Genomic DNA, 144179 nt, shown 5'->3' with positions numbered 1-144179 from the left:
CGGAACAGGAGCTGGTTGGCCAAACGAGTTCTGGTGAGGGCAACCACTGGAAAGGCTGGCGCTGCGGTCGCGCTGACGCAGCAAACGACCACACGCGACACGTTCATGCAGTCGTCAGTGTAGCACGCTTCCTTTCAACCCCAAATCAGATATTTTTCTAGCTAACCGGTTTTTTTTACCGCACGATACCACAGTGCCGGACACAATTTAGTGAGTCTATAATGAGTCAGCCTTTTCAAAACGTCATGGCAGCGATACACTTGCCTCACAAAATTGAAATTGGCGAAACAAATCAGCCATCATGCTCGGGTGTTAAAATGAGTTGGCAGCCACTTTTTTTTTGCGCATCCGTGCATTCGCTAAGAATCTGCGTCTCTTATTAGATTTCAAATATACCGTATGTATTGAAGAACTGCAAAATATTACCGTGAACCCTTACCTTGATAAATACGTAGCAAAACTAGCTGCAATATGACGTTTCTTTTTATTTTGAAACTACTTTCACCTAGTTAAACGCCGGAAGGCCTCAAAGTGCTGTCACTAAGTCTTGTTCAAACTTGAGAGCGACGACGTCTGTTCCTCTTTATAGTTACGTCCCTCAGTGCACCGACCTGCATTCCATCCAATGCGTTGCTGATGCAGCATTTGCGAAAAGACTTGCGCAACATATCTTCCGTGAAAGATTCCCTTTCTGACGACACTCAACCAAAAACTGTCGCGGGGCGGTGGACGTCGTATAAGCGCCCAGCATCCACTTATTGTAGAGTTCGCGCACGCAATCTCGCAAGGTGTTTTTGGGCACTACGTACAAAGGCTGGAGAATTCCGCGTAGACGTGGCGATTGTATCTGATACCTTAGCGCTGTGCTTAGGGGAAAAAAAACGAGAACCAGCGGCGAACATCTTACCACACCATTTCTTCGTATGTACGAAACGAAGAATCCAGTGTTTAAAATGCCGAAAAAATCTGACGTTAAGGCATCTCAAAAAGGGCATGTAGTCTCTGCGGGAGCAGAGAATGGTGAAACCCCTTTGGTTTCCACACTCATGCACCACGCAGACGGCGCAACGACGTTACAAACGTTTAACAATACGAATGTACTTGGCGGCGTATATAGTGTGCAGGATCTGCCCGTCACCAACACTTGCATTCCCGTTGGCAATTTAGCTTTGCTTCGAAGGTTCCTGGATTATCCGTACGCAGTTGCTGCCGGCACTTGGCCTACCGGGCTTGTTTTTGTGCCCGGACTGCAGCATCAGCCCGCCGAATGCGAGCTGTCTCACCTTCTCACTTCCGGCATTCTTCTCGAGTTGTCCGTGGCACACCCATGTGGAAGGTTACAGGAGAAGCTCTCGAACACGCTCGCCAACTATAACTGTCTATCAAACAGTTTATGTACCCCGGGCGTACCGTGATAGCGTGAAGTGTGCATGCGCCGATACGTATATGTTACCCGTACCGCTTACTGTACGTGCACTATTTAACGTCAAACATGGTGGCGCTCTGGGATGCCCCCTTTGAAGTGACGTGGTTGTTGAAAGATTCACTTTGTTTGCAGCAAACGACTGTTTAAAGTGCCTTCGCTTGCCTTCAGTTAGCTTCTACGACAGAGCATACAATTAAGTTGGCGCAGTCTCTGAGATAGCTGCCCATTTCTAACGTGTTTAGGCCTACCTACAACATCAATGTAAACAAATCGGAAACCTGGAGTTTTTCACATTTGGTGCGTTGTTCCTATTTATTTACTTTCATTATTAATAAAATAAACGTGTAACAATACTTCGCGGGGTAACACAGGCTGATAATCACGTTTTAAAATCCTTCTCACTTTCTTACTCATAAACACTTTGATAGGTGGCGCCACCATCCCGTCCGGGGAACCTTAATGCTGTACCGCTAAACTATAGGGCACTGTCCGCGACTAATGTTTCCTGTGCACGGTAACGTCATTCCCTTAACCTCTGCTATCGCGCAGAAGTTAAGGGAATAACCCAAAGCGCTGCCGACGGCGTGCATACGACGCTGCGAGTGATTAACTGATAAAAGAGCCAGTGGAGACCGCTCGTGACACCACCACTATACGAATTTTTCAAGTTATACACAGCTTTCACTGTAAAACAGAGCACCAACGCAAGCTTACTGGCGTCTCGGGGAAGGTGGCGAGACCACTCGACGAGAAGTATAGTAGAGTCGAATGCGCCCCCCCCCCCGCCCCCTTCCAGATGAACAAAGGCGGAGGCCGCCTCTATAGTTCTGAATCTGTTTTTTTTCTTTTTTTGTGGTCGGGACTTCATCTCAATAGCTCAGGTCCTGACCTCTTTTTTTTTACTTTTTGGTGTTAAGTGTATATCTGATGTCATAAATGATTCTCTTTATGCCTCCATCTAGCAGTTCGCAAGTCTGTGTTCTTTGTAGTGTTTCTTGAGGATAATGTCGTACCTATATAATGTCGTCTGTATATCTTTATTCTTGATGTACAATAGGCCTAATCGTTTAATTAAAACTTTTCGCGCCAAAAGAAATACATGTTATTTACAAACACAGATCAAAAGACGCATCATGCAAAGACATGCAACAAAAGAACACTAAACTTCGTAAAGAAAAGAAAGGTCTGGATCTTAAGTGGCTTTTCAAATACCTCCCAGTCAACGTCCAACCAAATGGCTAAGGGCGCCCCGCGTACTGGCTAGACGTCACCGTCGTCTTCTTCCGAGGAGTCGTCCTGAAAGCCGCTTGGTCCTGGTCTGGGCTCTAGCGTATTCAAATCGTCCGTGTCACCTCGTTACTCGCCATGGAAGTCGTCCAGTCTGCGACGCTTGCACGGCGGTCCGGCTCGTCATCTGAAACAGACGGTAAAACCCTACAGACGGTATCAGATCCAGTAGACGCCTCTGCATTACCTACCTCGACTCCAGCGCCAGAAACAGCAGGTGCCGAATCCGCACCATCGTCAGTCGACGAGTCATCGCTCCATGAATCTTCACTGGACGAGTCATCGCTCGATGAATCGTCGCTTGAAAAATCGTCACACGGGACCCATATCTTCAAACTCTCCGCGAGCAAGACGTAGTGAAGCAGGCTCGAGGTGTTCTGCATCTTCCCTTGAGCCTGAGAAATAAGATCGTCAATAGTCGGGGCACGGTTGGCGGGCATGACGATAAAGCGGTGTACTTACGGGAAGCAATAATTTTTTCCTCCCAACTTAGCGCACGTGCGTTCAATGCCGAATGCAGCAGCTGACTGAGCTCTTGTCTCTCTCTCCTTTCACTCAAGCAGTGACGTCACCAACAACGCCCGCCAATGAGGCCCACTCTCGCTGTCGGAACAGGAGCTGGTTGGCCAAACGAGTTCTGGTGAGGGCAACCACTGGAAAGGCTGGCGCTGCGGTCGCGCTGACGCAGCAAACGACCACACGCGACACGTTCATGCAGTCGTCAGTGTAGCACGCTTCCTTTCAACCCCAAATCAGATATTTTTCTAGCTAACCGGTTTTTTTTACCGCACGATACCACAGTGCCGGACACAATTTAGCGAGTCTATAATGAGTCAGCCTTTTCAAAACGCCATGGCAGCGATACACTTGCCTCACAAAATTGAAATTGGCGAAACAAATCAGCCATCATGCTCGGGTGTTAAAATGAGTTGGCAGCCACTTTTTTTTTGCGCATCCGTGCATTCGCTAAGAATCTGCGTCTCTTATTAGATTTCAAATATACCGTATGTATTGAAGAATCGCAAAATATTACCGTGCACCCTTACCTTGATAAATACGTAGCACAACTAGCTGCAATATGACGTTTCTTTTTATTTTGAAACTACTTTCACCTAGTTAAACGCCGGAAGGCCTCAAAGTGCTGTCACTAAGTCTTGTTCAAACTTGAGAGCGACGACGTCTGTTTCTCTTTATAGTTACGTCCCTCAGTGCACCGACCTGCATTCCATCCAATGCGTTGCTGATGCAGCATTTGCGAAAAGACTTGCGCAACATATCTTCCGTGAACGATTCCCTTTCTGACGACACTCAACCAAAAACTTTCGCGGGGCGGTGGACGTCGTATAAGCGCCCAGCATCCACTTATTGTAGAGTTCGCGCACGCAATCTCGCAAGGTGTTTTGGGGCACTACGTACAAAGGCTGGAGAATTCCGCGTAGACGTGGCGATTGTATCTGATACCTTAGCGCTGTGCTTAGGGGAAAAAAACGAGAACCAGCGGCGAACATCTTACCACACCATTTCTTCGTATGTACGAAACGAAGAATCCAGTGTTTAAAATGCCGAAAAAATCTGACGTTAAGGCATCTCAAAAAGGGCATGTAGTCTCTGCGGGAGCGGAGAATGGTGAAACCCCTTTGGTTTCCACACTCATGCACCACGCAGACGGCGCAACGACGTTACAAACATTTAACAATACGAATGTACTTGGCGGCGTATATAGTGTGCAGGATCTGCCCGTCACCAACACTTGCATTCCCGTTGGCAATTTAGCTTTGCTTCGAAGGTTCCTGGATTATCCGTACGCAGTTGCTGCCGGCACTTGGCCTACCGGGCTTGTTTTTGTGCCCGGACTGCAGCATCAGCCCGCCGAATGCGAGCTGTCTCACCTTCTCACTTCCGGCATTCTTCTCGAGTTGTCCGTGGCACACCCATGTGGAAGGTTACAGGAGAAGCTCTCGAACACGCTCGCCAACTATAACTGTCTATCAAACAGTTTATGTACCCCGGGCGTACCGTGATAGCGTGAAGTGTGCATGCGCCGATACGTATATGTTACCCGTACCGCTTACTGTACGTGCACTATTTAACGTCAAACATGGTGGCGCTCTGGGATGCCCCCTTTGAAGTGACGTGGTTGTTGAAAGATTCACTTTGTTTGCAGCAAACGACTGTTTAAAGTGCCTTCGCTTGCCTTCAGTTAGCTTCTACGACAGAGCATACAATTAAGTTGGCGCAGTCTCTGAGATAGCTGCCCATTTCTAACGTGTTTAGGCCTACCTACAACATCAATGTAAACAAATCGGAAACCTGGAGTTTTTCACATTTGGTGCGTTGTTCCTATTTATTTACTTTCATTATTAATAAAATAAACGTGTAACAATACTTCGCGGGGTAACACAGGCTGATAATCACGTTTTAATATCCTTCTCGCTTTCTTACTCATAAACACTTTGATAGGTGGCGCCACCATCCCGTCCGGGGAACCTTAATGCTGTACCGCTAAACTATAGGGCACTGTCCGCGACTAATGTTTCCTGTGCACGGTAACGTCATTCCCTTAACCTCTGCTATCGCGCAGAAGTTAAGGGAATAACCCAAAGCGCTGCCGACGGCGTGCATACGACGCTGCGAGAGATTAACTGATAAAAGAGCCAGTGGAGACCGCTCGTGACACCACCACTATACGAATTTTTCAAGTTATACACAGCTTTCACTGTAAAACGGAGCACCAACGCAAGCTTACTGGCGTCTCGGGGAAGGTGGCGAGACCACTCGACGATAAGTATAGTAGAGTCGAATGCGCCCCCCCGCCCCCTTCCAGATGAACAAAGGCGGAGGCCGCCTCTATAGTTCTGAATCTGTTTTTTTTTCTTTTTTTGTGGTCGGGACTTCATCTCAATAGCTCAGGTCCTGACCTCTTTTTTTTTACTTTTTGGTGTTAAGTGTATATCTGATGTCATAAATGATTCTCTTTATGCCTCCATCTAGCAGTTCGCAAGTCTGTGTTCTTTGTAGTGTTTCTTGAGGATAATGTCGTACCTATATAATGTCGTCTGTACATCTTTATTCTCGATGTACAATAGGCCTAATCGTTTAATTAAGACTTTTCGCGCCAAAAGAAATACATGTTATTTACAAACACAGATCAAAAGACGCATCATGCAAAGACATGCAACAAAAGAACACTAAACTTCGTAAAGAAAAGAAAGGTCTGGATCTTAAGTGGCTTTTCAAATACCTCCCAGTCAACGTCCAACCAAATGGCTAAGGGCGCCCCGCGTACTGGCTAGACGTCACCGTCGTCTTCTTTCGAGGAGTCGTCCTGAAAGCCGCTTGGTCCTGGTCTGGGCTCTAGGGTATTCAAATCGTCCGTGTCACCTCGTTACTCGCCATGGAAGTCGTCCAGTCTGCGACGCTTGCACGGCGGTCCGGCGTCGTCATCTGAAACAGACGGTAAAACCCTACAGACGGTATCAGATCCAGTAGACGCCTCTGCATTACCTACCTCGACTCCAGCGCCAGAAACAGCAGGTGCCGAATCCGCACCATCGTCAGTCGACGAGTCATCGCTCCATGAATCTTCACTGGACGAGTCATCGCTCGATGAATCGTCGCTTGAGGAATCGTCACACGGGGCCCATATCTTCAAACTCTCCGCGAGCAAGACGTAGCGAAGCAGGCTCGAGGTGTTCTGCATCTTCCCTTGAGCCTGAGAAATAAGATCGTCAATAGTCAGGGCACGGTTGGCGGGCATGACGATAAAGTGGTGTACTTACCGGAAGCAATACTTTTTTCCTCCCAACGTAGCGCACGTGCGTTCAATGCCGAATGCAGCAGCTGACTGAGCTCTTGTCTCTCTCTCCTTTCACTCAAGTAGTGACGTCACCAACAACGCCCGCCAATGAGGCCCACTCTCGCTGTCGGAACAGGAGCTGGTTGGCCAAACGAGTTCTGGTGAGGGCAACCACTGGAAAGGCTGGCGCAGCGGTCGCGCTGACGCAGCAAACGACCACACGCGACACGTTCATGCAGTCGTCAGTGTAGCACGCTTCCTTTCAACCCCAAATCAGATAGTTTTCTAGCTAACCGGTTTTTTTTACCGCACGATACCACAGTGCCGGACACAATTTAGTGAGTCTATAATGAGTCAGCCTTTTCAAAACGTCATGGCAGCGATACACTTGCCTCACAAAATTGAAATTGGCGAAACAAATCAGCCATCATGCTCGGGTGTTAAAATGAGTTGGCAGCCACTTTTTTTTGCGCATCCGTGCATTCGCTAAGAATCTGCGTCTCTTATTAGATTTCAAATATACCGTATGTATTGAAGAATTGCAAAATATTACCGTGAACCCTTACCTTGATAAATACGTAGCACAACTAGCTGCAATATGACGTTTCTTTTTATTTTGAAACTACTTTCACCTAGTTATACGCCGGAAGGCCTCAAAGTGCTGTCACTAAGTCTTGTTCAAACTTGAGAGCGACGACGTCTATTCCTCTTTATAGTTACGTCCCTCAGTGCATCGACCTGCATTCCATCCAATGCGTTGCTGATGCAGCATTTGCGAAAAGACTTGCGCAACATATCTGCCGTGAAAGATTCCCTTGCTGACGACACTCAACCAAAAACTGTCGCGGGGCGGTGGACGTCGTATAAGCGCCCAGCATCCACTTATTGTAGAGTTCGCGCACGCAATCTCGCAAGGTGTTTTTGGGCACTACGTACATAGGCTGGAGAATTCCGCGTAGACGTGGCGATTGTATCTGATACCTTAGCGCTGTGCTTAGGGGAAAAAAACGAGAACCAGCGGCAAACATCTTACCACACCATTTCTTCGTATGTACGAAACAAAGAATCCAGTGTTTAAAATGACGAATAAATCTGACGTTAAGGCATCTCAAAAGGGCATGTAGTCTCTGCGGGAGCAGAGCATGGTGAAACCCCTTTGGTTTCCACACTCATGCACCACGCAGACGGCGCAACGACGTTACAAACGTTTAACAATACGAATGTACTTGGCGGCGTATATAGTGTGCAGGATCTGCCCGTCACCAACACTTGCATTCCCGTTGGCAATTTAGCTTTGCTTCGAAGGTTCCTGGATTATCCGTACGCAGTTGCTGCCGGCACTTGGCCTACCGGGCTTGTTTTTGTGCCCGGACTGCAGCATCAGCCCGCCGAATGCGAGCTGTCTCACCTTCTCACTTCCGGCATTCTTCTCGAGTTGTCCGTGGCACACCCATGTGGAAGGTTACAGGAGAAGCTCTCGAACACGCTCGCCTACTATAACTGTCTATCAAACAGTTAGTGTACCCCGGTCGTACCGTGATAGCGTGAAGTGTGCATGCGCAGATACGTATATGTTACCCGTACCGCTTACTGTACGTGCACTATTTAATGTCAAACATCATGGCGCTCTGGGATGCCCCCTTTGAAGTTACGTGGTTGTTGAAAGATTCACTTTGTTTGCAGCAAACGACTGTTTAAAGTGCCTTCGCTTGCCTTCAGTTAGCTTCTACGACAGAGCATACAATTAAGTTGGCGCAGTCTCTGAGATAGCTGCCCATTTCTAACGTGTTTAGGCCTAACTACAACATCAATGTAAACAAATCGGAAACCTGGAGTTTTTCGCATTCGGTGCGTTGTTCCTATTTATTTACTTTCATTATTAATAAAATAAACGTGTAACAATACTTCGCGCGGTAACACAGGCTGATAATCACGTTTTAATATCCTTCTCACTTTTCTTACTCATAAACACTTTGATAGGTGGCGCCACCATCCCGTCCGGGGAACGTAAATGCTGTACCGCTAAACTATAGGGCACTGTCCGCGACTAATGTTTCCTGCACGGTAACGTCATTCCCTTAACCTCTGCTATCGCGCAGAAGTTAAGGGAATAACCCAAAGCACTGCCAACGGCGTGCATACGACGCTGCGAGTGATTAACTGATTAAAGAGCCAGTGGAGACCGCTCGTGACACCACCACTATACGAATTTTTCAAGTTATACACAGCTTTCACTGTAAAACGGAGCACCAACGTAAGCTTACTGGCGTCTCGGGGAAGGTGGCGAGACCACTCGACGATAAGTATAGTAGAGTCGAATGCGCCCCCCCGCCCCCTTCCAGATGAACAAAGGCGGAGGGCGCCTCTATAGTTCTGAATCTGTTTTTTTTTTCTTTTTTTTGTGGTCGGGACTTCAACTCAATAGCTCAGGTCCTGACCTCTTTTTTTTACTTTTTGGTGTTAAATGTATATCTGATGTCATAAATGATGCTCTTTACGCCTCCATCTAGCAGTTCGCAAGTCTGTGTTCTTTGTAGTGTTTCTTGAGGATAATGTCGTACCTATATAATGTCGTCTGTATATCTTTATTCTCGATGTACAATAGGCCTAATCGTTTAATTAAAACTTTTCGCGCCAAAAGAAATACATGTTATTTACAAACACAGATCAAAAGACGCATCATGCAAAGACATGCAACAAAAGAACACTAAACTTCGTAAAGAAAAGAAAGGTCTGGATCTTAAGTGGCTTTTCAAATACCTCCCAGTCAACGTCCAACCAACTGGCTAAGGGCGCCCCGCGTACTGGCTAGACGTCACCGTCGTCTTCTTCCGAGGAGTCGTCCTGAAAGCCGCTTGGTCCCGGTCTGGGCTCTAGGGTATTCAAATCGTCCGTGTCACCTCGTTACTCGCCATGGAAGTCGTCCAGTCTGCGACGCTTGCACGGCGGTCCGGCGTCGTCATCTGAAACAGACGGTAAAACCCTACAGACGGTATCAGATCCAGTAGACGCCTCTGCATTACCTACCTCGACTCCAGCGCCGGAAACAGCAGGTGCCGAATCCGCACCATCGTCAGTCGACGAGTCATCGCTCCATGAATCTTCACTGGACGAGTCCTCGCTCGATGAATCGTCGCTTGAGGAATGGTCACTCGGGACCCATATCTTCAAACTCTCCGCGAGCAAGACGTAGCGAAGCAGGCTCGAGGTGTTCTGCATCTTCCCTTGAGCCTGCGAAATAAGATCGTCAATAGTCGGGGCACGGTTGACGGGCATGACGATAAAGCGGTGTACTTACGGGAAGCAATACTTTTTTTTCTCCCAACGTAGCGCACGTGCGTTCAATGCCGAAGCCAGCAGCCGACTGAGCTCTTGTCTCTCTCTCCTTTCACTCAAGCAGTGACTTCACCAACAGCGCCCGCCAATGAGGCCCACTCTCGCTGTCGGAACAGGAGCTGGTTGGCCAAACGAGTTCTGGTGAGGGCAACCACTGGAAAGGCTGGCACTGCGGTCGCGCTGACGCAGCAAACGACCACACGCGACACGTTCATGCAGTCGTCAGTGTAGCACGCTTCCTTTCAACCCCAAATCAGATATTTTTCCAGCTGACCGGTTTTTTTTACCGCACGATACCACAGTGCCGGACACAATTTAGCGAGTCTATAATGAGTCAGCCTTTCCAAAACGCCATGGCAGCGATACACTTGCCTCACAATATTGAAATTGGCGAAACAAATCAGCCATCATGCTCGGGTGTTAAAATGAGTTGGCAGCCACTTTTTTTTTGCGCATCCGTGCATTCGCTAAGAATCTGCGTCTCTTATTAGATTTCAAATATACCGTATGTATTGAAGAATTGCAAAATATTACCGTGCACCCTTACCTTGACAAATACGTAGCACAACTAGCTGCAATATGACGTTTCTTTTTATTTTGAAACTACTTTCACCTAGTTAAACGCCGGAAGGCCTCAAAGGGCTGTCACTAAGTCTTGTTCAAACTTGAGAGCGACGACGTCTATTCCTCTTTAGAGTTACGTCCCTCAGTGCATCGACCTGCATTCCATCCAATGCGTTGCTGATGCAGCATTTGCGAAAAGACTTGCGCAACATATCTTCCGTGAAAGATTCCCTTGCTGACGACACTCAACCAAAAACTGTCGCGGGGCGGTGGACGTCGTATAAGCGCCAAGCATCCACTTATTGTAGAGTTCGCACACGCAATTTCGCAAGGTGTTTTTGGGCCCTACGTACAAAGGCTGGAGAATTCCGCGTAGACGTGGCGATTGTATCTGATACCTTAGCGCTGTGCTTAGGGGAAAAAAACGAGAACCAGCGGCAAACATCTTACCACACCATTTCTTCGTATGTACGAAACAAAGCATCCAGTGTTTAAAATGCCGAGTAAATCTGACGTTAAGGCATATCAAAAAGGGCATGTAGTCTCTGCTGGAGCAGAGCATAGTGAAACCTCTTTGGTTTCCACACTCATGCACCACGCAGACGGCGCAACGACGTTACAAACGTTTAACAATGCGAATGTACTTGGCGGCGTATATAGTGTGCAGGATCTGCCCGTCACCAGCACCTGCATTCCCGTTGGCAATTTAGCTTTGCTTCGGAGGTTCCTGGATTATCCGTACGCAGTTGCTGCCGGCACTTGGCCTACCGGGCTTGTTTTTGTGCCCGGACTGCAGCATCAGCCCGCCGAATGCGAGCTGTCTCACCTTCTCACTTCCGGCATTCTTCTCGAGTTGTCCGTGGCACACCCATGTGGAAGGTTACAGGAGAAGCTCTCGAACACGCTCGCCTACTATAACTGTCTATCAAACAGTTAGTGTACCCCGGGCGTACCGTGATAGCGTGAAGTGTGCATGCGCAGATACGTATATGTTACCCGTACCGCTTACTGTACGTGCACTATTTAACGTCAAACATGGTGGCGCTCTGGGATGCCCCCTTTGAAGTTACGTGGTTGTTGAAAGATTCACTTTGTTTGCAGCAAACGACTGTTTAAAGTGCCTTCGCTTGCCTTCAGTTAGCTTCTACGACAGAGCATACAATTAAGTTGGCGCAGTCTCTGAGATAGCTGCCCATTTCTAACGTGTTTAGGTCTAACTACAACATCCATGTAAACAAATCGGAAACCTGGAGTTTTTCGCATTCGGTGCGTTGTTCCTATTTATTTACTTTCATTATTAATAAAATAAACGTGTAACAATACTTCGCGCGGTAACACAGGCTGATAATCACGTTTTAATATCCTTCTCACTTTTCTTACTCATAAACACTTTGATAGGTGGCGCCACCATCCCGTCCGGGGAACGTAAATGCTGTACCGCTAAACTATAGGGCACTGTCCGCGACTAATGTTTCCTGCACGGTAACGTCATTCCCTTAACCTCTGCTATCGCGCAGAAGTTAAGGGAATAACCCAAAGCACTGCCAACGGCGTGCATACGACGCTGCGAGTGATTAACTGATTAAAGAGCCAGTGGAGACCGCTCGTGACACCACCACTATACGAATTTTTCAAGTTATACACAGCTTTCACTGTAAAACGGAGCACCAACGTAAGCTTACTGGCGTCTCGGGGAAGGTGGCGAGACCACTCGACGATAAGTATAGTAGAGTCGAATGCGCCCCCCCGCCCCCTTCCAGATGAACAAAGGCGGAGGGCGCCTCTATAGTTCTGAATCTGTTTTTTTTTCTTTTTTTTTGTGGTCGGGACTTCATCTCAATAGCTCAGGTCCTGACCTCTTTTTTTTACTTTTTGGTGTTAAGTGTATATCTGATGTCATAAATGATGCTCTTTACGCCTCCATCTAGCAGTTCGCAAGTCTGTGTTCTTTGTAGTGTTTCTTGAGGATAATGTCGTACCTATATAATGTCGTCTGTATATCTTTATTCTCGATGTACAATAGGCCTAATCGTTTAATTAAAACTTTTCGCGCCAAAAGAAATACATGTTATTTACAAACACAGATCAAAAGACGCATCATGCAAAGACATGCAACAAAAGAACACTAAACTTCGTAAAGAAAAGAAAGGTCTGGATCTTAAGTGGCTTTTCAAATACCTCCCAGTCAACGTCCAACCAACTGGCTAAGGGCGCCCCGCGTACTGGCTAGACGTCACCGTCGTCTTCTTCCGAGGAGTCGTCCTGAAAGCCGCTTGGTCCCGGTCTGGGCTCTAGGGTATTCAAATCGTCCGTGTCACCTCGTTACTCGCCATGGAAGTCGTCCAGTCTGCGACGCTGGCACGGCGGTCCGGCGTCGTCATCTGAAACAGACGGTAAAACCCTACAGACGGTATCAGATCCAGTAGACGCCTCTGCATTACCTACCTCGACTCCAGCGCCGGAAACAGCAGGTGCCGAATCCGCACCATCGTCAGTCGACGAGTCATCGCTCCATGAATCTTCACTGGACGAGTCGTCGCTCGATGAATCGTCGCTTGAGGAATGGTCACTCGGGACCCATATCTTCAAACTCTCCGCGAGCAAGACGTAGCGAAGCAGGCTCGAGGTGTTCTGCATCTTCCCTTGAGCCTGCGAAATAAGATCGTCAATAGTCGGGGCACGGTTGACGGGCATGACGATAAAGCGGTGTACTTACGGGAAGCAATACTTTTTTTTTCTCCCAACGTAGCGCACGTGCGTTCAATGCCGAAGCCAGCAGCCGACTGAGCTCTTGTCTCTCTCTCCTTTCACTCAAGCAGTGACTTCACCAACAGCGCCCGCCAATGAGGCCCACTCTCGCTGTCGGAACAGGAGCTGGTTGGCCAAACGAGTTCTGGTGAGGGCAACCACTGGAAAGGCTGGCACTGCGGTCGCGCTGACGCAGCAAACGACCACACGCGACACGTTCATGCAGTCGTCAGTGTAGCACGCTTCCTTTCAACCCCAAATCAGATATTTTTCCAGCTGACCGGTTTTTTTTACCGCACGATACCACAGTGCCGGACACAATTTAGCGAGTCTATAATGAGTCAGCCTTTCCAAAACGCCATGGCAGCGATACACTTGCCTCACAAAATTGAAATTGGCGAAACAAATCAGCCATCATGCTCGGGTGTTAAAATGAGTTGGCAGCCACTTTTTTTTTGCGCATCCGTGCATTCGCTAAGAATCTGCGTCTCTTATTAGATTTCAAATATACCGTATGTATTGAATAATTGCAAAATATTACCGTGCACCCTTACCTTGACAAATACGTAGCACAACTAGCTGCAATATGACGTTTCTTTTTATTTTGAAACTACTTTCACCTAGTTAAACGCCGGAAGGCCTCAAAGGGCTGTCACTAAGTCTTGTTCAAACTTGAGAGCGACGACGTCTATTCCTCTTTAGAGTTACGTCCCTCAGTGCATCGACCTGCATTCCATCCAATGCGTTGCTGATGCAGCATTTGCGAAAAGACTTGCGCAACATATCTTCCGTGAAAGATTCCCTTGCTGACGACACTCAACCAAAAACTGTCGCGGGGCGGTGGACGTCGTATAAGCGCCAAGCATCCACTTATTGTAGAGTTCGCACACGCAATTTCGCAAGGTGTTTTTGGGCCCTACGTACAAAGGCTGGAGAATTCCGCGTAGACGTGGCGATTGTATCTGATACCTTAGCGCTGTGCTTAGGGGAAAAAAACGAGAACCAGCGGCAAACATCTTACCACACCATTTCTTCGTATGTACGAAACAAAGAATCCAGTGTTTAAAATGCCGAGTAAATCTGACGTTAAGGCATCTCAAAAAGGGCATGTAGTCTCTGCTGGAGCAGAGCATAGTCAAACCTCTTTGGTTTCCACACTCATGCACCACGCAGACGGCGCAACGACGTTACAAACGTTTAACAATGCGAATGTACTTGGCGGCGTATATAGTGTGCAGGATCTGCCCGTCACCAGCACCTGCATTCCCGTTGGCAATTTAGCTTTGCTTCGGAGGTTCCTGGATTATCCGTACGCAGTTGCTGCCGGCACTTGGCCTACCGGGCTTGTTTTTGTGCCCGGACTGCAGCATCAGCCCGCCGAATGCGAGCTGTCTCACCTTCTCACTTCCGGCATTCTTCTCGAGTTGTCCGTGGCACACCCATGTGGAAGGTTACAGGAGAAGCTCTCGAACACGCTCGCCAACTATAACTGTCTATCAAACAGTTAGTGTACCCCGGGCGTACCGTGATAGCGTGAAGTGTGCATGCGCAGATACGTATATGTTACCCGTACCGCTTACTGTACGTGCACTATTTAACGTCAAACATGGTGGCGCTCTGGGATGCCCCCTTTGAAGTGACGTGGTTGTTGAAAGATTCACTTCGTTTGCAGCAAACGACTGTTTAAAGTGCCTTCGCTTGCCTTCAGTTAGCTTCTACGACAGAGCATACAATTAAGTTGGCGCAGTCTCTGAGATAGCTGCCCATTTCTAACGTGTTTAGGCCTAACTACAACATCAATGTAAACAAATCGGAAACCTGGAGTTTTTCGCAATTGGTGCGTTGTTCCTGTTTATTTACTTTCATTATTAATAAAATAAACGTGTAACAATACTTCGCGCGGTAACACAGGCTGATAATCTCGTTTTAATATCCTTCTCACTTTTCTTACTCATAAACACTTTGATAGGTGGCGCCACCATCCCGTCCGGGGAACGTAAATGCTCTACCGCTAAACTATAGGGCACTGTCCGCGACTAATTTTTCCTGCACGGTAACGTCATTCCCTTAACCTCTGCTATCGCGCAGAAGTTAAGGGAATAACCCAAAGCACTGCCAACGGCGTGCATACGACGCTGCGAGTGATTAACTGATAAAAGAGCCAGTGGAGACCGCTCATGACACCACCACTATACGAATTTTTCAAGTTATACACAGCTTTCACTGTAAAACGGAGCACCAATGTAAGCTTACTGGCGTCTCGGGGAAGGTGGCGAGACCACTCGACGATAAGTATAGTAGAGTCGAATGCGCCCATCCCCCCCCCTTCCAGATGAACAAAGGCGGAGGGCGCCTCTATAGTTCTGAATCTGTTTTTTTTTTTTTTTGTGGTCGGGACTTCATCTCAATGGCTCAGGTCCTGACCTCTTTTTTTTTACTTTTTGGTGTTAGGTGTATATCTGATGTCATAAATGATGCTATTTACGCCTCCATCTAGCAGTTCGCAAGTCTGTGTTCTTTGTAGTGTTTCTTGAGGATAATGTCGTACCTATATAATGTCGTCTGTATATCTTTATTCTCGATGTACAATAGGCCTAATCGTTTAATTAAAACTTTTCGCGCCAAAAGAAATACATGTTATTTACAAACACAGATCAAAAGACGCATCATGCAAAGACATGCAACAAAAGAACACTAAACTTCGCAAAGAAAAGGAAGGTCTGGATCTTAAGTGGCTTTTCAAATACCTCCCAGTCAACGTCCAACCAAATGGCTAAGGGCGCCCCGCGTACTGGCTAGACGTCACCGTCGTCTTCTTCCGAGGAGTCGTCCTGAAAGCCGCTTGGTCCCGGTCTGGGCTCTAGGGTATTCAAATCGTCCGTGTCACCTCGTTACTCGCCATGGAAGTCGTCCAGTCTGCGACGCTTGCACGGCGGTCCGGCGTCGTCATCTGAAACAGACGGTAAAACCCTACAGACGGTATCAGATCCAGTAGACGCCTCTGCATTACCTACCTCGACTCCAGCGCCGGAAACAGCAGGTGCCGAATCCGCACCATCGTCAGTCGACGAGTCATCGCTCCATGAATCTTCACTGGACGAGTCGTCGCTCGATGAATCGTCGCTTGAGGAATGGTCACTCGGGACCCATATCTTCAAACTCTCCGCGAGCAAGACGTAGCGAAGCAGGCTCGAGGTGTTCTGCATCTTCCCTTGAGCCTGCGAAATAAGATCGTCAATAGTCGGGGCACGGTTGACGGGCATGACGATAAAGCGGTGTACTTACGGGAAGCAATACTTTTTTTTTCTCCCAACGTAGCGCACGTGCGTTCAATGCCGAAGCCAGCAGCCGACTGAGCTCTTGTCTCTCTCTCCTTTCACTCAAGCAGTGACTTCACCAACAGCGCCCGCCAATGAGGCCCACTCTCGCTGTCGGAACAGGAGCTGGTTGGCCAAACGAGTTCTGGTGAGGGCAACCACTGGAAAGGCTGGCACTGTGGTCGCGCTGACGCAGCAAACGACCACACGCGACACGTTCATGCAGTCGTCAGTGTAGCACGCTTCCTTTCAACCCTAAATCAGATATTTTTCCAGCTGACCGGTTTTTTTTACCGCACGATACCACAGTGCCGGACACAATTTAGCGAGTCTATAATGAGTCAGCCTTTCCAAAACGCCATGGCAGCGATACACTTGCCTCACAAAATTGAAATTGGCGAAACAAATCAGCCATCATGCTCGGGTGTTAAAATGAGTTGGCAGCCACTTTTTTTTTGCGCATCCGTGCATTCGCTAAGAATCTGCGTCTCTTATTAGATTTCAAATATACCGTATGTATTGAAGAATTGCAAAATATTACCGTGCACCCTTACCTTGACAAATACGTAGCACAACTAGCTGCAATATGACGTTTCTTTTTATTTTGAAACTACTTTCACCTAGTTAAACGCCGGAAGGCCTCAAAGGGCTGTCACTAAGTCTTGTTCAAACTTGAGAGCGACGACGTCTATTCCTCTTTAGAGTTACGTCCCTCAGTGCATCGACCTGCATTCCATCCAATGCGTTGCTGATGCAGCATTTGCGAAAAGACTTGCGCAACATATCTTCCGTGAAAGATTCCCTTGCTGACGACACTCAACCAAAAACTGTCGCGGGGCGGTGGACGTCGTATAAGCGCCAAGCATCCACTTATTGTAGAGTTCGCACACGCAATTTCGCAAGGTGTTTTTGGGCCCTACGTACAAAGGCTGGAGAATTCCGCGTAGACGTGGCGATTGTATCTGATACCTTAGCGCTGTGCTTAGGGGAAAAAAACGAGAACCAGCGGCAAACATCTTACCACACCATTTCTTCGTATGTACGAAACAAAGAATCCAGTGTTTAAAATGCCGAGTAAATCTGACGTTAAGGCATCTCAAAAAGGGCATGTAGTCTCTGCTGGAGCAGAGCATAGTGAAACCTCTTTGGTTTCCACACTCATGCACCACGCAGACGGCGCAACGACGTTACAAACGTTTAACAATGCGAATGTACTTGGCGGCGTATATAGTGTGCAGGATCTGCCCGTCACCAGCACCTGCATTCCCGTTGGCAATTTAGCTTTGCTTCGGAGGTTCCTGGATTATCCGTACGCAGTTGCTGCCGGCACTTGGCCTACCGGGCTTGTTTTTGTGCCCGGACTGCAGCATCAGCCCGCCGAATGCGAGCTGTCTCACCTTCTCACTTCCGGCATTCTTCTCGAGTTGTCCGTGGCACACCCATGTGGAAGGTTACAGGAGAAGCTCTCGAACACGCTCGCCTACTATAACTGTCTATCAAACAGTTAGTGTACCCCGGGCGTACCGTGATAGCGTGAAGTGTGCATGCGCAGATACGTATATGTTACCCGTACCGCTTACTGTACGTGCACTATTTAACGTCAAACATGGTGGCGCTCTGGGATGCCCCCTTTGAAGTTACGTGGTTGTTGAAAGATTCACTTTGTTTGCAGCAAACGACTGTTTAAAGTGCCTTCGCTTGCCTTCAGTTAGCTTCTACGACAGAGCATACAATTAAGTTGGCGCAGTCTCTGAGATAGCTGCCCATTTCTAACGTGTTTAGGTCTAACTACAACATCCATGTAAACAAATCGGAAACCTGGAGTTTTTCGCATTCGGTGCGTTGTTCCTATTTATTTACTTTCATTATTAATAAAATAAACGTGTAACAATACTTCGCGCGGTAACACAGGCTGATAATCACGTTTTAATATCCTTCTCACTTTTCTTACTCATAAACACTTTGATAGGTGGCGCCACCATCCCGTCCGGGGAACGTAAATGCTGTACCGCTAAACTATAGGGCACTGTCCGCGACTAATGTTTCCTGCACGGTAACGTCATTCCCTTAACCTCTGCTATCGCGCAGAAGTTAAGGGAATAACCCAAAGCACTGCCAACGGCGTGCATACGACGCTGCGAGTGATTAACTGATTAAAGAGCCAGTGGAGACCGCTCGTGACACCACCACTATACGAATTTTTCAAGTTATACACAGCTTTCACTGTAAAACGGAGCACCAACGTAAGCTTACTGGCGTCTCGGGGAAGGTGGCGAGACCACTCGACGATAAGTATAGTAGAGTCGAATGCGCCCCCCCGCCCCCTTCCAGATGAACAAAGGCGGAGGGCGCCTCTATAGTTCTGAATCTGTTTTTTTTTTCTTTTTTTTGTGGTCGGGACTTCATCTCAATAGCTCAGGTCCTGACCTCTTTTTTTTACTTTTTGGTGTTAAGTGTATATCTGATGTCATAAATGATGCTCTTTACGCCTCCATCTAGCAGTTCGCAAGTCTGTGTTCTTTGTAGTGTTTCTTGAGGATAATGTCGTACCTATATAATGTCGTCTGTATATCTTTATTCTCGATGTACAATAGGCCTAATCGTTTAATTAAAACTTTTCGCGCCAAAAGAAATACATGTTATTTACAAACACAGATCAAAAGACGCATCATGCAAAGACATGCAACAAAAGAACACTAAACTTCGTAAAGAAAAGAAAGGTCTGGATCTTAAGTGGCTTTTCAAATACCTCCCAGTCAACGTCCAACCAACTGGCTAAGGGCGCCCCGCGTACTGGCTAGACGTCACCGTCGTCTTCTTCCGAGGAGTCGTCCTGAAAGCCGCTTGGTCCCGGTCTGGGCTCTAGGGTATTCAAATCGTCTGTGTCACCTCGTTACTCGCCATGGAAGTCGTCCAGTCTGCGACGCTTGCACGGCGGTCCGGCGTCGTCATCTGAAACAGACGGTAAAACCCTACAGACGGTATCAGATCCAGTAGACGCCTCTGCATTACCTACCTCGACTCCAGCGCCGGAAACAGCAGGTGCCGAATCCGCACCATCGTCAGTCGACGAGTCATCGCTCCATGAATCTTCACTGGACGAGTCGTCGCTCGATGAATCGTCGCTTGAGGAATGGTCACTCGGGACCCATATCTTCAAACTCTCCGCGAGCAAGACGTAGCGAAGCAGGCTCGAGGTGTTCTGCATCTTCCCTTGAGCCTGCGAAATAAGATCGTCAATAGTCGGGGCACGGTTGACGGGCATGACGATAAAGCGGTGTACTTACGGGAAGCAATACTTTTTTTTTCTCCCAACGTAGCGCACGTGCGTTCAATGCCGAAGCCAGCAGCCGACTGAGCTCTTGTCTCTCTCTCCTTTCACTCAAGCAGTGACTTCACCAACAGCGCCCGCCAATGAGGCCCACTCTCGCTGTCGGAACAGGAGCTGGTTGGCCAAACGAGTTCTGGTGAGGGCAACCACTGGAAAGGCTGGCACTGCGGTCGCGCTGACGCAGCAAACGACCACACGCGACACGTTCATGCAGTCGTCAGTGTAGCACGCTTCCTTTCAACCCCAAATCAGATATTTTTCCAGCTGACCGGTTTTTTTTACCGCACGATACCACAGTGCCGGACACAATTTAGCGAGTCTATAATGAGTCAGCCTTTCCAAAACGCCATGGCAGCGATACACTTGCCTCACAAAATTGAAATTGGCGAAACAAATCAGCCATCATGCTCGGGTGTTAAATTGAGTTGGCAGCCACTTTTTTTTTTTTTGCGCATCCGTGCATTCGCTAAGAATCTGCGTCTCTTATTAGATTTCAAATATACCGTATGTATTGAAGAATTGCAAAATATTACCGTGCACCCTTACCTTGACAAATACGTAGCACAACTAGCTGCAATATGACGTTTCTTTTTATTTTGAAACTACTTTCACCTAGTTAAACGCCGGAAGGCCTCAAAGGGCTGTCACTAAGTCTTGTTCAAACTTGAGAGCGACGACGTCTATTCCTCTTTAGAGTTACGTCCCTCAGTGCATCGACCTGCATTCCATCCAATGCGTTGCTGATGCAGCATTTGCGAAAAGACTTGCGCAACATATCTTCCGTGAAAGATTCCCTTGCTGACGACACTCAACCAAAAACTGTCGCGGGGCGGTGGACGTCGTATAAGCGCCAAGCATCCACTTATTGTAGAGTTCGCACACGCAATTTCGCAAGGTGTTTTTGGGCCCTACGTACAAAGGCTGGAGAATTCCGCGTAGACGTGGCGATTGTATCTGATACCTTAGCGCTGTGCTTAGGGGAAAAAAACGAGAACCAGCGGCAAACATCTTACCACACCATTTCTTCGTATGTACGAAACAAAGAATCCAGTGTTCAAAATGCCGAGTAAATCTGACGTTAAGGCATCTCAAAAAGGGCATGTAGTCTCTGCTGGAGCAGAGCATAGTGAAACCTCTTTGGTTTCCACACTCATGCACCACGCAGACGGCGCAACGACGTTACAAACGTTTAACAATGCGAATGTACTTGGCGGCGTATATAGTGTGCAGGATCTGCCCGTCACCAGCACCTGCATTCCCGTTGGCAATTTAGCTTTGCTTCGGAGGTTCCTGGATTATCCGTACGCAGTTGCTGCCGGCACTTGGCCTACCGGGCTTGTTTTTGTGCCCGGACTGCAGCATCAGCCCGCCGAATGCGAGCTGTCTCACCTTCTCACTTCCGGCATTCTTCTCGAGTTGTCCGTGGCACACCCATGTGGAAGGTTACAGGAGAAGCTCTCGAACACGCTCGCCTACTATAACTGTCTATCAAACAGTTAGTGTACCCCGGGCGTACCGTGATAGCGTGAAGTGTGCATGCGCAGATACGTATATGTTACCCGTACCGCTTACTGTACGTGCACTATTTAACGTCAAACATGGTGGCGCTCTGGGATGCCCCCTTTGAAGTTACGTGGTTGTTGAAAGATTCACTTTGTTTGCAGCAAACGACTGTTTAAAGTGCCTTCGCTTGCCTTCAGTTAGCTTCTACGACAGAGCATACAATTAAGTTGGCGCAGTCTCTGAGATAGCTGCCCATTTCTAACGTGTTTAGGTCTAACTACAACATCCATGTAAACAAATCGGAAACCTGGAGTTTTTCGCATTCGGTGCGTTGTTCCTATTTATTTACTTTCATTATAATTAAAATAAACGTGTAACAATACTTCGCGCGGTAACACAGGCTGATAATCACGTTTTAATATCCTTCTCACTTTTCTTACTCATAAACACTTTGATAGGTGGCGCCACCATCCCGTCCGGGGAACGTAAATGCTGTACCGCTAAACTATAGGGCACTGTCCGCGACTAATGTTTCCTGCACGGTAACGTCATTCCCTTAACCTCTGCTATCGCGCAGAAGTTAAGGGAATAACCCAAAGCACTGCCAACGGCGTGCATACGACGCTGCGAGTGATTAACTGATTAAAGAGCCAGTGGAGACCGCTCGTGACACCACCACTATACGAATTTTTCAAGTTATACACAGCTTTCACTGTAAAACGGAGCACCAACGTAAGCTTACTGGCGTCTCGGGGAAGGTGGCGAGACCACTCGACGATAAGTATAGTAGAGTCGAATGCGCCCCCCCGCCCCCTTCCAGATGAACAAAGGCGGAGGGCGCCTCTATAGTTCTGAATCTGTTTTTTTTTCTTTTTTTTGTGGTCGGGACTTCATCTCAATAGCTCAGGTCCTGACCTCTTTTTTTTACTTTTTGGTGTTAAGTGTATATCTGATGTCATAAATGATGCTCTTTACGCCTCCATCTAGCAGTTCGCAAGTCTGTGTTCTTTGTAGTGTTTCTTGAGGATAATGTCGTACCTATATAATGTCGTCTGTATATCTTTATTCTCGATGTACAATAGGCCTAATCGTTTAATTAAAACTTTTCGCGCCAAAAGAAATACATGTTATTTACAAACACAGATCAAAAGACGCATCATGCAAAGACATGCAACAAAAGAACACTAAACTTCGTAAAGAAAAGAAAGGTCTGGATCTTAAGTGGCTTTTCAAATACCTCCCAGTCAACGTCCAACCAACTGGCTAAGGGCGCCCCGCGTACTGGCTAGACGTCACCGTCGTCTTCTTCCGAGGAGTCGTCCTGAAAGCCGCTTGGTCCCGGTCTGGGCTCTAGGGTATTCAAATCGTCCGTGTCACCTCGTTACTCGCCATGGAAGTCGTCCAGTCTGCGACGCTTGCACGGCGGTCCGGCGTCGTCATCTGAAAAAGACGGTAAAACCCTACAGACGGTATCAGATCCAGTAGACGCCTCTGCATTACCTACCTCGACTCCACCGCCGGAAACAGCAGGTGCCGAATCCGCACCATCGTCAGTCGACGAGTCATCGCTCCATGAATCTTCACTGGACGAGTCGTCGCTCGATGAATCGTCGCTTGAGGAATGGTCACTCGGGACCCATATCTTCAAACTCTCCGCGAGCAAGACGTAGCGAAGCAGGCTCGAGGTGTTCTGCATCTTCCCTTGAGCCTGCGAAATAAGATCGTCAATAGTCGGGGCACGGTTGACGGGCATGACGATAAAGCGGTGTACTTACGGGAAGCAATACTTTTTTTTTCTCCCAACGTAGCGCACGTGCGTTCAATGCCGAAGCCAGCAGCCGACTGAGCTCTTGTCTCTCTCTCCTTTCACTCAAGCAGTGACTTCACCAACAGCGCCCGCCAATGAGGCCCACTCTCGCTGTCGGAACAGGAGCTGGTTGGCCAAACGAGTTCTGGTGAGGGCAACCACTGGAAAGGCTGGCACTGCGGTCGCGCTGACGCAGCAAACGACCACACGCGACACGTTCATGCAGTCGTCAGTGTAGCACGCTTCCTTTCAACCCCAAATCAGATATTTTTCCAGCTGACCGGTTTTTTTTACCGCACGATACCACAGTGCCGGACACAATTTAGCGAGTCTATAATGAGTCAGCCTTTCCAAAACGCCATGGCAGCGATACACTTGCCTCACAAAATTGAAATTGGCGAAACAAATCAGCCATCATGCTCGGGTGTTAAAATGAGTTGGCAGCCACTTTTTTTTTTTGCGCATCCGTGCATTCGCTAAGAATCTGCGTCTCTTATTAGATTTCAAATATACCGTATGTATTGAAGAATTGCAAAATATTACCGTGCACCCTTACCTTGACAAATACGTAGCACAACTAGCTGCAATATGACGTTTCTTTTTATTTTGAAACTACTTTCACCTAGTTAAACGCCGGAAGGCCTCAAAGGGCTGTCACTAAGTCTTGTTCAAACTTGAGAGCGACGACGTCTATTCCTCTTTAGAGTTACGTCCCTCAGTGCATCGACCTGCATTCCATCCAATGCGTTGCTGATGCAGCATTTGCGAAAAGACTTGCGCAACATATCTTCCGTGAAAGATTCCCTTGCTGACGACACTCAACCAAAAACTGTCGCGGGGCGGTGGACGTCGTATAAGCGCCAAGCATCCACTTATTGTAGAGTTCGCACACGCAATTTCGCAAGGTGTTTTTGGGCCCTACGTACAAAGGCTGGAGAATTCCGCGTAGACGTGGCGATTGTATCTGATACCTTAGCGCTGTGCTTAGGGGAAAAAAACGAGAACCAGCGGCAAACATCTTACCACACCATTTCTTCGTATGTACGAAACAAAGCATCCAGTGTTTAAAATGCCGAGTAAATCTGACGTTAAGGCATCTCAAAAAGGGCATGTAGTCTCTGCTGGAGCAGAGCATAGTGAAACCTCTTTGGTTTCCACACTCATGCACCACGCAGACGGCGCAACGACGTTACAAACGTTTAACAATGCGAATGTACTTGGCGGCGTATATAGTGTGCAGGATCTGCCCGTCACCAGCACCTGCATTCCCGTTGGCAATTTAGCTTTGCTTCGGAGGTTCCTGGATTATCCGTACGCAGTTGCTGCCGGCACTTGGCCTACCGGGCTTGTTTTTGTGCCCGGACTGCAGCATCAGCCCGCCGAATGCGAGCTGTCTCACCTTCTCACTTCCGGCATTCTTCTCGAGTTGTCCGTGGCACACCCATGTGGAAGGTTACAGGAGAAGCTCTCGAACACGCTCGCCTACTATAACTGTCTATCAAACAGTTAGTGTACCCCGGGCGTACCGTGATAGCGTGAAGTGTGCATGCGCAGATACGTATATGTTACCCGTACCGCTTACTGTACGTGCACTATTTAACGTCAAACATGGTGGCGCTCTGGGATGCCCCCTTTGAAGTGACGTGGTTGTTGAAAGATTCACTTCGTTTGCAGCAAACGACTGTTTAAAGTGCCTTCGCTTGCCTTCAGTTAGCTTCTACGACAGAGCATACAATTAAGTTGGCGCAGTCTCTGAGATAGCTACCCATTTCTAACGTGTTTAGGCCTAACTACAACATCAATGTAAACAAATCGGAAACCTGGAGTTTTTCGCAATTGGTGCGTTGTTCCTATTTATTTACTTTCATTATTAATAAAATAAACGTGTAACAATACTTCGCGCGGTAACACAGGCTGATAATCTCGTTTTAATATCCTTCTCACTTTTCTTACTCATAAACACTTTGATAGGTGGCGCCACCATCCCGTCCGGGGAACGTAAATGCTCTACCGCTAAACTATAGGGCACTGTCCGCGACTAATTTTTCCTGCACGGTAACGTCATTCCCTTAACCTCTGCTATCGCGCAGAAGTTAAGGGAATAACCCAAAGCACTGCCAACGGCGTGCATACGACGCTGCGAGTGATTAACTGATAAAAGAGCCAGTGGAGACCGCTCGTGACACCACCACTATACGAATTTTTCAAGTTATACACAGCTTTCACTGTAAAACGGAGCACCAACGTAAGCTTACTGGCGTCTCGGGGAAGGTGGCGAGACCACTCGACTATAAGTATAGTAGAGTCGAATGCGCCCATCCCCCCCCCCCTTCCAGATGAACAAAGGCGGAGGGCGCATGTATAGTTCTGAATCTGTTTTTTTTTTCTTTTTTTGTGGTCGGGACTTCATCTCAATAGCTCAGGTCCTGACCTCTTTTTTTTTACTTTTTGGTGTTAAGTGTATATCTGATGTCATAAATGATGCTATTTACGCCTCCATCTAGCAGTTCGCAAGTCTGTGTTCTTTGTAGTGTTTCTTGAGGATAATGTCGTACCTATATAATGTCGTCTGTATATCTTTATTCTCGATGTACAATAGGCCTAATCGTTTAATTAAAACTTTTCGCGCCAAAAGAAATACATGTTATTTACAAACACAGATCAAAAGACGCATCATGCAAAGACATGCAACAAAAGAACACTAAACTTCGCAAAGAAAAGGAAGGTCTGGATCTTAAGTGGCTTTTCAAATACCTCCCAGTCAACGTCCAACCAAATGGCTAAGGGCGCCCCGCGTACTGGCTGGACGTCACCGTCGTCTTCTTCCGAGGAGTCGTCCTGAAAGCCGCTCTGTCCTGGTCTGGGCTCTAGGGTATTCAAATCGTCCGTGTCACCTTGCCACTCGCCATGGAAGTCGTCCAGTCTGCGACGCTTGCACATCGTTCCGGCGTCGTCATCTGAAAGAGACGGTAAAACCCTACAGACGGTATCAGATCCAGTAGACGCCTCTGCATTACCTACCTCGACTCCAGTGCCAGAAACAGCAGGTGCCGAATCCGCACCATCGTCAGTCGACGAGTCATCGCTCCATGAATCTTCACTGGACGAGTCATCGCTCGATGAATCGTCGCTTGAGGAATCGTCACACGGGACCCATATCTTCAAACTCTCCGCGAGCAAGACGTAGCGAACAGGCTCGAGGTGTTCTGCATCTTCCCTTGAGCCTGAGAAATAAGATCGTCAATAGTCGGGGGACGGTTGGCGGGCATGACGATAAAGCGGTGTACTTACGGGAAGCAATACCTTTTTTTCCTCCCAACGTAGCGCACGTGCGTTCAATGCCGAAGCCAGCAGCCGACTGAGCTCTTGTCTCTCTCTCCTTTCACTCAAGCAGTGACGTCACCAACAGCGCCCGCCAATGAGGCCCACTCTCGCTGTCGGAACAGGAGCTGGTTGGCCAAACGAGTTCTGGTGAGGGCAACCACTGGAAAGGCTGGCGCTGCGGTCGCGCTGACGCAGCAAACGACCACACGCGACACGTTCATGCAGTCGTCAGTGTAGCACGCTTCCTTTCAACCCCAAATCAGATATTTTTCTAGCTAAGCGGTTTTTTTTACCGCACGATACCACAGTGCCGGACAATGTTTAGCGATTCTATAATGAGTCAGCCTTTCCAAAACGCCATGGCAGCGATACACTTGCCTCACAAAATTGAAATTGGCGAAACAATTCAGCCATCATGCTCGGGTGTTAAAATGAGTTGGCAGCCACTTTTTTTTGTTTGCGCATCCGTGCATTCGCTAAGAATCTGCGTCTCTTATTAGATTTCAAATATACCGTATGTATTGAAGAATTGCAAAATATTACCGTGCACCCTTACCTTGACAAATACGTAGCACAACTAGCTGCAATATGACGTTTCTTTTTATTTTGAAACTACTTTCACCTAGTTAAACGCCGGAAGGCCTCAAAGGGCTGTCACTAAGTCTTGTTCAAACTTGAGAGCGACGACGTCTATTCCTCTTTAGAGTTACGTCCCTCAGTGCATCGACCTGCATTCCATCCAATGCGTTGCTGATGCAGCATTTGCGAAAAGACTTGCGCAACATATCTTCCGTGAAAGATTCCCTTGCTGACGACAGTCAACCAAAAACTGTCGCGGGGCGGTGGACGTCGTATATGCGCCAAGCATCCACTTATTGTAGAGTTCGCACACGCAATCTCGCAAGGTGTTTTTGGGCCCTACGTACAAAGGCTGGAGAATTCAGCGTAGACGTGGCGATTGTATCTGATACCTTAGCGCTGTGCTTAGGGGAAAAAAAACGAGAACCAGCGGCGAACATCTTACCACACCATTTCTTCGTATGTACGAAACAAAGAATCCAGTGTTTAAAATGCCGAGTAAATCTGACGTTAAGGCATCTCAAAAAGGGCATGTAGTCTCTGCTGGAGCAGAGCATGGTGAAACCCCTTTGGTTTCCACACTCATGCACCACGCAAACGGCGCAACGACGTTACAAACGTTTAACAATGCGAATGTACTTGGCGGCGTATATAGTGTGCAGGATCTGCCCGTCACCACCACCTGCATTCCCGTTGGCAATTTAGTTTTGCTTCGGAGGTTCCTGGATTATCCGTACGCAGTTGCTGCCGGCACTTGGCCTACCGGGCTTGTTTTTGTGCCCGGACTGCAGCATCAGCCCGCCGAATGCGAGCTGTCTCACCTTCTCACTTCCGGCATTCTTCTCGAGTTGTCCGTGGCACACCCATGTGGAAGGTTACAGGAGAAGCTCTCGAACACGCTCGCCTACTATAACTGTCTATCAAACAGTTAGTGTACCCCGGGCGTACCGTGATAGCGTGAAGTGTGCATGCGCAGATACGTATATGTTACCCGTACCGCTTACTGTACGTGCACTATTTAATGTCAAACAAGGTGGCGCTCTGGGATGCCCCCTTTGAAGTGACGTGGTTGTTGAAAGATTCACTTTGTTTGCAGCAAACGACTGTTTAAAGTGCCTTCGCTTGCCTTCAGTTAGCTTCTACGACAGAGCATACAATTAAGTTGGCGCAGTCTCTGAGATAGCTGCCCATTTCTAACGTGTTTAAGTCTAACTACAACATCAATGTAAACAAATCGGAAACCTGGAGTTTTTCGCATTTGGTGCGTTGTTCCTATTTATTTACTTTCATTATTAATAAAATAAACGTGTAACAATACTTCGCGCGGTAACACAGGCTGATAATCTCGTTTTAATATCCTTCTCACTTTTCTTACTCATAAACACTTTGATAGGTGGCGCCACCATCCCGTCCGGGGAACGTAAATGCTCTACCGCTAAACTATAGGGCACTGTCCGCGACTAATTTTTCCTGCACGGTAACGTCATTCCCTTAACCTCTGCTATCGCGCAGAAGTTAAGGGAATAACCCAAAGCACTGCCAACGGCGTGCATACGACGCTGCGAGTGATTAACTGATAAAAGAGCCAGTGGAGACCGCTCGTGACACCACCACTATACGAATTTTTCAAGTTATACACAGCTTTCACTGTAAAACGGAGCACCAACGTAAGCTTACTGGCGTCTCGGGGAAGGTGGCGAGACCACTCGACGATAAGTATAGTAGAGTCGAATGCGCCCATCCCCCCCCCTTCCAGATGAACAAAGGCGGAGGGCGCCTCTATAGTTCTGAATCTGTTTTTTTTTTCTTTTTTTTGTGGTCGGGACTTCATCTCAATAGCTCAGGTCCTGACCTCTTTTTTTTACTTTTTGGTGTTAAGTGTATATCTGATGTCATAAATGATGCTATTTACACCTCCATCTAGCAGTTCGCAAGTCTGTGTTCTTTGTAGTGTTTCTTGAGGATAATGTCGTACCTATATAATGTCGTCTGTATATCTTTATTCTCGATGTACAATAGGCCTAATCGTTTAATTAAAACTTTTCGCGCCAAAAGAAATACATGTTATTTACAAACACAGATCAAAAGACGCATCATGCAAAGACATGCAACAAAAGAACACTAAACTTCGCAAAGAAAAGGAAGGTCTGGATCTTAAGTGGCTTTTCAAATACCTCCCAGTCAACGTCCAACCAAATGGCTAAGGGCGCCCCGCGTACTGGCTAGACGTCACCGTCGTCTTCTTCCGAGGATTCGTCCTGAAAGCCGCTCTGTCCTGGTCTGGGCTCTAGGGTATTCAAATCGTCCGTGTCACCTTGCCACTCGCCATGGAAGTCGTCCAGTCTGCGACGCTTGCACATCGTTCCGGCGTCGTCATCTGAAAGAGACGGTAAAACCCTACAGACGGTATCAAATCCAGTAGACGCCTCTGCATTACCTACCTCGACTCCAGTGCCAGAAACAGCAGGTGCCGAATCCGCACCATCGTCAGTCGACGAGTCATCGCTCCATGAATCTTCACTGGACGAGTCATCGCTCGATGAATCGTCGCTTGAGGAATCGTCACACGGGACCCACATCTTCAAACTCTCCGCGAGCAAGACGTAGCGAAGCAGGCTCGAGGTGTTCTGCATCTTCCCTTGAGCCTGAGAAATAAGATCGTCAATAGTCGGGAGACGGTTGGCGGGCGTGACGATAAAGCGGTGTACTTACGGGAAGCAATACCTTTTTTTCCTCCCAACGTAGCGCACGTGCGTTCAATGCCGAAGCCAGCAGCCGACTGAGCTCTTGTCTCTCTCTCCTTTCACTCAAGCAGTGACGTCACCAACAGCGCCCGCCAATGAGGCCCACTCTCGCTGTCGGAACAGGAGCTGGTTGGCCAAACAAGTTCTGGTGAGGGCAACCACTGGAAAGGCTGGCGCTGCGGTCGCGCTGACGCAGCAAACGACCACACGCGACACGTTCATGCAGTCGTCAGTGTAGCACGCTTCCTTTCAACCCCAAATCAGATATTTTTCTAGCTAATCGGTTTTTTTTACCGCACGATACCACAGTGCCGGACACAGTTTAGCGAGTCTATAATGAGTCAGCCTTTCCAAAACGCCATGGCAGCGATACACTTGCCTCACAAAATTGAAATTGGCGAAACAAATCAGCCATCATGCTCGGGTGTTAAAATGAGTTGGCAGCCACTTTTTTTTGTTTGCGCATCCGTGCATTCGCTAAGAATCTGCGTCTCTTATTAGATTTCAAATATACCGTATGTATTGAAGAATTGCAAAATATTACCGTGCACCCTTACCTTGACAAATACGTAGCACAACTAGCTGCAATATGACGTTTCTTTTTATTTTGAAACTACTTTCACCTAGTTAAACGCCGGAAGGCCTCAAAGGGCTGTCACTAAGTCTTGTTCAAACTTGAGAGCGACGACGTCTATTCCTCTTTAGAGTTACGTCCCTCAGTGCATCGACCTGCATTCCATCCAATGCGTTGCTGATGCAGCATTTGCGAAAAGACTTGCGCAACATATCTTCCGTGAAAGATTCCCTTGCTGACGACACTCAACCAAAAACTGTCGCGGGGCGGTGGACGTCGTATAAGCGCCAAGCATCCACTTATTGTAGAGTTCGCACACGCAATCTCGCAAGGTGTTTTTGGGCCCTACGTACAAAGGCTGGAAAATTCCGCGTAGACGTGGCGATTGTATCTGATACCTTAGCGCTGTGCTTAGGGGAAAAAAAACGAGAACCAGCGGCGAACATCTTACCACACCATTTCTTCGTATGTACGAAACAAAGAATCCAGTGTTTAAAATGCCGAGTAAATCTGACGTTAAGGCATCTCAAAAAGGGCATGTAGTCTCTGCTGGAGCAGAGCATGGTGAAACCCCTTTGGTTTCCACACTCATGCACCACGCAAACGGCGCAACGACGTTACAAACGTTTAACAATGCGAATGTACTTGGCGGCGTATATAGTGTGCAGGATCTGCCCGTCACCAGCACCTGCATTCCCGTTGGCAATTTAGTTTTGCTTCGGAGGTTCCTGGATTATCCGTACGCAGTTGCTGCCGGCACTTGGCCTACCGGGCTTGTTTTTGTGCCCGGACTGCAGCATCAGCCCGCCGAATGCGAGCTGTCTCACCTTCTCACTTCCGGCATTCTTCTCGAGTTGTCCGTGGCACACCCATGTGGAAGGTTACAGGAGAAGCTCTCGAACACGCTCGCCTACTATAACTGTCTATCAAACAGTTAGTGTACCCCGGGCGTACCGTGATAGCGTGAAGTGTGCATGCGCAGGTACGTATATGTTACCCGTACCGCTTACTGTACGTGCACTATTTAATGTCAAACATGGTGGCGCTCTGGGATGCCCCCTTTGAAGTGACGTGGTTGTTGAAAGATTCACTTTGTTTGCAGCAAACGACTGTTTAAAGTGCCTTCGCTTGCCTTCAGTTAGCTTCTACGACAGAGCATACAATTAAGTTGGCGCAGTCTCTGAGATAGCTGCCCATTTCTAACGTGTTTAGGTCTAACTACAACATCAATGTAAACAAATCGGAAACCTGGAGTTTTTCGCATTTGGTGCGTTGTTCCTATTTATTTACTTTCATTATTAATAAAATAAACGTGTAACAATACTTCGCGCGGTAACACAGGCTGATAATCTCGTTTTAATATCCTTCTCACTTTTCTTACTCATAAACACTTTGATAGGTGGCGCCACCATCCCGTCCGGGGAACGTAAATGCTCTACCGCTAAACTATAGGGCACTGTCCGCGACTAATTTTTCCTGCACGGTAACGTCATTCCCTTAACCTCTGCTATCACGCAGAAGTTAAGGGAATAACCCAAAGCACTGCCAACGGCGTGCATACGACGCTGCGAGTGATTAACTGATAAAAGAGCCAGTGGAGACCGCTCGTGACACCACCACTATACGAATTTTTCAAGTTATACACAGCTTTCACTGTAAAACGGAGCACCAACGTAAGCTTACTGGCGTCTCGGGGAAGGTGGCGAGACCACTCGACGATAAGTATAGTAGAGTCGAATGCGCCCATCCCCCCCCCCCCCTTCCAGATGAACAAAGGCGGAGGGCGCCTCTATAGTTCTGAATCTGTTTTTTTTTTCTTTTTTTGTGGTCGGGACTTCATCTCAATAGCTCAGGTCCTGACCTCTTTTTTTTACTTTTTGGGGTTAAGTGTATATCTGATGTCATAAATGATGCTATTTACGCCTCCATCTAGCAGTTCGCAAGTCTGTGTTCTTTGTAGTGTTTCTTGAGGATAATGTCGTACCTATATAATGTCGTCTGTATATCTTTATTCTCGATGTACAATAGGCCTAGTCGTTTAATTAAAACTTTTCGCGCCAAAAGAAATACATGTTATTTACAAACACAGATCAAAAGACGCATCATGCAAAGACATGCAACAAAAGAACACTAAACTTCGCAAAGAAAAGGAAGGTCTGGATCTTAAGTGGCTTTTCAAATACCTCCCAGTCAACGTCCAACCAAATGGCTAAGGGCGCCCCGCGTACTGGCTAGACGTCACCGTCGTCTTCTTCCGAGGAGTCGTCCTGAAAGCCGCTCTGTCCTGGTCTGGGCTCTAGGGTAATCAAATCGTCCGTGTCACCTTGCCACTCGCCATGGAAGTCGTCCAGTCTGCGACGCTTGCACATCGTTCCGGCGTCGTCATCTGAAAGAGACGGTAAAACCCTACAGACGGTATCAGATCCAGTAGACGCCTCTGCATTACCTACCTCGACTCCAGTGCCAGAAACAGCAGGTGCCGAATCCGCACCATCGTCAGTCGACGAGTCATCGCTCCATGAATCTTCACTGGACGAGTCATCGCTCGATGAATCGTCGCTTGAGGAATCGTCACACGGGACCCATATCTTCAAACTCTCCGCGAGCAAGACGTAGCGAAGCAGGCTCGAGGTGTTCTGCATCTTCCCTTGAGCCTGAGAAATAAGATCGTCAATAGTCGGGGGACGGTTGGCGGGCATGACGATAAAGCGGTGTACTTACGGGAAGCAATACCTTTTTTTCCTCCCAACGTAGCGCACGTGCGTTCAATGCCGAAGCCAGCAGCCGACTGAGCTCTTGTCTCTCTCTCCTTTCACTCAAGCAGTGACGTCACCAACAGCGCCCGCCAATGAGGCCCACTCTCGCTGTCGGAACAGGAGCTGGTTGGCCAAACGAGTTCTGGTGAGGGCAACCACTGGAAAGGCTGGCGCTGCGGTCGCGCTGACGCAGCAAACGACCACACGCGACACGTTCATGCAGTCGTCAGTGTAGCACGCTTCCTTTCAACCCCAAATCAGATATTTTTCTAGCTAAGCGGTTTTTTTTACCGCACGATACCACAGTGCCGGACACAGTTTAGCGAGTCTATAATGAGTCAGCCTTTCCAAAACGCCACGGCAGCGATACACTTGCCTCACAAAATTGAAATTGGCAAAACAATTCAGCCATCATGTTTGGGTGTTAAAATGAGTTGGCAGCCACTTTTTTTTGTTTGCGCATCCGTGCATTCGCTAAGAATCTGCGTCTCTTATTAGATTTCAAATATACCTTATGTATTGAAGAATTGCAAAATATTACCGTGCACCCTTACCTTGACAAATACGTAGCACAACTAGCTGCAATATGACGTTTCTTTTTATTTTGAAACTACTTTCACCTAGTTAAACGCCGGAAGGCCTCAAAGGGCTGTCACTAAGTCTTGTTCAAACTTGAGAGCGACGACGTCTATTCCTCTTTAGAGTTACGTCCCTCAGTGCATCGACCTGCATTCCATCCAATGCGTTGCTGATGCAGCATTTGCGAAAAGACTTGCGCAACATATCTTCCGTGAAAGATTCCCTTGCTGACGACACTCAACCAAAAACTGTCGCGGGGCGGTGGACGTCGTATATGCGCCAAGCATCCACTTATTGTAGAGTTCGCACACGCAATCTCGCAAGGTGTTTTTGGGCCCTACGTACAAAGGCTGGAGAATTCAGCGTAGACGTGGCGATTGTATCTGATACCTTAGCGCTGTGCTTAGGGGAAAAAAAACGAGAACCAGCGGCGAACATCTTACCACACCATTTCTTCGTATGTACGAAACAAAGAATCCAGTGTTTAAAATGCCGAGTAAATCTGACGTTAAGGCATCTCAAAAAGGGCATGTAGTCTCTGCTGGAGCAGAGCATGGTGAAACCCCTTTGGTTTCCACACTCATGCACCACGCAAACGGCGCAACGACGTTACAAACGTTTAACAATGCGAATGTACTTGGCGGCGTATATAGTGTGCAGGATCTGCCCGTCACCACCACCTGCATTCCCGTTGGCAATTTAGTTTTGCTTCGGAGGTTCCTGGATTATCCGTACGCAGTTGCTGCCGGCACTTGGCCTACCGGGCTTGTTTTTGTGCCCGGACTGCAGCATCAGCCCGCCGAATGCGAGCTGTCTCACCTTCTCACTTCCGGCATTCTTCTCGAGTTGTCCGTGGCACACCCATGTGGAAGGTTACAGGAGAAGCTCTCGAACACGCTCGCCTACTATAACTGTCTATCAAACAGTTAGTGTACCCCGGGCGTACCGTGATAGCGTGAAGTGTGCATGCGCAGATACGTATATGTTACCCGTACCGCTTACTGTACGTGCACTATTTAATGTCAAACATGGTGGCGCTCTGGGATGCCCCCTTTGAAGTGACGTGGTTGTTGAAAGATTCACTTTGTTTGCAGCAAACGACTGTTTAAAGTGCCTTCGCTTGCCTTCAGTTAGCTTCTACGACAGAGCATACAATTAAGTTGGCGCAGTCTCTGAGATAGCTGCCCATTTCTAACGTGTTTAAGTCTAACTACAACATCAATGTAAACAAATCGGAAACCTGGAGTTTTTCGCATTTGGTGCGTTGTTCCTATTTATTTACTTTCATTATTAATAAAATAAACGTGTAACAATACTTCGCGCGGTAACACAGGCTGATAATCTCGTTTTAATATCCTTCTCACTTTTCTTACTCATAAACACTTTGATAGGTGGCACCACCATCCCGTCCGGGGAACGTAAATGCTCTACCGCTAAACTATAGGGCACTGTCCGCGACTAATTTTTCCTGCACGGTAACGTCATTCCCTTAACCTCTGCTATCGCGCAGAAGTTAAGGGAATAACCCAAAGCACTGCCAACGGCGTGCATACGACGCTGCGAGTGATTAACTGATAAAAGAGCCAGTGGAGACCGCTCGTGACACCACCACTATACGAATTTTTCAAGTTATACACAGCTTTCACTGTAAAACGGAGCACCAACGTAAGCTTACTGGCGTCTCGGGGAAGGTGGCGAGACCACTCGACGATAAGTATAGTAGAGTCGAATGCGCCCATCCCCCCCCCTTCCAGATGAACAAAGGCGGAGGGCGCCTCTATAGTTCTGAATCTGTTTTTTTTTCTTTTTTTTGTGGTCGGGACTTCATCTCAATAGCTCAGGTCCTGACCTCTTTTTTTTACTTTTTGGTGTTAAGAGTATATCTGATGTCATAAATGATGCTATTTACACCTCCATCTAGCAGTTCGCAAGTCTGTGTTCTTTGTAGTGTTTCTTGAGGATAATGTCGTACCTATATAATGTCGTCTGTATATCTTTATTCCCGATGTACAATAGGCCTAATCGTTTAATTAAAACTTTTCGCGCCAAAAGAAATACATGTTATTTACAAACACAGATCAAAAGACGCATCATGCAAAGACATGCAACAAAAGAACACTAAACTTCGCAAAGAAAAGAAAGGTCTGGATCTTAAGTGGCTTTTCAAATACCTCCCAGTCAACGTCCAACCAAATGGCTAAGGGCGCCCCGCGTACTGGCTAGACGTCACTGTCGTCTTCTTCCGAGGAGTCGTCCTGAAAGCCGCTCTGTCCTGGTCTGGGCTCTAGGGTATTCAAATCGTCCGTGTCACCTTGCCACTCGCCATGGAAGTCGTCCAGTCTGCGACGCTTGCACATCGTTCCGGCGTCGTCATCTGAAAGAGACGGTAAAACCCTACAGACGGTATCAAATCCAGTAGACGCCTCTGCATTACCTACCTCGACTCCAGTGCCAGAAACAGCAGGTGCCGAATCCGCACCATCGTCAGTCGACGAGTCATCGCTCCATGAATCTTCACTGGACGAGTCATCGCTCGATGAATCGTCGCTTGAGGAATCGTCACACGGGACCCATATCTTCAAACTCTCCGCGAGCAAGACGTAGCGAAGCAGGCTCGAGGTGTTCTGCATCTTCCCTTGAGCCTGAGAAATAAGATCGTCAATAGTCGGGAGACGGTTGGCGGGCGTGACGATAAAGCGGTGTACTTACGGGAAGCAATACCTTTTTTTCCTCCCAACGTAGCGCACGTGCGTTCAATGCCGAAGCCAGCAGCCGACTGAGCTCTTGTCTCCCTCTCCTTTCACTCAAGCAGTGACGTCACCAACAGCGCCCGCCAATGAGGCCCACTCTCGCTGTCGGAACAGGAGCTGGTTGGCCAAACGAGTTCTGGTGAGGGCAACCACTGGAAAGGCTGGCGCTGCGGTCGCGCTGACGCAGCAAACGACCACACGCGACACGTTCATGCAGTCGTCAGTGTAGCACGCTTCCTTTCAACCCCAAATCAGATATTTTTCTAGCTAATCGGTTTTTTTTACCGCACGATACCACAGTGCCGGACACAGTTTAGCGAGTCTATAATGAGTCAGCCTTTCCAAAACGCCATGGCAGCGATACACTTGCCTCACAAAATTGAAATTGGCGAAACAAATCAGCCATCATGCTCGGGTGTTAAAATGAGTTGGCAGCCACTTTTTTTTGTTTGCGCATCCGTGCATTCGCTAAGAATCTGCGTCTCTTATTAGATTTCAAATATACCGCATGTATTGAAGAATTGCAAAATATTACCGTGCACCCTTACCTTGACAAATACGTAGCACAACTAGCTGCAATATGACGTTTCTTTTTATTTTGAAACTACTTTCACCTAGTTAAACGCCGGAAGGCCTCAAAGGGCTGTCACTAAGTCTTGTTCAAACTTGAGAGCGACGACGTCTATTCCTCTTTAGAGTTACGTCCCTCAGTGCATCGACCTGCATTCCATCCAATGCGTTGCTGATGCAGCATTTGCGAAAACACTTGCGCAACATATCTTCCGTGAAAGATTCCCTTGCTGACGACACTCAACCAAAAACTGTCGCGGGGCGGTGGACGTCGTATAAGCGCCAAGCATCCACTTATTGTAGAGTTCGCACACGCAATCTCGCAAGGTGTTTTTGGGCCCTACGTACAAAGGCTGGAAAATTCCGCGTAGACGTGGCGATTGTATCTGATACCTTAGCGCTGTGCTTAGGGGAAAAAAAACGAGAACCAGCGGCGAACATCTTACCACACCATTTCTTCGTATGTACGAAACAAAGAATCCAGTGTTTAAAATGCCGAGTAAATCTGACGTTAAGGCATCTCAAAAAGGGCATGTAGTCTCTGCTGGAGCAGAGCATGGTGAAACCCCTTTTGTTTCCACACTCATGCACCACGCAAACGGCGCAACGACGTTACAAACGTTTAACAATGCGAATGTACTTGGCGGCGTATATAGTGTGCAGGATCTGCCCGTCACCAGCACCTGCATTCCCGTTGGCAATTTAGTTTTGCTTCGGAGGTTCCTGGATTATCCGTACGCAGTTGCTGCTGGCACTTGGCCTACCGGGCTTGTTTTTGTGCCCGGACTGCAGCATCAGCCCGCCGAATGCGAGCTGTCTCACCTTCTCACTTCCGGCATTCTTCTCGAGTTGTCCGTGGCACACCCATGTGGAAGGTTACAGGAGAAGCTCTCGAACACGCTCGCCTACTATAACTGTCTATCAAACAGTTAGTGTACCCCGGGCGTACCGTGATAGCGTGAAGTGTGCATGCGCAGGTACGTATATGTTACCCGTACCGCTTACTGTACGTGCACTATTTAATGTCAAACATGGTGGCGCTCTGGGATGCCCCCTTTGAAGTGACGTGGTTGTTGAAAGATTCACTTTGTTTGCAGCAAACGACTGTTTAAAGTGCCTTCGCTTGCCTTCAGTTAGCTTCTACGACAGAGCATACAATTAAGTTGGCGCAGTCTCTGAGATAGCTGCCCATTTCTAACGTGTTTAGGTCTAACTACAACGTCAATGTAAACAAATCGGAAACCTGGAGTTTTTCGCATTTGGTGGTTGTTCCTATTTATTTACTTTCATTATTAATAAAATAAACGTGTAACAATACTTCGCGCGGTAACACAGGCTGATAATCTCGTTTTAATATCCTTCTCACTTTTCTTACTCATAAACACTTTGATAGGTGGCGCCACCATCCCGTCCGGGGAACGTAAATGCTCTACCGCTAAACTATAGGGCACTGTCCGCGACTAATTTTTCCTGCACGGTAACGTCATTCCCTTAACCTCTGCTATCGCGCAGAAGTTAAGGGAATAACCCAAAGCACTGCCAACGGCGTGCATACGACGCTGCGAGTGATTAACTGATAAAAGAGCCAGTGGAGACCGCTCGTGACACCACCACTATACGAATTTTTCAAGTTATACACAGCTTTCACTGTAAAACGGAGCACCAACGTAAGCTTACTGGCGTCTCGGGGAAGGTGGCGAGACCACTCGACGATAAGTATAGTAGAGTCGAATGCGCCCATCCCCCCCCCCTTCCAGATGAACAAAGGCGGAGGGCGCCTCTATAGTTCTGAATCTGTTTTTTTTTTCTTTTTTTGTGGTCGGGACTTCATCTCAATAGCTCAGGTCCTGACCTCTTTTTTTTTACTTTTTGGTGTTAAGTGTATATCTGATGTCATAAATGATGCTATTTACGCCTCCATCTAGCAGTTCGCAAGTCTGTGTTCTTTGTAGTGTTTCTTGAGGATAATGTCGTACCTATATAATGTCGTCTGTATATCTTTATTCTCGATGTACAATAGGCCTAATCGTTTAATTAAAACTTTTCGCGCCAAAAGAAATACATGTTATTTACAAACACAGATCAAAAGACGCATCATGCAAAGACATGCAACAAAAGAACACTAAACTTCGCAAAGAAAAGGAAGGTCTGGATCTTAAGTGGCTTTTCAAATACCTCCCAGTCAACGTCCAACCAAATGGCTAAGGGCGCCCCGCGTACTGGCTAGACGTCACCGTCGTCTTCTTCCGAGGAGTCGTCCTGAAAGCCGCTCTGTCCTGGTCTGGGCTCTAGGGTATTCAAATCGTCCGTATCACCTTGCCACTCGCCATGGAAGTCGTCCAGTCTGCGACGCTTGCACATCGTTCCGGCGTCGTCATCTGAAAGAGACGGTAAAACCCTACAGACGGTATCAGATCCAGTAGACGCCTCTGCATTACCTACCTCGACTCCAGTGCCAGAAACAGCAGGTGCCGAATCCGCACCATCGTTGTCGACGAGTCATCGCTCCATGAATCTTCACTGGACGAGTCATCGCTCGATGAATCGTCGCTTGAGGAATCGTCACACGGGACCCATATCTTCAAACTCTCCGCGAGCAAGACGTAGCGAAGCAGGCTCGAGGTGTTCTGCATCTTCCCTTGAGCCTGAGAAATCAGATCGTCAATAGTCGGGGGACGGTTGGCGGGCATGACGATAAAGCGGTGTACTTACGGGAAGCAATACCTTTTTTTCCTCCCAACGTAGCGCACGTGCGTTCAATGCCGAAGCCAGCAGCCGACTGAGCTCTTGTCTCTCTCTCCTTTCACTCAAGCAGTGACGTCACCAACAGCGCCCGCCAATGAGGCCCACTCTCGCTGTCGGAACAGGAGCTGGTTGGCCAAACGAGTTCTGGTGAGGGCAACCACTGGAAAGGCTGGCGCTGCGGTCGCGCTGACGCAGCAAACGACCACACGCGACACGTTCATGCAGTCGTCAGTGTAGCACGCTTCCTTTCAACCCCAAATCAGATATTTTTCTAGCTAATCGGTTTTTTTTACCGCACGATACCACAGTGCCGGACACAGTTTAGCGAGTCTATAATGAGTCAGCCTTTCCAAAACGCCATGGCAGCGATACACTTGCCTCACAAAATTGAAATTGGCGAAACAAATCAGCCATCATGCTCGGGTGTTAAAATGAGTTGGCAGCCACTTTTTTTTTGTTTGCGCATCCGTGCATTCGCTAAGAATCTGCGTCTCTTATTAGATTTCAAATATACCGTATGTATTGAAGAATTGCAAAATATTACCGTGCACCCTTACCTTGACAAATACGTAGCACAACTAGCTGCAATATGACGTTTCTTTTTATTTTGAAACTACTTTCACCTAGTTAAACGCCGGAAGGCCTCAAAGAGCTGTCACTAAGTCTTGTTCAAACTTGAGAGCGACGACGTCTATTCCTCTTTAGAGTTACGTCCCTCAGTGCATCGACCTGCATTCCATCCAATGCGTTGCTGATGCAGCATTTGCGAAAAGACTTGCGCAACATATCTTCCGTGAAAGATTCCCTTGCTGACGACACTCAACCAAAAACTGTCGCGGGGCGGTAGACGTCGTATAAGCGCCAAGCATCCACTTATTGTAGAGTTCGCACACGCAATCTCGCAAGGTGTTTTTGGGCCCTACGTACAAAGGCTGGAGAATTCCGCGTAGACGTGGCGATTGTATCTGATACCTTAGCGCTGTGCTTAGGGGAAAAAAACGAGAACCAGCGGCGAACATCTTACCACACCATTTCTTCGTATGTACGAAACAAAGAATCCAGTGTTTAAAATGCCGAGTAAATCTGACGTTAAGGCATCTCAAAAAGGGCATGTAGTCTCTGCTGGAGCAGAGCATGGTGAAACCCCTTTGGTTTCCACACTCATGCACCACGCAAACGGCGCAACGACGTTACAAACGTTTAACAATGCGAATGTACTTGGCGGCGTATATAGTGTGCAGGATCTGCCCGTCACCAGCATTCCCGTTGGCAATTTAGCTTTGCTTCGGAGGTTCCTGGATTATCCGTACGCAGTTGCTGCCGGCACTTGGCCTACCGGGCTTGTTTTTGTCACCGGACTGCAGCATCAGCCCGCCGAATGCGAGCTCTCTCACCTTCTCACTTCCGGCATTCTTCTCGAGTTGTCCGTGGCACACCCATGTGGAAGGTTACAGGAGAAGCTCTCGAACACGCTCGCCTACTATAACTGTCTATCAAACTGTTAGTGTACCCCGGGCGTACCGTGATAGCGTGAAGTGTGCATGCGCAGATACGTATATGTTACCCGTACCGCTTACTGTACGTGCACTATTTAATGTCAAACATGGTGGCACTCTGGGATGCCCCCTTTGAAGTGACGTGGTTGTTGAGAGATTCACTTTGTTTGCAGCAAACGACTGTTTAAAGTGCCTTCGCTTGCCTTCAGTTAGCTTCTACGACAGAGCATACAATTAAGTTGGCGCAGTCTCTGAGATCGCTGCCCATTTCTAACGTGTTTAGGTCTAACTACAACATCAATGTAAACAAATCGGAAACCTGGAGTTTTTCGCATTTGGTGCGTTGTTCATATTCATTTACTTTCATTATTAATAAAATAAACGTGTAACAATACTTCGCGCGGTAACACAGGCTGATAATCACGTTTTAATATCCTTCTCACTTTTCTTACTCATAAACACTTTGATAGGTGGCGCCACCATCTCGTCCGGGGAACGTAAATGCTGTACCGCTAAACTATAGGGCACTGTCCGCGACTAATGTTTCCTGCACGGTAACGTCATTCCCTTAACCTCTGCTATCGCGCAGAAGTTAAGGGAATAACCCAAAGCACTGCAAACGGCGTGCATAGGACGCTGCGAGTGATTAACTGATAAAAGAGCCAGTGGAGACCGCTCGTGACACCACCACTATACGAATTTTTCAAGTTATACACAGCTTTCACTGTAAAACGGAGCACCAACGTCAGCTTACTGGCGTCTCGGGGAAGGTGGCGAGACCACTCGACGATAAGTATAGTAGAGTCGAATGCGCCCATCCCCCCCCCTTCCAGATGAACAAAGGCGGAGGGCGCCTCTATAGTTCTGAATCTGTTTTTTTTTCTTTTTTTGTGGTCGGGACTTCATCTCAATAGCTCAGGTCCTGACCTCTTTTTTTTTACTTTTTGGTGTTAAGTGTATATCTGATGTCATAAATGATGCTCTTTACGCCTCCATCTAGCAGTTCGCAAGTCTGTGTTCTTTGTAGTGTTTCTTGAGGGTAATGTCTTACCTATATAATGTCGTCTGTATATCTTTATTCTCGATGTACAATAGGCCTAATCGTTTAATTAAAACTTTTCGCGCCAAAAGAAATACATGTTATTTACAAACACAGATCAAAAGACGCATCATGCAAAGACATGCAACAAAAGAACACTAAACTTCGCAAAGAAAAGAAAGGTCTGGATCTTAAGTGGCTTTTCAAATACCTCCCAGTCAACGTCCAACCAAATGGCTAAGGGCGCCCCGCGTACTGGCTAGACGTCACCGTCGTCTTCTTCCGAGGATTCGTCCTGAAAGCCGCTTGGTCCTGGTCTGGGCTCTAGGGTATTCAAATCGTACGTGTCAGCTCGCCACTCGCCATGGAAGTCGTCCAGTCTGCGACGCTTGCACATCGTTCTGGCGTCGTCATCTGAAACAGACGGTAAAACCCTACAGACGGTATCAGATCCAGTAGACGCCTCTGCATTACCTACCTCGACTCCAGCGCCAGAAACAGCAGGTGCCGAATCCGCACCATCGTCAGTCGACGAGTCATCGCTCCATGAATCTTCACTGGATGAGTCATCGCTCGATGAATCGTCGCTTGAGGAATCGTCACACGGGACCCATATCTTCAAACCCTCCGCGAGCAAGACGTAGCGAAGCAGGCTCGAGGTGTTCTGCATCTTCCCTTGAGCCTGAGAAATAAGATCGTCAATAGTCGGGGCACGGTTGGCGGGCACGACGATAAAGCGGTGTACTTACGGGAAGCAATACTTTTTTTTCCTCCCAACGTAGCGCACGTGCGTTCAATGCCGAAGCCAGCAGCCGACAGAGCTCTTGTCTCTCTCCTTTCACTCAAGCAGTGACGTCACCAACAGCGCCCGCCAATGAGGCCCACTCTCGCTGTCGGAACAGGAGCTGGTTGGCCAAACGAGTTCTGGTGAGGGCAACCACTGGAAAGGCTGGCGCTGCGGTCGCGCTGACGCAGCAAACGACCACACGCGACAGGTTCATGCAGTCGTCAGTGTAGCACGCTTCCTTTCAACCCCAAATCAGATATTTTTCTAGCTAACCGGTTTTTTTTTTTTACTGCACGATACCACAGTGCCGGACACAATTTAGCGAGTCTATAATGAGTCAGCCTTTCCAAAACGCCATGGCAGCGATACACTTGCCTCACAAAATTGAAAATGGCGAAACAAATCAGCCATCATGCTCGGGTGTTAAAATGAGTTGGCAGCCACTTTTTTTTTTGCGCATCCGTGCATTCGCTAAGAATCTGCGTCTCTTATTAGATTTCAAATATACCGTATGTATTGAAGAATTGCAAAATATTACCGTGCACCCTTACCTTGATAAATACGTAGCACAACTAGTTGCAATATGACGTTTCTTTTTATTTTGAAACTACTTTCACCTAGTTAAACGCCGGAAGGCCTCAAAGTGCTGTCACTAAGTCTTGTTCAAACTTGAGAGCGACAACGTCTATTCCTCTATATAGTTACGTCCCTCAGTGCATCGACCTGCATTCCATCCAATGCGTTGCTGATACAGCATTTGCGAAAAGACTTGCGCAACATATATGCCGTGAAAGATTCCCTTGCTGACGACACTCAACCAAAAACTGTCGCGGGGCGGTGGACGTCGTATAAGCGCCAAGCATCCACTTATTGTAGAGTTCGCACACGCAATCTCGCAAGGTGTCTTTGGGCCCTACGTACAAAGGCTGGAGAATTCCGCGTAGACGTGGCGATTGTATCTGATACCTTAGCGCTGTGCTTAGGGGAAAAAAAAACGAGAACCAGCGGCGAACATCTTACCACACCATTTCTTCGTATGTACGAAACAAAGACTCCAGTGTTTAAAATGCCGAGTAAATCTGACGTTAAGGCATCTAAAAAAGGGCATGTAGTCTCTGCTGGAGCAGAGCATGGTGAAACCCCTTTGGTTTCCACACTCATGCACCACGCAGACGGCGCAACGACGTTACAAACGTTTAACAATGCGAATGTACTTGGTGGCGTATATAGTGTGCAGGATCTGCCAGTCACCAGCACCTGCATTCCCGTTGGCAATTTAGCTTTGCTTCGGAGGTTCCTGGATTATCCGTACGCAGTTGCTGCCGGCACTTGGCCTACCGGGCTTGTTTTTGTCACCGGACTGCAGCATCAGCCCGCCGAATGCGAGCTGTCTCACCTTCTCACTTCTGGCATTCTTCTCGAGTTGTCCGTGGCACACCCATGTGGAAGGTTACAGGAGAAGCTCTCGAACACGCTCGCCTACTATAACTGTCTATCAAACAGTTAGTGTACCCCGGGCGTACCGTGATAGCGTGAAGTGTGCATGCGCAGATACGTATATGTTACCCGTACCGCTTACTGTACGTGCACTATTTAATGTCAAACATGGTGGCGCTCTGGGATGCCCCCTTTGAAGTGACGTGGTTGTTGAAAGATTCACTTTGTTTGCAGCAAACGACTGTTTAAAGTGCCTTCGCTTGCCTTCAGTTAGCTTCTACGACAGAGCATACAATTAAGTTGGCGCAGTCTCTGAGATAGCTGCCCATTTCTAACGTGTTTAGGCCTAACTACAACATCAATGTAAACAAATCGGAAACCTGGAGTTTTTCGCATTTGGTGCGTTGTTCCTATTTATTTACTTCCATTATTAATAAAATAAACGTGTAACAATACTTCGCGCGGTAACACAGGCTGATAATCTCGTTTTAATATCCTTCTCACTTTTCTTTCTCATAAACAGTTTGATAGGTGGCGCCACCATCCCGTCCGGGGAACTTAAATGCTGTACCGCTAAACTATAGGGCACTGTCCGCGACTAATGTTTCCTGCACGATAACGTCATTCCCTTAACCTCTGCTATCGCGCAGAAGTTAAGGGAATAACCCAAAGCGCTGCCGACGGCGTGCATACGACGCTGCGAGTGATTAACTGATAAAAGAGCCAGTGGAGACCGCTCGTGACACCACCACTATACGAATTTTTCAAGTTATACACAGCTTTCAGTGTAAAACGGAGCACCAACGTAAGCTTACTGGCGTCTCGGGGAAGGTGGCGAGACCACTCGACGATAAGTATAGTAGAGTCGAATGCGCCCATCCCCCCCCCCTTCCAGATGAACAAAGGCGGAGGGCGCCTCTATAGTTCTGAATCTGTTTTTTTTTTTCTTTTTTTGTGGTCGGGACTTCATCTCAATAGCTCAGGTCCTGACCTCTTTTTTTTTACTTTTTGGTGTTAAGTGTATATCTGATGTCATAAATGATGCTCTTTACGCCTCCATCTAGCAGTTCGCAAGTCTGTGTTCTTTGTAGTGTTTCTTGAGGATAATGTCGTACCTATATAATGTCGTCTGTATATCTTTATTCTCGATGTACAATAGGCCTAATCGTTTAATTAAAACTTTTCGCGCCAAACAAAATACATGTTATTTACAAACACAGATCAAAAGACGCATCATGCAAAGACATGCAACAAAAGAACACTAAACTTCGCAAAGAAAAGAAAGGTCTGGATCTTAAGTGGCTTTTCAAATACCTCCCTGTCAACGTCCAACCAAATGGCTAAGGGCGCCCCCAAGGAGGTTTAAAAAAACTTCTGGAGCGGAGGTCCCCTATTCACGCCTACGCAAGCGGGTGAAGCCGGGGAAACCGGTTGGCGGCCATCTTGCTCCAGGCAAGAGAGAGCGCAGACAACGTATCCAGCGCGCTTCCGTGGCGGCTTTTTCGAACGAAATGGGGCACTTAGTGTAATTAATTTCACTCGCATTTTTTTCTTCGTGTTAGATAAACAAGATCTGTACAAAGCCGTCAGTTACGATATTACACGTGAGCCGTACGCGATTACGTATTAGCGAATATGCATTACAACGGTTAGCTGCTGTAAGTGCGGATTCGCTTGCAATTCTCGAAATGAGGCTCACGGTGGAAGCAACACAGGGGTATATGAGTTTTTATTCATTCAAGGCTTTATACAATTTCCAAAAGCACATACAATAAAACAGAAACAATTCACACAAAAACGGCCTGATTCCCAAAACGCAGGTTATATCAGGCAACTCTATAACAACACACTAAAATTGCAAAAAATATAGAATATTCCAGCTGCTCCGCTTTGTTCAACGCTGGTTCTGATCTGTACCTTACAGATTTTTAAATATAATAGTCCTTGTCAGCTGGGTTCGTACCCCACTGCGCGAGTTCTTGCGGTTGATTTCTTTGGAAATGTGGTGAAGCCTGATTGTTATATACAGGTTGGCAATCTTTTTGGCCAAAACGTAGATGTGATTGTCGAGTGGATCGCAGTCCAACAGATGAGGCTCTAACTCAGAAAATAATGCTTGTTCAAACACCTCCGTTAACACCTCTACCATGAGGCGATCACTGTTGGCATGCAACGATTTTAGGTCCTTACATTGAACCTGTAGGGCACGAAGCCCTTTCTCCACAGTGTGGCAGATCTTCAAGACGTCTTTCGATGGCGCCACCAGACCACGTTTGTTTTCACAGCTGTTAGTGGTGGCAGCTCACTAGAGAGCAGTGCAGAGCAGCATGTTATAGCCGCCCTTTCCTCTTACGCAACCAAAAAAGTTCGAGGCGGCACCATCAAATGTTAATAATGCTACTTCAACATCTATTGACGAGACTCTCGACACACATTCTTGTGTTAGTGCAGCTCTTTCAGATCCAGAAAGAGACTCGATGAAGAAATACCCCAGAGGTATTTTTAGTCGCATATTCATGCCGACCAGCATAAAAACGCAGACATTTGTCGCTTCGGGCAGGCTATCATCGGAGATACCTGTTCCAAGATTGATGTAGCCTACCACTTTCTTCCCAACAAGCTGAACATACTTTTTGATGGCCATGTCATCCATCATGAGTGCTGCGATCAGGGGCTTGTCCTGGCTTTTGGCTAAATTTTTAATAAAATCAAAAGCCTCAGAGGTAAAACCCGGATCGCCATTTACAGATTTGTACCACTCACGCAACGTACGTTGCGAAGGCAAAGCGTTGTTAAATTTCGACCGCACATACTCATACGCTGCCGCAGAGTAGTAGTGCAGAGTGAGTGCGAATGCACGTAGCTCTGGGGGGTACATCTTGTTTGTTTTTTCATGGGCTCGGACAAGAAGCTGTTGAATTTCAGGCGAGAAAGTTGCTTCAAAGACCTCAAGGCCTTTTTCTGACAAAAGTTTCCTCTCTTTTAGCTCCTTGATCAAATTTTCTGACGCATCACACCGCTTGCTTAGCCTTCTTTTGGATTGCTGCAGTGTCTTAATTTTCTTCTTTAGTTGGAGAACCTCTTGTGCAGACTCCTCTGCCTTGGAACGGTACCAATCCTTCGCCGGCGAAGAAGGCTCAGATGGCATTTCAACCGCTGCCTCAGCACTGACGACAGGTGACACCGCAGTCCGACACTTAGGGGCCTCTCGCTTTCTTTTCGCCTGCAAGAAAAAAAAAATCAGTTATGCTCCAAAGTTCAGAAGCCGGGTATAATGGTCCCACCCACTGCTTAGACTGACTAGAAACGGGATTACTACCTCGGGGATCTTTTTATAGTTTCGGTGCGGAAGTTTAGCGTGCCCGTATTTATGCACGCACAGTGAAAAAAAAAAGTTGGACAAGTAAGTGTACGTGACGTGCGCTTTGTCAGAGAGTGGTGTGATTTTGAACAGCACGTAGAAAACGAGAAACTGTGCCTACACATTCGGAAATCTATCGCCTATTTACCGTAACGAAAATGTACATTCGTGATGGTACTCACTGGTTTCTGGAGATGCGCAGGGAACGCAGGAAAAATGGTAGGAATGCTCCCTGGTCGCAGTCTGGTCGTTTGGCCCGTCCTGTCAAAGCAGTTGGCTTCAAAGTGCTCCGAGCAGAGAACGTCCGCATTCTTAGGCTCCCAGCCATCCCTCCGAACAGCACGCTGCCATGCGTCACGCGGCGTCTTGTCTTTCGGAAACCTGCGGTACCACACGCACAAAATAGGTTATTCAACTTCTACTCGCCAGCTGAAAAATGCTAATGAAAGTAAGTTTTCAGCTGAAACCGCGCTTCTCGAATGAGGTAGCGCTCCGAAGGAGACAAGCGATTGAAAGCGCTTTTTCCCGCGTACTTACACGTGAAAAGGGATTCCTGGCTTCTGCTTCGCACGATTAGTGCAGCCGAAGGCGACACACGAGCTCACCATAACGTCCGGAATCGTGTCAACTTCCTTTAGAACTGCACAAAATCCGCACAGAACAAAAGAACAAGGGAGAAACGCGACAACTGTTGTTCAGTGGCGCGAACGGCGGGGGCCCAAACGACCGACGGCACGTTTTTTGCCTGGAGCAACATGGCGGCCGTCGGCGTCATCAGAGGGCAGGCGCTTCCACTCCAGAAGTTTTTTTTAAACCTCCTTGGGCGCCCCGCGTACTGGCTTGACGTCACCGTCGTCTTCTTCCGAGGAGTCGTCCTGAAAGCCGCTTGGTCCTGGTCTGGGCTCTAGGGTATTCAAATCGTCCGTGTCACCTCGCCACTCGCCATGGAAGTCGTCCAGTCTGCGACGCTTTCACATCGTTCCGGCGTCGTCATCTGAAACAGACGGTAAAACCCTACAGACGGTATCAGATCCAGTAGACGCCTCTGCATTACCTACCTCGACTCCAGCGCCAGAAACAGCAGGTGCCGAATCCGCACCATCGTCAGTCGACGAGTCATCGCTCCATGAATCTTCACTGGACGAGTCATCGCTCGATGAATCGTCGCTTGAGGAATCGTCACACGGGACCCATATCTTCAAACTCTCCGCGAGCAAGACGTAGCGAAGCAGGCTCGAGGTGTTCTGCATCTTCCCTTGAGCCAGGGAAATAAGATCGTCGTTTCCCGTTTGCCATCCAAGCAAGATAAGATTCCCGCAATAATTTGTCGTTTCACTAAACTAAACGTCCGAGAAGCGTGGTGGGACAACCGGCTTAAAATTTCGGAAATGAACAAAGAAGTTCGCGTGCTGGAAAACCTCACGAAACGCAGTAAAGCACTGTTGAAGGAAGTAAAAGACTGGGCAAAGGTAAACGACTATAAGTACGTCTGGCATAGAAACAACAAAATCCTCGTAAAAAAGGCGGAGAGGCATCCAACGAAGCCTATCTCGGACTTCCGCGATGTTACTAAGCTCACCTAGATGTCTGACTAGTACTTCTAGGATTTTGTGTGTAAAAGAATCACCAGATGGCACCTGTTTGCCATACGTCCTACGTTAATCCTAACCAGTTTTCAAAAATGCTTGGTCCAGCCTTTGCAAAATCGTTCAAATCTGTTCATTTTAATGCACAGTCACTCGGAAATAAAGAAATGCACCTAAATTTATTTTTGCAACAGTTAGATACATCTTTGGATGTAATTATGGTAACTGAAACTTGGTCGAAAAATGATTGTGATCTTATCCGTTATCCTATGTACCAAACATTTTTTTTTAAACCGCGATAGTGGTCGCGGGGGAGGTGTTTGTATGCTGTTTAAAAATATTTGGGAACCAGACTTGCTACCGTTATTCACAGTATGCACGAGCGACTATGAAGTGTTATCTGTATGTTCAGGAAGCACCCTTTTTGCAGTGTGTTATCGTCCTCCACAGGGCTCAGTCACAGCATTTATTAGTTTCTTCGAATCTCTGCTTTCATACTGCCGCGAAAAACGATTGGACCTAGTATGTGGCGGGAACATGAACATTAACATGTTGAATAATGATGTTTCGAAAAGGAGTTTCGACTTGTTATTACAGGCAAATGGGTTTTCAAATGTCATTGATTTACCAACCCGCATCACGCCAAATTCTTCCACGTTGCTAGATCTGTTTATTACGAACATAGACAGAGCAAGGGTAAAATCTGGAGTAATTAGCGCTGACATTAGTGACCACTTACCGATTTATTTATGTTTTACAAAAGAATTCAAAAAACATGTTAGCAATACCCGCTCTTTTCAACCTATCACTGAAAATGCCCTTTCTATATTTAGGCAAAATGTAGCGCAAGTAAACTGGGATTTTATTCTGGAAGAAAATGATCCTGAAATAGCGTACGACAAGTTAATAAATGTTCTTAAACCAATTTACAGCGCAAGTTTTCCATTCAAAGTTGTGAGGAACAACCACCGAACTCGGAAGCCATGGATCACACAAGAACTACTTACTAAGATTAGGTTGAAAAACACTTTGTATCACAAGTTCATCAAAACTAAAGATGCGAATGACTTACGTATCTTTAAGAATCTCCGTAATCGCCTCAACAAGGAACTTAAAAAAGCTAGAGCAGATTATTACACAAATCAGTTTGTTGCATACCAGGGTCGCACTGATTTAACGTGGAAAAAGCTCAACAATATTCTAGGGAAACAAAGTTGTGAAAAAGAACTTTCCACACTTGTACTAAACGGGGAAGCTATATCCGGCCAGGAACTGGCCAATGAATTTAATCGCCATTTTGTAAGCATTTCTAGTGAAGCGAAAGTATTCAATGACCTCCTAAACATTACCTCGATTGAAAATACTCTATTTCTTAGCCCGGTTGATGAAGCTGAGGTGATGGGCACATTCAACACGCTAAACAACACGACATCTTGTGACATTGATGGATTCCAAGTTAAACCAATTAAGTTTATATTTGACATTATTTCGCCGTACATTACGCATATTCTCAACAAGTGTATCATTAAGGCAGTGTTTCCTCGTGGTATGCAGCTTGCGCGTGTATCAGTAATTTATAAAAAGGGTGACAGAAATCAATTGAGAAATTACAGGCCAATATCTATACTACCAATATTTTCAAAACTGTTTGAAAACGTTATTCATAAGCGCTTCGTGAGCTTTGAATCTAAGCATTCCCTAATTAGCGACTCTCAATTTGGTTTCAGGAAACACTGTTCGACAGAGCTCGCGTTACTGGAACAAAAAGAACACATTCTAAAGGAACTTGACAAAAATAAAATAGTTATTGGGATCTATGTCGACTTTACGAAGGCTTTCGACCTAATAAACCATGAACTATTGCTGCGCAAGTTAGAGCGTTGCGGATTTCGTGGACATGCATCTGCACTCGTAAAATCTTATCTTGAATTCCGTAGGCAGGCAGTTGTTGTAAACGGATTCTCATCCGATACACGGCCTGTTCAGTGTGGCGTCCCACAAGGCAGCATTTTGGGCCCGTTTCTTTTTAACATGTTTATAAATGATATTGTGCAGACTACACCCTTCGCAAAAATTGTATGCTACGCTGACGACACGAGCATATTTCTAGCTGGAGATAATATAGGCGAGTTGCAGAACAAGCAAATGACGCACTAGACAAACTCGATAACTGGACACGAAAGAACGCATTACAGATACACAGCTCAAAAACTAAAGTTGCCATCTTTAGAGGAAAAAACAAAAAAGTCACATTAACAAGAGATATATTTTTTCAGCGTATTCCCCTAGAAATAGTGCCATCGATTAAAACATTAGGAGTTATGATAAATCAAAAACTGTCCTGGGACGACCATGTAAGCTATCTTGGTAGCAAGCTGTCGCAGATAATAGGCATTGTTTACAGAAAACGTGAGATGCTGCCACTGAACGTGATGATCCTAATCTATCAGTCTATATTTTATTCTCATCTAAACTACTGTCACTTAGTCTGAGGTACCACGACACAAGAAAACCTAAACAAATTACACGTCCTACAAAAAAGCTTCTTACGCGTAATGGAAAACCTTCCTCGCTGGCACACAACAACCGAACTTTTTACCAAACACTAAATTGTGCGGGTAACTAAATAATATAAGTATCGTCTTTGTCATTCCTTCAAGCGTGAAATCAAGTATAGTACATTTCTACTTCGTAAGATTGCTCTGCTAGAGCCGCGAAAACATATATGCAGAACAAGAAATACAGATATATGGCACGTTCAAACATACAGAACAACTTACGGCACGCAAACCCTGGAAAGCCAGCTTCCGCGACTGCTCAATAGCTTCGCAGCTAAAAACGCACCCCTTGAAACATTGACAAATAAAGAGTTGTTATCATTTTTTCTTTCATAATTCCTGTTATCTGTTTGCTCGCGATTTCTGTGCCTTAAAAGTGTACTTCCTTGTATTGTGTCTTTCATTTTTCTTTTTCTGTTATATTATGCACATTTGGTTGTGTTATATTATGCACATTTGGTGAATCCTTGCTGTTCGCCAAGTTAGGGGTCAGCAGCTCAGTCAAGCTGTACGATCCTCGGATTTTGCAGCTTTTACTGCGGGCCCCTGTCATCATGTACACAATGATGATGAAATAAACGTATTATTATTATTATTATTATAGTCGGGGCACGGTTGGCGGGCATGACGATAAAGCGGTGTACTTACGGGAAGCAATACTTTTTTTTCCTCCCAACGTAGCGCACGTGCGTTCAATGCCGAAGCCAGCAGCCGACTGAGCTCTTGTCTCTCTCTCCTTTAACTCAAGCAGTGACGTCACCAACAGCGCCCGCCAATGAGGCCCACTCTCGCTGTCGGAACAGGAGCTGGTTGGCCAAACGAGTTCTGGTGAGGGCAACCACTGGAAAGGCTGGCGCTGCGGTCGCGCTGACGCAGCAAACGACCACACGCGACACGTTCATGCAGTCGTCAGTGTAGCACGCTTCATTTCAACCCCAAATCAGATATTTTTCTAGCTAACCGTTTTTTTTACCGCACGATACCACAGTGCCGGACACAATTTAGCGAGTCTATAATGAGTCAGCCTTTCCAAAACGCCATGGCAGGGATACACTTGCCTCACAAAATTGAAATTGGCGAAACAAATCAGCCATCATGCTCGGGTGTTAAAATGAGTTGGCAGCCACTTTTTTTTTGCGCATCCGTGCATTCGCTAAGAATCTGCGTCTCTTATTAGATTTCAAATATACCGTATGTATTGAAGAATTGCAAAATATTACCGTGCACCCTTACCTTGATAAATACGTAGCACAACTAGCTGCAATATGACGTTTCTTTTTATTTTGAAACTACTTTCACCTAGTTAAACGCCGGAAGGCCTCAAAGTGCTGTCACTAAGTCTTGTTCAAACTTGAGAGCGACGACGTCTATTCCTCTTTATAGTTACGTCCCTCAGTGCATCGACCTGCATTCCATCCAATGCGTTGCTGCTGCAGCATTTGCGAAAAGACTTGCGCAACATATCTTCCGTGAAAGATTCCCTTGCTGACGACACTCAACCAAAAACTGTCGCGGGGCGGTGGACGTCGTATAAGCGCCAAGCATCCACTTATTGTAGAGTTCGCACACGCAATCTCGCAAGTTGTTTTTGGGCACTACGTACAAAGGCTGGAGAATTCCGCGTAGACGTGGCGATTGTATCTGATACCTTAGCGCTGTCCTTAGGGGAAAAAAACGAGAACCAGCGGCGAGCGTCTTACCACACCATTTCTTCGTATGTACGAAACAAAGAATCCAGTGTTTAAAATGCCGAGTAAATCTGACGTTAAGGAATCTCAAAAAGGGCATGTAGTCTCTGCTGGAGCAGAGCATGGTGAAACCCCTTTGGTTTCCACACTCATGCACCACGCAGACGGCGCAACGACGTTACAAACGTTTAACAATGCGAATGTACTTGGCGGCGTATATAGTGTGAAGGATCTGCCCGTCACCAGCACCTGTATTCCCGTTGGCAATTTAGCTTTGCTTCGAAGGTTCCTGGATTATCCGTACGCAGTTGCTGCCGGCACTTGGCCTACCGGGCTTGTTTTTGTGCCCGGACTGCAGCATCAGCCCGCCGAATGCGAGCTGTCTCACCTTCTCACTTCCGGCATTCTTCTCGAGTTGTCCGTGGCACACCCATGTGGAAGGTTACAGGAGAAGCTCTCGAACACGCTCGCCTACTATAACTGTCTATCAAACAGTTAGTGTACCCCGGGCGTACCGTGATAGCGTGAAGTGTGCATGCGCAGATACGTATATGTTACCCGTACCGCTTACTGTACGTGCACTATTTAATGTCAAACATGGTGGCGCTCTGGGATGCCCCCTTAGAAGTGACGTGGTTGTTGAAAGATCCACTTTGTTTGCAGCAAACGACTGTTTAAAGTGCCTTCGCTTGCCTTCAGTTAGCTTCTACGACAGAGCATACAATTAAGTTGGCGCAGTCTCTGAGATAGCTGCCCATTTCTAACGTGTTTAGGCCTAACTACAACATCAATGTAAACAAATCGGAAACCTGGAGTTTTTCGCATTTGGTGCGTTGTTCCTATTTATTTACTTTCATTATTAATAAAATAAACGTGTAACAATACTTCGCGCGGTAACACAGGCTGATAATCTCGTTTTAATATCCTTCTCACTTTTCTTACTCATAAACACTTTGATAGGTGGCGCCACCATCCCGTCCGGGGAACGTGAATGCTGTACCGCTAAACTATAGGGCACTGTCCGCGACTAATGTTTCCTGCACGGTAACGTCATTCCCTTAACCTCTGCTATCGCGCAGAAGTTAAGGGAATAACCCAAAGCGCTGCCGACGGCGTGCATACGACGCTGCGAGTGATTAACTGATAAAAGAGCCAGTGGAGACCGCTCGTGACACCACCACTATACGAATTTTTCAAGTTACACACAGCTTTCACTGTAAAACGGAGCACCAACGTAGGCTTACTGGCGTCTCGGGGAAGGTGGCGAGACCACTCGACGATAAGTATAGTAGAGTCGAATGCGGAGGGCGCCTCTATCGCTCTGAATCTGTTTTTTTTTCTTTTTTTGTGGTAGGGACTTCATCTCAATAGCTCAGGTCCTGACCTCTTTTTTTTTACTTTTTGGTGTTAAGTGTATATCTGATGTCATAAATGATGCTCTGTACGCCTCCATCTAGCAGTTCGGAAGTCTGTGTTCTTTGTAGTGTTTCTTGAGGATAATGTCGTACCTATATAATGTCGTCTGTATATCTTTATTCTCGATGTACAATAGGCCTAATCGTTTAATTAAAACTTTTCGCGCCAAAAGAAATACATGTTATTTACAAACACAGATCAAAAGACGCATCATGCAAAGACATGCAACAAAAGAACACTAAACTTCGTAAAGAAAAGAAAGGTCTGGATCTTAAGTGGCTTTTCAAATACCTCCCAGTCAACGTCCAACCAAATGGCTAAGGGCGCCCCGCGTACTGGCTAGACGTCACCGTCGTCTTCTTCCGAGGAGTCGTGCTGAAAGCCGCTCGGTCCTGGTCTGGGCTCTAGGGTATTCAAATCGTCCGTGTCACCTCGCCACTCGCCATGGAAGTCGTCCAGTCTGCGACGCTTGCACGGCGGTCCGGCGTCGTCATCTGAAACAGACGGTAAAACCCTACAGACGGTATCAGATCCAGTAGACGCCTCTGCATTACCTACCTCGACTCCAGCGCCGGAAACAGCAGGTGCCGAATCCGAACCATCGTCAGTCGACGAGTCATCGCTGCATGAATCTTCCCTGGACGAGTCGTCGCTTGAGGAATCGTCACTCGGGACCCATATCTTCAAACTCTCCGCGAGCAAGACGTAGCGAAGCAGGCTCGAGGTGTTCTGCATCTTCCCTTGAGCCTGCGAAATAAGATCGTCAATAGTCGGGGCATGGTTGACGGGCATGACGATAAAGCGGTGTACTTACGGGAAGCAATACTTTTTTTTTCTCCCAACGTAGCACACGTGCGTTCAATGCCGAAGCCAGCAGCCGACTGAGCTCTTGTCTCTCTCTCCTGTCACTCAAGCAGTGACGTCACCAACGGCGCCCGCCAATGAGGCCCACTCTCGCTGTCGGAACAGGAGCTGGTTGGCCAAACGAGTTCTGGTGAGGGCAACCACTGGAAAGGCTGGCGCTGCGGTCGCGCTGACGCAGCAAACGACCACACGCGACACGTTCATGCAGTCGTCAGTGTAGCACGCTTCCTTTCAACCCCAAATCAGATATTTTTCTAGCTAACCGGTTTTTTTTACCGCACGATACCACAGTGCCGGACACAATTTAGCGAGTCTATAATGAGTCAGCCTTTCCAAAACGCCATGGCAGCGATACACTTGCCTAACAAAATTGAAATTGGCGAAACAAATCAGCCATCATGCTCGGGTGTTAAAATGAGTTGGCAGCCACTTTTTTTTGTTTGCGCATCCGTGCATTCGCTAAGAATCTGCGTCTCTTATTAGATTTCAAATATACCGTATGTATTGAAGAATTGCAAAATATTACCGTGCACCCTTACCTTGATAAATACGTAGCACAACTAGCTGCAATATGACGTTTCTTTTTATTTTGAAACTACTTTCACCTAGTTAAACGCCGGAAGGCCTCAAAGTGCTGTCACTAAGTCTTGTTCAAACTTGAGAGCGACGACGTCTATTCCTCTTTATAGTTACGTCCCTCAGTGCATCGACCTGCATTCCATCCAATGCGTTGCTGCTGCAGCATTTGCGAAAAGACTTGCGCAACATATCTTCCGTGAAAGATTCCCTTGCTGACGACACTCAACCAAAAACTGTCGCGGGGCGGTGGACGTCGTATAAGCGCCAAGCATCCACTTATTGTAGAGTTCGCACACGCAATCTCGCAAGTTGTTTTTGGGCACTACGTACAAAGGCTGGAGAATTCCGCGTAGACGTGGCGATTGTATCTGATACCTTAGCGCTGTCCTTAGGGGGAAAAAAACGAGAACCAGCGGCGAGCATCTTACCACACCATTTCTTCGTATGTACGAAACAAAGAATCCAGTGTTTAAAATGCCGAGTAAATCTGACGTTAAGGAATCTCAAAAAGGGCATGTAGTCTCTGCTGGAGCAGAGCATGGTGAAACCCCTTTGGTTTCCACACTCATGCACCACGCAGACGGCGCAACGACGTTACAAACGTTTAACAATGCGAATGTACTTGGCGGCGTATATAGTGTGAAGGATCTGCCCGTCACCAGCACCTGTATTGCCGTTGGCAATTTAGCTTTGCTTCGAAGGTTCCTGGATTATCCGTACGCAGTTGCTGGCGGCACTTGGCCTACCGGGCTTGTTTTTGTGCCCGGACTGCAGCATCAGCCCGCCGAATGCGAGCTGTCTCACCTTCTCACTTCCGGCATTCTTCTCGAGTTGTCCGTGGCACACCCATGTGGAAGGTTACAGGAGAAGCTCTCGAACACGCTCGCCTACTATAACTGTCTATCAAACAGTTAGTGTACCCCGGGCGTACCGTGATAGCGTGAAGTGTGCATGCGCAGATACGTATATGTTACCCGTACCGCTTACTGTACGTGCACTATTTAATGTCAAACATGGTGGCGCTCTGGGATGCCCCCTTAGAAGTGACGTGGTTGTTGAAAGATCCACTTTGTTTGCAGCAAACGACTGTTTAAAGTGCCTTCGCTTGCCTTCAGTTAGCTTCTACGACAGAGCATACAATTAAGTTGGCGCAGTCTCTGAGATAGCTGCCCATTTCTAACTTGTTTAGGCCTAACTACAACAACGATGTAAACAAATCGGAAACCTGGAGTTTTTCGCATTTGGTGCGTTGTTCCTATTTATTTACTTTCATTATTAATAAAATAAACGTGTAACCATACTTCGCGCGGTAACACAGGCTGATAATCTCGTTTTAATATCCTTCTCACTTTTCTTACTCATAAACACTTTGATAGGTGGCGCCACCATCCCGTCCGGGGAACGTGAATGCTGTACCGCTAAACTATAGGGCACTGTCCGCGACTAATGTTTCCTGCACGGTAACGTCATTCCCTTAACCTCTGCTATCGCGCAGAAGTTAAGGGAATAACCCAAAGCGCTGCCGACGGCGTGCATACGACGCTGCGAGTGATTAACTGATAAAAGAGCCAGTGGAGACCGCTCGTGACACCACCACTATACGAATTTTTCAAGTTACACACAGCTTTCACTGTAAAGCGGAGCACCAACGTAGGCTTACTGGCGTCTCGGGGAAGGTGGCGAGACCACTCGACGATAAGTATAGTAGAGTCGAATGCGCCCATCCCCCCCCCCATTCCAGATGAACAAAGGCGGAGGGCGCCTCTATCGTTCTGAATCTGTTTGTTTTTTTTCTTTTTTTGTGGTAGGGACTTCATCTCAATAGCTCAGGTCCTGACCTCTTTTTTTTTTTACTTTTTGGTGTTAAGTGTATATCTGATGTCATAAATGATGCTCTGTACGCCTCCATCTAGCAGTTCGGAAGTCTGTGTTCTTTGTAGAGTTTCTTGAGGATAATGTCGTACCTATATAATGTCGTCTGTATATCTTTATTCTCGATGTACAATAGGCCTAATCGTTTAATTAAAACTTTTCGCGCCAAAAGAAATACATGTTATTTACAAACACAGATCAAAAGACGCATCATGCAAAGACATGCAACAAAAGAACACTAAACTTCGTAAAGAAAAGAAAGGTCTGGATCTTAAGTGGCTTTTCAAATACCTCCCAGTCAACGTCCAACCAAATGGCTAAGGGCGCCCCGCGTACTGGCTAGACGTCACCGTCGTCTTCTTCCGAGGAGTCGTGCTGAAAGCCGCTCGGTCCTGGTCTGGGCTCTAGGGTATTCAAATCGTCCGTGTCACCTCGCCACTCGCCATGGAAGTCGTCCAGTCTGCGACGCTTGCACGGCGGTCCGGCGTCGTCATCTGAAACAGACGGTAAAACCCTACAGACGGTATCAGATCCAGTAGACGCCTCTGCATTACCTACCTCGACTCCAGCGCCGGAAACAGCAGGTGCCGAATCCGAACCATCGTCAGTCGACGAGTCATCGCTGCATGAATCTTCACTGGACGAGTCGTCGCTCGATGAATCGTCGCTTGAGGAATCGTCACTCGGGACCCATATCTTCAAACTCTCCGCGAGCAAGACGTAGCGAAGCAGGCTCGAGGTGTTCTGCATCTTCCCTTGAGCCTGCGAAATAAGATCGTCAATGGTCGGGGCACAGTTGACGGACATGACGATAAAGCGGTGTACTTACGGGAAGCAATACTTTTTTTTTCTCCCAACGTAGCGCACGTGCGTTCAATGCCGAAGCCAGCAGCCGACTGAAGACTGAGCTCTTATCTCTCTCTCTCCTTTCACTCAAGCAGTGACGTCACCAGCAGCGCCCACCAATGAGGCCCACTCTCGCTGTCGAAACAGGAGCTGGTTGGCCAAACGAGTTCTGGTGAGGGCAACCACTGGAAAGACTGGCGCTGCGGTCGCGCTGAGGCAGCAAACGACCACACGCGACACGTTCATGCAGTCGTCAGTGTAGCACGCTTTCTTTCAACCCCAAATCAGATATTTTTCTATCTAACCGGTTTTTTTTTACCGTACGATACCACAGTGCCGGACACAATTTAGCGAGTCTATAATGAGTCAGCCTTTCCATAACGCCGCGGCAGCGATACACTTGCCTCACAAAATTGAAATTGGCAAAACAAATCAGCCATCATGCTCGGGTGTTAAACTGGGTTGGCAGCCACTTTTTTTTTTGCGCGTCCGAGCATTCGCTAAGAATCTGCGTCTCTTATTAGATTTCAAATATACCGTATGTATTGAAAAATTGCAAAATATTACCGTGCACCCTTACCTTGATAAATACGTGGCACAACTAGCTGCAATATGACGTCTCTTTTTATTTTGAAACTACTTTCACCTAGTTCAACGCTTGAAGGCCTCAAAGTGCTGTCACTATGTCTTGTTCAAACTTGAGAGCGACGACGTCTATTCCTCTTTATAGTTACGTCCCTCAGTGCATCGACCTGCATTCCATTCAATGCGTTGCTGATGCAGCATTTGCGAAAAGACTTGCGCACCATATCTTCCGTGAAAGATTCCCTTGCTGACGACACTCAACCAAAAGCTGTCGCGGGGCGGTGGACGTCGTATAAGCGCCCAGCATCCACTTATTGTAGAGTTCGCACACGCAATCTCGCAAGGTGTTTTTGGGCCCTACGTACAAAGGCTGGAGAATTCCGCGTAGACGTGGCGATTGTATCTGATACCTTTGCGCTGTGCTTAGGGGAAAAAAACGGGAGCCAGCGGCGAACATCTTACCACACCACTTCTTCATATATACGAAACAAAAAATCCAGTGTTTAAAATGCCGAGTAAATCTAACGTCAAGGCATCTCAAAAAGGGCAAGTAGTCTCTGCGGGAGCAGAGCATGGTGAAACCTTTTTGGTTTCCACACTCATGCACCACGTAGACGGCGCAACGACGTTAAAAACGTTTAACACTGCGAATGCATTTGGCGGCGTAAATAGTGTGCAGGATCTGCCCGTCACCAGCACCTGCATTCCCGTTGGCAAGTTAGTTCTGCTTCGAAGGTTCCTGGATTATTCGTACGCAGTTGCTGCAGGCACTTGGCCTACCGGGCTTGTTTTTGTGCCCGGACTGCAGCATCAGCCCGCCGAATGCGTGCTGTCTCACCTTCTCACTTCCGGCATTCTTCTCGAGTTGTCCGTGGCATACCCATGTGGAAGGTTACAGGAGAAGCTCTCGAACACGCTCGCCTACTATAACTGTCTATCAAACAGTTAGTGTACCCCGGGCGTACCGTGATTACGTGAAGTGTGCATGCGCAGATACGTGTATGTTACCCGTACCGCTTACTGTACGTGAACTATTTAACGTCAAACATGGTGGCGCTCTCGGATGCCCGCTTTAAAGTGACGTGGTTGTTTAAAGATTCACTTTGTTTGCAGCAAACGACTGTTTAAAGTGACTTCGCTTGCCTTCAATTAGCTTCTACGACCGAGCATACAATTAAGATGGCGCAGTCTTTGAGATAGCTTCCCATTTCTAACGTGTTTAGGCCTAACTACAACATCAATGTAAACAAATCGGAAACCTGGAGTTTTTCGCATTTGGTGCGTTGTTCATATTTATTTACTTTCATTATTACTAAAATAAACATGTAACAATACTTCGCGCGGTAACACAGGCTGATAATCTCGTTTTAATATCCTTCTCACTTTTCTTACTTATCGATACTTTGATAGGTGGCGCCCCCATCCCGTCCGGGGAACGTAAATGCTGTACCGCTAAACTATAGGGCGCTGTCCGCGACTAATGTTTCCTGCACGGTAACGTCATTCCCTTAACCTCTGCGAAAATCCTCACGCGAAAGAAGCGCGAAAAATGATAGCAAAGCATGAAACCGGCCCTGCAAACACGAGGTGCAAACGACGTTGTTTGTTTACACGCACTCACTTATTGCCGCGTGTCATCTGTTCACGCAACACAATGAAGCAACAGTTAAATATCATACTTGCTGAAAGTACTACGCTGCGAAGATAGGTGCGCGGAAAAGTATTGCCAGAAAGAAGCGCGAAAAATGATATCCGCGCTTGACAACGGCCGTGCAAATGCGGGGTACAAACGACGTTGTTTGTTTATACGCACTCAGTTAATGCCGCGTGTCATCTGCTCACGCAACACAATGAAGCAACAGTTACAATTATACTTGCTGAAAGTACTACGTACCGTTTTGGTCGTAAATAATTGGTGTTGCAAACGTATGCGACACGAACAAAGGTTTCCTGGAGATGCGTCGCCGCGGCTGAATGCGCCGACTCGATGGATGGATGGATATGGCTGTACCCTTTAGATCGGGCGGTGGCTAGCGCCACCAAACCATAATACCTAATGAACCAAAAACTATATTTATTTATTTTTCCTTAAAAAAGAGTTTGAGGATTCGTACTTTGCAGTGAAGAGTTTAATTTTCACTCGTGCCTTGACTTTAGCCACCAATCAGATAACCTCCTTCTAGTTAAGTCTACCCGCTTAAAGTCTATTTTGCCCTCCCGGTCCCTAAACCCCACTGCTTTGACAAACTCTGCGCCATCATCCTGAACTATAGGGTGAAGCCCTTTACAGAACATTATCAAGTGTTCGGCAGTTTCTTCTTCCTCTCCACACGCACTGCATACTGTGTCTACCCCTTCGTATTTGGCCCGATATGTCTTGGTTCGCAGTACTCCCGTTCTGGCCTCAAACAGTAGAGAACTACCCCGAGTATTATCATAGATCCTTTCCTTGGCAATTTCCTGCTTAAGCGTTCGATAGATCTCTAGTGCGGACTTCTTAATCATGCCCATTCTCCACATGTCAGTCTCCGTTTCCTTCACTTTCTTCTTAACCGATAGTTCTTTTTGGTTTGGCCACCTGCTGTTTTCTAAGTATTTACCAGTCAACTTCCTGGTTCGCTTCCTCCATTTTGTATAGACATTCTTCATGTACAAGTAGCTCAAAACCTTCCTAGCCCAACGCTCCTCCTTCATTTCTCTCAATCGCTTCTAAAATTTTATCTTGCTGCTAGCTTCCCTGCCCTCAAATGATGTCCATCCCATATCACCTTGTACTCCCTGATTTGGTGTATTCCCGTGAGCTCCTAAAGCAAGCCTACCTATTCCACGTTGCTTAATTTCTAATCTTGCTTGAACTTCTGATCTCATGCACAAGACCGCATTGCCGAACGTCAGCCCAGGAACCATGACCCCTTTCCATATTCCTCTCACAACATCATACCTATTGTAATTTCACAGTGCCCTATTTTTCATGACTGCTGCATTCCTGTTACCTTTAGTCGTCACGTATATTTCGTGTTCCCTCAGATACTCGGTCCCATTGCTTATCCATACGCCCAGATATTTGTATTTATCTGTTATCTCTAGTGTGACCTCCTGTATTCTAAGCTCACTACCTTCGTTGTCATTAAAAATCATGACTGCTGATTTTTCCTTACTGAATCTAAAATCTAACCTATCTCCCTCATTACCGCAGATGTCCATCAATCTCTGCAAATCTTCCTTGTTGTTGGCCATTAGCACTATATCATCTGCGTACATTAATGCTGGTAGTGCCTGATCAATAAGTTTTCCTTGTTTGACTAAAGAGAGGTTGAAGCCCAGTCCACTTCCCTCTAATTTTGCCTCTAATCCTTGTAGGTACATCATAAATAATAAGGGTGACAGGGGGCACCCCTGCCTAAGCCCCCGTTTTACCTCTGCAGGCTTGGATACCTGTTTTTCCCACTTTATAACTACCTTGTTACCTTTATAGATACCCTTTAAAAGATTAGTGACTACATGTTCCACGCCTAGTGTGTCCAGTATTCCCCACAATTCCTCTTGAACTACGCTATCGTACGCTCCCTTGATATCTAAAAATGCTAGCCACAGGGGCCTGTGTTCCTTTTCTGCTATTTCGATGCACTGCGTCAGTGAGAACAGATTGTCTTCCAAGCTCCTGTGTTTCCGAAACCCATTCTGCAGTTCCCCCAGCACCCCCTCATCCTCTATCCACGCCTGCAGTCTTTCCTTTATAATCTGCATCGCCAGCCTGTAGACCACTGATTTCAATGTTATAGGACGGTAGTTGTTTATGTCAGCTTTGTCCCCCTTTCCTTTATAGATCATGCTGATCCTGCTAAGTTTCCATCCATCGGGAACTTCACCATCGATTATTTTTGTGCTCACTGCCTCTCTCAAAGCCTGCTTAGACTTCGGACCTAATGTCTTTATCAGCCTAATTGGAATGCCATCTGGGCCTGTTGATGTACTACTAGGAACCCTTTTCTCAGCCCTTTCCCACTCTTGTTGAGAAAATGGAGCCATTGCACCACTTGATTCGTCCTTGTCTATTGTGGTGCATAAAGTACTTCTTTGTTGAAATTTTTCTGTCACTTTTGTTCTTATATAATTAATAGCTTCGTCCCCTTCTAGCCTAGCACCTTGGGCTGTATTTATAAATCTCTGCTCTAGGCTCGTCTCATTTCTTAGGGAGTTTAGATGGTTCCAAAATTTCGCAGCTGCCTTTCTATCTTTTTTATGTACTTCTGCCAGCCACTGAGCTCCCTTCCTTCTAATCTTTTTATTGATCAGAAGGGATGCATCCCTTCTACAGCTTAGAAAGGTTGCCCATTTTCTTTCAACATCATCTGTCGGTTCACCCCGCTGCTTAGCATGTCTGTGTTCCCTAGAGGCTTCCTGACGTTTTGCTATGGCTCTCTTAACTTCCTCATCCCACCAACTTTTGGGTTTGTGTCTTCTTTTCCGGGGTGACTTGTCACGCGTCTTAGCAAGCTCTAGCTCAAAGAGTCTAATTAGATTCGTGTATGTCCACACTGTCTTATTATCCTCCGTGATTACTTTCTCAATTTGTTTAGTGGCTATTTCAATTTGCCTTTCTGGATAAAAAATTCCCTGTAGTTGCTCATCTTGTCTCCTTCCCACTTTCACTGCTCTTCCAAAACTTAGCTTGATACGTTTGTGATCGCTACCCAGACTTCTGGAGCCACCTTCATCTATGTGCATTCCCCTGAGCTTATCATACATCCTATGTGACATCAGTGCATAATCTATCGTCGACTGAAGCCTTCCTACCTCCCATGTTATTTGCCCTTCACACTTCTCGGTACTGTTGCAAATGATCAAATCAAGCCTTTCACACATATCCATGATCATTTTGCCTGTCGGGTCGGTATACCCATCTATATCTTCTATGTGCGCATTCATGTCTCCTTGTATAATTATCTCGCACTCTCTTCCTAACTCCTGAATGTCCTTTGATATACACTCTACCATTGTCTGGTTTTCCTCTCTGGCCTTTGCTCCCGTCCACAAGTACACGAAACCAAGGAGTGTCATTTGACCTGCCACTTTCCCTTTTAGCCATAAATGTTCCTTGCACTCCTGCTTGACCCTTTGCCAGTCTGTACTTTTATGAATGAATGGCCCAATACCACCCCCCTTTCTGCTGCCTTCTGTTCTATTACAATATTCCCACGCGTAGTCCGGATTGTTCGGAGGTTGTTCCATGTCCCTGAGATGTGTTTCTACAAAACCGTATACCATCGGCCTCTCTTCCCTTAGCTGTTCTTCTATCTCTTCCCACTTCAGCCTGTTCCTACCACCCTGATTCTGGGATGCGAGCGCCCCTGGCGGACAGCAGACGCAAAAAGAGAGGAGGATGCGGGAGGCGGCCAAATGGGCCCGGCGGACTGACTGCGCGGGCACAGAAAATAAAGGAGGCTATGGCAAAGCGCTGCCGATGGCGTGCATACGATGCTGCGAGTGATTAACTGATAAAAGAGCCAGTGGAGACCGCTCGTGCCACCACCACTATACGAATTTTTCAAGTTATACACTGCTTTCACTGTAAAACGGAGCACCAACGTAGGCTTACTGGCATCTCGGGGAAGAACAGTTACGAGGCCACTCGACGATAAACATAGTAGAGCCGAATGCGCCCCCCCCCCCCATCCAGGTGAACAAAGGCGGAGGGCACCTCTATAGTTCTGAACCTGTTTTTCTTTATTTTTGTGGTCGGGACTTGATCTCAATAGTTCAGGTCCTGACCTTTTTTGGTGTTAAGTGTATATCTGATGTCATAAATGATGCTTTTCACGTTTCCATCTAGCAGTTCGCAAGTCTGTGTTCTCTGAAGTGTTCCTTGAGGGTAATATCGTACCTGTATAATGTCGTCTGCTTTATTCTCGGTTTACAATAGGCCTAATAGTTTATTTAAAACATTTCGCGCCATAAGAAATACATTTTATTTACAAACACAAATCAAAAGACGCATCATGCAAAGAAATGCAGCAAAAGAACACTAAACTTCGTAAAGAAAAGAAAGGTCTGGATCTTAAGTGGCTTTTCAAATACCTCCCAGTCAACGTCCAGCCAAATGGCTAAGGGCGCCCCACGCACTGGCTAGACGTCACCGTCGTCTTCTTCCGAAGAGCTGTCCTGAAAGCCGCTCGGTCCTGGTCTGAGCTCCAGGGTATTCAAATCGTCCGTGTCAACTCGCTACTCGCCAGGGAAGTTGTCCATTCTGCGATGCCTGCAGGGCGGTCCGGCGTCGTCATCTGAAACAGACGGTAAAACCCTACAGACAGTATCAGGTCCAGTAGACGCCTCTGCAATACCTACCTCGACTCCAGCGCCTGAAACAGCAGGTGCCGAACCCGCACCATCGTCAGTCGACGTGTCATCGCTCCAAGAATCTTCACTGGACGAGTCATCGCTCGATGAATCGTCGCTTGCGGAATCATCACACGGGACCCATATCTTCAGACTCTCCGCGAGCAAGACGTAGCGAAGCAGGCTCGAAGTGTTTTTCATCTTCCCTTGAGCTTGCGAAATAAGATCGTCACTAGTCGGGGCACGGTTGACGGGCATGACGATAAAGCGGTGTACTTACGGGAAGCGATACTTTTTTTTCTGCCAACGTAACGCACGTGCGTTCAACGCCGATGCCAGCAGGCAACTGAAGACCGAGCTCTTGTCCCCTTTCTCCTATCAGTGCTATCACTCAGGCAGTGACATCACGGGCAGCGCCAGCCAATAAGCCCTGCTCTCAATGGCGGAACAGGTTCTGGTTGGCTAAAAATGTTTGTGCGGCTGTGCGTTGGCCTCGAGGCCGAGCAGCGGAGAGGCTGGTGCTGCTGTAGCTGTGACGCAGTAAACGACATCACGTGACTCAACTATTTATGAGAATCTCAGTGCAGCGCACTTGCTCTCATCCCCGAAACTGCAAATTTTCCAGTCATGTGGTTTGTGTACAGCTCGATACCGCAGTGCGGGGCACACTCGAGCAAGCCTAATGGGAACGAGCCCTTCGAAAACGTCGGGGCAGTGACATACATGACTGATCAAACTAAAATGGGCGAAACAACTCGGCTATCATACTATCCATCCAGCGGCCATTTTTTTTAGCATTCGTGCACCCTCAAAAAGTTCGAGTTAGAATGACAGTATATTTCGTGAATTGGGCGCATATGAACTAATTATCTTTGTTTACTCTAAGGCTGGAAAGACCGATTCCCAAAGCCTGGAATCGCAGCAACTCCACTGTAAAGCCCTTGTATGATTAAAGGAACTCGTGATGTGGTCAGTACTTCACACTGTGGCGCGAGTTTTCCTGCTACCCCGATACCTAAAAGCAGCAGGGTGCATGAACAATAAAGCCGTTGTTGCGGGAAGCAACGCTGCTTTATTGTCGCGTGTGCGATAAGCACTTTAGGGAAACAATTTCATGTACTGCGTTGAGAATAAAATCTTCGGCGAGTACGACGTGGAACTTTGCTGTAATGTGCGCGAAGAAATTGGGTGAAATTTATTCAGGCTTGGCTGGCAGGCTTTATACAGCAGTCTGCAGCACAATGGAGGAGAGAATTATTCGGTCCGAATGCTGTTTTTTTTTTTCGTTGAATACTTAAATGTCACTGTTTCTGTAAGCAACCGTGTTGTGCTGAGCTACTGGTACAATAATTCGGTGCCCTTACAAAAGGTCGTGAGAGTTTAACAAGCACTGTCCAATATCGTTCCCTTTCGGCTATACTTGATACCACTCTGAAAACTGGTTGAGGTGTCGCCTTCAATCGCGCGTGGCATGCAATCCATGCGAAATAAAACGTTTATCTCTCGGCCACGCACTTTGCACGCAAAGTAAGAGACAGGTGCACGCCATTTCGCTGACTTCAGTGAAGACAGATGCACGCGAAACGAGAGAATGTTTCATTTTCAGAAGTCTAGATGATTTACACAGCTACTCGCCTTATACTATAGAACCTCTTCATGTTGCTCGTCCGTGGCGCCACATGCTCCGTGGCTCGCTAAAAATCTTTTTTAGCAAGCAATATAACTTCTTTTGTAGCTAACACAAACCCAACCAGCTCTTTCAAAGCAAGAAAAGCTGAGGCTGAACAGTCTGAATCACTGGAGTGTTCGAACACTTCGCACAGTCGGTACCACTTGATGTCCCTTCGTACGTCAGAGGCGGCGATATGGTATATCACAGAACACCTATATGCTTCCATTTGATGGTAGCATATAGTATGTCCTGTCCTCCAGTACTTATGCAGGAGCGCTGTGCATGCCTACATTATATCGAAAGAAAAAATTGAAAATCGCTATGCCCTAAAGTATACACCGCTCACTCACAAACTGGCTCCGAACGCAACCGCCCTGTTTTTGCTGACGCGACGATGAAGCGTCCTTGCACGACAGTGTTAAGTAAGCGTACAGTGATTCAGTGAGGAGGCCGTCGTCAATGGCTACAAAAGATATCTGCTGTTCGTAACCGAATGTTGTGCATTTTCATGGCGCCGAAAGGATGGGAATTCCCCGAACTGGTTCGCTCGCGAAACTTTCTGAATGGCTGTCGTGACATTCGCACTGCTTCGTTAGTTCGCTGTGCCTCATGCTTTCAACGTGTTTTTTGTATCATTTTGGTGATTTAGTCTCGATACACCAGCGTGCAATGCACGTTGTCACTTCATAAAGATAGAGCCGTAAAAGATAACTTAGCGGGTAAATGAAAAGAAGAAAAACAGAATCTTGACTCCGAGAGCTTCAGAGGCTTGTGCGATCTCTGTTGCGTAGCGTATATTTTGATTCGGATATGTTTTAAACGTGCTGTGGTGATCATTCTGGCAGCTCAACCTTTAAAATTGTATTTGGCGCACTAGGCTCCATAACCGAAACCAACAACGCTCAGCCTTTTCGTCACTAGGAACCACCACCATACTGTTCTCTGTTCTCACTGACGCAGTGCATCGAAATAGCAGAAAAGGAACACAGGCCCCTGTGGCTAGCATTCTTGGATATCAAGGGAGCGTACGATAGCGTGGTTCAAGAGGAATTGTGGGGAATACTGGACACACTAGGCGTGGAACATGTAGTCACTAATCTTTTAAAGGGTATCTATAAATGTAAAGGTAGTTATAAAGTGGGAAAAACAGGTATCCAAGCCTGCAGAGGTAAAACGGGGGCTTAGGCAGGGGGGCCCCCTGTCACCCTTATTATTCATGATGTACCTACAAGGATTAGAGGCAAAATTAGAGGGAAGTGGGCTGGGCTTCAACCTCTCTTTAGTCAAACAAGGAAAACTTATTGATCAGGCACTACCAGCATTAATGTACGCAGATGATATAGTGCTAATGGCCAACAACAAGGAAGATTTGCAGAGATTGATGGACATCTGCGGTAATGAGGGAGATAGGTTAGATTTTAGATTCAGTAAGGAAAAATCAGCAGTCATGATTTTCAATGACAACGAAGGTAGTGAGCTTAGGATACAGGACGTCACGCTAGAGATAACAGATAAATACAAATATCTGGGCGTATGGATAAGCAATGGGACCGAGTACCTGAGGAAACACGAAATATACGTGACGACTAAAGGTAACAGGAATGCAGCAGTGATGAAAAACAGGGCACTGTGGAATTACAATAGGTATGATGTTGTGAGAGGAATATGGAAAGGGGTCATGGTTCCAGGGCTGACGTTCGGCAATGCGGTCTTGTTCATGAGATCAGAAGTTCAAGCAAGATTAGAAATTAAGCAACGTGGAATAGGTAGGCTTGCTTTAGGAGCTCACGGGAATACACCAAATCAGGGAGTACAAGGTGATATGGGATGGACATCATTTGAGGGCAGGGAAGCTAGCAGCAAGATAAAATTTTAGAAGCGATTGAGAGAAATGAAGGAGGAGCGTTGGGCTAGGAAGGTTTTCAGCTACTTGTACATGAAGAATGTCTATACAAAATGGAGGAAGCGAACCAGGAAGTTGACTGGTAAATACTTAGAAAACAGCAGGTGGCCAAACCAAAAATAACTATCGGTTAAGAAGAAAGTGAAGGAAACGGAGACTGACATGTGCAAAATGGGCATGAATAAGAAGTCCGCACTAGAGATCTATCGAACTTTTAAGCAGGAAATTGCCAAGGAAAGGATCTATGATAATACTCGGGGTAGTTCTCTACTGTTTGAGGCAAGGACGGGAGTACTGCGAACCAAGACATATCGGGCCAAATACGAAGGGGTAGACACAGTATGCAGTGCGTGTGGAGAGGAAGAAGAAACTGCCGAACACTTGGTAATGTTCTGTAAAGGGCTTCACCCTATAGTTCAGGATGATGGCGCAGAGTTTTTCAAAGCACTGGGGTTTAGGGACCGGGAGGGCAAAATAGACTTTAGGCAAGTAGAGTTAACTAGAAGGAGGTTATCTCATTGGTGGCTAAAGTGAAGGCACGAGTGAAAATAAACTCTACACTGCAAAGTGCGAATCCTCAAACTCACTTTTTAAGGAAAAAATAAATAAATATAGTTTTGAGTTCATTAAGTATTACGGCTTGGTGGCGCTAGCCACCGCCCGATCTAAAGGGTACAGCCATATCTATCCATCCACCCATTCATCCGCTGCTGTTGCCAACCGCCCATTCCTCCGTGCCAACCGCCAATGTATAACCCTGTGTGGTCGCTGGTAATATGGCTGACCCGCAATTCGAGCCTTTCAAGATATTTTTTGACCAGATGCCCCAACATATTAAGGCACCCATCAATTGCTACAGGTAAGCGAATGACCAGGCTTTGTCTAGGACTTAAACCGGAGCCTACCGTACGTCTCGGTGGTGCCTGGGAGACCAACTAGTCTGTCTAGGGAGATGCGCCTATCGCGTGATAGTGGTTCTCCTTTGGGAGCGCTCGTGATTTTTGTAAACTAATACCGGGCATGGAATCGGGTGTCGGACACGTTAGCCGCTTTTGAGGACGGGACGGACTGCTTTTGATTTTGTCAAAAACTGCGATACCGTTCGTGGTTTTGTGAAGCTGTAACCGCGCGTTTTGCACTACGCTAAATGGTGCTGTTGTGATCTACCCATCCGTTCTTACTGTTACGTAAGGATAACTCTACGGTTCAATTGATGCGGAGAAACTGCCCACTAGGAAAGTCGTATTGGGCTCTCGTGAGCTTAGAAGATGCGCATCGCGTACTTTACAAGCCGGGTTTGTTGTTATTGAAGCCGTGCGTCTTTTGACAGCTCTTCTACCCGCCCTTCAGCTGGCATTTCACGGATTAGTGGCTCTGTTGCCCGTCCCGGTCACGTCTCTTGCCGTGACAGCGTGGAGCGGGCGTTAATTTTGGCTGGTTCGAGACCTCGCAGCTGTTTATTTCCATATCGAGGACGCTTTTTCTGCCCCCGTTGTTCTAATTACGTATATTCTACCTTTCATGTTGGCATGTTAACGTATAGCACGTACTACAACTTGTTACCTTTTCTCGCCTGATGTCAACCCGTGTTCTTGTGTAATTTTTGTTCAGTTTTGTTCATTCGTTGTTTTTGCGTTTTCTCTTGCGTTCTTTTTCTTTTAGTTTCGTTTTGCTGGTGATGATACGCTCGGCTGCTTGGTAATGGTAAGGATTTCATTTTTGTTTCCCGATTTTCACTTATCGCTTGTCATAAATTATTTAGTGTTCTCTGTAGAGTACTTCGGCAATGGCTCTTTTGAAAAACATGTATATGGGTACAAAAAAAAAGTCGTTCAGTTTCTACATAGCCAATAATCATACACATACATGTCATGCAGTGCACCATCAGAATAAGAATTTTATTGATAAAAATTGTGTACCAAACAAGCATTTAGTATGCAGAAGGAGGTCCCATGGTCAAGAGACTGTATTGGGACCTCCTGATTTCTTTTGATGTCTCATTATTAAAGTCTAACATTTCAATAAATTACAAATGGCTTAGACATCTCGGCAGGTTTGTGCTTTGTTTTAGACTTCTGCGTTTTGTTGGTAACTTCTTACTGGGTTCGCAGCCAGCACCACATTAAATGAACATGTCGTGGCACAGTCACAAGTGTCACTTTCAATCGCAATCGACCTTCCTTCATTGTGACTTTCTCTGTTGCACAGCTGGTGTCAAGCAGCATGGATCGATTAAATATGTCTTGGGTGTGCTGTACTTCAATGCCCCCTCTTTCGGCTTGTATGCGTGATCGAGTTCATAGATTTAGTTTAAATTGGCTGTTAAAGAGGCCTCGGTACACTTTTCGAAGTAGTCATGCAATGGATTCACTAAAGAAGCTTATTCCCTTACGAATTCACTTGTGCTAAAATTTTGAGAATGTGTCCAGTACGAGCAGAGTTGCACTGATTGGTTGCATGCTGCAATTGCTTTCTCTCTCTCTTCTCTCGTCCTCATGAAAGCGCTGGATGAATAAGCAGGGAGAAAGGGAACAGGGGAATGAAAATACGTCATGCGTGCCTCATAACCTTGAGCACTTCCCCCCCCTCCCGCCCCCCTTTTTTTCTCTCTTTTAATGCACGGCTTTTCGATTTCATCGCACTCAGACAGGTCGGGGGGCTTTCGCGGCGGCCCCAGTAGCTCCCGAGCGTGTGTTGCTCAAACAAGCCAATGGCGTGATATCTGAGCCTATGATGGTTTCTGAATATGTAGTATCATTTTACGAGAGAAGACGAAGTGATTTTTAGCTAAAATAGAGAATTTATGAAAAGAACGGGCATTTTAAGGGCTTGTTTTTCTTTGATAGACACAGTAATAATTAGAACTAAGCGAGAGTAATGCCATAAGTAGTACAGGGGAAGTTATGTGTTATAAATGTAATGTAAATATGAAGATACAAACGTGGACAAAAAGATTACGGGTGTGGACAGGAACTGAACCTGCAACCTTCGAATAATGCGTCCGATGCTCTATCAACTGAGCTATCGCAGCGGCCATCTCCCTGTTAATTTTATCGGGTATATGTGTGCATTTCAATGTGGGAGTGTCAGTCGGTGCCCCTATTAGCCAGGACGGCGAGCGTGGCACACTCTTTTTCTGTCTTTTGACATCGCGTAGCACGTGATCTTATTACGACCTGGCAGCTGACTAACGGTTGCAGGTTTGGCCCCCTGCCGATGGCAAGTTATCTTTTCGTCCACTTAGCTTTCTTCACATTTGCATTACAATTAACTCTAATAACATCCCTTACACTTTTTTTGGTATTATTTTCTGTTTGGTTTATAAGCATCTTAGAATTCATTGGAAATTTCCGGCCACATGCTGCGCGATAATATTTGGCAGGCTTGTTCTCTGGAGCCTCTACTACCGATAGGTAGCATTTTCTGACCGTGCTCAGAAAGTGTTGCAGGGCCCCTTTAAAGCATGTGACTGGACTCTGTAGTTGTAATGTCGTCTTGGACAGTGGTTCACTTGGTCCGCCATAGTAAATCAGTGACTTGGGTGCTGACCCAAAGGTCGCAAGTTCAATCTCGGCCATGGCGGTCGCATTTCAGTGGTGGCGAAATGGTTGAGGACTGTGCACTGTGCAATGTCAGTGTCTGTTAACACCAAGTGGTTAAAATTTTTGGAGCCCTCAGCTACGGCGTCTATAATCATATCCTTGACCTAGAACTCTAGATATTAAATAAGTTACAGTGGTGTAATTGACTCGAAATTGTTTTGCGAATGTAGAACCTGTGACAAAGTGAATGCCTCTCAGTGATCCACATAAGTGAAACTATCCTAATGATGTGTGGGCAAAATAAAAGAACTTTTCGCGGGAAAGGCACGTCCATATGAATTCACCCTCCAATTAGGCCGAGGAAAGCACAGGGGCAACAAATTATTATTGTATTAATAGCATAGTAACTATGACATAGTTTGATCGTAATTACAATGGACGAAAATCACCTGTTTTGTTCGTTGGAAATGAACCCACAACCTGGCTATTCATATGTGTGACTAACAGCACAGCGTAAAAATATAACGGCAAGGGTCTCAAAGCTCCTCAAGGCTGCCATGGTATTGCTGGTGAGAGATATACAAACCAAAAATTAACTGCAGATGTAGCCTGCTTTCACACTTGTCAGAGGGGTACACAGGATGGTGATACTGGTGGCATAGATGGTTTCCAAAATGGAAAAAAAGAAAGCATGTACCTTCATGTTACAAGTCTTAACTTCTGTACAATTGTTTTTTGCAGCCCCTTTCATTTTGCGGGGCTGTACATTGTAGAACTGTGACAAATTGACGCAAGACAGATGTTCGGTCAAACGCGGAGGTTCGAAGTGGCGTGAAATTGTTGAGCAATTTCTCGCTGTAGCCAATGCTTCAACAAAGAGATGTCCCTGTCAGAGCGGCGAAAGGGGCGCATGCCCTGACGACGTCACGTTTCCTAGTCCAAATACTCTCTGCATCGCATTCTCTTGAGAACATCTTCATCACAAAATTACAACTGCATTGTATTTCGCGGGCTTTCGCAGAACCTAGAATACGTGGTTACCATATAGATGGATGGAAACACGGCAAAAGGAAACTAATTAAGAGGCTGTGAGAAGTTTGACTTCTTGTTGGTTACAGCTATATGAAGCCAACATACAGTGAAGCCACGTAACTGCTCAGTGCTGCCGTGGTTACATCTAGTGTAGTTGATTAATAGACAGATGTTCACGAGACTGCATCAGACAATGGAGAATGTGGTTGGGCAGTCCCAGTGCGTTGCATCCAATGTCTTTGTGTTCGCTGTTATCTTTTTTTTTATTGTGGTGGCACCTATAGAGACAGTCTTTGCTTCACAACTGCTGTTTAGCTGTGTGAATATTAAATGCACAACAAGAGAGAACAATTTTTTTTTGTGTGTTAGTGACGTACCTTTTCACAGTCCCAAAAAGACCACTCTTCACTCAAAATGGCGCTTGGTAAACGAGTAAATGGGTGAATGAAAAATGCAGGTGGAGACACCACGTTGCGACTTGCACACCAAACGTCCTGATGCCGTAGATTTTGGCAGCATCTACCAGGTCCTACGTAGCTTCTAGTTGGTAAAAATGAAGTACATTGCCATGTGTGGGTGCCGCAGAATTAACTTTTCAAGTTTCAGAACATTTCATTGAGCCAATGCCGTGAAAATATGAAAAAAAATACATTTCAAAACTCGTGACCGTCACATGCGAATATTTTTGCGCAGGACTGAAAGATGAAATTTCAACCTTAATTTCACCCAGTAATAATCAAGTTATGGTATCGAAACTTTTGACATTAGAATTTTCAGATTGCAGTGTGTTGACCTAAACCAAGCCATTGTTTCACTTAAGTGTGCCTTTAAGCTGCGTGCCTGTGGCTATTTTACAATAAGTTTGCCCTATATTTTTCATTATCAAAGCAGTTGCAAGAAATAGAAATGTTCATAAGAAAAATCTTCTTTGTCATTATCACAAATCAACACCTCCCACCTCGACTAGTGTCTGCATAATCGCGTCTGAATAACAGCGGTTAATGTTTGTTCGCAATTGAAGTACAGGATAAGGAACTTCTCACATAATTCACTGAGGTTGATTTGATGTGCCTGTGTACCTGTGTAATATTTTCAAGTTTAGACGTGTATTTCAATCCTGACAACTTATGTGAATTTTCATGGTTGCCGAGTCACCGGGACAAAGTGGTGGAAAAACATGCCAGACTATACTCGGTTACAACCTAAGAATGTGGATCAGCTCCGTGCTAGGTATTTCGAGCTCCACCCAGAAATAATTCACATAGATTCCTCAGCCTATTGTATTAGCTCCATATAGGGATATCGGAAACCTTTGATCACGCCAGTGAGTTTCCCACACAGACACATGTTAGTGTCACTGGTTTTCGGCGAGGAACTTTTAACGTCCTGGTGAATTTCAACAAAGATTTCCGACATCACTGCTCGGTGAGATGTAATATTTCAAAGAGGCCCCGGAACATTTCTTTGGCTTGGCTGGAAATCACTGCCAATCAGCAATCGAGGCTCTCGTGAACATGCGAGTGAAACATTGCAGTGCGGCACGCAGACTGGAATATAGAACTCTCAAATTCAACTCGAAATCACTCTTTCTTCTTTCTATAGACCATTTTGCCTAAGACATGTGGGTGATGCCATATTAGGCTGTTGAGCTGATATTTTCTTGCTTTTGTATGTTGCAACATGAATGAATGACGCCATGAAAAGTCGTATGGACCGGTCAGATCGTTTCCACACGCATGTGTCTACCGTAACACTTCATTTTGTATTTAACGATGTAAAACACAGTGGTTAACAGCCCAATATGGTGGCATTCAAATGTCAAAACCACTCGTAAATTAGTCTATAGGTGATGCCATGTACCCAAATTTCTGCACCATTTACCCACTGTCTGCAGATTTTCGTGGACCCTGTGCAACGCCGCAAAGTGCCTGTATGCGTGCTGGCGATCACCTTGACATGAAGTTGCGTATTTGGAGAAAAAAAAAAAAAACTGAAAACGTTGAAGGACGTGACGTGATCTGAAGGGGTGCATCTCCTCACCCCCCTTGTCTTCTTCCCCTTTTTTCTGCGTAGTTTTCAGCACACTCGCTGATATGAGATGAGAGAAAGCACCACAAGTGTACTGTAAAACAGGGTAACTCTGCTTGTAGGCGACGGATCTTGAATATTTTTGTGGCAGTCGATTTGCGAGGCGATACACTCTTTTCGTGAAACCACTAGACAATTACATTGAAAAGTGTTGCAGGGCCCCTTTAAGTAGGCACACCAAACCTTAATTATAATGTTTAGTATGCATGGTATTTGTAATAGCAGCAAAAAATTACGGTTTGAAGAGAAACAACCGTGTGACTCTCCTAGTGGATAGATCAAAGGTTCATTGGGGCTCTTTGGGTGGAGTCTGTGTTTATGCTTAGGCTGAAACCGACTGTGGCATGTACTTTAAAACAGTATAAACTCGAGCTCGCGTTGGCTTGGCTTAAACGCAGAGAACAACGCAGATACACAGCACAAGACTGCCAGGACTGGGCGCTGGATAACATGCTGTTACATGTTGTTGCTAAGCAGCGCCAAGTCCTGTTGGTATTTTTTTGTCTCCTGTATTGGCGCTGTTCTCTGATACGGCAAGTAACACACTTTTTTTTTTCATGACTTGGCTAAGGTAACTCGGCCAGATAGACCCCATTCAGTCAGGAATTATGATGCACTGTGAGAAACGCATTAATTTCGCTTGGCTAAATTCCAAGGCGCTCAGTATTACATTCTAAGTAAGAAAATGAAGCGTTGTTTCATGGAAGTTTTCGTAATTAAAAATAAATAAATGGAATAGACAGGGGGGTTAACCTAGAAGAAATGGTTTGCTACCTTGTACAGGGGTGGGGAAAACAAGAGTCGAATAGAGGATGTAGATAGAGAGAGACAAAATAAATTAGGAAAAAAAATACACATGCACACATATGCAGGGTGTTTTGATCACAGTGGTTTGGAGGGACTGGTTTCGTTTCCCTGTCGGTAGCACAGGATTCTTTCTTTCGAAAGAGTCTGGTTGTGCAGTTGGTCTAGTGCGTTGCAGAGTGACTGTCTCTGCTAGCAGTACTGTGGGAATCTGCACAGAACATACCAAGGTTAAAGTTATCGAGTAACCAGTTATCTAATTATTGTTCTATCAGCCAGTTTCAGCAGTTGCGTAAAAAGAATCCAGTATTAGGTCCGAAGTGCATGAGAAGTTTGTTTTTGGGCTGTATTTCTTTCGTGTGAAGAAAAAAGAATACTTTTCCTAATGGGAACGTGTCACGTCGAACAATCATTGAACATGCCAGTGTATCCAGAAAAGTAATCCTCTGCAGTAATACGCTGCATAATGTAGGTAACTGATTGCCAGTTTTCCACTTGGGAGGCCTTGAAGAATGTGCAGACTGTTTCAAGCCATTTGATGAAACGTGCGGTGCATGACGTGCTATCGAAGTTGGCGTGCACATTTTTACACACCGTGATCGAAAGGGATATAGCTGGCGCTAGAAGCGTATGGTGTGTGTGGTGAATAAGGTGCATACAGTGTCCCATCAAACGTAATGAGGAACGCCAGTGGTCAGTTCACCAGCATCTTGACTGCCCGAAAGCTGACGTGTTGTTGTTGATGGCCGTCCGCATTCAGGATAGCCCATGATGTGGACTTTTCCCACACGGACGACATGAACAAGCAGCAGGTGCCCTGTTCCCCTCCTCCGGAACAGGAGTGCCGCCTGCCGTCGCCCCTGGAAGATGGCGGCGACAGGGAATTGGTTGACGCCGTCAATCACGCATGTGCGGTGAGTACTGAAGCTGCATTTGTTGAAACTTGTTACAAAGATCAAACCTCGATATAACAAACCCCCACTTAATGAATTTATTGGTCATGGCAAAGTAAGCGAAGAATTGTTTTTTTCATAAGTGCAGTGCTAAGAATATACGTTTATAACAAATTTTCGGATGCAACAAAGTATTTTCGTGGCAGATGTAATTTTGTTTGTTATGACGAAGTGTGAGTGTGTAGCAAATTGTCAATTATTGTGAACTAGATATGAATGTTGGTCGGTGACCCGTCTTCCCGCATCTTTTTTTTTATAGGGAAACAGAAAATGGTAGAATTACTTTGATATCTGCTGTAATAAATATTTGGTTAGTCCAAGGATTGAAGCCCTTTTAGGGTAACAGAATGACAAAATAATTATGGATTGTCATTTTTCAGCCATAATTCCTTGATTATTTCAAAATATCAAGTCATCTATTGGAAAAAGAAAAAACATTTGACTGCTTGCATCGCCATATAAATGAGTCTTCAGAAGCTCATTTGATGACAACGGGTGCTCCATTGCTTGTACCTAGTAGGGGTGTTTCTAGGATACTGAAATTAGCTGTTGTACGTAGGATTTTTGTGTGAGCCAGAGTGTCGGTTTACGAGAGCCAGTTATTATATTTACTGTTATAGTCAACATTGCAGAGCCAGTTATTATCTTTACTGTTATAGTCAACATTGCATATCAGAGACCAATTAACTGTCCTGACGGTAATTTGTAATAAGAAAGTTTTATTCGTTGTGTGTTGCTCAATGCATTCGGTTACCCATGATGAAATCGCTTGCCGACTTTCACGTCCCTTGGTCTGTGACCTCGTCTATATTTCTTCAGACGAAAATTAGCTAAAATAGCACATTTTGTCGTCGTAATAAGTTTTATCACTTTGTACACAGTGTCCATGGCTGTATTGTATACTTAGGGATGCTACATTTCACATGTTGCTAGTGAGCAAAAGTTCTGGCACACTCACTGCGTAAAAGGTGGCGTTCTTACAGATGCTATGTTCTTAGTACTAGAGTTTGCTATTTACAACCTAAGCACTTTGGGGAAAAAGCATTTTGAAATTCCTTTTTTGTGTCTCCTGGAGCACTGCAGAATTTGCACATCGGATAAATGTGTCATATCCGTTCAGAATAATGTTTAACTATTGGAGAATTGGGAGACAATAAATAGTTTGCATACAATAATTCAAATAAATGAATGTGTTAAATGTGGCATTTTAATTAATATAAAATAAATATAATTGGTAGACAATAAATAGTTGGCATTAAATAATTCGAATCATACAAATGTGTTATTTGGCACATTGAATAAGTGCGTGAAATTAGTTCAGAATAACTTTTCATTTTCAGAGAATAAAGAGACAGTAAATGAAGAAGTGCAAGATGAAAATTTAATTTCTGCATGGCTTGCTGCAGGACTTCCTTCCGATGCTGAGGTGGAAAAATGAAACATTGTGTACTATCTGTGCGGGTGATAGACAATTTTACCCGTACGTTAGCTCAGAACATCCTTCGTAAGAGAAATCTGGACATTTTGGCACGAATAACCTCTGCTGGTTCATGACGACGGGCATGCGAAATGTGTAAACTTTCTGAGCTCTTCTTTGGGAGGCAAAAAGTTAATGACATAAAATAATACTGGGTTTTGTAGGCAATTCTTCACCTCAAGTTATTCTTAAAACACTTTGTAACATGTTACGCCAACAATGGAAACCTGACACGTTATAAGACGTTTACTTGTTGTTTCTGTTTTCTGGAATGTATTTATGTCAAGTTAGAAACATTTACCCAGTGACATGGGTACATATGTAGATTGCACATATGTATTTGCACATTCCTTTTGTACCAATTGCGCTCACAATGGGTTCAGAAGCTTACATTGCAACATTGATACAGCAGCGGATGTTGCAGTGACACATGCTCATTGTGCACACTAGCATAGGCTGTCTGAATTGTTAGGTTGTTTGAGCGTACACTAGATTGATGTGCTCTCTTCTATCACATGTTGCCTTCATTGTACACTACATGCACTGCCTTACCTTGTATTTGTCCTCACCATCAGAAATTGGGGCACGAATACTGGCAAACCGTAAGCAAGTGGCTCCTAGTTCATGACCCAGTCTTTAATTTTTTTAAAGGATTCAATGAAAAATATCGATTTGCTGTTATGTCCAACGTTGATTCATTCATTTTTTAGACATTGTCTAAACTTAGGTCACTGGCATTCAGCTTGTCTGGGCAGCGGCTCCAAACGACCACGTAGACAGTTCAGGGATTTAAAAAAGTTTCGTTCACCCAAGAGTAAAAAACAAAAACAAAAAAAAAACGGTCAGAAGAGGACATATTTTGCTACTGCGCAACAAATGCACAGAAAACTGCATACATTGCTGCTACGCAAGAAAAATGCATAGATGACATGGCTGCCCCTTTTTTCGTCTATTTGTCTTTGAGTTTGTGCGACAAGAAATCTACGAACAGGGAATGCTGCTGGAGGCAACATTTCGACTTGTGGTGAATGTCTGTCATTTCAGACCTGCACACTAGGAACATCTCTCTCTTTAGTGTTTTTTTTTCTGTATATGTCTTTATGTCTTGTATTGTTGCAGAATAAGTCGTTCCACAATAGACAAACGAGCGGATATAAATTGCATTTGTTTCCATCTTTAAGTTCCCTACATCGTAACTTGAAAGGATCAAAACCGACAATTTTTTTCTTTGTGCACGTTTTCTTTAGGTTAGACAAGCATTGTTAAGTGTTGTCTGGCGGGGGCGTATAGGCGTTGCGAGCCTCTTTGCTCGTAAGATGTACAAGACGTTTTACTCTACCCTGGTTTGGTCACGTTTCTTTCTCTGGCCCTTCTCCTCGCTTTCATCGACCGTGCGGCAGATGATGAACGAGCTGTCAGCCAGCGGCAGCACGGAGCGCCGGCGGAGAAGACTGCCAGCCATCCCAGCCAACCGAAAACGTGAGTAGCATGTCTTGGAGCAGTCTGCTTGGGGCATTGCCTGCATTTTGAAAACGTAATACAATGCAAATGAATGGGGATCAGTGGCCTCCGAGCTTGTGTAAGGTGTTCAAAATCAGCACTGACAGACGTACTTACCCTGCCCTCTCATTTTAGCTTGCTGTGTACAGTTCAAATATGCGTATATAATGAATTACTGTGCATATCGAATAGTTGTAAGATCCCCTCAAATATATTTTTGATATATACCGAATCTAGGCTTGTGCAAATATTCAAATGTTTCGAATATTCAAACGAATATTACAGCATTCGCTTCAATTGGAACTTAAATTATTAAAAATTTCAAAACATTTCAAATGAACTAATAGGTGCATAATAATCGTCATGTGTCCTCAAACCTCGATATAAAGAACCTGGATATAACAAAATATCAGTTATATAACAAAGTAATTTAAGAGTACTCTTGCAATAGACATAGCGCTAGAAATATACCTTTATGACAAACTTTTTGGTTATAACGAACTTATTATCCTGTAAGGTGCAACTTGGTTATAACGAGGTTTGAGTGTAATCGTCTGTAAAGGGGGTTTCATTTCCGTGTGGGGATGCTAGGCTGTCAAAAGGCGTATGTAGAGGAAACTCGCACTGTCATGAGGCCACACTTCAATGTTAAATGAACATGTTACCCTCGCATTGATTCATCATTTTTTTTTTCAGTTTGAAAGCTTGTTACACCGGCTTATATGCTTAAAGTATAGGAAATTTTATAACGTAGCATTTTTTACAAATTATCACTCACATTCTACCGAAAGTTGAACCGGGATGCTATTCACTGTTTCTTCCACTTCGTTATAAACAAAAGGAGTGGCATTTTGAACAAGCATTGTGTCAGTTTATAATTTTTTTTCAATATTGCGCTGGTTAGTTGAGTCATGACAAATATGCTCATTTCTATTTATAACATGTGATATATATACTATTCGAATTCAATTCGGTTTGCCCGTTAGCAGTGGCTAAGGTGCTCGGCTGCTGACCAGAAGGTCATTGGTTTGATACCGGCCATTGGGGTGACATTTCAATGGAGCTGATGTAGTAGAGGTCCATGTACTGTGCAATATCGGTGCATGTTAAAGAGCAGCAGATGATCAGAATTACCGGAGCCCCCCACCGAGGCGTCTCTTGTGATCGTATTGTGGTTTTGAGACGTAAAACACCAGAGAATATTATTAATATTAAATATTATTCAAATTCATTTAGAAATTATTCGACCAAAATTACTTTTTTCACCAATCGATTGCTGTCTATTGATGCTTTTGCATTCCCTGACAGAATACTAACGAGTGTCTCAAAAAAGTTATTGCATCTCCAAAAAAAAAAAAGGAAAATGACGCTGATTCTGTTTGTAACAAAATTTATGAAATGGTGTCTTGCCTTTGTGTACAATCTTCAAATGTGCCGGTTCTGCTCGGCCATGCCTGTGATTTCTTTCAAAATTTAAGCTGGTCATTTCAGTAAAGCTTTCAGTTCCTTAGCCATACAGAATAATTTATCTGAGGGAAGAAAAAAAGAAGCAGATATTACTCAACGGTTCTCACTTTGTACGTGGGCTTGAATTTGTGGAAGATTAGCATTATAACCTGATTTGCAAAAGAGATTGGCTATGAGTCGTGGTATTTATTCTGAATATGCTACATTCATAAGTATACCTGTGATAGCTTGTGATTAAGGGTACTATATTTACATAATTCTAAGTCGAATAGAACACAGGTCGACCTCACAAAAATTGCTTGGAAAAAAAAAAAGCGCACCAACTTGTTTTCTAAAAACGAATTTATTTATTATGTCTCAAAGAAAAAAAGTTGCATTCTGGTGTGTCAAGGTGGCTTCACAGCAGTGCTTGAAAGCTAGCTTTGCGGGAAAGTTTTTGAGGCAGACTTTACAAGCGAAATCAGTTTCCGATTCTAGGTCCACCTCCCAACATCGGATTTCAAATTAACATAAAATGGGTCGACCTGCAATCCTGTAAACATAGTATAAGCAACCCATGTTTCATAACATCAGTTCTCAATTAAGCGTATAAGCCGGGGAGGATTGTACGGAAATGAATGTTGGGATGCGCTTGTGAAATGAAAACTGTAATTGCCCGCGGGTTGAATACTTGGCATAGTAACACGGTCAGAAGCTCTGGTCACCTAGCTTTGGCTGTGCCGTTCCAGAAAGTTGCTACCAGGTACACTTAAACTTCGATCTAGCGAACCTCGATATAACGAAATATTGTTTATAATAAAGTAAATAAAAAATAGCCATGCAATAGATATATTGCTAGGAATATACCCTTATAATGAACCTTTGGATATAACGAACTTATTTTCCTGTAAGATGCAGCTTCATTATTATGAAGTATGATTGTGTACCTTGTGAAACCCCTCAAAAATGATTTTTTTTTTTGCACTGTGTGTTTTCTTGAGTGTGATATGTTGCCTATTGAAGTGGAAGTGAGAACACCACGTTTTTGCCTCCACAGCGCTGGCAAAGCTGACGCAACAGCAGCAGCAGCATCCGGGCTCGTTGGCCGACGAGCTTCGGGGCGCGGATCGCGATGGGCCGCAGCAGTCCTCTCTGCCGCCCGAGTCCGGCCCCACCAAGTTGATCCGGCAGGTCTCGGATCGACTATACCTTGAGATCGACACTTCTGGTGCTCAGCCGAAGTCCTGTCTCAGGTACAGTTGGCCCGACCAGTAGCTTCTGGGGAGTTTCTGGATTCGTTTTACTTTGAAGCTGTCTTGTATCGGTGTCACACGGGCAGTTCTGATCTCAATCAAGACTAATCCAGGTTAGGCTCTATCCGGACTAAATGCTGCTACATGGTCACTTTTCATTAACCTTTTTGTGACTATTGACGAGTGAGGTATATGTTCATCATAAGAGAGATTGGTCCTACAAGGAACAAAGCGAATACTTGTCATACTTCTGTTTTTCGATGCTGATGGCCACACTTGTCTGTTGTGCCAGTTGTGGCTTGTCTTTCCTTTTATTGCCTGCCGTCTTTCATTGTACTGCCATGCGTTGAAAATGTCATTCGAGTTACTTCATTTATGTGATGAGAGAAATAAAGGAACCTTATTGAATCGATAGAACAGGGCCGTTTTATTTTGGGGGAAAAACCCTGCAAGTTGAGCAGAAAACATTTTTGGGTGATTTTTGCAAATTTTTCTTCTTTTCTTACAGTAACAAAAGGGTCAAGTAGCTCTTTCAGCCATATATGCCAATTTAATATTAGAGTACGAGCCTGGTGTCGCTACTCTTCACCAATTTGTGCGATCAAATAGAATGTCAGGCTCGAAGCCGCCATGCTAAATGAATGGGCTTGACAGTCAACAATCGGCATTGCTGGAAACGAAGTCGAACACCTATGCTAGGATAGCAAAAATCTTTTTAGTTCCCACAACAATCTGCAGCTGCTTTTTAGAATACGTCACACATTCAAGTATCTTCATCAAACTCCAGCCCATCGAAAAATTTTTCCTTGTTGTGCCACCAGGTTGTACGACAAATCTCTACTGAGCGGGACCACAAACAGCGGAAGCCTCAGTCCGGATGACCTGAGGTCAAGGTTGAGTCTGGACACGGGTGTCGACAGCGGCAACTCCACAGCTCACTCGCCGGACGGTGCCAAGTCCATATCGCCCGCGTGCAACGGTGAGTCGCGATGTGCAACTTTTTCCAGAGCTCTTCAGTTGTGTTCTGAATTCGGGAACGAGAAGACATGCCCATAGCCGATTCTCTAGAGGCTTGCAGATTGTCCATCCGCCTCGGCAGAACAGTGGCTGGGGTGCACGGTTGCTGACCTGAAGGTCGTGGCTTCGATCCCAGCCATGGCGGTCGCATTTCGACAGATTTATTCAGTTATACGAGTTGCGAAACTGCATTGCGAAATCTGGGCATGCAGTTGGCCCAATTTTTCGGGAGTTAGTTGACGTTCACGCCACCTGGGGGCAGCAAACACAAATGATGCGTTTAATAGGGGCGTTCGGATCAACAACTGGCGTGGCAATCTGCTCGCTCCTGACAGGGGGGTGGGGGGGTGGGGGGGGAGGTCAAGGACGTGTTTGGATTTCGACACATGGAGCCTATGGGGAGTTTCGCAACTCGTGTGATTGATTAGCTCTGGCATTTTCATAAAGGTTAAATGGTAGAGACTCCATGAAAATAGAGCCTATGCCATTTGTGCGATGTCGGTGCACGATTGTGCAATGTCGGTGGATGTTAAAGAGCACCAGATGGTCAAAATTTCTGGAGCCCTCTGCTACGGCGTCTCTCGTAATCATATTGTGGTTTTTGGACGTAAAACCCCAGATATTATTATTAATACTGCAGATTGTCGTGCCATCTTGGAGCAGCAATGTATAACACTATATAGCGTGGCACCTCATGCAGTGCTGACATCGTCACGAGCGTTTGTTACTTAGTTTTTTGGTCAACAGATGGCGTGACAGTTAGCAAGACCTTGTAGGTTCATCTCTCCGTAAGTTCAGATTTTGACACAAGGGGTATAGCTTGTCAAACCCCCCCAAAATTGATGTTTCTTTTTTTCAGCTCTGTATTTTCTGAAGTCCCGTGTCTTCCCTATGCATGTGGCATTGAGAACAAGTTTTCGCCGCCACAGAGCTGGCAAAGCTGACGCAACAGCACCAGCAGCAGCGTACCGGCTCGTCGGCCAATGAGCCGGGGTGCTATATGGAGTTTCGCAGCTTCTATGGTTGAAGAACTCTGCCACTTCTTTCATATTCAATAGCCTCACTTTGTTAGGTGAATGTGGATCATGTTGAATTATTAGTGTGGGCAAAATACTTTCATATCTCAATGTAATGCATATCCACACTAGTAATAGTGATGAACAAGTATTGATTTCATCAAAGAGTTTAGCATTGAAGAGTTTGAATGGTACAGGTTGCGTAGTGTACAGAAAAGTGACCCAATTTTTACATGACCTAACTTGCACGATATTTTTTAAGAACTAGGCCTATGTGAAGGCTCATTTCTTTGTTCAACACAAGGTGTGACCAACACTGAATAGTAGTAGGATTTTAATACTAGTAGGCCACAAATTGCAAGGAGCGAAATTGGTTGTTTAAAACTTGACCTTTTAGTGTATTAAGCCCATCTATTGGGTTTGTAAATTTGGAAAAAAAATAATAGTTATCGAGACACTAGCATGCACATTGTTACGTTTACGAGAGGGTTTTATTCAGAGGCGGCGTAACGGTCGACTCGAGGGTATACAATGAACGCGCACCAGAGACCTCTTGCCACCAACCGAACGTCCTCTTTGCCTGGCACCACCCTGTTACCCGCTACACAGATGCACATACATAAATTGCATATGTGGTAAGATTTTCCTCCACGCAGACGCAGCCCACCGGGCGAGTCAAACAGTCTCTCGAGGAATAAAGCGCTTCAAATGCGCAACATGGGCAAGTTCAGTTTTTGCAGACCGTGGGCCGTTCGAATGGAGACGCACTATGCGGTAAACTAAATCACTGATATGGTCTATAACAAGATAAGGTCCCGCATAGTGCGCTAGCATTTTCTCGCTCAAACCACGCTTTCTAGTTGGTGTGCACAGCAATACTAGGTCACGCCGATTGTACGTCACGTGTCGGCGGTCAAAATGTGCCTGCGAGCGGTCTTGCGAAGCAAGAGTGCGCAAATAAGCAAGGCGTCTGGCTTGTTTTGCCCGACAGATTATCTCGGATATGCAGCGATCATGGTGGTCCAAACACGGGAAAATGTTGCTCAGGGTATGACGAGGCGGTCGAGCATATAGAAGAAAAGACTACCGTATAAACCGGACTATAGGTCGAGTGGGAATATAGGTCGACCCCCCAAGTTCAGGTTACCGAAAAATAAAAGAAGGGAAAAAACCCAAAACTGCCAAACCACATTTATTCGGGAATTGGGTGCACCAAACCCTGATTGTCGGAGCTCCCCTCAACCACCATCGCAACTGGATCCTATTCATCTGACGAAAAACCACTGTCCTCCGAAGATGAGAGTTTGTCGCTGGCCGCCTCCCACAGTGCGTCGCCCTCCGTGCCATCCAGCGAGTTGCTGAAGCAATATTTCTTGAAAGCCTTTTCCACCATGGAATCTGGCGAGGAACGCCAGGCCGAAAGCATCCAACCACAAACAGTCACAAGCGGAGGCCTCTGTAGGCGGCCCGTCGGTGTCTGGGATGTGGCCGGACATTCACTCTTGGTGCTCCGGTCGCACTCGGTCCTTGAACGGCTTGTTCAGCGTAACGTCGAGCGGCTGGACGGTGGACGTCATACCACCTGGTATGACGGCGAGGTCCATTTTCCCGTCGTCGAGTGCGCGTTTCACAGCGTCGGTTAAGTGACCACGAAATGCATCCAACACCAGCATGCTGCGAAAACGCAGCAGTGCACTTGCCCGACGGTTCCACACTACTCTTATTCATTCGAGCATCATGGCCTCGTCTATGTATCCCTTTTTGTTGACGCGAAAGACAACACCGGGCGGGAACACTTCCTTCAACATTGTCTTGCGTTTGAAAATGATGAAGGGCGGAAGCTTTCTACCATCTGCCGTGCATGCCAGCATGACGTTGAAGCGCGAGTGCTCGTTGCCAGTGGACAACAGCTTCACATCCTTGGCGTCGCGCTACGCGATAGTGGTCGACGAAGCCATGTCAAACCACACGGGGGTCTCATCGGCGTTGCCAATCTACTACGTCATGTAGTCGTTCTGCTCCAGAAGCCGGTTCACGAAGCGCTGAAAGTCATAAGCTTGTCCTCGAACTCCTCGGGCAACTTCTGACAGATGAATGTGCGCTGCCGAAGAGAAAATCCTTTGCATCGCATAAATCGACGCACCCTATAGTTTGGTGCACGAAACTGTTCTCTCATGAGCCTAGCTTCTCGAGCGAGTTCCACGGCTTTCTTGCGAATGCTATCCACGGTCACTGGCAGCGAGCGCGCACGAACTTCCCGCACAAAGTGCGCTAGCTTATCCTCCAGCTGCGGATGAACGGCACTTTGTCCACGAAACGACATTTTTCGAAGATTGCACATCTGCAGCTTCTCTTTCTGTGCCCTCCAATAGCGCACGCTTTTTTTCCGATACACCAAAGCGGCGCTGAGCAGCCATATTCCCGTTGGCTTCTGCGAACTCGACAACACTTAGTTTAAACGCAGCTGAGTACTGCCTCCTCGTACCGCTACTCATATTGGCTGAACGAAAAAAAAAAAAAAACCACTAAAAATGCAGCGTAATTTCAAGCGGAGCAATAACTCTGAACAGATCGGAAACAAATCACGAACACAAGAGAACAGACAGAGAGAAAAAAAAAAAGCCTGCGATTGAATTTCGATGCGGTTATGGCCGCGTCCGGCTTCTCAAGCACATGCAAGCCACATGCTGCCAGACAGCGGTGCACTTTCAACTAGACACCACTCTATGAGATGAAGGGCGACTTTAGGTTAATATTTTATTGAAAATATCTCGACTTATATTCCGGTTTATACGGTATAGCCGGTAGTTTCATGCTGTGTGGTGTTGAATGCATAAGTGATGAAAGGTAGAATACTGTCCCAGTCCTTGTGATCTGATGTGACATACATAGACAGCATGTTTGGGAGAGTTCTGTTCATTCATTCAGTTAGACCGTTCGTTTGGGAACGGTATGGTGTAGAGTGCCGAAACCTTGAAGCCAGATACGAAGCATCTCTTCCACCACGTCTGCTGTGAATTGTCGGCCACGGTCACTGTTTACAATTTTGGGAAGTCCATGTCGTAGAATTACAAAGCATAGCATAAAGAAAGACACATCGGCTGCAGTTGCCGATGGTATGGCAGCTGTTTCGCAGTACCGTGTTAAATGGTCAGTGCAGACGACTATCCAGCGATTTTCATCGGAAGACCGGGGAAATAGTCCATGGAGGTCAATCCCGACTTGCTCGAATGGAGTTCTAGGGGGCGGCACCGCATGTAATCGCCCTGGAGGAGCACGTGTTGGGAATTTATGAGGTTGGCACTCGTTACAGCTAGAAACGTGTTGTTCCGTCGTCTGGTGCATTTTGGGCCAGTAGAATCTTTCGTGAAGACAGCAAAGAGTTTTCGCTGTGCCTGGATGACCGGATGTTGGGTCATCATACATAGCCTGCAAGACATAAACGCGAAGGCTCTTCGGAACCACCAGAAGATATCGTGAGCCGGTGCTGGTGTAGTTTTTTTTGTAAACTAGCCCGTCTCGGATGCAGAAGCGTGTAGGCGATGATTTTGGTTTGGTAGCAAGAAGTTGCTGTATGATGCCGTCCCTTTGTTGCTCATCCCTAAAGGTCTTGGTATTGGGAAATGGTTGGTCCAGTGATGCGATGTAGGTGTTAAAGTTGTCTGCGTCACATTCCGTCGTTGGAAGCGGTAGTCGCGAATGACAATCTGCGTCAGCATGGCATTGGCCGCTTTTATTGGAAACCGTGAAGTCATATTCTTGTAGATGAAGTGCCCAGCAGGCCAGCCGACCAGATGGGTCACGCAGATTAACCAATCAGGAGAGAGAATGATAGTCTGTCAGGATGGTAGAGGGGCGTCCGTACAGGTAGGACCGGAAGTGCTGCACTGCGAAGACTACTGCAAGGCATTCTTGCTCTGTGACAGTGTAGTTGCGCTCGGACTTGCTGAGCGAGCGACTTGGATATGCTACGACGTGTTCTTGGTTATCCAAGCATTGAACCAGGACAGCACCTACACCAGTACCGCTAGCGTCTGTGTGAAGTTCAGTGGGAGCCAGAGGATTGAAATGTCGAAGAATCGGATGAGATGTCAAAGGAAACTTCAACTCTGAAAAAGCAGAATCACATTTCGGGGTCCAGTCAAACTGCGCACCTTTCTGAAGCAGGCACGTGAGCGGATATGCAATATTGGCAAAGCCAGGAATGAATTGGCGAAAGTATGAACAAAGCCCCAAAAAGCTGCGCTGTTCTTTCATCGAGTGCAGTTGCTTAAACGCCTCCACTGCGGCCTTCTTGGCAGGATCCAGTCGTATGCTTTCTTTGTCTACTAAGTGTCCAAGGACAAGTGTTTAGCGCTCTCCAAAACGACATTTTTTTTAGTTGAGCACCAAGCGTGCTTTGCTTAGGCTGTCCAGCACGAGGCCGATGCATGTTTTGTGCTCAAAAAAGGTGCGCCCGAAAGCTACTATGACATCCAAATAACACATACACACTTCCCACTTCAATCCACGCAGAATGTTGTTCATGAAGCACTCAAAAGTTGCAGGCGCATTGCAGTCCAAACAGCATTACATTAAATTCAAAAAGTCCATCTGTTGTAACAAATGCCGTTTTCTCCTTGTCTTCCTCGTGCATCGGAATCTGCCAGTAGCCTGACCTCAAATACACAGACGAAAAGTAAGAGGCCGATGATAGATAGTCGATAGCATCATCAATCCGCGGAAGTGGGTATACGTCTTTTTTAGTGATGGCATTGAGACGGCGGTAGTCAACACAAAATCGCCATGTCCCATCCTTCTTCTTCACTAGAATTACTGGAGCGGTCCACGGACTACATGATTTTTGAATTAAATTTTTCTTGAGCATCTCGCAAACCTGTTCATTGATCACTGCGCGTTCCGAATGCAATACATGATATGGCTTCTGTCGGAGAGGTTTGTGAGATGTCGTGTCGATTCGGTGCTTTATACGAGAAGCAGGAAATGACGGAGGATCGTGCTGAGCGAAATCAAAAATACTGGCATGTTTCAAAAATACTCGCCAGTTCATTACGTTCGTTGGTGCTGAGTGACTTGTCAATCATAGCCATAATGATGGTGTCCCTGGCATGCAGATTATCGCAACGGGTCTTATCTGGGGAATCGCTGCTCTCTGCAAGAATGGCAAATGTAAATACTTGTTGTTCACGAATCTCTGCAAGTTTCAGACCCTCCGGCAGCACTGTAGGTTCATCAGATCAGTTAATCACCTGTAAACCAGTATGCTCTTGTGCAACCGATAGCGTACAGTAGGGTATTAGAACTGCCTTCTTTATGCAACTGAGGTGCACGGGCTCCACGGTTGCGTCAAATGTTTTCTCGCTTGCAGGAACAGACAACAGGGACACATTTTGCAGACAGTGGCGGCACAATTGTGTCCACGGATACGTAAAAAGCACTTTCCTAACTGGGCGTGTTTTCCATAAATTCTACTGGAATATCGGAATCTACTGTAATTTGTCCTGTGCGGCAATCGAAAGTGGCACCACATAGCTTTAAGAAATCGAGTCCCAGAATGACGTCATGCGTACTATGGGGGAGAACAGCAAACTCTGCAACAAATTTCTGGCAAGCCAAACTAACAGTCACAGTGCAGACACCAACAGGTTGTAACTCATCTCCGCTCTTTCCACGAAACTTATCAGAACGGTCCCAACGAAACATAAATTTTCGTCCAAGGAGGCGGGTGAAAACGAAACTCATCACTGACACGGTTGCACTTGTGTCCACCAACGACATTGTTAGTACACCATCGATAAGCACTCGAACCTTATTTTTAAATATGAAAGCTAAAGCAGGTATTTCTGTTGAAACTGTAGACTGTCCAGCGACCTCACCTCCAACGGGCGCGCCGACTAGTTTACCGTAGGAGGCAAGGAGTGGCGGCGCCGAGGAGACGGTGATCCGTTGCCGCAAGGGGCAGGCGGTGGTGTCACACTGCGGTCAGAGGCCGGAGATTGGTTTCGTAGTGGTCCTGGGATCTTGTAAGACGCGCTTCCCGGGCATCTCGGTGCTTGTATAACGCCAGAACGGTTATATCTCGGTGATTGGTCATACCTTGGCGGCTGCCGGTAGTTGCAATACCTGGCAATGTGGCCTTCGAAGCCACAGTTGTAGCAGACTGGTAGAGGACGTTTGCCGAACCAATGCTGAGACCACTCAGCTGTGAAGGGTCGGTGACGAGCTTGCTGAGCGGGGGCTGCCCACCTCTGTGTGGCGGGGCTGTGACGAAGGCGTTGGCCGTATCGCTGGTCGGCCGCGAGTGAATCACGACGTGGCCACGGAGTTCTAGTTTCGCTGATGTCTGTGACACATACCGATGGTTGCAAAGGAGCTAATGGCGCCGCCGTGTAGTAGGGTGGACTGGTAGGCGGGTGAGGAATGGTTTCGGCAACCCAGTCACCTTGTCACTGCAGCTCTTCACGTACTATTGCCCGAATAGTAGCGGCAAGGTCGGCAGACAGGCTCATGTCGACGCTGGTGACCGTTGTCACATTTGCCAGCCTACCAAATTTCGGGGCAATACGACGAGTCTTCAGCTTCTTGAAAGTACAGCAGTGACGTTGGACGGCAGAGACGAAAGTGAGGTCTTCCCTGCCTATCAAAAAATTGTAGACGTTCTCTGCTATACTCTTCAGAAGGTGTCCGACCATGTCCTCTTCAGACATATACGTGTCTATGATCTTGCAGAGCATCAGAACCTCCTCTATGTAGGTGGTACACGTTTCTCCAGGAGTCTGAGCTCTTTGAGCCAACGGCTCCGCGCTTTCCTTTTTCGAATCAGTCTCCGAAGCATTTCTTGAGTTCTTCAGCGAAACGATCCCACGTTGTTAAGGAATCTTCGTGGTTTTCGTACCACATCAGGGCGGTTTCCGTGAGAAACGGCGCGACATTTCCTAGTTGGTCGGTGAGATCCCAGCAGTTGTACCAGCTCACCCTTTTGTAATGTGTCAGCCACGCATCCACATCTTCTCCTGCTCTTCCCGCGAACGGGCAGGCTTCCATATAGTGATACTGAGGTGCAGCCAACACTGACCTTTGCATGGTTGAGAAGCCGTGATCTTCGCTCTTGGCCATGACGGTTGTCGTCGGTGGCAGACCGGCAAGACGACGGCACCGGCGAAGTTCAATCAGCTGTGGCTTTGTGGTTCGTCAACGGGCTGTCACCCAGCACCTCTATCACTCTGTTACGTTTACGAGGGGGGTTTATTCAGAGGCGAGGTAGAGGGTATACAATGGACGCGCACCAGAGACCTCTTGTCACCAACTGAACGTCCTCTTCGTCTGGCACCACCCGGTTCCCCGCTACACAAATGCGCATACCTAAATTGCATATGTGGTAACAATATATTCAGTGTGACTTCGCAAAAGTGCATAATTTCTTCTGGATAGATGGTTTCACGGCATAGCAACCTCATGCTGCAGTGAAACCACCTTAGGGTACATGCGATGCAATTTATTTTGGTTCATTTTGTGTAGTTAAATTATTTTAAATGTGTTTTTAAACGAACTTGAATGCTGTAATTATTGTTTCATAATTTGCAGCACTTTAATGTTTGCCCACAGTAAGAAAGAATTTTCATTTTCAATGAAATAAATGAGGGCTGTGTTCACTTTTGTGGAACATTACAGATATGCATTTGTAATGAATTTTCGGGTTCTTATGTCTGGGTCATTTTGTTGTCATATGTGACTTTGTTTTGACTGTGTAAGGGGACATATTTTGGTATTTTTTAAAAGCATAGCCCGGGTTTTCCCTTTTTGATTTCCCAGGAAGCCCCCTGTCGGCAAGCAGTCCCAGTTCGACGACGACCTCGGGTGGCGGCCTGCTACAACTGCAGGATGCCACGCATCGCGGTCTCTATCGGTTTGTACCGAGGCACGCGGACGAGGTGGCAATCGACATTGGTGACCCCGTTTACGTCAGCAAGGAGGCAGACGATGCGTGGTGCGAAGGTGAGCTTATTTTGCTCTGAGAGAGAATTTATTGACAGAAAGCTAAAGAGGTTGGCCTAAGCTGCAGTTCGCTCTGGCCTGCTAGTCTACCCTGGGGAAGGCTAAGAGGGAGGTAAAGAGTGGTAAATGACCATGGTAAGGTAGGGAAAAGAGAATATGGTCTTGTTAGAATAGGGTAACTCTAAAGGCATGCATCCAGTCCAGTGGCATGTAAGAATTCTAGGATGGCTCCTATGACCACATTTGTGCTGCTGGCGTCAGTCAAAGAACCTAATACTACCTCTACATTTGTCTTGGTGATGTTAAAAGGGGAAGTTGCTTTCGTTAGTACCTTTCTTATTTCCTAATGGATTTTGATGAAAATTGGCATGCTTGTTAGAAATGTTTTTAAGTGCTACATTTAAAATTTTATGAATATATTTTCACAACGTCTTTGATGTACAATATATTTCTCTTTTATTTCTCTTTCTGGTCATGTTCCGAGTTTGACTCGCTTAAAAACATTGAAGGAAACTCGTTAAAAGTGCTACATATTCTAAGATGTTTGATTGAGGGCATAACAATATATATTTTTTATTTGCCACTCAGTTTTTCTTACTTCTCATATTTCATGAGGTTACTGTGTAACAGGCATGGAGGCTGTGTGCAACATTTGAAATAGCTAATTATCAAAAGGCCATACTGAAGAAGCACGATTGTCGTTCCCTTCAAGAAATATAGAACAAAAGACAGAACTGAATATAGACACAGCGGTTACTGAGAAATTGGCGGAACAAGAAAATCGGGAAGCAAAAAAAATCATTTCGAGAAAACGGCTTCTGGAGTTGCACCAACGATATTCCATCATCAAAAGGCACATAGGTCATCCCTCTTTCGAGTCCTTTGCAATGTACAGTTTCTTGAATTCACTGCCTTCAGTTTTGACGTGCCTTGCTTTCCTAAAACACAAAAGAATAGGAGCTTCGTCGTGATTTATGATGTCGAACCTCTTGCACTTGTGGTTTTTCATCTATTGTGCCTTTATTCCCTTTCTTTTTTCTTAAGGGGGGACGCGGCCCTTGAAAACCGAAAAATCGCGAAAAAGTCGGTTTTTGAAAAACCACATTTTTGGGTTGTATGTCTCATAAACTACCTATTCTGTAATTATCAGCACCTAATTCAACCGCAAAGTGCAAAAAAAATACTATTTTCGAGGCCGCCGCGGCGTCCAAAACAGGCGCAAATCCCGAAATCAAACCAAACTTCGCGCGCGCGCCATGCCCAGACAATGCGGTCGCAACAAAACTTGAAGTCGTGTGCGCCTCTTGTGGCACCGTCGATAAATTATGGACATCATCCCGCAAAAAGGACACGCAGGCCTTCGATATAAATGTCCGCGCCATAATGGCTATAAAGCAAATAGGCAAGGGGCAAACAGCTCTTAATGACTTTTGGGCTGCCATGAACGTCTCTTACACTCTTACAGAGGTCTTCACCACAAGACGTTTCAAAAGCACTTGAAAGAGACGTTCAGGAAGCCAGAGGCCACTGCTTTGGAGAAGTTTTATGCTGATTCTGCCACAGCAGTGATCAAAACATATAAAGAAATGGACCCCAGCTTCTGCAAGGACATCACCGTAGTGTACGATGGCACATGGCATAAGCGGGGTCACACATCACACATCGGAGTGGGATCGGTAATTGACTTCTTTACAGGTCTCATCTTGGATGCTGTAGTTCTTTCAAACCACTGCCTTGGATGCCAAACAGGGCCCAAACCTGGAGATGCAGCATACGAAAGCTGGCAGAAGCACCACATTTGCCAGAAAAACACAGACGCAAAATCGGGAAGCATGGAAGTGGAGGCAGGCTTGACTCTCTTTGGGCGGTCTGTATCCAAGCATGGCCTGCGGTACACCACTCTTGTGTCCGATGGAGACAGCCGTACCTTCGCTGCCCTCACAGAAGAGAATGTGTACGGGCTAGTGCCAATTGTAAAAGAAGAATGTCTGAACCATGTTCAGAAAAGGATTGGAAGTGCTCTTCGAAACATTGTGCAGAAAAGTGATAAGCCACTGAGTGGGAAGGGGAAGCTGACTAAAGCCCTCATTGAAAAGCTGACAGGGTATTATGGTTGGGCCCTGAGAAACAATTCAACTGACCTAACAGCCATGCAGCGTGCAGTGATGGCAACATATCACCACGTCACATCGACTGACCAGGACCCTCACCATGAACTTTGCCCAGAGGGGGCTCAATCGTGGTGCCGCCTTAGAGCTGCAGAGGCAAAGCGTGAGCCACAGCCAAAGCATAAACACAGCCTACCGGACTATGTCGCTGCAGCTATGCTGCCCATCTACGAAAGACTGTCACAAAAGTCGCTTCTTCAGCGCTGCCTGGGAGCGAAGACGCAAAATGCATCAGAATCATTCCACTCCATTCTGTGGTCTCTGATGCCGAAGGAACAACACTCATCCTTGATCGCGGTAGAAACAGCACTGCATGAAGCAGTGCTGCGCTACAATGCCGGCTGCTGCAAAGCAACCCAAGTGATATCGGACTCCATTGGACTTCAACCAGGTCATCTGGCCATCCAGCGAGCTCGTGAAAAAGACGCTTTACGCCTAAAAAAGAATTCTAAAAGACACCAAGAGAAGATGGAGGCCAGGCAAAAGAAGAAAAGAGTGCGCCAGGGCACTTCTAGCTACTGTGCTGGAGCTTTTTGAAGAAAACACGTGTTTTGAACTTTCTCGGCCTGTTTTCTCTTAACGGATTTTTTTGCTAGTTGTGGTGCTGAGGAAAGCAAGAACTCGAAAACCGTTCATCAGATTTGTGTGCAGTTTTTTTTATTCTTTTCCTGAATGACCTTGCAAGGGCGTAACAAGCTCCTTTTTTTTTGAAAATTGGTGCTGTTAATTTATAATAAACAATTACTTTTTGATGAATCTGGTCATTACTGGTTACATCAAATTCAAAGTTGCGTGAAAATTTTTGGGGGGGGGGGGGGGGGAATTAAAAAAAACGGCTTTGTAGTGCCCTGGGATAGCTATCAAGGAACGACCACAATGAATTTCGGCTTTCTACTATGTCCTGGGATTTCTCACGACTCTTCCTCAGGCACCCATGTGAAGCACCCAGTTAAACCTCAATAACTCTGGAACTAAGAAACACAGCTTCGTGAAACTTAGCAGTTGTGCTAGTTTTATTGTAGTGAACAACCCCTGAAAGTTTCATCCAGATATCTTAAAAAATAAATAAGTTCGGTCTCCAGGGTAGCCTCCCCCCTTAAAATCCTTTTCTGACTACAAAGAACATAGCGCATGGATTTTAAATTAAGTTTTTTGTACGAAGTGGTGTAATCAACATGACAAAAAATAAGACATTAAAATCTGATTGGGCCATATACTGTTACAATCTGCAAACTTTTTTGTATTGATGCTATCATTGATGTAATAAGCACTCTTGATTGCATTTGATCTTTGAATCATATTTATTGGATACTAAGAATGAATGGCCCTTTGAATGACAGTCTATCCCGCCCTCCCAAAGAACAGGCTGTTATGGCCAAGACATTGGAATGGGCATTCGAGCACCTTATTTTAGTCGCAAGGTGGGCAGATGTATTCTAATGTTTCTGCTTGACTCAAGATCACTTGTAAACCTCGCCTGTGATATAGTTAGTCATTCACCCGCTAACGGACGGTGTAATCTGCGAGGCTTTCATTATTTCAGAAGATTCACAACAGCTGGTGGGGATACTAAGCAAGGCTCCAAGGCTGCCTAATATTTCATCAGCAGTACCTTATTTGACCTTATTAAGGGGGGAGGTGGCATTGAAAAAAAACTTTTTTATTTTTTGACCTACAGCAATGAAATTTGGCATGCATACTCGTAAGTGTCTAGAATAGGGAAATATGCAGTTTCATCATGATAGCTTCAGTAGTTGTCAAGTTGCATAATGCTACACGATCCAATTACATGGTCTGCTCGTGGAAAGCCTAGCGCTGCAACAAAACATGCCAGGAAGCTGCGAATGGTGTTGATCTTTACTCAAAAGAAAGCTACAGGGTATGACACTCTCGGAATTTTTTAGTAAGTACTATTTTTTTTTTTTTAGAGATCATCATGGCTGCTGACACACATTGTCAGAAACAATGGCACGGACAAATCATCGTCTAGAAAAATAACAGGGCCACAAAACGGAAATTGAAGATTGCTGTACCCACAAGCAGTGTTCAGGGATTCAGGGAAAAAAAAAACAATCAAAATCGGTCCAGTCATTCTCGTGCTACTCTTCCCACGAGCAATGCACAATGTCCAAAACACATTTGTGAGAAAAAGCCTGTCAAAGTTTTCGACAGGCTTTTTTCAATGAGCTTTTTTGTTTCTCGTTGGATATTGATGAAAATTGGCACAGACACTAAGAATAACCTCACAGTGCTTCCATAAAAAGTTTGAAGCGATACCACGAATACTTTACGAGAAACAAATTCTTTCTTCATTGAACCATGTGGAGGGGCTGAGCATAATGTCAAAAAAAAAAAAAACAGTATTGAGAAAGCTGCGTTTAAAGTTTCAACTTTTCTTTACGTCTCTAAGACACCTAAAAATTGTGATCTCAGGTTTGTCTTGTGATATTTGACTTCTTTTCATGATTTACTCCTTTTTATGAGTTACAAAGAACAAGTATGGATTTCAAACCAAGTTCTTTGTATGAAGGAGTGGTGTGATAGGTATGACAGAAAAGATTGTAATGGAATAAAACCATATACTGAAATTATTACACATACTTTTTTGTGTGTGCTGAAGTTGTAATTAGCGTAATTAAGTACTTGATTACAAATATTCACTGAACTTTTTTTTATTTGGAGAAAAGTTTATTGCATCAGAAAAATGGATAACACCATGACGGCCTATGCCTTCTTTCTAAATAACAAAGTTATGGGCAGAAGACTGGTGGCACGGGAATTTCTAGCAGTATAATTAATGACACGAAACTGGCATATAAAAATTCGTGCCCCTGATTCACACATGCTCTTTCGCCGCTCTAGCCGTGAAATGTATCATCTTACAGCCGGTCGCGGAAACTCTAATCTACAGCAATTCATTAACCTCGGAACATTCATAGACGTTCGTGGCGATATCAAGCACGGCTCCAAGCACGTGTGAATCGCATCACAAAAGCTTATTGACAGCACTCCATATGACCGTGGGGTGCGCAGCCGCGTGGACAGTGCAGCTGGCGCGTAATGCACTTGCCGGCATGACGATGCGCGAAATGTGTAACTAAGAAGACAAAAAATCGGCACGCACTGCACTTGGCATCGCATTTTCGAATGACGACGCGCGAAACTGCTAGCCGCTGTTCCGAGCGATCCTTGGCAGTGAAGGGGGGGGGGGGGGGGGTGACGAGCTTAACTGTGTTGTACGCTGCCGATGCGTAAAATGCCCGTACAATATTCAGAGGAGCTAGCGAGTGATGTGGTACATTCCTTGCGAAGAAGCACGTCACCAAGAGTGCGCTTGCGTTCCTGCCCGCAGTCTCGCTGTCAGCGGAGTTAGGCCTAAAGCCGACTCCGATGACGCGCCGCACTCGTAGACTGCCGCGCGCCCGCTCGTAGTAATCTGATCGTGCATCCGGTGCGGCCACTCGTAGTAATCAGATAGTGCCGCCGCTTACAGCTTCGTTGCTTGCGAAGAAGCACGTCGCCACGAATGCACTAGCGTGTCGTTCCTGCCCGCAGTCGGCGGAGTTAGGGCTAAAGACGACTCCAATGACGCGCGGCGCTCGTAGACCGCGCTGACGCTCGTAGTAACCTGATCGCGCATCCGCTTACTGCTCGTAACTAAAGCGTAGTTATATCTTAAGTGATTATCAAGCCGTGCACATGTCACTAAGTGGCGATTTTCGAGAGCCATGGCCTCGCGACGCACAAGCAGCAGACGACGATCTCCCGGAGCGAGCATCGGGCCAATGGCGAGGCGAGCTGAGGCAACATGGCGGCCACGGCCAATCAAGGGCCGCAAAACGACCTTGAAACATTTGCTTTTTGCTCGCTTGTTGTTAAAGGGAGGAGTCAGCTGAGGCGGGAAAGTTAAACACGGAGAAATGCTCTTTCCGATGAGCCTAAGAAGCCGGCTCCCGGCCCAAGCATCGCGAAGCTATAATTTTTTGAAAATCGCCGTTTTCTCGCCATTTCCAGAAAAATTTTTGCTACCTAGGTGGGTGAAATGAATTTTCCGAAGCACTTCTGTGCGGTTTTCAGTGTAGATATTTTGGAACCAGATAGAAAAAGGGTTCCAGAAACTGAAAACTTGAGTTTCAAAAAATCGATTTTTTTGCCATTTTTCGTGATCCCAAAGCCACGTCCCCCCTCAAGCTCGGCCCCAGAGCCCGAGAAGTTGGCACGCTATATGCTAGGTGGTGGCATTGGATGATGATGCACGATATTCTGTTATGCTTAGGCTCAGTGACGACACATCGGCGCACAACGTGTTTAGTCTCGCATTTTGAGGGCCGACACGTGGCCACTGCGCCGACGAGCTTGGCCGGGCGGTTTGCAGGCGATGCGCAATGTGCTCAACTGTAGTTTTAAGCTGCCATAGGGTGATTTGATTAGTTGCCTGCAATATAACCGGCACAATATTTTTTAAAACTCTAAATGAGGCCCATGCAATTGCCATTTTTTGGCATCAAAGGTAGTGGAAACAACTTTGTACAGTAGCACAATTTGACTTTCATTAGAATGCAAGCGATAGCCTGCAAAATATGCCAAGTTGTAAAATTTGCTATGCCTAGAGCATATAAGTCAATATAACAAGATTTTGTTAGACTTGAAAATGACTAGAATGTTAGGATAATACCATTGTCTAACTTTGACGTGAACTTCGCGGCAGTAAGGATTGCTTCTGAATGTGTGTTCCCACTGCTTGGCACCTAATTACTGCAGTGAAACCACCTTTTTAGGTCGTTACATGCGGTATAATGCGTATTTATTTGTTTGTTTAGAATAGTTTAAAATTTTCAATGATTTTTACTGATTTTCAAGATTTCAAAATACTATATTGTCATTAGAATAATCGAAGCATTCAAATATTTGCACAAGCCTAGTATTTAAGGTTCAAGCAGAAGCAAGCTAATGGAGGCAAAGACCAAGTGCGGTAAACCGTGCCTGGTCCTTGCTTTAGCTATGACACTTCACAGCGACAGTTCCATCGCCTGAAAAGGGAACAAAAAGAAGACTTCGACGCTGTGGGTGTGGCCTCTGATCGGCGAAAAAAGTTCGTTGATATCCCATACCTGCATGCTGTGTCGCACCATTTGAAGAAGATGGCCAATCATTATGACATATATTGACTCGTGTCTGTGTGTGAACGACAACAATGATGTGGGGATTTAGCGGACACCAGGAAGTGCGCCCAAAATGTCCATGCCGATCTGGTAGAATGGAGCTGTTGGGACCTGCACGGGTTGCAGGAGGCCAGCTGGTTTAGTCGGTGGTGATTTGCGTCGCTGGCAGTCGAGACAGGTACGGACGTGGTGCTTCACAGCTGCGGTTAGTCTCGGCCAGTAATACCTTTGCTGTATTCTGGCCAACGTTCTCGTGTAACCCAAATGGCCAGAGCTCACCTCGTTGTGGCATGCTTTGAGTACTTCGGTACGAAGGGCTGCTGGGATGACGAGCAGATAGGTGGATCCTGTCGGCGAAAAGTTTCTTTTGCAGAGTACTCCGTCCCGTAAACAAAACGATGACAACACTCTTGCGAGAACTCTTGGCGCCTTCTGAGATCTGCCATCCAAGTAGTTAATTAGGCCAAGCAACTCAGCGTCGCCACGTTGTTGCTGCGCAATGGCGGTCGTGTCGAGGACACCGAGAAATGCCGTTTCCTCTTCTTCAGGTAGGGTTGCCGACTCAATGGGTGAACTGGACAGACAGTCAGCGTCCATATGTCGCTTGCCTGACTTATGTACGACTACCATATTGAATTCTTGCAGTCGGAGACTCCAACGGGCTAATCGCCCGGTAGGGTCTTTTAGACTTGTTAACCAGCACAGTGAGTGGTGGTCGCTAATTACTTTGAAGGGGTTGCCATATAAATACGGGCGAAATTTTAAAACCGCCCATACCACGGCGAGACATTCCTTCTCAGTTGGCGAGTTATTATCCTCAGCGCGTGTTACCGTTCTGCTTGCGTAAGCGATTACCCTTTCTGTGCCCTCTTGCTGCTGCATAAGCACAGCTCCCAGACCAACATTGCTAGCGTCTGTGTGAAGCATCGTCGGGGCTTCTCCGTCGGAGTGGGCAAGCACCGGGGGCGTTTGAAGATGTTGATGCAGGTCATTAAAGGCAGCCTCCTGTTCTTCGTTCCACTCTCTCTTGTGAGTTGAGTTAGTGGCGACGCGATGCGGGCAAAGTCTGCGATAAACCGGCGATAATAGGCACAAAGTCCCAGGAAGCGTCGTGACAGCCTTCTTATTAGGGGGTACTGGGAACTGTGCGACAGCAGCAATTTTTCCAGGATCGGGCCGGACGCCTGCGTTACTGACGACGTGACCGAGAAACTGAAGTTCGTGGAAACAGAAATGACAATTTTCTGGTTTCAATGTTAGGCCCGCAGACCGTATGGCACGTAAAACAACTTCCAGCCTTTTAAGATGCTCGTCAAAAGTGGTTGAAAACACTACAACGTCGTCCAGATAGACTAGGCACGTCTTCCACTTCAATTCCGAAAGTACCGTGTCCATAAGCCTTTGAAATGTCGCGGGCGCGGAGCACAAACCGAAAGGCAAGACTTTAAATTCGTATAAACCATCTGGCGTCACAAAAGCGGTTTTCTCTCGGTCTCTTGGGTCTACGTCGATCTGCCAGTACCCACTCCTCAAGTCCATGGAAGAAAAGTAGGGAGCGTGCCGAAGTCTGTCAAGGGAGTAATCAATACGTGGGAGCGGGTACACATCTTTCTGGTCACCTAATTCAGCTTCATGTAGTCCACGCAAAAACGCAGCATGCCGTCCTTTTTCTTTACTAGCACTACAGGCGATGCCCAGGGGCTCTGTGACAGTTGAATGACATCATCTTCAAGCATTTTCCCGACTTGTTGTATGGCTATAGGATAAGCTACAGGATAAGCTACTGGATAAGGGTTCTGGTGAATAGGTCTCGCCGTGTTCTCGGTGATTATTCGATGCTTTCTCAAAGGTGGTCGACCAACTCGTGAGGTCGATGAAAAGCAGGGGCGGAATTCGGCTAGCAGCTGAAGAAGTTTCTGTCGGTCGTCCTTTGACAGAGTGGGGCCAACGTCGAGAACGGGTTCTGGTTTTTGATTAGGCGCTTCGTCTAATACCGATAAACATGAACTGCCTCGCATTTCTGCGATATTGTCGTACGAAGCGATAGCTGTGCCTTTCGGAAGGTGCCGGCGCTCAGTACTGAAGTTGGTCAGAAGTAAATTCGTGTTCCCACCAGTGAGACGGACAATACCTCGTGCGACCGAAATGCCATGGCTAAATAGCAGCGAGCCAATTTGGTTGGCAATGCCTTCGCCATCAAATGCTTCGTGCCCTTCCACCGAAACAAGAGTGCATGACCGTGGCGGGACGACCACATTATCATCAGTTATACGTAAAGTGTTACGTATTGCGTCTGAACAGTCAACTAAACCAGGGCTGTTGCGGAACGTAATTGAACGGTCCGGGATGTTGATGACGGCACCATATTCTCTTAAGAAGTCCATCCCTATGATCAGGTTCTTGCAACATGAGGTGAGAATGACGAACCTCGCCACGAAAGAAGAGCCATCGATGCTGAGTCTTGCTGTACACCTTCCGACAGGCATCAAGAGCTGGCCGCCTGCTGTTCTCAGGAGAGGTCCCATCCACATAGTCTTCACTTTTTTGAGGCGCACGGCAAGGTTTTCACTTATGATGGAAAAGTCGGCACCAGTGTCAACTAAGTCTGTTGCTTGCTGTCCGTCTACAAAAACGGTAAGATCTGTGGTCACAGTTTCGGCAGCGTTACAACTAGTCGGCTTTACGACGTCCTGTGGTAAAAGTAACGTGGGCCTTTTTTCATCGCCCTGGCGGCCTGCAACCTCACCCCCGGAGGTCGCCGCCTTCGTTTCCCCAGCGTGGACCTCCTTCTGCTGGCGTCAGCTGTAGTGCGATGGCGCGACGAAGGCGAATATGCCGGAGACGGAGAGCGTGGTCGACGTACCATACCTGGCTGGTAATCAGGCTCACTGTCATCATTGTTGGCACGGCGGTTGTCAAAATGGAACTGAGACAAGGAAGGTCATTGAGAATCAGCCTCCCGGCGTGGTGGGTAGTCGTCGTTGGCGCGTCGATCGTCAGACCATTGCCGAAGAGGTCGAAACGTATCGATGCGGTGCCAGCAATGACGGGAAATGTGGCCCACACCTCCGCAGGTAAAACAAAGTGGACGTCTATCTATGGTGCACCAGACGTCTGTCTTCCGAAGCTGTAGACGCCGCAATGGCTCGTAATGTTGCAAATGCCGTGTCTCGTTGGGAGACGGCTCTTCGTACGGCAGCATTTCGTACGGCGGCATGACGGCAGGGCGCCGCGGTGTCTGTTCTTGCAGTAGCGACCAAGGAACGGCTGCCGACTGTGGCGGTACGATGGCGCAATGGGCGGCGGGCGGCGAAGCGCGGCTGATCGTGAGTAGGATAAGCTGCTGAAAACGCTTGGCGTATTTCTTGCGGACGACTTCAGCGACAGACGCCGTGGGTGGTTCCGTGACCAGAGTCCGCAGCTTCAGCAGCTCTTCGCGAACAATCTCTTGTATTAAATCGAGTAACGAGCTTTGATTGTCAGATGTCGTAGCGGCGACATAAATGTGGGTGCTGCTGGACAAGTAATCGTATTGTCGGCATCTTAGGTGAAGCGCTTGCTCGATAGCCGTAGCTTCTTTGGTGAAGTCTGTCACGGTGGTTGGCGGGTTCCGCAAAAGTCCGGCGAACAATTGCTCTTTAACGCCACGCATGAGGTAGCGTAACTTTTTGTCGTCGGTCATGTGCGGGTCAGCTTTACGGAAGAGACGGGCCATGTCCTCAGCGAACATTGCGACCGTTTCATTGGATTTCCGAACCCATAGCTCGAGTAAATGTTGCGCACATTCGCGCCGGTCGACATTGGCAAATGTGTCAATTATCCCTCTATTAAAGTCACTCTATGTTGACAAACTGCCTTCTCTGTTCTCGTACCAAGTACGAGCACTGTCGTCGAGATAGAAATAGGTGCGGGAAAGCTTTTGTTTAAGAGACCACTGGTTGGTGTTGGCAACACGTTCATAGTGATCAAGCCAGTCTTTGACGTCTTCATGTGCTCCGCCATCAAAGTGATCAGGCACCAGCGGTGAAAAAAAGGTTACCTGAGATGGGGTTGGCAGACTACTGTCTCGTAGTAACTGTTGTGGACTGGCAGCGGCCATTGGTAGATGTGAGCGGTGCCTTGTAGAGTGTTCCTGCGATGGGGTGAACTCTGGAGGGAGGCTTCGCAAGCGACGACTGAAGCGATGCACGGGAGTGTCGACAAGTGCTTCTGGGCTGGATGAACGACTCCCCGTGGGAGTGTGGAGCATCAGGCGGGGTCGCGGGCCAGCACCTCCACCAGTGTCGCAGTACAACGCGAAAAAAGCACAAGTATGCCTTGAGGCAGCGAAAGCAGCGTGTTCTCAACAGCTGAGCCGCAAGATTGTCTTTTTTGTTCTCGAGTCAAGCCAGAGGCCCACTACCTGGTGTCCGCTGAATCCCCACATCATCGTTGACGTTCACACGCAGACACGGATCATTTGTTGTCTTTCGTGCTGACAAAAGTCACTGTTTTTCGTTTTAACATTAACATTTTTACTTTTCCCACTCTTCACTTTGGTCTTCTCTGTACATACACAACTGTAATAGGGGGGTGTTTATACTGACCTGTTGTTTTGCATTTATGCAGGTGTCAACCTGAGGACCGGAGCCACAGGGATCTTCCCAAGTGCCTATGTGATTGATGTTGACTACTCAGACTTTGGTTCAGGTATGTTGATCTGCTCAGTTGCATAGCCAAGAGATGGCACACCGGGCCCATGCCTCCCTTCTCTTAAACTTCATTTTTTTCCCATGGCATACAGAGCACAATATCGCACTCGAGCACATCTGCCTGCCCGTCCACCATGGCACATGAAGATGGTGCCCCCCAGAAAAAAAAAAGAACATTTCTGCTTAGGCATCTAGTTATGCTTGCTCGGTAGCTCAAAAAGATGGTTGTTTGGCTGGGGTGATTGAGAAAGGAACAGCACTAAATTGCCTTCAATTATTGGGGGTTGAATTGTGGGATGTAGTACATTACAGGACTGAAATGGATTTAAAACGAAAAGTGATTGGTCGAATTTTTTCAAGTCGAATAGTTAGAATAGCATGCAGTCGAACCCGTTAATAATGAACTCAAAAGTGCCGCAAAAAGCGTTGATTATATCAGAGTAGTTCGATGTATATGGACTCGCCCATAACCCCACCTCTTCAGCCACCAATTACGATGCATTGTCTATGAATGTCTCAGATTTACTTAGCCTAAATACAAGGCACTTGATATTATGTTCTAATAAAGAAAGTGAAGCAGTTGGTTGTTAGGTGTGGGTTTCAGCTGTTACGCTCTAAACTGGATGTAACGAACAGAGATACACTAAAACCTTGTTATAATGAAGTCAGCGGGAGGGAAAAGAATTTCTATTAAAGCAGTAATTTGATATATACGACTGCCTTATAAAGTATGTTTATTGAACATGGCATTTAATAAGAGACGCTCACGGGTCTGAAAGGCCGAAAAATTTCCAAAAAATCGATTTTTTAATGTATCTTTAAAATAATATATAGGGTCTAAAGAAGATGTTCCGAAAATGCTATTGCCATGTAATGCGTATTCGTCGAGTAATTCGGTCTCAAAGTCAGTTTTGTGACCATTTCCACTCGCGCAACCACTTCAAAAGTGGTTATATTTGACACTGCGGCGCCTCAGAACCACGCCCAGTTGCACGGCCATTTTTGTCTCATTTGAAAGCCGTATTCTTCTGTTGTCTGTTCTTAGCAGAAGAACGCTTTTCGTGTAGCACCAACGCAGCTATGGCAAATACAGAAAAACCAAATACTCGTACATCATTGGTGTTCTGTCGGCTTGCGCTCCATTGATAAGAGCACTCTGCGAAGTGTGCACGCGCCACTAGGTGTTAAAAGCAGAGTGCCGCTTGCTTGCGCACCTCTTCTTGCCCGAGCCACGAAACCACAAAGCATGGGTCAATAAATGTCGGAACTTGCCTGGTTCTTTCGGCACGTCTGTTGCAAAACGTAACACTTGGCAACGAGGATGGGATCATGAAGAGTAGCACAGCGTCAAGGAAGGCAAGTGTTCTCGGCATTCAGCCTCTGTTCAGTATCGACGATTGAAGAGTGCTGCAATTTTGTTATCGCTGACAGATATGAATGAAGAAGCGAGTGCAGGTTCGACGCAGTTCGCTGCTCAGCTTGGCCAGATGGAACCATTCGACGTTTCCACGAATGATTGGGCGTCGTACGAAGAGCGGCTAACGTCGTTTCTAATCGTCAACCGTGTTCCTTAAAGTGACAGAGTAGATGCATTCCTGAGCATCATCGGTCGCAGAACCTACAGTCGTCTGAAATCACTGGTCGCCCCGGAGCTGCCTTCAACGAAGAGCTTTGAGGTACTGAAGAAGACCCTGGGGGACCATCTGTCGCCGAAACCTTCGGTGATAGGCGAGCAAGCGAGCGAAGTTCCACAGGAGGCAGCAAGTCGAAGGCGAGTTCATTTCTGATTACGTTGCCGAGCTACGGAAGCTAGCACGAAGCTGTGATTTTGGAAGCTCGTTAGAAGAATCCCTCCGGGATCGCTTCATGTGCGGTTTGTTAAGAGAGGATATGTAGCAAGTGTTGTTCACTGAGGACAGCAAGCTCATGTTTCAGAGAGCGTTAGAGCGCGCTCTGGCTATGGAGGTGGCAACTAAAAGCACTGCTGAAGCCCGCACGGGTGTGTCTGCAGCCAACGCCATGCATAAAGTAGAGACGGCTTCCAGTGTCCAGTCGCAGGCATGTTTTCGCTGCGGGTCGCCAAAACATTTCGGCAAAGCGTGTCCCCACTTATATGACAAATGCTATAAGTGCAACAAAAGGGGGCACCTTCAACCAGTCTGCCATAGCGCCTCCGGCACGTCGCGTGGGTAACGCCCCATCAAGAGCCCTGTGAAAACATTAGCGGGGGTATCCCACTCAGAAGTGGTAGCCGTAAAGGGTGTATCTGCTCCCAGTACAGAGCCTATCATGGTACCGATGAAAGTAAATGATGTGGCAGTCTCTATGGAGCTAGACACTAGTGCCGCCGTCACAGTCATGCCTTTCAAACAATACCGCCAATTTTTTTCATCAACCAGACTCGAGCCGACAGAAGTCAAGTTGCGCACCTCTATAGGAGCCCTGGTGATCCTAAAAGGTGTCCTACAGGTCAAGGTGCAGCACAGCGGCAGCACGGCGAGCCTGCCTTTATACGTCGTCGACCAGGAGGGACCGCCATTGCTAGGTCGGGAATGGCTTCAGGCAATCAGGCTGGAGTGGAGCATAATATGGGACGTCCACCATCTGCCAAGGTCAGAGCTGCACATTTCGTGTCGATTAGAAGAAAGGCTGCACGCTTTAATCACAAAGTACGACTCTCTTTTTAAAGATGTGCTAGGCATGATTACCGAAGAAAAGGCCGAGTTGCATTTCAAGCCTAATCAGGGACCGAAGTTTCTAAAAGCAAGAAACGTGCCGTTCGTGCTGCAAAAGACGGTAGAGGCTGAGCTTTCCAAGATGGAAAAAATGGGCATCATAACAGCTGTGGCCACATAGATTACGCCATGCCAGTCGTACCCGTTATCAAGAAAGACGACGGCATACGCCTCTGTGGCGATTTTAAGGTGGCAGTGAATCTGTGCCTTGACGTCACCCGTTATCCGCTGCCGAAGGTCGATGACTTGTTCGCGGCTCTTTCCGGAGGCACGCATTTTTTCAAAGATCGACCTGAACCGCGCTTACCAGCAAGTGGTGATGTCTGATGCGTCAAAGCAATTCCTAACCTTGAATACGCACAAGGGATTGTTCGTTGTCAACAGAACCTTTTGGAATCGCTTCCGCGCCGGGGGGGGGGGGGGATGAACAACAAGAGGGAAGACAGGGAGGTTAACCAGGCACACGCCTGGTTTGCTACCCTATGCTGGGGGAATGGGAAGGGGGCATAAAGATGAGAGAGAGAGGAAAGAGAAGAGAAAGAGAGAGAAAAAGAAAAACAGGATTGGGCCGGGGATTTTCCAAAAGATAATGGACACTATGTTGAAGGGCTTCAAGGGTGTTTGCTGCTACCTACATGATATTTTGGTAACGGGAAAAACAACAGAGGACCACTTAGTCAATCTCGAAGCGCTGCTAGAACGTCTTCAAAGTCGAGGCGTCAGGGTAAACAAAGAGAAGTGCTCATTTTTCCGAAGCGAACTTCACTACCTTGGTCACAAAATCGGCGCCGAAGGCATTGCCTCATTGTCAGATAAAGTGGACGCACTTCTTCAGGCACCAGAGCCGAAGTCAAAGAAGCAGCTTCAATCTTTGTTGGGCGTTATCAACTATTACAGCAAGTTCGTGCCCCAGTTAGCTACGATAGCTAAACCATTTTACCGGCTTCTGCAGAAAAAGGTAGCTTGGCACTGGGATGAGATGCTCGAAAGCGTTCAACCAAGTGAAAACTATACTGGCGCAGCCACCTACGCTGTATGGGCGCTCATTCACCTTGGTCGCAGACCATAAGCCTCTTCAAACAATATTAGGCCCGACAACTGGAATTCCCACCATCGCGGCTGCTCGGTTGCAACGCTGGGCCGTGACAGTGGCAGCGTACTCGTACGATCTTATCTTCAAGAAATGAAGCGAGAATGCGGAAGCCGATTTCTGCTCGCGTCTGCCGCTGCCAGATCTTGAAGCGAAAACCAAAGAAACAGAAGAAGCGTTTTATTTGCGGCGATTGGACTCGTTGCCTGTTTCTAGTCGAGATGTCGCGGTTGCCACAAGTAAGCACCGAATTCTTTGTCAAGTGAAGGAATTCACCAATGTTGGATGGCCCACGTCAATCACGGAGGAGCACTTGAAGCCTTTTTTCCGCAGGTGCAACGAACTGACGGTGCGTCAGGGATGCGTCATGCTGGGCACAAGAGTAGTCGTCCCTGCAAAGCTGCAAGGGTTCGTTATGGACGAACTCCATGACGGCCATCCCGGCATCGTTTGCAGCAAAGAGCTGGCGCGCAGCTACGTGTGGTGGCCAACGCTTGAGGCGGACTTTGAACATCGCATCAAAAGCTGCGCTAGTTGTCAAGAGCAACGTAACGCGCCAATCAGCGCACCTCTTCACCTGTGGTCATGGCCGACTTCACCGTGGCAGCGTGTTCACATAGACTTTTCAGGACCGTTTCAGATCAGAATACTGTGCTTTAGTGGTGGTCCATGCACATTCCAAATGGCCAGAGGTTTTCGAAATGCGCTCGACAACTGCAGAAAGCACGATTCGTTGTTTGATCGAGCTCTTCGCACGTTTTGGTTTTCCTGAAACAATTGTTTCCGATAATGGGCCTCAATTTGTTTCGCAGGAGTTCAAGCACTTCGTGCAGGCAATGGGGGCACGGCACGTCCTCATGGCTCCCTACCACCACAGCTCCATCGGGCTGGCAGAGCGTTTCATTCAGACCTTAAAGAACGCCCTCCGCAAAGACAGCACTGGAGAGACTCTGCAGGCAAAGCTGCATAAATTCTCGCTGTCGTATCGCGACACGCCGCATGCGACGACTCGTAAATCACCAGCGGCATTGCTCCTGGGACGGCGCTTATGAAGTCGGCTAGATGCCGTTAAGCCCTCCGTGGCGGAAGGAGTAGCCCACAAATCATTCACTCAGGCACTAAGTCGTCCGTATCGCGATCGTCTTTTCTGGGTAGGCGACAACGTGTTAGCACGTAATTATTCTGGAAAACCAAGGTGCACTCCCGCTGTGATTGTTGCTCAAACAGGTCCCGTCTCTTTCCAAGTGCGTGCAACCACACAAAGGGGTACCTTCACCTGGTGTCGCCACCAGGATCAGCTGCTGCACAGACCTGCAGAGAACGTTACCCCTATGCATGGAACAGCTGGTGAAGCTACGTCCAGCGAGTTCCTGGTTTTTCCTGAGACTGGCAACACACCAGTTCCTCCCAGGCCACAACCGTCCAGGGCAACTTTGATTTCGCCACAGGCAACACCCGCCGAAGCAAGACGCTACACCCTGCGAAATCGTGGCCCACCAGATCGGTTCCAAGCTGGACTCTGACTGATTGTGTGTGTTATTAAAAAACAAGGGGAGGTGGTGTGGTGTCGGCTTGCGCTCCATTGATGAGAGCACTTTTCGAAGTGCGCATGCGCTACTAGGTGTTAAATGCAGAGTGCCGCTTGCTAGCGCGCCTCTTCTTGCCCGAGCCACGAACCCACAAAGCATGGGTCAATAAACGTCGGAACTTGTCTGGTCCTTTCGGCACGTCTGTTGCAAAACGTAACAATTGGTGCGTTTCTCCACAGGGCAGTTCCCGGTTCCCTATTGTATGTCAAGGGATTCGTCTGCTAGACAGCGGTGCGTAATCCGCCATTTTGTGACGAGGCCTAAGCGACGGCTGTGCAATCGGTGTGATGGTAGGCGGTCATCGAAATTTCCATACTGCTCATGCGTTAGAAAAGAAGCGAGAACGGCGCCTGAGAGCATGCAGCGTCTTGTCAACGAAACCCTCTGCCGCTGAGAACACCGAAAAAGCTGGCTGTGCCAACGCTATCATGAACGCAGCTCTCACGATCACGGACGCGATAGCCGGGGCCAACGATCACATGGGAGACTTGCGCGACGGCACTCTCCGGGTTTATGACGCTGAAAAAGTGGCCCTTGCTTGTCCTGCGAGTGACATTCAAAGAGACCTTTCGTCGAAGTCACCCTTACGATGCGAGCGGTTTGTTTTTCGAGACTCGGAAGCAACCGCGACCATTGGAACACCGTTCATCCTCATAAGTTTAGGGATATTGAATGAACCGCTTCAGTGTATGAAGTGCAGTGTGTGTAGCGAGCGTGGCAGCATTTCCGAGAAAGATCGGGAATATGGCATCGCCACGAAACTTGTGCGGACGTGCGCTGAGGGCGGGGAACTGAACTTTGTACGGAGCTCGCCGAGAGCGGGGGTTGGGGGGGGGGGGAATGCAGTGCACGGTCCAGTTCTGAGACAACAAGCACGTGGTTCATGTGGCGCAGCGAACGGGACAAGCTGGGTTGAATTGCATCTTTTTTTTTTTCACCCTGTATGTTTCATGGAGATGCAAAGACATATAAAGATTACGAGAAAGTGGGAATGATTCCTGCCTCGTAGAAGGCTGCCGCACATGTTACTGACGACTGCTCGAGCACCGCCGTAACGCTGTCTGCATGGATACATCTGGCGTACAATGAAAAGAAAGCACACGAAGAATGATGACGACTACACTCCTGGTGACGTCTAGCATCATTGCTGCACTGATTTACGCCAGTACTTGTTTAGTATACATGCTCACCGTGTCCCTAAACTTCTTTTCTCGTTTTCTCAAAACATTTTTCATCAGGTCTGAGGCCATTGCCCACAGTATCTTTTGATCTAGTGGTTAGATTTTGATAAATTTTGCAGCATTTGTAAGCTTATACATTGATGAGTGTAACAAGACTAACAAATTATGATAATTTTATTAAGAACAGTGATTTAATTCATCATATAATTAAGCAACTGTTTCAGATTTCTGATGAGTCTACTTGTTAAGGCCATAACTCTTGAACCAATGAAGCTAAAAGTGAAGCTATAGTTTCCTTGCACTCCCTGTTCTTTACAGAACACTGTCATATCTAATTTGCAGCAATCTTTTATGAGAAAGCAGTCTAAACTGTGGGCAGAATGTAAGTTTATGGAACAGTCAATATTTTAAATCTGGAAGTGACAGCTGAAAAATAATTGCATATTTGTTTTCAGCCATGAGAAATGCGTATCACAAAAAAAAAAAAAAAATTCAACTCTAAATATTCAAAATTGAAAAAAAAAAATTTTTAAGACCAATGTCTCCCCTTAATATAGCCAGAGTCCTTCAATGCTTTTCTGGTCACGAAACTCCGGCCGAAGTTTCATTCAGGGACAAAAGCTGCCGCTAGGATCGCCCCTGTTAGCGTGAAGGCTTCGCCGGCGGCCGGCGACGCTTGCGGGCCGGCTGTTTCTCCGTCGGCAATGCGCCTAATTTCATCTGCTCTTCATTTCCACCTGTAAAAACGCGACCTGTAAAAACGCGAGCGACGCGAGCGAAGTGTGCGTGTTTTTGATTCAGTTGACGCTTAGCTTAGCTGTGAAATAGAGGCAAGGCCACGCGTGTTACTGAGTCGTATATGTTGCAGCGTTCGTTCATTGCGGTAGTCACGGCCGCTACGTTCTCGCTTTGAGAAGGAGGACATCTGGCGTTTTCGATTTTTGAGTAGTCTTTGCAGTTTCCTGCATTTGAGTTAACTAGCACCAGATTTAAATCGGTATATACAGCCCTGGGCGACATGCTGCGCTTAGCAAATAGGTGTGCAAACGTACAGCACGTTGGGTTAGCGCTGTGTCTGCGCGATTTTATAGCGCGCTAATAATGTACAAAAATAACCTAGGTTTGGAAAGTGAGCATCAACATGATGAAGAAAAACGCTCACGAAATGGAAGCAGCATAATGAGCGCGCGTAGGAGTAAATGCTACACACTTGAGCGACTTTCCCGGCTGTCAACATAGGTATAGGGTGTCAACAGAAAAACTCGTATGGTCAGTGTCTGACACACTCGTCCCACCAAAACGACAAGTCAATTGATTACTTGGTTATGAGGTTTAACGCGCTGACGCTATGCAGGCAATCGGGCGCGCGCCGTAGTGTAGCTCTCCGGAATAATTTTAACCACCCAGGTATCTTTAACATGCGCGGGAATCTCTAAAACACAGGCATTTTCTCTTTTCGCCTCCATCAGAAAAGCGGCTGGGAACCCGCGTCCTTGGGCTCATCATCATCAGCACAGCGCCCTAGCCCCTGAGCCACCGCGGCGGGGACACTAAAAAAAATTAAAAAAGAAATACAGGCAAAGCTAGCCATGCTCCGTTTTGCAAATTCAAAATACCTGATTGGATAATCAAAATGTCGCCGCCGTGGATTTTGGTTCCGCCACACAGATGACAGTAACCTGACTGGCCACTTGCTGATCGTCGCAGGCAGCTGCCAAGCGCATGCAAATGACTAGAAAACGCGCCGCGGCTGTGGTGCAAGTGTTTATTCATACAAGTTTACGGCAATAGCATGGCGGATAAAGGAAATAAACAACGTCACACAAGCAACTAGGAACACAAATGTGCAAGTGTTTTTTGTCACTAGCAAACACAAAACACAACAGTTGGGCTTTACATAGCATGACAAACAGAACATCTGCTACCCATGGGGCTTGTTGCCACCATTTGCTGGGCAGTTTGCTCGCCGCGTCGCTCGTGTCAGCTTGTTTTTTTCCCTGGTGTAAAAGTGCAGGCGGCACCTCAAGAAAAAATGAACAACCTCTGCTGTGGTACCCACATAGTGCAACCTACAGCCCACACCAGCAGAAGCAATGCGGCTGTCGAGCAAAACTTGGTCAACAATGTTCGCATACACATCGGCACATGCAACTGTGTCCACAGTCAGTTCTTCAATATGTCCTTCCACAATGCGCAACAGGCTGAGAAGCTGGGATGAGGGCACTTGCAGGAATCCTCTTGACTTCTTCTGGATTAGGTCAGTTGGCTCTCGTGTCTGGCTCTTGAGTGTTCCCACGCAGTCAGTGCAGCTTATCGTTGAAAACTTCTTTACCACGTAACCGGCAAGATAATCAAGAATGCACTCTTTGGTGGAGAGCGTAACGTCAGGCACGGATGCATTGTTCACTGCCTCTCCCGGCTCCTCAAGAACGTCATCAAAGAGGACCGCCAACATGTCAATCTGCAAAATACATTCCAAGTTTCAAATCTTTCAATGTATAAGTTGAGATTCGTAAATGCAAAAACACATTATGTTTCATTTGGTTATTTGGTCATTTGTGTAGTGAAACTGCTCCTGAAAAAAAGAAACTAGAGCTAATAAATAAAAGCAAGGGGCACGTTACCTGACTGGAGGCAGGTTTTCCCTTGTCAAAGAGGCCCTGGAGCTTGAGCAACAGCTGGGGTCCATCTCCCTCGACCGAGGCCCGTTTTGGCGGCCGAACTAGGTTGTTTACAGAGAGCATCCGATAGATGAACAAAAAATGTTGCACAGTCGGCTGCCCTCCGTCACCAGCAACATGCCTGACGATGCCGAAAAACCTCTAGAAAGAAAAAATCAATTTATCGCAACAATGAGAAATTCATAGCACATTTATACACATAAAAGTCATCATGTTTACCTCTAGAGGATCTTGTCCGAAGTTCCCAACGAGAACGTAACGAAACCCAGACAACAGCAAGCTCTCGATGAGTGCAACTGAGCTATGCAGTGTCAGTCTGAGGGCTCCACATGTCTGCTTACTCAGAAAGCAGACTTGCCTCTGGGTCGGTAATGTCTTGATGTATTTCTCCCAGTTGTCCAGCCATGCAATGCTGTCCTTCAACACCTGGAATAAAATTATGCTTCATCTATAGTACACGAAAAACACTTCATAACACATGTAATAATCTCACAGCAATGTGTTGTGCTTCGTTGAATCGAACATGGTCTGGCCTCCGAGAGTTCAGGCAGTCGAACAGCTTGTTCAATGTTCTTGTAAATTGCGATGTTGCAGCCGACCCATGGAGCTTCTTGCAGTCTTCCTGCTCGCTATAAAACTCCATGGCCGAAGCAGTACTCTCACTGAACAGCTGTAAAATGTGTGGAAAAAAAGGATTTTAAGTTTACTTCCCAAAACGTGTGAGCAGATGTTTTTGAAATACACTTTGCACTGAACATAGCTGCGTGCATGACTTGCCTGGACAGCCAACTTCACGCTCATCTTTTGGAACGCATTGGGGAAAATATGGGCTTTCGTTAACTTCGGTACAGCCCGGAGTCCAGCCTGTTCTTCTTCATAGTCCAGTAAGTCCTTGTAGTGACAGTGGAACACCTCCTGTCCTTGAGGGAGCTGCAACATAAGGACAAGTGACAAATTTTTTTTTTAAACTGAATAGTTTATGCACAGGTCAAGGCATTCACATGCAACTTTTTTTTACTTACCAAAAACTTGCCCTTTTTGAGCAAGTTGTTTCTGATGCACTTAAATATGTGCGGTGGATCAATTACAACGTGGACTTGCTTTGAGGGCTCACACGGGTGTTCAAAACACGTTTGAAGCTTGTGCATGTCCCCGTTGACACCTTGAGAGAAAAACAGTTTAATAGTACACTTGTTTTTCTACTACATCACTAACCACAGCTAAATAAAATTTGAAAAGACGTACCCAGAGATCTCAAGGCTGATTGGTTTGATGTGGAGTTGTCGCAGGTCACTGCGTCAACAACAACACCAGCGTTTGTAAGGTGAACAATGCACTGCAAAAGGAGCTTCGCCACGATTGATCCTGGGGCAGCACCAGAAGCACAAAATGTGCCCACAGTTTGTGACCACCCTCCCAGAAAAGGCCGAAACAGAAAGACCAGCACGTGGTCGCCGTCTTTGCCATGGTCACCTGGTCGTGTGTGTTCGGCGAAATCCACCTTGCCCAGCAGTGCCATGTCCGACTCGCGAATGTGGACGCTTTTTCTGACGCTCATTTCATCGAACATGAGCACTCCTGGAAAGTTTTGGGTAGGTTAACATCTTGTCTCAATTGCGCTGCTGAATATAATACAATTATAAAAATGAGTACTGCTTCTTACCTCGACGCTCTCTTTCTGGAACTGCTTCTAGCTTTTCACACAGAACCGTGAACAAAGTGCTGTCGAAGCCAAAATCAGCTTTCAGATTTCTGAGGTAGCCATAGAGGGTGCGGGGATTTGGAAGGGGCAAAAATTCATTTTCATGAAGAAAAGTGTAGACTGCTGTGGACTTTATCTTTAGCAGCAAGCAGTCATAAATCCACTCTTTTTTGTACCTGGAGAGAATGAATTGCAAATTTGTTTTCCACAATGAGCGTGTTGGAAACTATTCATGCAAAGCACAAAATAATGAGAATGGTGTTATAAAAACTGAAGAAAGTATATTTGCCCAAACAAACCTGCAATTTTTCCCGAAATTAGAAATAACACTACACAAAACGGCCAAACCAATGTCTGCCTCAATAGCATATTGTTTTGCGGTACAACAGATACAAATACATGATGAATAAATGAAGGCTACACCTTGAGATAACATTTTCAAACGCAAAAGGGGCAATCCAATAGCAATGTTACGTGTGTGATGGGGTATTTGGAACTTACCGCGCAGCTGTTGCAGACTTCGCGTTGGCTTTCATGAGCCAGTGGTCAAAAATGAGCTTCTCGCGAGCCGAAAGCTTCCGAACGTCTTGGTGCGATCTTCTGCTCCTATTCGCTTGCACTGTCAATTTCGCAATCTTCACTTGGCACAAACGAAGTTGCTGCTTAGTGCTTCGAAGCTGGTCTTTAACTGCGTGGAGCTCTGAGATGGAGCAGACATTTCCCTCTGTCTGGCATGCCATCTCTGTGCAGCTTCCAGTGCTTATCACTCCACCTGTCAAACGAAGAAATATGGATCAATATAATGCGACATCACGCAGCACACAGGCAATACAGGCTCTCAACATAGTGAAACAAGAAAACAAGGCAACGCGAATGGAGGCTTACCATCATCTCCGGCTGCTTCAGGATCGCAGGGCTCTGTGCTGGAGCTCACAGAAGCTGCAGTGCCATCGTTGTTCGGCGACGAAACGCGACGACGTTTTGCAGGCGGATTTTCTCGCTGTGAGCGCGACCGTGGCTTGGGCTTCGTAAGATACGCCGGCAGGTTTCCAAATATCCGGGGTATGGCACCGACGCGGAGCTTAGGCTTCTCGCGCTGCAGAAGCACAGATTGTCTACTTATTCTGAACTCATCGGCTCGAATAATGTCCGTGGTGTCGAAATGTTTCTCGCACACACGAACGGCCTTCGACTCGAAGTTGAAAGCGCCCGTCTCCTGTCGTGGAATGGCTCGCTTCCACCTGTCGCGTTGTTCGCGGTCGCTTGGGAGGCAGAACAGCGAAGCTTTTTCTGTACAACTCCGATAGCCAGAGCGGCAACCAGGTACGCAGCACGTCAGAGGCATGGTAGTTCACATAGTTTGCCGTCTGTGATGAGTGTAGACAGCTATACCACACAACAAACAAACCAGTAAGCTCGCGCTCCAACGCACTGCAAACGCTGCAAATGCGGCCGCCGCCGTCCAAGCCGCCTTCACCAGACTCGTAGCGCCACCGCGCGGGAGCTTTGATCCCCATATGAAGCTCTCCCATAGCGTTACGGAGAAGTTTCGTGACCAGAAAAGTATTGAAGGACTCTGATATAGCCTTGTGGCAGTTAGGGGGTTTCTGGAGAGATGTTTTCATGGCTTAGCATTCTGTACTGCAGTGAAACCACCTTTACAGAGGGGTTACATGTGAACTATTATACAGCTGCTCGTTTATATCGAATACTTCGAAATTTTCAGTAACTGAAATACGACTCAAAGCAGGTTCGAATGCAGTAATATTCATTCGAAGCATTCAAATATTTGCACAAGTCTAGGTGTTACTCATTTTAATATTAAAAGCACTTGAGTATTCACCCATGAGTGTAAATTTTCATGTGGTGTGAGCTGATGGGCAAAGAAGCAGATAAGGGCGCGTCATTGGGGCTAGTGTTAGTTGAACATGTTTCCACACTTTCAACTCGCAGAGGGTCAGCAGATCAGGAAGGAGCGCTACTTGCTTGACTTCCTGGGTTCAGTTGAAGTGTCGTGCCACAAAGGCAGTGAAGTCTTCTGCCAGGCGATTCGAAAGGTGAGCAGGCCGGGGTTTTTTTGCTGCAGTGTAACATTTGACCCTTGAAACTTTTACAGCGAAATGAAATAGACGCAAGTTAGTAGATGTTATTGATATTTCTTTTTTTTTAAATATTAGTTGGCAGTTACATTACATCAAGAGGGTTTCGAAACATTTCTGAAAGTTTTAAGCTACATGTGTATTCAGAATCTTGACCCTTCATTCATCATACATCATTCATACATCAACTCATTTCATCATCGAAGTTCATTTAATAACTATAAAAAGCACAATTTAGGGTCCCCAGCTCACATTTCCCTCAACCGTTCAGCTGATGCCACTTTAAGGAGGACTCGACTTTTGTCAGCAACTATATTTCTTTATGGACTTTGTGCGACTGCATTAACTGTGTAAACAATGTTTGGCTGGGCGACCTCCTCCAGTTGAAATCATCACCTGTAGTTAACTAACTTGTTCAGTGCTAGTGACTACAGTCTTTCCTGCATGTCTCAATGACAGGTTGCCAAGGCTAGTGCTTCCGAAGTGGGCGTTCACGGCTCGCATCCGTGCGTCCTCGAAGTCACCGACCTCGGCCTGCGGATGGTGGACCGTGGGCGACCAGCTGTGAGACACACTTCCGCTTTTCGCTCTTTTTAGCCTGTCTGTCTGTTAAAGCTTGAAACTGGAGTGCTCTCATGCATTATCTTGTTAATCTAAAATTGCATGACTGAGGCATTGTGGGACTGATGGAGAACGTAAGAATGGACCGGACCTAGCGCATGTGTGGCGGTGAAAGGATTTGCATTCCAATTTTCTCTTGGAGTGCACCATGTTCCTCGAGTTTGCCTTATCCTTCTCGACTTTTGTCTTCTGTGCGTACCATAAAATGTTGAGCAACCGCCCCTCCTTCTCACAGTGAAACTTAATTGCTCAAGATTAAGGGAAGGGGGGGCTTGGACCGAAAATGAAGTTGGCGGTGTAGAGTCTTAAAGATGAATGTGCACCGGTGCTCCAAATGTTCTTCATTGAATATGCATACTCTTACTATTTTTGCTGTGCCAGAGGGAATTTTCGTGTGAAATTTCATGCGTTACGACACGGAGGAAAGACAATCTTTGGTTGTTCCTACAGTTTGTGATGACCGAGAGCACAACCCCGAGGTGCCACACTGTAAAATTACAAAGGAATCGTGCGCATATTCGAAAGCTTTTAGAACTGGGTTTCCTGGGAACCTCTGCTGTGGGATTCTGTAGCAAAGAAGAGAGTGTAAAAGGGTAGTGGTAGAGAAAAGGAAAAAGGGGGGAGGGGTTAGCTAGATTATTGGTGCCTATTTCGAGTGTCCTGAAAGGGGCAGCGGCCACATGCTTTTACGATACGAATTGCTGTTGCACATGTGGTTGTTGTAGTGCATAGAGAAAACAAGCGATTGCTGTATTCGAGTGCAACGAAATGCTTTTCTCGTTTGCAGCCCAACCATGTGCCAACACACGACTACTTTTTCAATCTGAAGAATGTCACCTTCTGTGGGTACCACCCTAAAGATCACAAGTGAGTCACTCGTCACATATTTTGCACTGTTTGCGATAAAAATTAACAAAAAAAGTGATCGAGCTTGAAGTAGTTAAATGGAACAAGCAAACTCCTTGTGTAATTGTTAGAGAGATAAGCCATGTCATTTATATGTATTTTTTTTCTGCTTGTGGACTAAATCAGAGATTTCTGCTCTTCCAAAGCAGTTCCATTGTTTGTGGGCTTGTGCGAATATTGTCATGCTTGTTTAGTTGCCTCGTTAGAATATCTTAACAGGTAATGACGTATTCGAATTCGCTTCGATTCAAAATATTGGATATCTTTAAAGCATTAGAAATGAACAAATAGGTGTATGTTAGTCTGCATGTAACCCTCCCATGTAAAGAGCGTTTTACTTCAGTAGAGAGGGGCTGTATCGTGAATACACCTTTACAAGGAGAATCCGCACTGCTGTGAACTCTCATTTCAAGGTTGATGAACATATTGCCCTCACATCAATTCCTTTTTAAGCTTAAAAGCTTAATATATCAGCTCATCTGCTCTAATTAATGTAAATTTTTAGATGTAACATATTTTACCTGTCATCACTTGCATTTTAGCGAAAGTCAAATCTAGCTACTAGTATTTAAAAGTTGCGTTAACTTTCTTTCAATCAAAAAGAATGACAATTGCTCATCCTTTGTTTAAATACTAGAAAAATATTGTGCAGGTTAAATTGGTCAAGACGAATCGTTCATTTTTTTATAATGAGTGATATATACTAATCGACTATTCGAATTCAATTATAGAATTTTTTTGAAAAAATTGCTATTACCTTCTAATTTACTTCAATTTTGAAATTCACTATTTGTGCAAGCCTAGTGATTAGTTCTTTTTTGCATGTATTCGTAGATATTGGTTTTGCTGAAAACCAGTATTTATTCCGCCGGATTCGAAGCCACACATTCCTGCGCACTCTGAAAAGTACTTTCGGTTTGACTGGCAGTATCGCCGGGTAGCCGATGTTGGTCTCCTAGTAACTCTTTTGTCCCGGATATGTATATGTATATCATGTGCCGGATATGTATATGTACGAACGTATTTATAAAAGGCACAAAGAAAAGAAATTATCTGGAGAAAAAATTCCGAGGGACCCACCGGGGATTGAAACTAGCAACGTCTCGCTTCTCGGTGCACTGCATTAACCAACTGGGCTGCGCTGCTCATACTGTCATCTAACGCGAGCTATGTATATGCACCATTTACAACTGGCTTACTGTCAATTGACTTGAAAGAAACATGCCTGAACAAAGCATGTACTCTGTTTGGACAAGCTATACATGATTTCTCTAAACATTGACCTGTCAGATGGCTTCATCAATAGAAAGGTGGGTTCACTGAAGCACATACAGTTGGATGGAATGGCCACTCAAAACGTCTCTGGCTTAACTTTCACTATATAGCAATAGAAAAAATTGCTCGCATCAAGTCCAGGAATATTTGGGAAGTTTCTGATCCCGTCATGCCTGTGAATTCGGTTCCCATCGAAATGCACACTGCCACTATCGTTTTAAACGGACAAACTCAACTTGCTGCCCCAGATGAGTTGCGGTGACGCTTGAGCCGTTAAAACATCGCATGGTTTTGTCGTCGCAATAATAACATCTCACCAGGAACCTTGTAGATTGACCTCATTAACTTCTTGGTGCACTACTTTTGTGCGATGCTCCTACAGGATGTGTCGGTGATAGTCACTGGAGACTTCAACGTTGTACTTTTATGTGAAAACCAGTGGCTAGTCACATTTTTCTGTGGTGAACTTGGGCTTTGCCTCCTGTTGGACGTCTCGCAGTCAACTATTCACAACACCAGCTGTCAAGATACACTAGAATCTCGATGATACCATTACGGTTGATGCGAATTTCGTGATGATACGAATTTTAAGGTTGTTTTGGATGAACTACATTATATAAAATACACCGGGATTTGGTGTTATACGAATGGTTTCCCCAGCCACCGCAGATGACCCGAATGTCCGACTGACCGCTGCATGCCCCGCTGCATGCCCCGCTGCATGCCAGCGGGGCAACCGAGCAAAAACACGTCGCGAGGCCGACGCGAAAAAATCTGTCCCAAGACCAATTGTTCCGCCACGCGATGGCATAGTATCGCCTTTTCGCTTCACGGCTTTGGCTTTACCCGCTGCTCTATTTCTCAAACCATGTGATGTCGACAACCAGCCGCAAATCAACATGGCAGCGAAGGCATCAGCGGTTACCCGAACCTGTCTTGCTTTTGCACTGCCGGCTGAATCCGCCGCCGTCGCTGTGTCCGCTCGTGTCATTTTGGCTGGCATGTCTTCCGAGGTAATGCTAGTAAAGGTCTAAACTGTTTCTTTTCAGTGCCTTGTATGCATAATTATAACTCAGTGGTCAGGAACCGGGCGAAATGGAATGAATTTTCAAGCGGCGATGGCGGCAGCGGGGGTGGCATGCATACGAGGGCCAGGACGAATGTAAAAATATTTTCGGCAAGCGCGGGCGTGGTTTTTCGTCCATGCTGGCATTTTCGCTTGAATTCTTCAATGCGAGTTCTCCAGGTCTCGTCTTTTTTTTGTGTCGACATGGCGGCGCGGTTTTACGGCTGCTGACGCGGGGAAGCGAGTGAATTTCCAATGAGTTTGGCCGCTTTCGCTCGCCCTGATGTCAACTGTGAATGCGCTGCGCCAGCAGCATGGGCGAGAAAACCGCTGTACTTCATAAAGAGGCGGTTAAGGCAGGAAAGTTTAAAAGAACATCACAGACTTTTTTTCAGCAAGGTGTACTTGCGAATGAAGTTCTTGTTCATCATTTTTATCAGCTTCAAGTTGTTTTGGTTCATACGAATTTAGGCTGATACGAATATTTTATGCGATCCCTTTGAGTTCGTATCATTGAGATTCTACTGTAGTGTGGTTACTGCATTGCTGTCAATCCAAGCTCAATCGGCCGTGTTCACTACGTTTAGAATGGTTCCTGTATCTTCGAGCTTTACTTCTTATAACAGCCCCACGTGTTGCTATCGCATTCATTGCTTCGGCCTTGTACCAAAACTGTGACTTGTTTATGGATGAGTGAATGGATGTCATTAGTGTGCGCCGAATAAAGAAATGTGCAAATACTCCCTGTTGTCTTTTAGGTATTTTGGTTTCATCACAAAGCATCCGCTACGCGAGCGGTTTGCTTGCCATGTGTTCCAGGCTGAGGGCTCTACGCGGGAAGTGGCCGAGGCTGTCGGGTGAGTCCTTGAGACAGACTAAGCATTTAAGTTTTAGTGTATTAGTTATTCTAGTTACAATAAATACTATGTGCAATGTGCAGATAAGGGTCCCAACGTTACTGACTGCAAACAAGACCCTTGGTTAAAAATTACATAAGGGAAGATGAGAGCAAAAAACAGGAAAAAAAAAATGAAGTACAAGTCCAAAAAAAAAAAAAATTTCTCAAAATCGGCAACAAGCAGCACAAACCATCCGTGCAACAAAAAGCGATCAAAGTGTAAATCATCATAGCTATCATAAAAAACTATTTACATAAAATAAGTCTTGATTGATGCTTGAATGTATTAAAAGAAGTTGACTGCTTAATTGAGAACGAAAGGTCATTTCAAGTTTCAAGCAAAGATGATAATGTAATTTTACCGTAGTACAGGTTGCAGCAAGGAAGCCAAAAATTGAGATTGTGTGCAAAGCTAGCGCTGTTAGTGTTAGTTTGTAACTTACCATCAATAAATACGTAAGGAAGGCTTTGTAATTGCGTAGGTTGTTTAAAAACCCTCGTGCTATAAGCCTTTTGTGTATTGACCCAATCAAGCGAAGCTTCTATTCATGAATGAGCATTGTAAGTGTGTTATATAAAAAAAAAAAAAAACACACTTGTCAGTGTACAGTAATTTGGGTGTGCATAAATGCGGCCCTCAAACGCGTGCCGGTTACAAGCGTATTTTGTTGTAGCCGTTTTTCAGTAATTGTGGGCGTGTCGGCGATCAGTCGTTTCTCGTACGAGTTGGATCCTTTATCTAGATTGCTGAGGTGACTTGCCATTTGATTGTTGTGCGGATAGGAATGCACGAGCATCATTGTTGCAAGTAGCTGTTGAAGCAATGCACTGATAAACACATAGATGTAACCTAATGAAACCAACTGATTAGCTAAGGAAGGTGTCAATTAGGAAAAAGAAACAATGACTTGGTTTAGATTAAAAACTGCACTCTTAGAACTCTAATGCCATATGTTTCGCAATCATCAGTTCATAATTAATGGAGAAAATGAAGGTCGAAGTTTAAATTCAAAATCCGTACTTGATGTAAAAAAATTTTGGTTTGCGTATTTGCACGACATTGGCTTGACGAAATTCTGTGGAACTTAGTATGCTAGGTCTGTGGCACCTGCAGATGACAATTTACTTCATTTTTATGGATCAGAAGCTACGTAGGAACCAGCAGATGCCATCGAAATGTGGCGTCACTGTGTTTGGTGTGGGAGTCACATGTCGTCGCTCTCATTTTCTTTTCACGCGCTTTCTCGCTTGCCAAGCGTTGTGTCGCCGTAAAAATGGGGTTTTCAGGATTGTGAAATCGTACTTTACTAACATGCAATAAATCGTTTTTGTTGTTTAGTGTCTTAAGACATAAATATATCTCCCCTGTACCTTCCTTAGTTTTATTGTCCGTTGTTTTCATTATGTTGTATCTAACAAAAGAAACCCTTGATCAATGCTTTCTCTTTTGTTTAAACATATGCGTTGTGGTCAATCTACAGGATACAGGAAAAACAATTAAAAAGCAAGTATTGAGCAATGAGAAAGAAAGAAAAGCAGTATGTCAGGCACACATTAGCCAAGCTTAGCTCGGCCTCGTTTTCCCAATAAGGCTAGGGTTTTTGAACTCTATTTCTATAACAAATACTTTATTTCATTTACTTATCTTGGTTCATTGTATTGAGGTTTGAAGGGATAAATATTTATTTCGTGCATGCTGCCTTCTATCCCAAACTGTTTCGTATAAGAAGAGGAAATATTTAAATATTATTTACCACATTAAAAGCAAGGCTCTGATGGTGGAATTATATTCATTTGCGGTAGATTGGTTTGTATCGGATGCTTAGAAATTTCAGAAAATTAAAAATTTGTGTTGACCTGAATACGAATGTTATAATATTCGTTGCAATAATTAAAGAGATGGGAGATGGGTATGCCTAATGCGTACCCATCTTTGCTCATTTTCCCGATTGTCATGCATTTAAACTTTTCGTTGCAGGCGAGCGTTCCGCAAGTTCTACCAGAAATTCGTTGAGATGGCCTACCCTGTTGAAGATATCTATATAGAGTGAATCCAGTGGGCTAGAGGGAGCCAGCAGTAACACGATTGCTTCCACCTTTCCGTTTGGTAGAGGCTCACTCGCACCGCGCCGAGCCGACGTTTGTCGGTTTGTCGAGGCTTCACGCAATCTGTTCTGCTGCACATTTTTTGTCTGTGATGTGCAGTTGGTGCGAAACGTTTGTGCATTTTCTGTTGCCACTCAGCACCTCTTCTTGCTGTTTTTTTTATGTTGTACGTGGCAAACGCTATTGTGTTGACCACCTAGATACGGAATCTCAATCGTGGAGGTTTGAAGCACCTTGTAATAATTGCGAGATGTAATGCAAGTGTAGATGCGGAAGGAAGACACGATGGCCCGATTACTGCTTTACATTTTTATGGCTCGAATCAGATGTACCGTTTGGGCCGCTTTTAAATGGAACACCGTTAGTCTCAGCGGGGCCATTTAATGTTGTTTTTATAAGGAGCCATGGCTTGCTGGGCAAGTCCTACTGTGTAACAAGCTTGATATGCTTGACAGTTAATCTCATTTCTCATTAGTTTTGGCTTTCACTCAACTGCGGTTAGTATTTATGAAACTAATAAATTTAACATAACAGCCACATTTAGTGCACTGAAAAACAACCCTGTGCCTGGTGCGGTTAGTTCTTCAGCATCCTAGAATAAAATTAGTCAATGCACAACTTGGCTCGCAGGGGTACATTGGGCGGAGAGGATTGACTCATGTGAATAGCCTGTTCTTTGCTTACATAATTGAACTTGAGGGGGGGCCTGCAAGGCTTTTTGAGCTCTGTCAGAAAACGCTGTTGATCAGCACGTAAGGGTCCCGAGAACATGCGAGCCAAACATTACATCACTGCACACGGCCTCGAACTTACCATTAATTCTCAAAGTGAGCTACGAATCGTTCCCTCTTCTCTCAAGAAATAATGCCACGAACCCAAATGATTGGCGAAAAACCCAAATGAGCGCGCCTTAAGTCCTAATTGTTTGACCATTGGCTGATTTGAGAGTAAGCCAGACATTTGAAACACAAAAGAAAATATTAATAAAAAGGAAAAAGTAAGTTATAGCCATGATGTGCACTGACTAAAGGATGCATCTTTTTGGCCACTTGTCATCCCCTCCCTGCGTAGATTTCGGCATGCTTGCTTAGTATGAAAAGAAAGTGCTCAAATAATGCGACAAATCGTTATAACTCTGCTCGTACTTGACGAATACTAAGTATTTTTGCCGTAGTTGATTCGCGAGGCAATAAACTTTCTTTTAATTAAGGTATTTGACGTTTACCTGGAAAAACACTGCAGGGCCGCTTTAATTAACAGGTTCACTGTGGCATGGGTCTCTGATCAGTAACGGGCTGTGCTTCTCTATTGCGGCCGGCTGCAATGTTACGACCATGCATCGGCTTGCTGAGAAGATAACTTATTCGAACATGAAAGCAGGGGTACAATTCTTGTTGCAAGAAGTTGTAAGTAATCGGAAGAAATTCCTGGTGTTGCATGCCATTACCAACGGGTGACCCGCCAGTAGGTCCCAGGTGCGCCGTGACCCACTGGTGGGTCGCCTGCGCATGTGGAAGATATGCCGGTCGCTCGGCATGTAGAACGAGACTTCAAGAAAGCTTGTTGCTGCGATCCTGTTGCAGGTTGTCTAGAATTTACTCATGAAACCAATACCAAAAGGAATGTGAAATCTAGTTGCGAGCTGTTATTCACTGGAAATTTCCAATCCGTGAAACTTGCTTTCTGCCATGGTGCACTAGTGCAGCCGTTGGCCCCTTTATATAAACTAAATCCATAAATGTTAGCTTTACAAAATGGGGCCCATTCTGTTGTCAGTAGTCCAAATTTGGTATCCAGGTTTAACACAAGAGAGGACATGCACATTCAGAAGTTTCGCCATTGCTTTTCGGAGGCCATTGCTACGCTTTAGACAACCTCTTAGGCTTTGAGCATGCTTCGCGATGTGATTACTTGAATCCACATGGGGTACAAGATCAGACTAGGTGTAGTGGGTTCTGAAACATTGGATGGGTATTCTTTATTTCCCGTCTTTTTGGTATCAAACTGCAGTCGGTATTTTTGTTCTACCTAATCGGGCCACGAAAAGTTACACGTTTGAATTGGGCTGCGCCACAGTATTGAGTTTTTCTCATTTGATTTCATCTGTGAAGTACGTGCAGAAGTTCCTTTGAACTTTCTCCTATTTCATTTCCTTCAAAATAGTTTTAGCTGGCTGCTGTGAAGTGTGTTTTTGAATGCTCCATGGCCAGTGCTACCTTAATGCCATCTAACTATTTCAATAATGATATTGAAGCAAAGTCTGTTCTTGGCAACCCAAGCTGCCAAGCTAAAAAGAAAACAGAGACAGTAAAGGAAAGCCTCTTTCCTTTCTTTAAGAAGACATTTTTGTTCAGAAGTCTGATAAGCTGTATACAGATCACCATCTGTAAGTGTCGTAGGTGTTAGTTGTTATGGCAACTGTTACCATTTGTTCTCGTCAGAAAAACGGGATTCGTGTCCAATTGCAGTTGTTGACAGTGATTGAGCGAGCGGCGCATCTTTGATTACCAAAAAAGACATTAACACTCGCTCTGAGATGGGACGGGAAGACTGTTTTGTTTAATATATGATTGTGCATAAAATGTTATCATCATTTAGTTGTCATCGTCGGTAACCCAGTTGTCAAGTCCTCCAATTTTTAATTCGATGTTTAGAGTGATCAATTTGGAAAGGTGGGCTGGTATTCCCTAATCTTTTTACTTCTGTTTTAATGTTTTTTTCATGTATCTTTAGCTGACAGTGTGCAGCTTTGACCGCTACCACTAGAGAGTTTGGGCTGGGTTAGCCATGGCTTGCCATTATGAGAGTACCGGTGACTTCCGCTCTAGTCAACGCACTTTGCCAGTGCTTCTAGATTATCTTGAAGCTGCAAAGTTGTTAATGCACTTCCAGGTGCGTTTTAAGAGACCTTAACTGTGAGGGTGTTTCTCAACAGGTTTGTCACAATTTTTGGTTAACCACAATGACTCGGAGGTCATGGGGTTTTGCTGGTTCTACACTGTTCGCAGTATGGATACTATAACTATCACTTCTGCAAGTGCCATTGATGGTTTTGTCACTAATCAAGTTGACAGTACATAAGCTTCTGGAACTCTTGGTAGCACCCTGTTGACATCAGACATTGCTGCCAGGTGTCCTACTTGTAAGACCGAGCCATATATGGCAAGTTAAAATGAAGACAAATTTTGAGTTTCCTGGTTCTCAGTGGCACTAGTGGAAGTGTCAATCAGTGTCAGTAATCACAGAACTTTTGGCAATATTACCAGCTGTGAATTGCAAAACTCTGCATGGTACCACAATCCGTAGATTATTGTAATGGTTGTAGTAACTTTTGTTACACTATTGATAGTTTTTTAGTGAATATTTGTTATTCTGTTGATAGTCAATTCACAGGTATGTATAGATCATTTGATTCGTGTAATCAAGAACCTGGCCAGGCCAATGTTCCTTATATTGTAGGGAGGGGTTAAAGGGAACATGTTTATTTGTGTTCTACTGAAGTCATTGTGACTAAAACAGACACTGTCATTAACATGATTCTGAAGTTTTAGTCATTGAAAAATATAATTCATTACACAGGCACAGTGACTATATTGGCGGTGAGAGCACACTTCCAGCTTGAAGGGCAGTACCCCAAAATGGACAAACGCTTTGAGAACACAGGCATTACTCTCAGTGCATTACTCTTGGGTCACTAGTCCTTGCACTAAAGGTAACAAGTAAGCACTTGCATGAAAGGTCACATGTGATGGAAGTGTTTAGTGAAGGTCAAATCTTGTTTTGAAGGTTGCTAGTCCTTGCACTAAAAAGTCACAAGTCAGTAAGAGCTTACATTAAAGGTCACATGTGATGGAAGTGTTTAGTGAAGGTCACACAGTTGCCATCGGCACATATATTTGTAATATTGAAAAACAAAGCAGTACTGCAAAGGAAAAGAGCTAGAGCAACATTTTCACACTGTTTTGTGCATGTGCGACGTCACAAAAACACCTTTTGTTGCTTTTGCAACATTTTCTGCGCACTTTTTATTTGTTCTGATTTCTATCTCATACTCACAGATAAACTTACGTGCCAGAAATGTATCCATTAACACATTTTTTTTGGCAGCTATGTTTTTTTGAGTTCTTTAACATGCCCTTTTTTTGTCACATGTTTGCTCAATTGTCATTTCAGGCCATTCACATTTGTTGCTTCCTGTGGCAAAGCTCAGAGTACCAAATTATGGGCTGGTAAAAGGACGACCAATTTATATTTTACAAACAATTATTGCGTGATTTCGGTGTCAAAGCATGCAGATCTGATGTCCAACAACGTAACCCATCAGCCTTTTTTGTGTTGTCTTTATTACCAGAGAAACCTACATTTAATTGTTTTTTTACTGTACAGTACATGTGTTTTACGTGACACCTTATTTTTTTTTTAGGTTCACTGAGGCGACTGGGTCCTCGATTGCTATGCAATTCAGATGGGCATTACTCTTTTTTATGTCTACTATATTTATTTTTCTGCATTTGTACTGTTGAATGGGCATTGTCTGAATGCACACTGAAGGCGAAATTATGCCCTTCTGTGCTGTAAATTATTTATCCATAAACATATGAATATTTGGGAAAGTCATGACTGAAAGGGTTGTGGAAGTACACTCAACCTCGTTATAACGAACACAGGCATAATGACATATTGGTTATAACGTGGTAAATTAATGGTCTTGCAATAGGTATCGTGTTAGAAATATACATTTATAATGAATTTTTGTATATAACAAACTTGTTTCATGCGAAGATGCAACTTTGTTATAACGAAGCTTGAGTGTATTTCTATATCCTAAAATCACTCTCGCGAGGTATGACTGTATGCCAGTGATTAAGAGAATTATGGGAAGAGAGTGGCACATTTTAATGGGTGTGAAGATGCAGTGTCAGTTACATATTTGCAAACCGAACAATACATCTTAGACGAAGTGCATGTGTCTCGGTGCTTCAGTGCAACAATGGCTTTTATGTATGAATGAAAGGGGTGGTTAAATGGAATTGAAGCAATTAGTGTCTGCCTGAGTATCACAGTGGCCACACTGCTTTTCTGCAGAGTACAAAATTGTAGTTTTTGTTATTAAAACTGCAGGGGTTTGATTTAAACTTCTTAGAGTAAAAGCAAAATTAAATGATGTAGCTGTATAAATGAGCTTTGGTTTGTACCCTCAACTATTTTGAAATGTGCCATTAGTATCGGAAGATCTCAAAAAAGTTGAAGCGTGGTGATCTCACACCTACATTCCTTAAGATAGAAGAAAAAACAAGTATCCTTGTGCACTTTTCCTGACTGTGACATTTGGCAGCAATGTTCCTGTACGTGTTAGAGTGAAAACTAATTTTTTTTTACTTCAGGACGACAAGTAGATTTTGAGCAATAGCTTATTTGGACTTCTCAAATTATATCATACTTTGCAATTTGCACGGTGCTCGCTTAATACATTATAGCGAGCATCATAAGCCGGTACACTAGAGTCACCGGATGTGTTAAACTGCGTGTACCGGTGCTCAGCGACCACTACTAGTTCACTTTGCGTTATATCTCGAACGTGCTGTTAATCGTACTGGGACAAGTACATGGTGCCTGGTACTAGCACATATTGGGATATGGCTCAGACATGCTCTTGTATAGGGCTGGTACCAGTACTCAGTGACTTATACGAGTACCTGTTGGATTATGTCTAAGACATTCTTTTATTCTGTAGCGGTGCCAGGATTCAGTGGTACTGGTATTTGGCTCAAGTATCATACAAGCTGTTATGTTGTGCTGCTACCAGAACACAATGGGTGGTACAAGTGCTGTTTGAATTGTGTTACACGCCTCGTGGTACTGGTACCAGAGCATAACTTGTCATAGATGTGCAGTTTAAATTAAGTGTCAGGCGTGTTATGTGGTGCAGGTAGCAGTACTACATTGACTGGCTGTATCTTTCGGTTAAATGCCAGAGATGCTACCATGTGGCATGTCCGGCATGGCAGTACATTGTGGCTGGTACGTATAAGCATTTGGGCTGTCTCACACACACTCCTATGTGCTACTGGCACTGGGACATTGGGTCTGGCACCAGCACTCTGGGTTCTCATATGCTCATATGTCTTGCTAGTGCCGTTACTCTGGGGCTTGTACGGGCTTTCTTGTGATAAGTGTCACTGAGCGCATCTGCATTGCACACGAGCAGGCACACTTGAGTGACAGTCCTGCAAGATTTTCTGCGGTATTCATCCGCACTGATGGGTACCTATGCTTTTTGGCATAAGAGTCATTGGATACTGGTCCCAGTATCACACCCATTTCTGTGGCATCGAGCGGGCACTTGTCTGTCGCATCTGCGTGCTGTAGTTTTCCAAGCTGCAGCACGCGTGTTTAGAATCTCAACTGCAGAATCTTCAATATAGAATATATTGAGAGTGTTGACCATATTGAGGTAACATTGCGCAGAAAATGCTTAGTGATATTGGAGAAAACAAGGGTGGAACATCACATGGCTGACTCAGATGTGCACTTCTTTGTCTTGGTTCATGGCCGCTGTTATTTTGAATGAATTTCCAAGTTCACTGCGGAGCTAAAGTTCGTGGACATTTGCAGATCACATGCATGTTCTTGTTTAGTCATGACATTTTGTATGCGCACCCAGTCTAATTTTAGGGTGTTCAGCGATACCTTTGCCTTTGCGGGAGCTGCAATCAGTGCTTACCTTAGGCGCTCTCAGCGCACGGTCACACAACCGCAGCATTTTACACTTGCGGTAACTACAGTAATCGTGACAGTCTGCATGGCCAACTTGAAAGTAGTGTTCCATCCAACACGAGGACTATCACTGTCAGCCTGCACACTACCCCCCCTCAAAGAGAGTGCACGTTGTCAAAAAGCTCGTTAACACCTGCGACTCGCGCCGGTCGTGCGACTTATTTGAGAACGGCATCTTGCAACTTCACGTCTTCTCGCATCGACATTGCCTTGCAAAGTAAGTCAACACCTTGTTCCTGGCCATCTCAATGGATCAGAGGTTTGCGGCTCTAGTCCCGTCACTGTAAAATCAAGCTGTGAGCTACAGAGCTGAGGCAGTCACTTTGCGACTAAAGCGACCATTTGCAACCAGTCGCTTTGTGACTAACGAGGTCGTGCGACCGGTGCTCTTCATAAGGAGTGAATGAGCCTCAAATGTTGTGTTTACCGCCAAACGTGCAGCACTTTATTATTGCCTTGGGCAAGCGGGACTTGAATTCTGTGTAGAGAGTGCTTTTTATAGAGAAGAAACGTTATTGCGCCTGTTTCTTTTTGTGAAACTAGTCTAGTTCTGCTTGTTCGCTTTTTTTAGCACTTTATACAGCGCATTTTGGACTGCTTACAGGAATAAACGAGTGCTTTTTTTTGTAACAAGCATGCCCCATTCGGGTTATTTCGTAGAGTGGATTCTGAAGAGAGCGTAGCGTTGTGTAGAAGAGTGTAGTGAGTAGGGTGTTGAATATATTTTATTTGTTGGCATTCGCATTTTCGAGCCTTTTTGCTCATTTTTTTACTGGTGCGCCACTTTTTTACCATTTGGCCATGTGCGTTCCTCTGCGAATTTTACACATTAGCTTTTTCTTTGTCATTTTCTTATAATGGCACACTGTTTGCAAACCTGTAAATACTATAAGTGAAGGAAACTGTTTTGACAGTGCACTTTTCTGTTCCCCATACCTAACCCACCATATCTCTAGTGCATGTCATGTTCTTCGTGCTGTGCGTGCTGCTTCTTCGCTTATAATTGCTTTTTACAGCACGCAGCTACCAAAGTCTCTTTTTTTCATCTTTCTGGCTACGGGCTTTCCCACAAATGTCTTATACAAAGCACTATCTGTAAAGCTGTTAGCCATAGCTTGTATGCCTTCTCGGTGACTTCATAAGCTAGGTGACCTCGGGTAATAGATGTTGAGTGTTTTTTGAAAGTGAGATTGTACAAAATCTAAAAGGAATGGTTAGACTTTTTCTCAATTGAACTGCTAAGAGACCATGCTTGTTCTTTTGCCAAAGCTCTACTGTTTGTTTTGCTGCAATGAATGGAAAAATGTTCATGAGAATGTGATGCTGCTGTATAGTGTTTTACTGAGAAAGTGTTCTTCTTCGGTTATGATTGCTGCTTCAACCAGCACTCTAAATGCTCAGTACGTGCTGAACATGTGCCACAAATTTGTACAGGCGTGCTGCACAAAGTAACACTTGTAGCTGTAAGTCTAGCACATATGTTGTACTCATTATATTCAAGGTATTATAGTCTGAAGCTTTATGTTCTTAGAGATTTAGTATGTTGCACCCATGGTTTTCTATTGACAGTTCAGACTGTGTTACCTCAGCTGTGAGAGGATTTGCTCAGAAACCTCTGTGCTCCCCCATCTGGTTTTATTTTTATCCTTATACGAAAAGGCAAATATGTTCGTGTACATGTATTTGCAAGAATGCTGTGTAGAGCTTCTTCGAATGAAATGAATGATGCCTAGTGCGAAATGTTCATTCGTGTCTTTCTTTTGTGACTCATGAAGATGAGCAGTGTGGGCTTAATGTAACATGCTACGGATGAGAGGCATTCGGTCTGCAGTTTTGGGATTCCCCACTGGGGCAGTGTGTTTCCATTGTCATTTCATTGTACCCTCAAGACCGAAGGGGAGTGAATGACAATACATAGATATAATAGCAGTGCGGAAAAAGTAGCTAGTTAGCACAAAAACAGAGATTAGTTAATCGAGTTCGTGAGTGATGCCTGTAATGGGCGAACAAAAGTTTGAGATTACCTTGATTGGAATGACCACGCTGGTAAGGCGGTGCCGTTCGTGAAAAGTGCTGGGAATAGAGTATATGTGACGGCCTCTGGTATGGCAGTACATTCCAAACTTAAAGGGCAGTAAACAGGCTCTGAAACGCGCAGGAAAATCTCGCGCATTTTTTCTGTGCGTGACGCAGCACGCAGCTCACCGATTGGGTTAAACCAGGTCTCAACAAAAAGTAATGAAGTCAACGTCACCGATCGTCGAGTTGGCGTCGCGGCGTGTAGAAGGAGGTTGGTCAGGCGTGCGAAGGATGCGCGAGCTTGTTTGGAGGGTTTAAAAATAAAAGAAAAAGCCTGTTGACTGGTCCTTTAAAGATATGATCAATGCAAGATGAAATATCAATAAAAGATGGCCACACACATTCATTTGTATGTTTCTTTAATGTCACTGGCCCATTTCACTTATAATTACTGCTTTATGCAAACCACGCCATGATGTCTTGGGACATTCTAGGTTGTTTTAAGTTCATCTGTTATGCAGACGCGAACTGCTCAGTTTATTTTTGAACAAACGCGGCGGCAAGTGATAAACTTCGAATGTTTGATGCCACGTGTTCAAATGCCGACGCGCCTTGGCGTACGGAGCGGTGCCAGGATTTTAACGAGCGTTAAAGAGCTCGTTTTAGAGACATTCTCGCATTTCTTTGGTTAGTTTCATGTGAAAAATCATACTGTCCATTACTGGAATGTCGAGAGTGATGCAAATTAAATGAATAAAAAAGTTATGGGTTCGAGTGCGAATCGAACCCAAGCCCTTGACAAGCTGGTGTCCTACCTAACGCGTCTGCTTAGAATTGCAGTGAAAAAAAAATTGGCCCGTATCTGCATGTTACGCTGCAAATGCCGTCGCAGAGCCTTCAAGTAAATCGTCACAGCTGAAATGTTGGAAAATTATCACTATATTGTAACTTTCCCTCGTAATATTTTCTTTTTCTCGTAACAAAATAATTGAGTGATTACAGTGGGGAAGAAAAATTTCATTTTAGTTGTTTCCCCAGCTTTCAGCCGACAGTGACCACTGTCAAAAGTGGGGGGAGGGGCTCAGCCCCCCCCCCCCCCCCCCAACTTTTCTCTGTGGGGGGCTAGCGCCCCTCTTGCCCCCGCCATCTGGTTGTCTGCCTCAGACTGCGCCAGCTCTTTTTAATTTGGCTAGCATTGCCCCGCTGTGGTGGTCTAGTGGCTAAGGTACTCGGCTGGTGACCCGCAGGTCGAGGGATTGAATCCCGGCTGTGGCGGCTGCATTTTTGATTGAGGCGAAACTGCTGTAGGCCAGTGTGGGTGCACGTTAAAGAACCCCAGGCGGTCGAAATTTTCGAAGCCCTCCACTACGGTGTCTCTCATAATCATATGGTGGTTTTGGGACGTTAAACCCCACATATCAATTAATCAATCTGGCTGGCATAGACGAAAAAGATGCTACGTAAGATATATATGCAGCGGTACAATAGCTGCGCTAATTTACAATTCGCCATTTTAGCGCCGAGCTGCGCGATAGCCATGTAATTTGCCGAAATTGCGCCAAACTGCCTGTTTCAGCGAGAAATCAAGGCCACCTGTCAATCAATCCAGGGATCCTGCCTTCAGACCCTAACCCTAAAGTACGGTGTAAGATATCTGCTCACTAGGCCAGGACATTCGCAAAATGCGATCAACCAGATGAAGTAACAACGCCGTATGGCCATTGGTACCCGGGAAATATGAATTTCCCAGTCAGCCAACGTGGCTATGGCATGCTACTGCGTGTGAACAATCTCCACATGCCGGCAACACCGGCGACCATGGCGACCATAGTAACGACAGATGCTATAGATATCCGGTGCCGTTGCCGGGCCAACGGGTGCGTGCCGATATCACTTTATCTAATCATACACGCCTAGCTAGCAAGCTGAGTAAATATGCCCCAAACCTAACACCGTCGTGGAAAAAAAAAAAAAAGAAGGTAGCGGTTCAAAAATTTCTTGGCCTTGTACTAACCCGTGCAGAACGCCGCTTAAGTCACCTTCTTTGCTGCACATTAGTAGGCTGTGGAAAAGCGTTTTAAGATTTGGAAGGGGTTGTTAGTCCTAGCCACGGTACACAACGCAGTTTGTTCAATTACTCATACGTGTATGCGCCGCATTACTTAGTACTAATGTAATCGCTTTCGTTAGAAAAAAAAAATGTGGCTTATCTTCCTATATAAGAATCGGTATAACACGAAAGTGAAACATATTTTTACAGAGGTAGGTGAGCGTTTATTGTGCATTGTTTCAGCAACAGCAGCCAATTGCAAAGTTGGGTTAGAAACGGCAAGCAGCTCGAAACGGGTCCAGAACCGCCGTAGATCGTGTCCCCTTTTTTTGAAAAAAAAAAAAAAACATAGTTTTTTCACAAAAAATGAAAGCAATATTTTAATCGATGGTCGTAATTTCAGCCCTATAAGTCCCACTCGAAGTGTGGAATTCCGTATTGTACTTCTAGTATGTGTCATTAGTGCATTTACATTTTTGCGCTAATGTATCTGGATGACATCCTGGTGTTCCGGCACTCGCCGCTCTGTAATTTGAACCATCAACATTTTGATTATGAACTCGGGATACAGTATTTAGAACTCAGTCTGCTCACTATACTGCATGTCAATTATAAAAGTAAACAGCGGACTTAGGCGTATTAGTGCCCTTAAAGGGCCAGTAAACAGGCTCCGACTTTTTTTTTTTTTACAACCCCCATACAAGCTCGGGAATTCGTAGATTAGACCGCAGCGATCACGTTTTCTGAATATTACAGCGCTGCGTGCCGCACAGAGCTTCTATTTCGAAAAACGATTCCCGCGCATCTTTCCTTTGCCTGACTGACCCCCTTGCACGCGCAGTGATGTCAACTCGGTGATCGGCGACGTGATGTAGCACGCAGCTCGCCGATTAGTCTAAATCAGATGTGAAAAAACAGTAATAAAGTCAACGTCAGTTCCTGTTCCCACCCAACAGCTCCGAAACTGCCCCTTGTTTCTTGGAACTGCGGTGAAAGGACCAGCCTCGCAGTTGTCAGGTGCACGTGTACACTCCTCGCTCAACTACAGCGCCTGAGCGCACGTACAAACGTACTTCGCCCTTGACATGAGCAACACGGGTAAAAAGCGTTGCTCTTGCTCTGTCGTCGGCTGCAAATCGAGCGGAGAAGCATTGGCATCGGGTGTCTCTCGATGGGGCCCTGCGCGCTGCATGGCTGAAGCAAATCGGCCATCCAGCGGCGTACATCGGGGCCTAATCATTCGTGGTCGACACTTCGCACCTAACGCTTACAAGGTTGACCAGCAGCTGGTGCGGCAAACGGTAAACAAACAACCACACTTCGCAGCAAGCGGAAGTGCGTTGTGACTAATTGAGTTTGCCGATGACGTCAATCAGTGACGTGGTGTCGCGTTGCCGAAGTGGGCGAAATCACAACAATGGGCTACGCCTTCCTTTCTTTGAAGGGAGAAGGGAAACGAGGCCGCGCGAAAATTTGAAACCAGCTTAAACCGATGTTCTACCCCATGTAACTTCCTTAATATAGCATGTATTCACAAAATTCTTGCGGGAACATGTTCGCAAAGAGAAACTGCACATATATCTCTTTTTAAAAATTTTGGACCTCAGGGCTGTTTACTGGCTCTTTAAAAACTTTGCATTGTTTTTTACTTTTATCACTACAAGCACCGAAATTTTAACCAGCGACCTTTTAGTTTAGAGCAAACCACCTTACCGACTCGGATATGCTGCCATGGCTTGGTAAAATGGTATAAAATTTGATGTGTACATTATGCAGCCCATTCGTCAATATTAAATGGTGATATTTTGTGTCCGAGCCTTGGCACATGCAGTTTGAGAAAAAATTGCAAGCCTTTGGAGTATTTAAATTTTCTGAGGTTGTATCGATTATTGAGATTGTGAGTGCAGTCACAGACTCTTCTTTATCAATTGGACGTGTCATCATTTGTATAATTTCCTCATCTGTAGATATCATCATCAGTGTGTGCCAGCTCGAGCTCGTCTCAAATAAAGCTCTTTCTCATAAGTGGTTGACGGTGCTTCTCGATCTCCAAATCCTCTCGCAAGTTACCACTGGAGCTCCGCTCGGGTTGTCGTCTACTACCACCTGTCATGGCAGTGCAAGACAATCTTGGTTCATCCAACACCACCGACCCAGTGCAGCCTCCGCCGTCGACCCTGGATATCCACAGCCACCAGCGTGATCGGCCAGTATTCTCGGGTCTCAAATGGGATGACGTTGAAGAATGGCTACATACCTATGACTTCGTCAGCGAGTTGAACAGGTGGCATACTCTACACAAATTATGTACGGCCCCTTTCTACCTGACTGATGTTGCCAAAACCTGGTTTTGGAACCACCTCCAAGATCTTCCCGACTGGGACACGTTCGCATGGCAGCTTCGTCAGATTTTCGGTTCCCCCAGTGTTCGCGCTGAAGCAGCAACGAAGAAGCTTGCTGAACGCATTCAACTGGCGGGTGTATCATACACCTCGTACATTGAGGATGTTCTTGCCTTTTGCAAGCATGTAAACTAGAAGAGTTTATACGCGTGCCTCAAAGCGACGAAACAAGCAATATTATCAAAGGCATAAATACCGTTGCATTCAACGCCCTTGCGTCGCAAAACCCTACCACGGCTGAAGATGTCATCACCATTTGCCAGAGACTAGATCAGTCTCTTCGTTTCTGCCATGATGCCTCCAACATTCGTCTTCCTGCGGCCCTCGACAACTGTGCCCTGGTCCGCCGCATCGTTCGTGAAAAGCTTCATGGGCGCTACTCTTCCTGCGCTCTACTATCTACTTTAGCTTCAGCTCCAACCAACTTGCGGGACATCATGAGGCAAGAGATTGCATCTGCGTCACATCCACCTCGTTCCGCCCAATCCAGACCTCGTCAGGTACCAACGTACGCAGAAGTTGCAGCGCTCTATTACACCATGCCGCATCCTCCACGCCCAATCTGTTATTATTGCGGCTATAAAGGTCACATATCTCGCTTTTTCCGAAGGCGCCAACAGGACGACCAACGTGGCTACGCTCCAGAAGAACGCGGACACTTCAGTGCACTCGCGAACTATCAGCGCACGCCTTACCGGTCTTCCTTTCCACGTTCGTCCTCTCCACCTTACAGTATGGGTCTGCCTGTGAACTCTCGTGAGTCTTGCCACTGCTCACCATCTCCCATTCGCCGTTTGGTGCCGCCTCCAAAGTTCTGAATACCCACTCGTAAAACTCCCCAATGCAGTTTTAGGAGGGGAAACTGCATCCACCAGACAGCCAGCAATTCCTCCAGACAGACCGTCGAACTTGTTAACAGTGTTAGCAAAAGGTGTATGCGTTGAAGCTCTAGTGGATACTGGCGCTGCTATTTCGAATATTCGCTCTGACCTTTGCTTCGGTCTCCGCAAAGTCACAACACCTTACTCGGGCCCGTCTTTCCGTGCTGCGACGAACGCCATTACTCGCCCAGTGTACAGTTCATGTTTTCATAGACGGCATTCGTCATCATATTGCTGTTGCAGTTCTCCGTGAGTGCACCCACGAACTCATTTTGGGGTGGGATTTCCTGTCTGCATGCGCTTCTATGTCTTGTCGTCAGCACTTCATCCACCTCAGTTCCATCGACTCTTGTGTATCGGAACATGAAGAGCGCATTCATCTCGTCACCACTTTAGGTTATGTTTTTTGGCCATCCCGGTAAGAAGTAATTAGCGTTAATTGCATGAACACTGTGGATGGAGATGTGCTTCTTCTACATTATGGCCACACGGTACATCAAGGCATTCTGATCATTTCAGGCCTTGTTAGTTTTTCTGAAGGGTCTGCTTTTATTACTGCGTCAAATCAGACCCCCGAACCCTTATTGTTGCCCTGTGGATCAACAGACATATGCACTATTGACCCGCATCTTGTTGCAATTGTTGCCCTTCCAAGTCAAGATGACTTACCAGAGCCAAGCGCGCCGCCACTCAACTCGCCCACTCCTCTATTGGTGACGATAAGCCCTGATATGACAGCAGCCCAGAGTCAAGAATTGCTGAATTTATTGAACAGACATCTCTCTTTGTTTGACGCTCATTCTGCTGTCCTTGGTATGACAATTTCCGCGACTCAAAGAAATCAGACTGACAACTCCCGAATTATTCACCGGCGTGCATACCGCGTCTCTTGTAGAAAGGAAGATAATCGAGGAAAACGTCTCGAGCATGCTTCGACGGAATATTATATACATTCTTCCTCGAGTCCATGGTCTTCGCCAGTTTTTTTGGTGCAAAAGAAAGACGGAACAGTACGTTTTTGCGTTTATTACGGGGCACTGAACAAAATAACGTGCAAAGATGTGTATCCTCTCCCACGAATCGATGACGCACTAGATTCGTTGCATGGTGCAGAGTATTTTTCCAGCCTTGACTTGCGATTGGGCAACTGGCAAATACCAGTGTCCGAATTTGACAAAGAGCAGACGGCTTTTACCACCCCAGATGGGCTGTATGAATTTAACGTCATGCCTTTCGGACTTTGTAACGCGCCCGCTACCTTCGAACGTATGATCGATAGCGTACTGCGTGGCCTGAAGTGGAAAACCTGCTTATGCTACCTCGACGACATCATAGTGTTTTCGTCTACCTTTTCGCAACATCTGCAGCGTCTCGAATAATTCCTAGGTTGCTTTGCAAAAGCTAGTTTAGAGCTGAATACCAAAAAATGCACCTTCGCAAGCAAGACGATCAAGGTTCTAGGGCACTTAGTCAGCAAAGACGGTGTTCGACCGGATCCTGAAAATCTTGCCACCGTCCTCGAGTTTCCCCGTTCGTTGCGTCAAGAAGACCTGCGCAGTTTTCTCGGCTTGGCATCCTACTTTCGGTGCTTCATACACGATTTTGCAAGGCTTGCCTCTCCGCTTCAACTGCTCGCAAGTAACACAACATTCGTCTGGTCTGAAGACTGTGAAAAGGCTTTCCTGGCGTTGAAGCAAGCCCTGACATCCGACTCTGTACTATGTCACTTCGATTCAGCTGCACCCTCCATTCTCCACACTGACGCCAGTGGTCATGGTTTCGGTGCCGTTCTACTGCAGCGTGACAATTAACACCGCATGCAAACGTGTCATCGCTTACGCCAATCGTGCTTTGACTGCTGCCGAGAAAAATTACACAATAACCAAACAAGAGTGCCTTGCTGTTGTATGGGCGGTACAAAAATTTCGTCCATACCTTCACGGCCGTCACTTCACAGTCATCACTGACCACAACGCATTGTGTTGGCTTTCGTCGCTAAAGAACTTATCGAGCGGTCTTGGCCGCTGGGTGCTTTGTTTACAAGAGCACAACTTTGATGTCGTAAACGGTCTGGTAAGAAGCACCAAGATGCTGATGCTCTCTCTCGCTGCCCTCTACCTAACTGTAATAGTCCACCGTCACCAATTTCCACTGCGGCATTACCCATCGCAGGTCTCAGTTGGGCAAGATCCGGCCGCCCATCTATCGTTGTGTCGCATCAGCGCGTTGACCCTTAATTCCGCTCCATTATAGCATGCTTAGAAGGCACATCCACTCCCCCGAACGCCTGGCTTCATCGACAACTGAAACAATTCAAGCTTCACGATGGTGCTTTACATCGCTATATTTACCATGTCGAAGGAAATGGGTCCCCATTATACCGCGTTGTCTACAACGTCAGGTTCTTGAGACATTCCACGATGATTCTGCTGCTAGGCATCACGGCTATCACAAAACGTACGACAAAATACGCAGTCGGATGTCACACAGAGTGTGGCCGTGGTCGTGCCACCAGCGCCCCCGGCGGGAGCAGCCTGTACTGCTCCGCCACCTGACAAACAGGGTTGGCAGACACCCGTGTCTGCTGAACCTCGGACTACTGCAAGTGCAGTTAGGCCCGAATGTTCTGTGAACATACCTGCTGAGCAGGCACCATCCGCCACCTCACAAGAGGTGATGGATACAAGTCCCACTCCTCCGGCGCCTGAGACGCCGAAGGAGAGGCGCAGCTCTTTGGAGCGTACTAAAAAAGAAAGACTATGCATTACCGGCACTCCTATAAAGACCCTGTAATCTAAGGCAACACTTTTTGCACACACAGCACCACAAAACCTAAAAATGACACAAATATTACATTGGAACGTCAGAGGACAGCTAAGAAACCTCGACTATATTCAAGAACATTTACACAAACATACAGCAAATGTACCGTGTGTACAAGAAACACACTTGAAACCGAAACACACAAACTTTCTACGCAATTACGTTACGTTTCGAAAGGATCTGAACGATGCAGTTGCGTCATCCGGTGGTGTTGCCATTGTTCAAGAACTACGTGTACACATTACCACTTCAAACGTCTCTTGAGGAAGTAGCCGTCCGAGCCGTTATCTTGAACAAACTGGTCACAATTTGCTCTTTTTATATACTTCCTCAGCACCAGCTTAGTAAACGAGAATTCCAGGTGTTGATTGATGAACTTCGAGAACCGTATATTCTCCTTAGAGATTTTAACGCACATAGCAGTCTGTGGGGTGACTCGCGCAGCGATGTACGTGGTCGTCTGATTGAACAGTTCCTTATCTCCTCTGGCGCGTGTCTCTTCAATAGGAAAGAGGCAACATATTATAGCCTCGCTAACAATACCTACGCGTCAATCGACTTAAGCATTGTATTTCTATCGCTCCTTCCCCTGCTCCACTGGAAAGTCATCAATAATCTTTTTGGAAGTGACCACTATTCTGTAGTTCGGAGCTGAGCAGTACAAAATGAATGCCCTCCACAGATTCCCAAATAGCTGATATAAAAAGCCGATTGGGACCAGTTTTACAAGGTTGCTAGCTTAAATTGGACTGACATATGCGGTTGTGGCTTAGATGCAGCTGTAGAACACTGCTTTTTTTATTGAAGCTGCAGCTAAGTGCATTCCGCAAACATATGGACTGGCTGGAAAACGACGAGTCCCCTGGTGCAACAGTGAGTGCCGCGATGCTCGCAAACAGCAAAATAAATCAATGAGGCTGCTTCGAGACTCGCCAATTGCAGAGAATCTTGTCAATTTTAAAAACATCCAAGTCCCAGGGCCGGAGAACGCGTCGACAGGCCAGGAGGGAAAGCTGGCAGAGGTCTTTATCTGCAATCAACTCATATACACGTGAAGCAAGAGTCTGGAGCATGGTCGGTAGGGTAGTAGGGCGAGAACCACATTTTCTTCCTCTAGTAAATACACAAGGCAACAGTTTGGAAGACCAAGCGAACTCCCTAGTTGCACACTTCGAACAGGTCTCTAGCTCATCCCATTACTGTATAGCGTTACAAAGGTACAAAGCAAGAATAGAAAAACAGACAATAGAACGTAAATCCACAAACAATGAGGCATACAATGGAACTTTCGCCTTAGCTGAGTTACAAGCATAGTTAAACTGCGGTAACAGAGCCGCCCCAGGCGCCGACCGTGCATTATACGAAGTGCTCAA

General features: G+C 46.1%; 3 protein-coding genes across 3 annotated transcripts; 1 reads left to right on the top strand and 2 right to left on the bottom strand.

Moving 5' to 3' along the window:
* Positions 1-47134: 47134 nt before the first annotated feature.
* LOC119176848 (uncharacterized) lies at positions 47135-48209 on the bottom strand. The gene is made up of 2 exons (XM_075870648.1): positions 48039-48209; positions 47135-47718 (listed from the first exon to the last, which is right to left on the bottom strand). The coding sequence occupies exons 1-2, from the start codon at positions 48182-48184 to the stop codon at positions 47562-47564; spliced, it is 303 nt and encodes a 100-aa protein (XP_075726763.1). The 5' UTR covers positions 48185-48209; the 3' UTR covers positions 47135-47561.
* A 22275-nt stretch (positions 48210-70484) lies between these two features.
* Aplip1 (JNK-interacting protein Aplip1) lies at positions 70485-134375 on the top strand. Its single transcript, XM_075872233.1, has 13 exons — positions 70485-70620; positions 71424-71465; positions 77988-78141; positions 81058-81136; positions 83661-83856; positions 84678-84835; positions 93702-93884; positions 105823-105903; positions 118837-118940; positions 119442-119546; positions 120391-120470; positions 123609-123707; positions 125727-134375. The coding sequence occupies exons 3-13, from the start codon at positions 78025-78027 to the stop codon at positions 125797-125799; spliced, it is 1275 nt and encodes a 424-aa protein (XP_075728348.1). The 5' UTR covers positions 70485-70620; positions 71424-71465; positions 77988-78024; the 3' UTR covers positions 125800-134375.
* LOC142769174 (uncharacterized) lies at positions 114422-116169 on the bottom strand. Its single transcript, XM_075872159.1, has 4 exons — positions 115675-116169; positions 115401-115607; positions 115125-115322; positions 114422-114961 (listed from the first exon to the last, which is right to left on the bottom strand). The coding sequence occupies exons 1-4, from the start codon at positions 115822-115824 to the stop codon at positions 114422-114424; spliced, it is 1095 nt and encodes a 364-aa protein (XP_075728274.1). The 5' UTR covers positions 115825-116169.
* Positions 134376-144179: the final 9804 nt, after the last annotated feature.

Source organism: Rhipicephalus microplus, chromosome 8 (genome assembly GCF_043290135.1).
Source record: "Rhipicephalus microplus isolate Deutch F79 chromosome 8, USDA_Rmic, whole genome shotgun sequence".
NCBI classification, from domain to species: Eukaryota; Metazoa; Arthropoda; class Arachnida; order Ixodida; family Ixodidae; genus Rhipicephalus; species Rhipicephalus microplus.
This window is presented reverse-complemented; position numbering and strand designations above follow the sequence as displayed.

Coding starts and splice junctions, on each gene's coding strand:
- LOC119176848 (XM_075870648.1), bottom strand. CDS start 48,184: ATGGCTGGGAGCCTAAGAATGCGGACGTTCTCTGCTCGGAGCACTTTG. Junction 47,719..48,038: donor CTGCGCATCTCCAGAAACCA/GTGAGTACCATC, acceptor TTTTTCTTGCAG/GCGAAAAGAAAGCGAGAGGC.
- Aplip1 (XM_075872233.1), top strand. CDS start 78,025: ATGAACAAGCAGCAGGTGCCCTGTTCCCCTCCTCCGGAACAGGAGTGC. Junction 105,904..118,836: donor CTACTCAGACTTTGGTTCAG/GTATGTTGATCT, acceptor TTCAACTCGCAG/AGGGTCAGCAGATCAGGAAG. Junction 123,708..125,726: donor GAAGTGGCCGAGGCTGTCGG/GTGAGTCCTTGA, acceptor TTTTCGTTGCAG/GCGAGCGTTCCGCAAGTTCT.
- LOC142769174 (XM_075872159.1), bottom strand. CDS start 115,824: ATGGAGTTTTATAGCGAGCAGGAAGACTGCAAGAAGCTCCATGGGTCG. Junction 115,608..115,674: donor ACGAAGCACAACACATTGCT/GTGAGATTATTA, acceptor ATTTTATTCCAG/GTGTTGAAGGACAGCATTGC. Junction 115,323..115,400: donor TCGGACAAGATCCTCTAGAG/GTAAACATGATG, acceptor TTTTCTTTCTAG/AGGTTTTTCGGCATCGTCAG.